Source organism: Sus scrofa, chromosome 10 (genome assembly GCF_054392235.1).
Source record: "Sus scrofa isolate SSC_HxYL_T2T_F1_AM1 chromosome 10, Sscrofa_HxYL_maternal_Yorkshire_Landrace_v2.0, whole genome shotgun sequence".
In the NCBI taxonomy this organism is placed as follows: Eukaryota; Metazoa; Chordata; class Mammalia; order Artiodactyla; family Suidae; genus Sus; species Sus scrofa.
In genome coordinates, this window is record NC_139392.1 from 48,482,453 (window position 1) to 48,606,334 (window position 123,882).

The window sequence follows — 123,882 nt, forward strand, 5'->3', positions numbered from 1 at the left end:
GTCACCCCACCTGTGGCACTTTGTTCCAGCAGCCCAAACTAACTAATATAGGCACCAAGGAACCAAAAGGGACAGAGACCTCCAGGCAGAGAGTTCACCACAGGCAGGCAGGAGGCAGGGGCATGCTGATGGCCAGCTGGATAGGGACTCTGGTCCTGGCAGCCAGGCAGTGCCCTTTTACCCTGGAGAAGTGGCAGGTATTACCAAGGCTCAGTTCTCCCCTGCTGTGGTGGTGGTTCTGGCGCTTCCTCTGCCTGGCATCAGGAAGAGTCTCACTCTAGCTCCTGCTTTGGGATATGGACTAGCCCTTCAGACAGTAGGCAAACCATGAAGTGGGTATCTCCTTCTGGTAAAATATTAAAGTTCCCTTTGACTTGAAATTATTGCAAGGCTGTGGATGTGATGGCCCAGAGTCTGTGGATGGGAAGCCCTCCTAGCTGGCTCCTGTGATGGTCACCATCATTTCCGATGCCAGCAGCTTTTGAGGCTTGAGTAAACATGATGGAGGCACCTGGCTTAGGCACAGCCTTGGCTCCAGGGTTACCTCTTGGCATCACCCAGAGGACATCAGTCCCTCTGTACACCTGACAAGGTGACTTTTAGAAGGATTTCTTTAGTCCCTTTTTCTTGTCCTAGTTCCTAGCAGATAGCCAGGTTCAGTTCTCCAGATTTTTTAAGATATTAAGGAAGAATAAGTGGCTATGTTTTGTTTGCACTAGATGCTAACCTTTGACAAAGACTGTTTCCCAGTGAAACTGTAGTACTTTAGAGAAGCCATTTCCTGGATGCCCTGCACAGCACTTACTTAAACAGGCTTGATTGTGTTCTCTGGGGCTTGCTTTTTCCTGTTACCTTTATGAGCTGATACCTCCTAATGGCTGGATAACAAAACCCTAGGAAAGAAAAAGTCTTAAGTTTAAGATTTCCTTGCAATTCTCTTTCCAATTTTCTTAAGTATAGATTTTCTTGCAATTTGCATTGGTTAAGTAAACATTCTAGTAAGGACTGAAAGCAGAAAGTATAAAAATGGATTGAATACTTTTCCTGATCAAGGCAAGACTTTCCAATTGAGGCTGGTGTGAGCTATTCCATTAACCCAAGCCTCGAGATTCTTTTCATTTATGGTACTGTCATGAAGGTTGGAGGTCCAGGGACAACTTGGGAGGTCAGAGCAGTGTCCTGTTCCATTCAGGCGGACTGGCCAGCCAGCAGTCTGGGTGAGAGCTCACACTGGTGGTTCCAGATATGTTCCCTGTAAGCATCTTTGCTGTACTTTCTCTGCCTAACCAATTGGCTGTAAGGAATTTTGCCACAAAAGATAAAATATGAAAGATAAAAGTGGGACATTAACAAAGACATAATGAAATGTGAGAAATGAATAATAAAACTTAACAGAGTGTCTCAAAGTGCAAATTGTTTGCATACAATTAAGTTGTGTATAGATTCTCAGCAGTGCTGTGCAAATGCTGGTTCTGCTGTGTGGGTTGTACCTGAGCCCTCATCTTCCAGATCATTGCTTTTCCTGCAGGCTTTTTGCTTGTTGATTTATCTCCTCATTCATCATCCCACTTTTCCTTTTTCTCTAAAATTTCTTCCTTTACTAAAAGAGGTCTCAGTTTCCAAACTCTAAGATGTGTGTTCTCACCTGAGTAAAGCAAGTCCAAGAGGAGGCTTGGAAACAGAGACCTGGAATCGGGATGTTGGGAAAGCTGTATGGTTGATGGCTTCAGGCCCAACCAAAGCATCTGGTCTAGGGGCTGGGAGGACTCTGTTATCCTCTTCCCTCTGAGTCACTGGGTTCTGGCATGGGCTGTCATGCTCAGGTGGAAGCTTCATCCAGGTGGAAGCTGTGCTCCAAGAACTCCAGGCAAGAGTTAAGAGTTAAGGCAGCACCTGCCTTAACTCTTATCACCTGATGGACTGAGGCAGTGACCCCCTCCCACTGGAGAAAAGGTCAGAGTAGACCTGAGCACCATCTGGACACTGTCCTGTTCACGTTAGTGAGCCCACTGTCAGAGCACACAGGTGGTCAGCCAGTGAGAGTGGGCACTGCTCAAGGATATAGGATCAGACAGGACACTGGGCACCAGCATTGTGTGTCCCATGCCCACACCCAGTCCATTTGACTTTCACACATTGTCTCTGCTGCTCTACCTGGTTGTCAAGGCGATTCACCTGGCTGAAGTTATTTCCATCTTCCAATGATTCACATCCCTGTGCTTCCTCCTATGTCACCTCTGATCATGAACTGTTTTCCTGTCCCTTGTACAGACTTCCCCCTCCCCAGAGGGAAAGAATCTGTTTTTGGAAGGACCCTCATGGGTCATGGTTGGAAACCCTTAGCCTGAGGTGGAATCATGTGTTCTGGGGAGTGGAGAGCTGGGGGTGCTTTTCTGGGTCATTTTGCTGATTCAGGGTAGGGGAGGGGTGAAGGGTCCAAGCACAGGTGGTGGTGGGGGTGCTCTCCTCCTGTTCTGAAGACACTTTGAGGAACTCCCCACCTGTGTATCATTGGTCCTGTTGCAGCTTCAGAGGTGGTGGGACATCCATCAAATTCTTGTTTGTTCTCCCAGGGCAAAGTAGTTGAAGACTGTGCTCAGTGGCCAGGGCTGCCCATCAATTAGCAGGGGCAGACCCACCCCACCCCACCCCCATCCTTGGAGCAAACCTCAGTCTAGCTGAGAAGCAGAGCTGTGATGCTCTCCTGTCATCAACCCCTGCTTGAGAAAAACAACCCTAAAATTTAGGGACTTAAAACAATAACTGTTTTATTTGAAGCGACATACTAAGTGAAGTTAGACAGAAAAAGACAAGTATGATACCACTTATATGTGGAATGTAGAAAAGAATGATAGAGATGAACTTATTTACAGAAAAGAACAGACTCGCACACATAAGAAACAAACTTATAGTTACCAAAGGGGAAGGAGGGCATAACTTAAAGAGTTTGGGATTAGCAGATGCAAATTACCATGTTTAAAATAGATAAACAAGGTCCTACTGTATAGCACAGGGAACTATATTCATTGTCTTTTGATAACCTATAATGGGAAAAAATCTGAAAAAGAATAGCTGCCATACACCAGAAACTAACAAAACATTGTAAATCAACTATAGTTCAATAAATATAAATAAATAAAGTACCTTTTAAGGAGGAAAAAAAGTAAAAAAAAAAAAAAGTTTTATTGTCTTGGGACTCTGTGGGCTGAACTGGTGGTATTCAGCCCCCTCTAGAAGTCCTGGCTGTCCCTCCTGATTCTGTGCATGGCCCTCTAGGGCCTGGAGTGAAAGACCCCTTATGTGGGACCTGGCTTCCAAGAAGTGGGCTGTTCTGAGAGGGGGATGGGAACCACAGCTCTCCAAAGGCTCAGCCTCAGAAGTTGCCTGGCTTCATTTCTGCCACATCCTATTGGACAAAACTAGCTGCTCACCCAGCCAAGATTCAAGTAGATGGAAATAAGGCTCCATGTCTTGATGGAGTGACTTTGCAGAGTTTGTGGCCACTGTGAGTCCACTATACTATATCAAGCCTAATGTCTGTTTAATACAACCTGGTAAGTGAGAGGCTGCTGTAGGGTTGCCATGTAACTTCATCATCTCTGAAGTCAGCCAGTGTGGGTTTGATTCCTGTCCTCAGTGGCCAACAGCTGTGTGACCTTGGAAGCAATTTGGTCTTGCTATGCCTTTCCTTCCATTGGAGTCTACAAGATGGCACAGTAGTACCTGCCCCACCAGTTCTTGTCTGCATCAAAGAGGACCCATGTGACTGGTGTTGACAGTTACTGGCACCCACTACTCAAATGGGGAGAAATGCATCTACTGGGAATACAGAACAAAGGACCTGGACCTTAGTTGTCAGTGTATTTACCTGTGGAGTTGAAAGATTGAGTTGTCAGACCTTTGTTGGTGACTTTGTGGAAGTGGGCAGGATGGCAGGAGGTGGTGCAGGCAGTCCTAGACCAGACTCTTGTGATGGGCAAGGTGAGAGGGAGTTGGACCTGTGAGAGATGGAGGAGGTCAAGCAGTCTGCAAGTCTCAAGGTGGGCTAGGGTACAGGGATTTGAGATGTCAAGAGGGGTTCCTTAATTCTTTTTATTTATTTATTTATTTATTTATTTATTTATTTATTTATTGACATATGGAAGTTCCCAGGTTAGGGGTTGAAAGGGAGTTACAGTGGCAGGCCTAGGCCACAGCCATAGCAACAAGGGATCCAAGCCACATCTGCAACTTACAGCACAGCTCATAGCAATTCCTGATCCTTAAGTGACCATCCCAGTCCACTAAGATCAGAGCTCCTTAAGGGGCAAGAATTCTTTTCTTCTGGAGGAACCCAGTTCAATCCATAACCGTATTATTATCTATGTTCTACCTTATTTATAAAATGTCTCTACAAGTTACGTAGTTGCCATAGTTTCTGTCACATTAACAGGACTGCTGGGTTGGGACGTTTGCCCAGGATAACAAGGCTGGAGTCATGCATTTGGGTTATAAACCCAAGCCTTTCTGACCTCCAAGCTTCTGCTCCTTCTAGAAGTTTCTCAGTAGGGGCCTCTTGGCATTTTTTGGAGCAGGATATTTCTTTGTGCATGGCTGGCATATACACCACAGAGACTCAGCATCCACAGCCCTGTCCACTATGTGACATTGAATACTGGTTTCTGGCTTATCCACAAATGCCACACAGATCCCCTGGGAGGTGATTCCCAGACTGTGCTCTTCTCAGGACTCACCTGCTGGCAGGATTCTTTCTGTTGTCATGGTGGGGGATAGGGGGAGCCTCCGGCCCTCTTTGGATGCTGATATGTAAGGGACCTTGACTTTGGGTGTCCATGTCATTGGAACCAGAGGTCGGCAGTGATTCCCTGAGCATGAATTGGTGAGCTACTCACTGTCCCACTTGGTCACACATATGGAGCTTGTTTGCAGTGTTGGAGTTTCCAGATGGTCTTCTCACTCAGTCAAGGGTGGGTGGGGGTGTGGCTGGCAGTCACTGAAGCGCACGGACAGCCCCCAATCCCACCCCATGTCCTGAGAGGTGTTCTCAGTCTTCCTCGAGAATTCAGCCTTTGCCATTGGAGAGGAACAGACTCAGATTCAGGCACTTGGGGTCAGCTTTCCCAGCAGTGGGATCCAGGATGCCTGCTGAACTAAGCTCATTGCTTGGAATAGCTGGATCATCTTACCCAGCAAGGAGGAGCTCACCCACCCAAGGTGGAGGCTCAGCAAGAGAGTAGAGCCTTTGGCATCCTTGGGCAAGAAGAATCCCCCTGCAGAGAATTGATTTCGGCCTCAGAGCCAGAGAGATCTCAAAGTTTCTGAATGCTTCTACCGTGACCCAGCTCTTGTTGATGGCTCTGCAGTTGAATAGAGTTTTAATTTGATAAGAATTAGAAGTTATTGTCAAAAGTGGATTTCACTTCTTGTTTGTCTGCCTGGGTGACTGGTGGGTCTCACAGAAGGGACATGGGAATGTGACTAAATAGTGTCACTCTGGTTCTTAGCAGTGCTGCTATGTCTTTGAAAAGTGTTTGTGCTTTGTTTGCAGATGCCATCTATGCTGTGTAACTTTTTCAGAAATTAACTTTCATGGCAACTGATAGGATTTAAGAATCAGAGCATTTTTCATAATTGCTTTTCTTTATGGTTGGGGAGGGCTGGTGTCAGTGTTTTTACAGCTGTTAGGTACCCAGTCAGGCATAGGGGGCACAGACCCTTGTGCCCTGGGCATTCCTATTGATGAGGTTGTGAGAGGGCATGTCTGTCTGCATCTGAGGTGTCCGATGAGAGCAATCCATGTGAAAGCCAAGCCACAATGTGATTTGCTTGAGTACCTAGTACCTGTCACCAGAGAAATTTCTATGGGGAATTATTTTATGTGTGATTTAATGAGAAAACACTGTGCTAACTACAGGAGATGAGGTTTATCCTCCTTCTTCTAAGTCCAAGTGACTTTGCCAAGCCATCTCAGTGTCCCGTGTTTCTGAACCTCCCCTGTGTCTGTGGGCTTACACATTGTAATCCTCAAATATATTTTATAAACTGAGGAGTTGCCCCACAGACTTAAGAATTATTCTCTCTTCTATGAGAATTGACCTTTGAGCTCTCAACTCTAAATGTGGAAAGAAATTATTATTTCTACCTATTACAAGCAGAGAGTTTCCAGAAATCTATATAAGTCATTGGCGACACACGCTCCATGGTACCCACCAGAACACAAAACTATTCAGATATCTTTCCTCACTTACTCTAGTGCCTGCATGATGTCTGCAGTGTCTGAACCTAATTAGGTGATGAGTAAAAGCTTAGTGGACTGCCATTCTCCATGGGTAAGAATAAGACTGCTTCTCCAGACCATAAACCTGGGGGGAAATTCAAATGCCCTAGTTCTTCTGTTCTGTTTATCATTTCTCTCCACATTATGAGAAGCATAAATGAACACTGAGAGGAAACTCTCCACCCTTTAATACTTTCTGACATTCTTTATGAAAATATTTAATTGCCACATGGAAAACCTAAGTACTTGCTCATTTACTCTAGATAATTAGTGTTTTGTTAATTGATATTTTTATTCTTCAAAACTATGTTCCACATACGATTCAAAATAGTCCTAGTCAGTAAATATATAGATTCTGTAGATTGCTTTTTTGTTTGTTTTGTTGTTGTTGTTTGCTTTTTAGGGCCGGACCTGTGGCACATGGAAGTTCCCAGGGTAGGGGTCAAATTGGAGCTGTAGCTGCTGGCCTATGCTACAGCCACAGCAATGCAGGACCAGAGCCTCATCTGTGACCCACACTACAGCTCATGGCCATGCTAGATCCCCTACCCACTGAGAGAGGTCAGGGATCAAATACGCATCCTCATGGGTACTAGTTGGATGCTTTCCACTGTGCCACAGCAGGAACTCCTGTGGACTTGTTAAAAAAATAAATAAATAAACTTTTAAAAAACTCTTTTTGTAGTTCCAGCTGTGTCAAACTAGGTTAAGATCTTACTGCAGCAGCTAAGATTGCTCTGGAGGTGTGGGTTCATCCCTGGCTTAGGGAAGTGAGTTAAAAATCAAACTTTGTTGCAGTTGTGGTGTGCATCATAGCTGTTTCTCAGATTCAGTCCCTGGCCTAGGAACTTGCACATGCTGCGGGCACAGCCATACAAATTAAAGAAAAGAAAAAAGAAAGAACTTCTTACATAGGCGTTCACTACTGAAAGATCAAGCAAAATAAATCTTCATTTTCAGAGTTTACTTATGTATGTATATATGTATGTATGTATGTATTTATTTTTTGCTTTTTAGCACTGTACCCATGGCATGTGGAGGTTCCAAGGCTAGGGGTCTAATCAGAGCTACAGCTGCTGCCCCATGCCACAGCCATGCCAGATCCAAGCCACATCTGCGACCTACACCAGAGCTGATGGCAACCAACTGAGGAAGGCCAGGGATTGAACCTGCAACCTCATGGTTCCTACTTGGATTCATTTATGCTGCACCACAATGGGAACTCCTATTTTCAAAGTTTTAGAAATATAAATTAATTTGGAGGATAGATTTAGTCTTCTATGTAAGATAGAGAGATAAGTTACTATACATATATACACAGACTAACACAAACATGTATAAAATGTATTACCTACTCTAAATATCTATTAAAATTCACTCATTCTACAAATAATTATTGGAAGCTTACTATGTGTATGTTCATACAAAGTCCTGAAGAGTCTGCCTATTAAATGCCCTGAATGTCTGAAATTTCATTACTAAACATCAGCAAGACATCCACCCATATGAATGATAGTCCGACTCTTTTATAGTTCTGCTACATGCATCTCATGCCTTCTTCTCTCATCTTCCCATAACATCCATCCTCCATCATTTCTGCTTACAGGCTAATGTATTATTAATAGAATGAGAAATTTGTGGATGTTAATTTTCTAAAAAGGAGAAAAGGAGACATAAATAAAATAAAATGCATTCTACAAAAATATGTATTTACCATCAAAGATATATGGGTAAAGAGCTTTATTTTTTATTTATTATTATTTTTTATTTTAATTTTTTTCTTTGTCTTTTTAGGGCCCCACCTGCAGCAAATGGAGGTTCCCAGGATAGGGGTCTACTCAGAGCTGTTGCTTCTGGCCTATGCCAGAGCCATAGCAACACCAGATCCAAGCCATTCCTGTGACCTACACCACAGCTCACAGCAACACCAGATCCCTAACCCACTGAGCGAGGCCAGGGATCAAACCTGCAACCACATGGTTCCTATTTAGATTCATTTCTGCTGTGCCATGATGGCCAAGAGCTTTGTTTTTTAATTATCCAAAATGAAAATTCTACATGTATGGGAATGAAGTGCTGTGGCTCTGTTGCATTCCCTTATTCTGAGGTGGGCTTGCCTAACAGATGAGAAAAGAGTATTGTGTACATAAAGTAAGTAATTTTACTACCACTTAACTTTAAGTAAGTGTTAGACATAATTAAGAAAAGTGTTTTAGAAGTAACCACTAAGAAATATAAGTTACCTTTTTGTTTTTCTTTGTATCTATAATATAACATCTAGGAATAAACCCTAAAGAAATAATTATTAAAAGAGAAAAATTACTACTCACATATATGTCAACACAATCATTAAGAGCTGGTGAAAATTTAGAAACATTGACTCTTCAAGAATAGAGAAATGGATAATTAAAACAGTGTTTCTCTTTGATTAATGTACAGTTTTTAACAGATGTTTTAAAAATTGTGCAATGTAAGAACATTCTTATGTAGTATTCTTAAATGAGGAAAATTTTGGATGCAAATTTTATAGCATTATTCTGACTAATTTAATTATACATAATTTTATTATAGTCTATTTTAAATTTATGTCAATAAGGAAAAATATCCCAAAATTATTTTTGCCTCTAAGTTGATAGTATGGTACGTGCGTCTATAGCTTGTGATACTTTGTGTACTGAAGAAGGGATTTAACTGTGAGATGGGTGAGGATGAAGGGTGATTTCCTGATGTGTAAGATTTATTTAAAGATGAGAGTCTATAATTATACAAGTTCTGGAAAAAAAATCTCACCTACAAACTTGTCTGACATAACTCCTTGGCCAGGACCCCAGGCAGCTGCTAGTTCCCCAAGAAAGAGGTTGTAAGATTACAAATTCCAACTACAACTCAGCTTCCATGTTTCTTTGTTGATTTATAAGTGGTATCACTGGATAAGTCTTAAAAGTGCTACCACACACACACACAAAAGTTAAGGATCCAGCATTGCCATGAGCTGTGGTGTAGGTTGCAGAGGTGGCTCGAATCTGGCATTGCTGTGGCTCTGGTGTAGGCTGGCAGCAACTGCCCAGATTAGACCCCTGGCGTAGGAACCTCCATATGCTGTGGATGCAGCCCTAAAAAGACAAAAGACAAAAAAATTTTCTACCACATACCCTGCTTGCAGGGAAAATGCTATAGTTTCTTAACTGAGGCTAATTGGACCTCAGGGGTATTTTGTCAGCATTAGCAGACCTTGCCAACAACACAATCATTCCATATAAGAGAAATGAACAGTACATGAGAACTTTTATAACATTCAAATGTAATTTTGAATGTCTCCTTGAGTTTTCATAAATACAAAAACAATATGACAAGGAAAAAAAACCAGTTAACCACTTATGAATTTAGGTTTTTGATACACATGAGCTTATTATGGAGTCTGAATATCTAGTGTTGTCGAAATTAAACATTTAGGAGGGAAATGCCCTGATTTTTAAATGTTATTATAATAATTAATTTTTATTTGGTCAAACATGCATGCATCAAATATTTTAAATATTGTTTTCAAATATAAATTAAGTGATAATTATAAACCCTATTGAAATATTGGCACTTCACATCAGGTAAAGTTTATAGTACTTCTCTATTTTTTAATATGTTTGTATATATTTATTTATAGCTGGTTTATGGTGTTCTGTCAATTTTCTACTGTACAGTGTGTTGACCTGGTTGCACATACATGTATAGATTCATCAGAAGTGATTAGACATAGACATGGGTTAAGCTGTCAATTTGAGATCTTCTTTTCTGAGGAAGGCCTGTATCGCTATGAATTTCCCTCTAAGCACTGCTTTTGTGGCACCCAACAGATTTTGAATGGTTGCATCATCATTATCATTTGTCTTGAAGTATTTTTTAATTTCCTTCTTGACTTCATCATTGACCCATTTTTTTTTTAGTAGCATGTTTTTTAGTCTCCATGACCTGTGTTTGTTTTTTTTTTTTCCATTTCTTTTCCTGTGGTTGCTTTCTAGTTTCATGCCATTGTGGTCATAGAAGATACTTGAAATAATTTCTATACACTTAAATTTGTTGAGGTTAGCTTTGTGCCCCAGTATGTGATCTATCCTCGAGAATGTTCCCTGTGCACTTGAAAAGAATGTATATTCTGATTTTTTTGGATGTAGTGTCCTGAAAATTTTGATTAGGTCTAACTTTTCTATTGCATTATTTAGGATCTCTGTTGCCTTATTAAGATTTTCTGTCCAGAAGATCTCTCCATTGATGTGAGTGGGGTGTTGAAGTCTCCTACTATGATTGTATTCTCATCTATTTCTCATTTTATGTCTGTTAGTATTTGTTGTAGGTATCTGGGTGCTTCTACATAAGGGGCATATCTATTGATGATTGTAATATCCTCTTCTTGAATGGATCCCTTGACCATTAAAGAGTGTCCTTCTTTGTCTTTCTTTATGACCTTCATTTTAAAGTCCATTTTGTCTGATATGAGTATTATAATTCTTGCTTTCCTGTCATGTCCATTGGCATGAACTATCTTTTCCCATCCACTCACTTTCAATCTATATGTGTCCTTTGCCCTAAGATGAGTCTCTTGAAGGCAGCAGATTGAAGGTTTTTGCTTTTTTATCCAATTTGCCACTCTGTTTCTTTTGATTGGAGTATTCAATCCATTGACATTTAAGGTGATTATTGATAGATATGTATTTATTGCCATTTTAGACCATGTTTTCCAGTTGACTCTGTGTTTCTCTTTCCTTCCTTTCTTTTTTTGGTTGGATGGTTTCCATTTATTTTATGATTGAGTACTTCTCTTTTCAGTTTTTTTGAATATGATGTTCAGTTTTGATTTGTGGTTGCCCTGTTTCTTAGGTATGTTTACCCCTTCCTGTATATGTTTGCTTTTGCCTGATAGCTATATGGTCTCAAACACATAATTTTTTTTAATTAAAAAAAAAAAGAGGAGTTCCCATAATGTCTCAGTGGAAATGAATCCAAATAGGAACAATGAGGTTGCAGGTTTGATCCCTGGACTCACTCAGTGGGTTAAGGATCTGGCTGTGGTGTAGGTTGCAGACATGGCTTGCATCTGGCATTGCTGTGGCTCTGGTCTAGGCTGGTGGGTACAGCTCCGATTAGACCCCTAGCCTGGGAACCTCCATATGACATGGGAGTGGCCCTAGAAAAGGCAAAAAGACAAAAAAAATTTTTTTTAATAAAAATAAAAAAGAATTTTATTTTCTTATTTTCCCTCCCCCATTGTAAAATTTTCATGTCTTTTTTATTTATTTACCTATTTATTGACCATCTTCATATTTAGATCTGTATCCTGGCTTATTTAAGTGATTGCATTCCACTTGTGGTTTCCTCCATTCTATTTCTTACTTTTTTTGTTTTTATTTAGAGAAGCCCTATCAGAATTTCTTTTAGAAAGGTTTAGTATTGCTGTACTCTTTTAGCTTTTGTTTGTTGGAGAAATTCTTTATTTCCCCTTCTATTTTAAATGATATTCTTGTTGGGTAGAGTGTTCTAGGTTGCAAATTTTTCCCTTTCAGCACTTTAAATATATCTTGCCACTCCCTTCTGGGTTGTAGTGATTCTCTAGAGAAATCAGCTGATAGCCTTATGGGGGTTCCCTTATAATTAATGCTTTGCTTTTCTCTTGCTGCCTTTAGAATCCTCTCTTTAACTGTTGACATTTTTATTATAGTATGTCTTGGTGTGGGCCTGTTTGGGTTCAACTTGTTTGGGGCCCTCTGTGCTTGCTGTATCTTGATATCATTTTCCTTTAGATTTGGAAAGTTTTCAGACATAATTTCTTCAAATATATTTTCAATCCCCTTTTCTTTTTCTTCTCCTTCTGGAATTCCTATTATACATAGATTGTCCTGCTTTATATTATCTGACAGATCTCTTATATGGCTCTCATATTTAATCATTTGGTTTTCTGTGTGCTGTCCTGATTGGGTGGTTTCCATTGTTCTATCTTCCAAGTTGCCAATTCATTCCTCTGCATTATTCAGTCTTCTTTTTATTGCCTTTAGCTCAGTTTCCATCTCTGCAAATGAATTTTCTAGCTATTCTTGGATCCTTATATTTTTTAGTTCCTCTCTAAGGGCAGTGGTTACTGAGCTTCTTCATCTTCCTTGTGTTTTTCTTTTTCTGTGAGTTTGGGGATGCCAAACTGTAGTCTCATAAGGCTACTTTTCTGCAAGTGCACCCCTTTGTATTTGGGGGGGGGTTACTATTTATTTTTGGTGTAGGAGTTTGATTATTTGCTGTCTCTCTCTTCAGTGTGAGCAGGCTGCTCTCCCCAGGATGCTCAGTGTGTTTTCAGGGAGAAGGAGGCAATGGGTAGGGCCAGTAGTCTGTGCCTGGTTGCTGGTCTCTCATCAGCAGCAAGGACCTGCAGGAAGGTGGCACTGGCTACTCCTAGTTGCAGGGCCCTGGGAAGTGATAATGAGCTCTAGGCTGATCTACAAGGTGACCAGAGCATTTGGCAGTAGCAGCAGCAGGTGCATGAGTTCCCAGGGGAGTGAGAGCCACAACAGCTAGTGTTGAATTGCAGTGCCCTCCTCTGAGGTGATTGGAACCACAGGTGGTGCTTATTCAGGGACTCCTAGTTGGAGTGGGCCATGACGATCTCTAGAATCAGTGATAACTGTGGTGGTTTGCCCCCACCACCTGTAGACCATGCAAGAAGCAACCCAACTCAGCCCACATAGGAGGTGCTGCACAGACTGGTTCCTAGTTGCAGGATCCTGGGAAGTGACAGAGATCAGGCATATGGGTACTTCTTGGAGCATTCAACAGTGGCAGCAGCAGGGCCAGTGTGTTCCCAGGGGTGTGAGAGCACCAACAGATGGTGTTTGGTCACAGTGCCCTCCTCTGGGTGCCTTTGATGTGATTGGGGCTGCAAGTGGTGCCTGTTCTCAGACCCCTAGTGGTGCCAGGCCGCTCCCACCTCTGGAGCCAGAGATAACTGTGGTGGTTTGCCCCTACCTCTTATAGACCATGCAAGGAGCACCTCATCCTGTTTAGCCCCCACAGGAGGTGCTGCACAATCTGCTATTAGTTGCATATTGCTGGGAAGGTAGAGTGATCAAGCATCTGGGCACTGCCAAGAGCCTTTGGCAGTGGCAGCACCAAGGCTGGTTTGCTTCCAGGGGAGCGAGAGCAATAACAAGTGGTGTTCCATCGTAATGTCCTTCTCTGTGGTGCCCTCTGAGGTGGTTGGGGCTGCAAGTGATTTTTATTCAGGTATCCTCAATGGCAGTGGGCCACACCCACCTCTAGAGTCAGGGATAACTGTGGTGGTTTGCCCCCACCTCCTGCAGGCCATGCAAGGAGCCCCCTGTTCCACTTAGACCACACAGGAGGTGCTGCACCCACTGCTCCTAGTTGTATGGTCTAGGGAAGGGACAGTGACCAAGTGTCTGGGTTCCACTCAGAGTGATTGACAGTGGCAGCTGCAGGGCAGATGTATTCCCAGGGGAGTGAGAGGAACAGTGTAGGGTGCTTGGTGGGCACTGTGTCACACTTTGCCCCCTGATGCCCTTAGCCCACACTAGAGGTGCCTGGCCACCAGTAGCTTGAACAAATGCCCAATCCCTCATATAGGAGCAAGAGGCTTCTTGCCATGCACAGTCTGAGCCAGAGCTGTCTGGTCTCCTGAAGACTAGTGAAGGGCTTCACGCTGAAGGCTGCCTGTGCCAGAGGTGCCCAGTAGGCCACAGACTAGCAAGTGGCCCCAACATGCAGGCTTCCTACACCAGAGCCATCTGGTGTGCCACAAGTAGCAAGTGGCTTTGTGCCATGGGTGGCTTGAGCCAGAGCTGTCTGGTCTGCTGCAGACTAGCAAGCAGCTCCTCGACCCCTGTAGCCTGTGCCAGAACTGCCCCACCCTCTGTGAGCCCACAGGCACACACACAGGCTCTGGCTCAAGGAATTTCCTATGGGGGTCTGGTCCTCTTCCTCTCTGCCTCCCCAACAATGGTGCCTTGCCTCTCCTACATGTCCTGACCTTCTCCCCAGTTCCCTCTGCTGTGGCTTTCCACTCCCAAGCCTGTGGTGAACTGCTCTCCTGCCCTTGGTGCACTGCTCCTTAGCCCCTCAGGCTGTCCCCACACCACCAACCCCAGTCCTCTCCTGGGGACTGACCTCTGGAGTCTAAGGCTTAACATCCAGCCCCCACCATGAGCATATCAGACTGTAGTGTCTGGGCTGGTGGTTCAGATGATCTGTGTGGCTTTTGCTCTGTGTTGCTATTCTCAGTCCTGCTGCTGAACTTTTCTTGGTGACTTTGAGGTCCCTCTGGCTTGGCCGATCTTTCCATCAGTGAGGTAGCTTCCCAGGGTGTGGTTTCCTTTTCTCCTTCAAGGCTGCCTCTCTGGAATGCTAATGCCATCCTGATTCCTTCTTTCTTTTTTTTTCTTTTCTTCTCCCAGTTATGTCAAGAGTTTCTTGCTCTTTTTGGAGGTTTAAGCTCTTCTGCCAGCATTCAGCTGAAGTCCGTGCAAGCAGTTTACATATAGATGTGTGGTTTTTGGTTTTTTTTTTTTTTGATGTGTTTGTGGGAGAGGGTGAGTGCACCTTTCACTCCTCCACCATCTTGCTCTGCCCCTCTATAGTACTTGTCTAAAGTAGTTCTTCATTGTGCCAATTGTGTTCTTAACATGATAATGATGAAAATAGTTCTATTCTTCAATTATGCTTAGAGATTATAAAATGCATTAATTTCAGTCATTTAATTTTAATCATACAATATCCAAATAGAAGAGAAAAATGGGTAATTACATTCATAATTTATAACAAAGGAATATAAGACAGGGAATGCAAATTTGCCAAAGGGAAAAAAGAAGCCAGGTCACTAAATTCTGGGCCAGGATACTAGTTGGGTTCATTACTACTGAGCCATCATGGGAATGCCTATAATTAATTTTTACAATCCCTGAGAACTTGTTCCTACAAAATAAGAATTCTCATAACATTTGGATAAGTATATCAGTTATGTGCCAATAGCATGCTGGCAAGTATATTCTTTCTATATCATATTCCACATTATCCTAGAACTAGTAGGTGATAAAGCTTTCTGAGAACAAAGTGATTTTATACTCAGGCATAGTATACAGCTAGGTAAAAAGAAAAGTTTCACTGAAGGAGACAGCTTTTGAATAATAGAACCAATCAACTAGCTTCTTTTGGATCATGGAAGAGGAATCACAGGCATCTATCACAGACAAAAGGCCAAGAGGAAATACACCACAAAGTCCAAAGTCTGGGTGCAGATGACAGTAACCCCAGTAAGCAGGTTGCCCATAACAGTGACAATATAACTAATTAGAGTTTTCTGCAACTGAGAGCCCTGAGTCCTATTAGAATGAATTCAGTCACATTCATCCTGTCTTCTTTCATTTCAATGCCTATGATGACTTCAGAAGTGGGGAATTAACCTGTAAAGACAGTGTTTTCAAAAGCAAGGTGATGTGTAGTACATATTTAAGTTTTATGGTTAAATCTAAAGCATGTTAATCATAGAAGCTATTTTCATCCACTGTGTACAAGAAGAGAAGAAGTAGGCAACCTTTTTTTTCTATTTCATAAAAAGAGTGAATTTTGAAGCTGTCTGATTTTGCAACTTACAAGAAATGCTCAAATCCTTCTTCAGCACCTTCTGGTGCCTTTGGGGAGGGAAACCAGGCATGGGAACTCATCATGTAATAAACCTGGGTGCTACTTAGACAATAAGAAATATTGAAAACTCTTCCACAAATATTTAAAAAAAAATCATACAACTTTTGGCTCTGTTTCAGCGCACTGTTGATACACAGAAGCATTCACCCCCCTCCTCCATCTAAAACCCACTTTAATACATCTAAGAGACATAGGTCTGTATCTTCTTCACTACTTTATAGCCAGCATTTGTTTCAGTGTCTGATGCATGTGAGTGTTCAATGAAATTTAGCGAACAAATCAATTGGAAGACTCTCATTTCCCCTGCATTTTCTGTTTTTCTTGCTATCTTCAAAAAGTACATTTACTCTCTTACTTCAGAAAATTGAATACATCATTGGAATGTTAATTAGACATACTCCTCTCACCCACTGAGATCTCTCACTTTTTGCGCAAGACACTGAGCAGCTGTCTTTGTTGATCTTCTTCAACAAGGTCTCTTACTTTCTGGCCAAATATACTAGCTGAATGTCAGAGGGAAGGTGAGGAGGAAAGAAAAAGGATCGCCATGGTGTTTATTGTCCTGGTTCTCTGTTGTGGTTTGTCTGTGAGTGCCTTTAACTGAGGCTACATTTTTCTGGATGGGCCTCCTGGATTACCGAGATCTCTCTCTCCCCTATCTTCCAACACTTGGGGGAGTTCCCATTGTGACAGAGCAGAAAGGAATCTGACTAGTAACATGAAGATGCAGTTTCAATCCCTGGCCTTGATCAGTGGGTCAAGGATATGGTGTTCCCATGAGCTGTGGTGTAGGTCCCAGATGAAGCTTGGATCCTGTGTTGCTGTGGTTGTGGTGTAGGCTGGCATCTATATCTCCAATTGGAACCTAAGCCTGGGAATTTCCATATGCCACTAGTGCAGCCCTAAAAAAAAAAAAAAAAAAACCCACACACACACAAACACAAACACTTGGGAATTTGAAAGATGTGAACTTTTCCTTCTGAGAATTCCCTATCCCTTCTCTCAGGAGAATTTGGAATAAGATGGTTATTTTCTTTACTTTGTTAGTTCAGTTAATTACTTATTACTCACCCTGTCCATTTCTAATCTGCCCTAAATTTGCTAGTACAAAGAAATATCATGCACTGATCTCTTATTATTTGCAATCCTTTTCAAATTTCATCTCAACATAATTTTATGACATGAATACATTATTTCCAATACATAGAGATGAAAGCTGAGGCTTAGAATAATTTATTTCACTTGTCCAGGATGCTGTAACCAGTAAGTTGTGGAAGTAAAGGCTGTTTCAGTTCCAAGCTCTTAGCCTCCTAATTTAAAAGTTCTTCAAAATCAGAAATCTCTGCAAAGTGCTGGCCACAATTCACCACAAGAAGGATATCAATCCTTTATTTTATAACATATTATAAATGAACTTTCTGAGAATTCACCTACATGGAGCTCAGTATATGATCTACAAATAGCAATAAAATTTTTGGCATTGGGAATTGAGTGGGTTATGAGAGGATTTCATTCCCTTTATTTTGCGTCAAAAGAAACTGAGACACAGGAAAGGAAAGGAACATTTCCATAACTGCACATTCTGATGCTGACAGAATAAAGTTAACTATTTCCTAAATCCCAACCTCTTTTATTTTCCCCTACCTGGAATTGCTGGTGTACTCACTTGTTACAGAGTAATTCCAGCAAAAGCCATTGTTTTCTTCACCCAATTCATCTATAGAATTACTTTTGTGAGTCTCATTTTCCAAGTGAGACCTGCCCCATAGGGAAAAGATGTTAAAAGATGGTAATCAAACACATCCTTTGACTCTGTGTTCCAGCTTTTTCTCTTATAAAGAAAAATCACACAAAGAAAAGATGAATGATACAGGATTTTAAGCTTCCAGTTTCCACATGGATTTAGCCTGTCTCTCCATTTTATTCCTAAATCATAAGAGTAAATTGTGCGGGGATATGACAGGACTTACTCTTTGGTAGCACAAGTATATGGTGCTGCTTTTTCCTATTTTGGAAAAGGAGGTTTGTTCCAAATGTTTCTACTCAGTCCTTTACAACAATAAATTTACTCAAGCATCTGGGACCCAAGATGGAAATTGATGCCCTCTGAAGAAAACACATAGTCTACTAGATGTGAAGAACTGGTCCACTATGAGAGTGCTGTATCAATGTTCTCTCCCTTTATTAAAAAATTAATTAACATAAACTCAGTTAAGTGGAATTGGGAGACCAGAAGGAAGAACTTTTATGCCCTGTAACATACCAGAGCCCAGTAGGAATAAGAAACACTTCTTTCCTTGCAAGTTGTTCAGCCAGTGAAGAGCCATGGGCTCTTTTATTTATTTACTAAACTCTCCAAACTCTCTTTTATCCTTTGTAAACCATTCTCCTTTTCTTGCCTTGATGGAGATTGCATATAGTTGGTCATGGTTTCAGGCCTCAAATTGAAATTCTTGCTGATGCCAAATACACGCATCTTTGTGCAAAAAAAAAAAAAAAATATCCAGCATTCTTTTTGTTTCAGGTCAACAACCAGTGAGGATTCTGCCACCTATGAGTGAGTGTTAACTTAGAACATACTTCATGGAATCTCCTGAATGATTTGAGTATTTGCATTTGCACAGAGCACAGTTCCTTTGGTAAATGCTCTGAGATTTCTCAGAGGAAGGGTAGGTTGAAATACTACATCACTTATTTTGGATGATATTCCAGATTTCTTATTCAAAAATATCTGTTATTTATTTCAAAATCTATGGATATGGAAATGATCCACCTTTGATGACTGGATGAAGAGCCATGATTGTTCTGAATCACATCTGGTGAGTCATTCATCCTTCTGTTGTCACCAACTCAGATTACATTTCATCATCACCATCATCATTGTCATCATCATTGTCAGATTATTAACTAGGGTTTCCACAACAAAATACTACTGACTGGGAAACTTAAGCAACAGACATTTATTTTCTCACATTTCTGGAGGCTGGACCTCCAAGATCAAGGTGGCGATAACAGGGTTGGCCTCTAGTGGGTCCTGTCTTCCCTGCTTGTAGATGGCTGCCTTCTCACTTTGCCCTCACATGGCCTTTCCTCTAAGCAAACATGGAAATGGTAGCTCTATTCTATTAGTGCCCCCACCCTTATATTAAGAAGCAACAGCTTTTTCAGTCTCCACTATTCAAAGCTTTCCAGCCTATACATCTGGTGTATGAATAAATAATTTTTTAGATTACTTCAGCCTCACCCAATTTATTTATTTATTTATTTGGGCCACACCTGCAGCCTACAGAAGTTCCCACACTAGGGGTCAATTGGAGCTGCAGCTGATGATCCATGCTACAGCCACAGCAACTTGGGATTTGAGCCACATCTGAGACCTACACCACAGCTTACAGAAACACCTGAGCAAGGCCAGGGATCTAACCCACATCCTTATGAATTGGACTCATTTCCACTGTTCCATGATGAGAACTCAGACCTTAACAAATTTCTAACTTCAGCCTCATCAGACATGCTGAGCCTGAAGTACCCAAATGAACTGATCAAATTCCAAACCCACTGGAACCATCTGAAATAGTAATAAATGTTGATGTTTTAAACCACTAAGTTTGGGGGTGATTTCTTTTATAAGGCAATGGTGTCTGAAATACTGCAGTAATTTAGACACTCTATTATTAGATAAACTAATTGAACTGGATGGACAGTGGAAAAAAATAGAGAAATAGATACTTTGTATATGCAATCAGTTGTATTGCTGGGTCATGTGGCACAGATCATTGGTATGGAATAATATTCAGCTGCTTGCCTCTTAAAAAAATCAATTCTTGCAAAAGTTGTAGAAAGGAGAGCTGCTTTGGATCAGAATGTGATATCGGTCATTTTTTTTCATCCACTTTTATGGTCACTGTGCACTATGTCAGAGAAAATGCTCTGTATAGACTCAATGAGCAGCAGGATCTACCTGTTACCAACTGTTGTCTGGCTCTGTCACTGCTGAGTGTCCAAAATTCCATCAGTAAATTCTATCACTAACTCCCTCATAGGGCACAATTCTCTAGAGAAAACAACCGGAAATTTGTGGCATCTTAGGTCACTAAAACTCCTCAACCTGGGAGTACTCTTGTGGAAAATTGGGCGAAGGATCCTGTGTTTTCACTGCTGCGGCTCAGGTCACAGATATGGTGTGGGTTTGATTGCTGGCTCAGGAACTTCCACCTTAAAGATTTCCATATGCAAATCTTTAAGAGGTGGTCTGCTCACAGCTTTCCCAGAAATAAGAGCAATAAATGATTCTTTTCTAAAGGGGAGATTCATAATACATTACCATAGTCACCATAGTCCACCTCTTATGCCCCTTGAATCCATTTCCTTTATGCACTGTGAGCATGGCACCCCTAGAGTCCTGTTTCTGAGGGTAACTTATCAGAGATCATTAGGGGAATGAACTGCAGTTGATCTTAGAGCAGCACCTTCTACTTCTCATCTTCTTCCTTCACTGTCAATTCTATTCTGGCTTCACTTTTCACCCACAGCTCAACTGATCTCCACCATACTTTAGCTGGAGGTCTAGTCACTTCTTCAAAAATACTCTTCCTGACACCACTGTGTTAGAGCATCTCCTTTTCCACCTAATATTCAGGGCAGTTAGCTCTGCTAGTGTCGTACGAAGAGCCTCTTCTCTGAATTACTACAGATTGCACTCCTTCTAGTGCTCAGGGTGTAAGATTTAAGCTAAATTCAACACTGACAAATGGGACAAGAAGAAGAAAGTAAAGGATTTTATTATAGTATAATTGATCATTTTTGTCAACTCATTCTGAGGCTTTCCAGGATTTTGGAGTTTGCAGTTAGGTAAGCCAACCAACAAATATCCTTACATTTAAAAACAATTTCATTTGATTTTTTTTCATTTACAACTAAAATTATCCTAATTGAAACATATTTTTTTTGTGGCATATGGAGTGTCCAGGCCTGGGATTATATCTGAGATGTAGTTGTAACCTACTCCACAGCTGCAACAATACTTTTAATCTACTGTGCCAGGCCAGGTATCAAACCTGTGTCTTTGGTTCTTCCAATCCTATTGTTCAACAGTAGAGATTCCATATTTTGTATTGAAATAGCCTTATATAATATATATGTGAAATTGGGCTAATTTACATCTTGTTAAGCCTTTGCATTCTATATCTATTTCTGAGCCACTATATGATTTTAATTGTAACATTATAATTTGCGTTGTCTTCTGGAATGACTCATTACTCTTTTAAAAGTTAAATGCAATTTGCATACATTTATGCTTTTAGGTGAACTTTTAGAAACAAAGAACTATCAGGCATAGTTCATTTTGTATGGAAAGGAATACAGTATAGTTGTACCATTTTCCCCCAAAGATATAGATTTAATGTACTGCCATGTTTTTAGACTAGAAATGTATATATGACCATACCTAAAGTAAGTTATTTTATTATATTGACAACTTCATAATAGTTTCTGTCTCAAAGGGAGAAGCTTGAGAGACTATGCAAGCTATGGGAAATAGAATTAGCCAAGTAGAACTGTTCAGTTTAGCCAAACAAAAGGGCTTAGAGCAGTCAGGCAAGTTTCTGGGAATACCATGGTCCAAGATCATTAGAGACATGTTACAAACCCTACCAAATTCACCACTACCATTCTTGCCTCATAGTAACAAGAAAGAAATGAAAGGAGCTCTAGGAGATTTATAGTGGGAAATTATTCACGCTTTGCCATTGGAGCTCCTTAATACAAAAGCTTACATGTTTTTCAAAGTGTCTGCTCTATGAATACTTGCAGCTGGATGACTGAGGCAGAAGATGAATTCTGCCACCCTGTGGTGAACACCGGGATTTGGGATTCAATGCTTTAGTGCTGCAAGTGGCAAGATGCATCTCATTTGAAAGACAAATCTTAGAAATCACTGGATTTTTGAGGAAAATTTAACTTCATCACAAATGCCTGTTGTGTCATGGATAATGTCAAAGGGTCATTTGCAAAATGATGGAGTAGCATTACAAATCTTAATGAAGTTGAAATAGCATATCCTGTTTTGGCCATGGTGGTCACTGCCCCAGGAAGGGCATTGGCTGCACTTGTCATGGGTCAGGAGGGTTGTCCTGGGCCCTGTGGCTGCATGTTCAATGGGCCCAGGAAGGACTTGTGTCTGGGGCCTTGGTGGGGCTGCAGGGCTAGGCCTGCAGTGTTGCCCTGAGGGCGACCTTGGCCCGTGCTGAGGGGCAAAGGTCCCAACACTTGGGCTCAAACCCGATGTCAACCTGCCACTTCACTGGACACTCATAGTTCTTGGGGATGTTGGGAAGGGAGGTCCATCTCCAGGGCCACATTCGGTCCTGAGGTATGCAGAGGGATGGGAATAGGCAGGACAGACTCAGAGACTCTTGGGCCCTCAGGGGGCATCCTGATGCCACGGCCCCCTCTTGATGGTGCTCTTCAGCCTGTAAGCAGGCCTGGCTGGGTGAGGGTCTTTGCTGCTGGTGCTGGGCAGGTGGGCCATGGAGAGCTGGCCCGTCCTCTCCAGGGAGTTCCTTGGTGCTTGTAGTGATAGGGCAAGGCCTGGGTTCCAGGGATGGTCGCTCCAGACCCAGGGGCCTCGTGGGGAACTCCTCAGGTTCTGCTGGAAGTGAGCACACCAGGTCAGTGTCTCCCCCAGGCTCTGTGATCTGTGCAGGGTGGGGCTGCTGGTGGCCCAAATGGCCACCCTGGCCCCACCCTGAGAACATCCTTTGTGCCTGGGAAGGTTATGGTCAGTATCTGTGGAGGCTGCCCTGGGGCCCAACCCATGCAGGCTGAGCCTCAGAGCAGATGAGCAGGTGGACGGGGGGAGCAGGAAGGCCCTGGATGATCCATGGGTCACTGCCCTGGAAGGGGTATCAGGAGGGGACCCCTGCTGAGCCCACCTGGAGGGAGTAGGCCATATTTCTTCTTTTGCAGCTCAGTCATTGTGGCTTGTAACCTTTTGATCACTGTGTCATCATCCAGGGTCCATGGCTTGGAGATCGAGTACTGGAAAAACTCATGCAATCCCTCCAGGGGCAGCTTCAGGAGGCGTTCTGAGGATAAGGATGCCATCAGGCCAACAGGGGCCCCACTGGGAAGGTTCAGCCCCCACCCTGGGGCCTTTCCCTGGGGGCAGCAGACACGCTCTGCTGGCCCCAGGAGAACCAAGGCAGTGTCACATCCAGCAGCTGGCCCCATTCTTGCCACCTCTCCCAGGGCCTCTACCCAGCCTGTGTGTCAGCTGGCCCACCTCTGTGGCCTGAGCATCCCAGGCTCAGGCTTACTCACTTTGGTGAATCTTGACGATTGTATAGGCCATGGCTGTGAGCATTCGCTCACCCTCCAGGATGTATGCGTCCAGTAGTCTCAGTGTGAGTGAGAATGGTGTCTGTGGGGACAGCAGGCCCAGGAGGGGCAGATTGAGCAGGGCACAAGGTGTGTGTTGAGGGAGTGTCCTAGAACAGGGTAGGAGCCCCCCACTGCCTCTGCGTCCTGTGGTCCCACAGGCTGCCTCCAAACAGGCCCTACAGCTCTTAGCTGAGTGGACTGAAGAGGTCCCCACCAGGCCACCTGGGGTCCTAAGGGCCTGGCCTGCACATCTGCTGACCTAGAGATAAAAGACTGCCCCAGGCTCCACAGGAGAACCTCCAAGAAGCCTGGGGCTGACTGCAGGGTGGGCACGGGCTTGCCCTCCTCCTGGGCTGACCCAGCCTTCCCTCCAGGAGCCCAGGGAAAGACGGTTTGCCCAAGGACCCCAGTTCCCCCCTCCCCAGGGTTCTGGGCTTCCCCTGGGATGCCCCTCGGGGAACTGGTCTCCCTGGGCACACTTACATGGTCAATAAAGCAGCGCTGAAACCATGGCGTAGTATAAATTGCTGTGGACATGTATTCCTTGTCCTGACAGAGGCACAAGTGATCGGGGCTGGCCTGCTTGGCCTCAAACCTCCCCCCCAGAGGCCCCATGCAGCCACCCCCCTGGCCAGTGGACCCCAGCTCAGGCCTGGCCTCACCAAGGCCAAGAACATGAAAGTGCAGGCAGGCTAGGCCCTGTGAGGGCTGCTTCTACTCACCAGGTGCTGCTTCAGCTTGGGGAGCGTCCTTTCCAGAATCTTATCATGATGGGCCTGCAGTCTCTGCAGTTTCGGGAACCCCGGAGTGAAGAAGCCTGAGAATCCGCAAGAATCACCCCAAAAAAGTCAAAGGTGTACCTGGCAGGGGCTTATGTGCCCTGGGAACCCAGGGCCTCCTCCCTGCACAGTGTCCCTGGTGTGCAGGACCCACTCCAGCCTGGCTGGATGGCTCTTCCCAGATAGGACTGGTTGCTTTTGAGGCTTGGGGTGGCCCAGGGTTGAGAACCTGCTCACTGAGGCCCAGCTTGGCAGGTGCCCAGTGCTGAGCATCAGGCAGGCATCTGTCTCTGGCACAGGCTCTCTCAACTGTGGCTACAGCAGGGGACAAGGGTCCCAGTACTGAGTGGCTGGGAGTGGCCCAAGGGATGGGGGTGGGGTGTGCATGAACATTTCCTGGGCCTGGGAGTCAGGTGGGGGGCACAGCAGGGAGATGCTGCCACCTGGGCCTCCTCTGATCAGGGGCTTGGGGTGGGGTTGGAGGTGGCCTGGTAGCAGCAGAAGAGAGGCAGAGGGACCAGCAGGGATGGAGTGGTCTGGATGAGGCCAGCGCTGAGGGCTGTGGTTACAGGACGCAGACTGCTAGGGGGGAGCTGGTGACCTTTGCTGATGGGGAGATGGACCAGGTCAGTCCCTGGCAGCCCCACAACTGGGAGAACTCTGCAGGGAGACTCCCGACTCTGAGTAACATCCAGTGCTCTGTGGCAGTCACCTACCATGCATGGCATGTCTTTTGTTTTCCATCAGTTGGGCCAGTGCCCAGAAAGCATCCTCCTCATTAAGAAACATGAGCAGGATGGCGACAATCTGGTTCATGCCATGGCAGTAGCCCACCTCCTGCAAGAGTCAGACATGGCTGCTGGGACCACTTCAGAGGCCTCCACCATCCCCTCCCTGGCACTTTCACCTCAGCTTCTGGACGGTCTCCCACTCATGCCTGGGCACCATCCCAGACCCCCTTTCCTAGATGAGGCATGCTGGGTGCTGGGAACCAGCAAGGTCTGGATGTCCTGCTATGAGGGGAGGTGGAGGGTTGCTGACTGTGGCCTGTGTGGGCCTGGCTTTTGTGTGGCGGTGGTGTGTGGGTGGCCCAGGCCCTATTGTGGGCAGCCCATGGGGTCCTCTCAGGTTGTGTTCTTTGAGGGATTGTTTCAGAAAGAGCAGATGGGGCCGGGAGCTGCCTCCCATGGGCCACACAGGAGTTGGTTTGCTGGGACCTCTCATCCTTGCTAGGATTCTGATTCATAAAATGGCATTTCAAGATTCAAACTTAAGCGTTGTGACCACAGCAATGCTTTTTAGGGCCATGTGAACTTGCTATCAGCTCGTGGGCTGATGCAGCCCAGGAATCATGTGCCATTTCTGTCCTTAAAACTGGGGTTTGCACCCCAGCCATCCATGTCAGTTTCAGAGCAGAGGTCCCCCTGCATCATCTCTGTGGCCATGGGAGCTGACATCCTGACTGGTGTCAATAGGCCACTAAAGAAGCAGGGCCACTGTGGGATGGCTGACCAGGGGCTTGTACTCACCGTGTTGTAGACAGAGTAAGCTGCAAGCACGTTGAAGAGGGCTTGCTGCCTGGAAAGGGGACAATGAGGCTCACTATAAACACCTTCCACTGGTCAAGTGTGTGGTGCGTGTGGGACACTGGATGGAGCAAGGATTGCTAATGTAGGACAGAGCGATAAAATTGCGGGTTCCATCCCACTTTTCTTTTATAAATGATATGAATTGTTTAAAAAAGTAGACAAACATCAAAATGAGGTGTCATTTTGACTCATCTGACTCTCACTCCATCCTTCTGTGTCCTGGTCCAGCCTGCTCTCTGCTGCCCAGTGCCCCTCCCATCCCTGCAGGGGCCTGTTGACTTCTGAGGGCACAGCCATCCTCCCTCAGGGCCACCCCAGCCCTGTGTGCTCCCACTCCTGCAGGTGCTCTGCACGGGCCCCACTCTCACCACCTCAGGTCCAGCCCTCGCCATCATGCCTCCTCTCCCACAGGATCCCCGGGCCACCACACCCCTGCTCCCCTGCTCTCCTGCCCCAGGACCAGTGGCCCAACATCCTCACTTGATTCCGTAACGCTCTCTGAACATAATATTGTTTTGGAAGGTGTAGCTCACATCCATGTCGATAAATTTGATGTCCAGAGAGTAGAGACTGGCCTGCTCTTTCATTCTCTGTGGGTAGAGCCGGGGGTGGGGGGGTGGCAAAGTCAGAGGCCTGGAACCCTAACCAGCAGAGCAGGCACTGCCAGCTCAACATGAGTGTTTCTAGAGAAACCTTTCTTTTGCTTGTTTCGGAAGCCAGGCAGGATCACAAGGGTGCCCAGGTCATAGCCTGTGCCCAGAAGCCCTGTGGATAATCAGCCTGTGGCTTCTCCAGTCCCAGACCCCCACCCAATGGTGACACACTGGCCAGGCCACCAGATCCCCTCCTCCCCCACCCCACACAAGGCAGTCCAGGATGACAGTGCCTCTGCCCTGGTGATGGGCTTGTCCCCTGGGAGGCTGCTCCCAGGTGTGTTTGTCCCAGGGTAGTGGGATGCTGAGAGGGCAACTGGGCCTCTGTCCCTTGACCCCTCTGAGTCCCACCACAGACAGGCTGGGTGAGGCAGAGGGCCAGAAGGGGAGCCCATGCCTTGTTTTCAGGGCCTTTTGAGAGCCTGAGGACTAAGTGTGATGCTGGCTCTTTTCCCACAGTGTCAGTCTTTGTTCACCATGCTCGGGGGCCTCTCAGATCACCCATCATTGAGTAACTTGGACACCTGTGGCCACTATCACACCCGCTCCCTTGCACTTCTCCTGATGATGCCGCTCAGCCGGGTGCATAGAGCACCCACCCTGGGCTGTGGGACTTAGGGTGCCCACAGTGCAGATGGGGGCTGAGTGGCAGGAACTGGCCATGGGTAGGGACCTCTCTTGGTTAATGGATTGAGACCTGTTTCTTGACCCAGGTCAGTCAGGGCTGTGTTCATCTGGCCGGGTGGTCTCTATCCATGGTTTCTGTGGGGTCACCTTGCTCTTTCCTCTTGGCTTCTGTCCCTTGCCCTGTGACTCTGTCCCCCTCAGGGGTATGGGAGGCCTTAGTGTGATGCTAGGTGGCACCTGTGCAACCCTGGACTCAGTGTCTGCATGGTTGGCATGGCTTTCCTGGCAGGTGGGCCCTGGGCCTATAAGCCTGGGAGGTGCCAGGAAATCTGGGGACAGGCGAGGGTCCCTGAGGCACAGGTGGAGGGGCCATACCTGGTATTTCCCTTGGTTCTCTGCCTTCACCTTCTCCAGGTCCAACAGCAGAGACCATGCCTGTCCTCTCACCTGTGGGGGGATCCCCTTGTAGACCCGCCGGCGCATCTGCAGGTAAGAAGGGGCCCTAAGACTGGTGCAAGTGACACCCAGTGACATGAAGCAAGACTCATGCAGAAGTTGCTCAGGAGAGGCTGGCTCTGCCCGGGCCTGGCCCAGTCTCCCCCAGCTAAGGATAGGCTGTGGTGTGGGCATGGCTGGTCCACACTGTGGGGTCCTGGGCTAGGGTGGCCAGGAAAGCCCCAGGAGACCCAGACCAGCCTCCTTCAGGGTCAGAATGCTCAGGTTTCTACCTTTTGACTGTCCCCGTATTTGCCCCAGTTCCTCAGCATCTTCACCCACTTAGGGGCTCGCCTGATGTCCTTGGCTCTTTGCTGGAAAAGGGGACATGGTGGTGTTAGCCAAGCTTCCTGCTTCCCTAAAGTAGCCCTGACTCAGGGCTCTGATCTTAGAGGAGGCATGAAGGCACAGACCCCTCACAGCCCAAGGACCCCCAACAACTCTGGGGTCAGGCAGCAAGGAACCACAGCCACTGCGTGGCCACCTCCCACCTCCCACCAGCATAGCATGGACTGGCTCTCACCCTTGCCTCGTGGGTGCTGAGGCTGTGGATGCTGAGGCCCTGGGTGCTGAGGCTAGGCTGCTCCTGACTACAAGGCAAGAGAAGTAGAGCTGTGAGGACCAGGTGTCTGGAGGCCCCCAGCCCCTGCCACCCCCCATCTTAACCAGGGATACCCTGACGGAGGAGGACCCAAGGTGGGTGCCAGCTCTGGAGCAGACTGCAGCACCCCAGGCAGTGCCCCTACTTCCACTGAGGCTGGCCACCCCCTCTGCACTGTGCACCCCCACTCCTGACCTGACAGGTGTGTGGCCCCTCCCAGAGCAGACCCAGAAACTTCATCCCAGTCTCCCCTCCCCCATCATGGCCAGGCCAGCCATCCTACCCTGAATCTCCTCCTGGCACCACACAAGGAGTCAAACTCCCCCTGCCTCTGTCACCTTCCTGTGAGCTTTTAGGTCCTACATTACCATCTCCTAACCATCTGTCCAATATCTGAAGCAACATCTCACTGCCCTTCACAGTGTCCCCACATGGCCCCCTGGCTGGGCCCACTGCCCTTGGAGACCTGTGGGCCAGGTGCCCCTCCCCCTGTGGCCAGGCTCTGTAGAGCCACTGCAGATCAGGCTGAGCCCTGACCCTGACCCTGCTGGATGGCTGCCCTGGGCTCTCCCCAGTGTGGGTGTAGAGGCCACAGGGCTAAGGCCCAGGATGGCTCAGCCTCCAGTTTTTCCTGTATATTCTTTAAGCTCTCTCACCCCAAGCCTAGTGTGGACCCTGGTCCCCAGTGGCCACCAGGATTTGAGGCCCTGAGCTAGACAGAAGGGTTCTGCCTCCAGAGGTGTTTCTGCAAATGGTAACCCTCCCTGGGGAGGGGGGAGGGGGTATCAAGATGACTCACGGCAAAAAGCCTAGCCTGTCTGTGGCCTTGTAGAGCAACAGGTCAGCATCATCCCATGGGTCCACTGGAGGCCCTGACCGGCGCCCCTGAAACCCAGATGGGGCACCAAGGTGAGGGGTTACAAGCAGAGTGTCCTCAGGAGCCCAGGAACCTCTGATGGTGGCCCAGCATGAGAACCTGCCCCAAGGAGAGCCACCTGCACCTCATCTTCTCCTACCTTCTCTGATCCTGCATGGGACACACCTGCTCCTGCTGCCTCTGAGCTTCACATGGTCAGCCTTTGCTCTGATCCCCCAGGGACACACTTGCCCCCTTGGGCTGTGATTCCCCACCTTGGGCCTCACCTTCCCCCTCAGGGAGTGGTCCACACCTGGAATATTTTGATTCCCATTGGGGGATGTACCTGCTCCTGCTGATGACAATGACCTTTGGGCCTCACTTGTTCTACTTGGGTCTTGTCCCCACCAGGCCTCCCTGCCTGCCCTTGGCTCTGACCCCTTCCAGGGCTGCAGCTGCTCCTAATGGCTAAGCTCCCTCTGGTGCCTCACCTGTTCATAGCTGGCAATGATATCTGCTCGTTCCAGGGCCAGCAGGGTCTCCAGCTTTACCATGTCTGATGCTGAAAGAAAAAATCCAAATATTCCAGTGCATGAAAGAGCTTCAGAGAACCAACAGGTTGAAGTGGGCCCCCTGTTGGCAGCTCCCCTTCTATCTGATCAGACAGGAGAAAACCATGCTGCCTGGGTGGGTGACATCCCAAACATCCTAACACTTCCACTTACAGACCCTTGCCAGCAGCCTGGAGATCCTGTCACAATGAGATGAGGAGGAAAAAGAAGGTGGCCAGGAGGCCAAGGCCAGCAGCTGTCCTGCAGCACCGGGGTGTGAGCTCCCTGGGCCAGGGGAGCTGAGGGAAGAGAAGCTGCCAGCTGTGGAGGGCCTCACAGGCTCATAGGACTCATATTTTGCTTAGGCATCAAAAGCCCAGGGAACAAAAGATAAACATTGATAAAGTGGACTTGATTAAATTTAAAACAGCTGTGCCTCAAGTGACAAGTGACACTGTCAAGAAAATGACAACCCACACAATGAATAAAAATGTGAGACTGACCTGACAGATAAGAGCCCAGTATACAGAATATGGCCAAACTCCTTATTCCACTATAGAAATGGCCCAAGTAGACATTGGGCAGAGGGCCTGAATAGACTTTCCTGCAAAATCAAGGCCAAAGGGCACAGGAGACCAATCTCAACATTAGCATCAGGGGGATGCAAATCAAAGCCAGCAGAGGACCAAACTTTTCACCCACTGGAGTGGCTGTTACTGATCAAATGAGGATGTGGAAAAGCTGGCACCTTCCTGTTTGGCTGGCAGGATTGTAAAATGGGGCAATTTCTTTGGAAAACCAGGCCTTTCTCCAAAAGTTAAATGAAGAGTTGCCACATGATACAACAGGTCCTTTCCCAGGTATACACCCAAGAGAGAGGAAGACAGGGACACAGGTAGATGTACATGCACATTCATAGCAGAGCTACTCCCAAGAGCAAAAAGAGGGCCCCATCTAAGTAGCCCTGGACAGGTGGCTGGAAGACCAGGATGTGGTGGTACATCATTCAACCAGAAAAAGAGGGAAACACTGCCACGTGCTGCAACATGGATGGATATGATGCTCAGGAAAGAAAGCAGACACGGAGACCACATGCTGTGAAGTTCCATGGAGGTGCTGTGTCCAGCAGAGCCAAGCCCAGACAGAAAGAGGTCAGTGGCCCCCAGTGCTGGGGGCAGGGTCCAGTGGGGGTATGAACTGATAGATTTTTTTCATGAGGTAGAGGAAGGTGGAAATAGTGGTGATGGTGGCATGGCTCTGCTAATACACTAAATGCCACTGAGTGGTATAATTTAGCACCTACATTTGATGTGTAAATTTTAAGAAAAAAGCTCTGAGCCAGATTCCCTGCCTTCTGGGCCCCAGGAGGCACTGAAGTTGGAAGTGGAAGGTGCACAGGTGAATATAAGGCCCAGTATTCTCCCATCCAAGGAGAGTCCTTTGCTCTAGCCCACTAAGCTCTTCCCTGACCATGTGCCCACTCTGGATGTGTCCACTAGGGAGGCAGGGTGGGATGTGGGCACCAGAGATCTCTAGGACAAGAGGCTCCCATCGGTTCCATTCCTTTTTTTTTTTTTTGTCATTTTGTCTTTGGGGCCACACCTGTGGCATATGGAGGTTCCCAGGCCAGGGGTCCAATTGGAGCTGTAGCTACGGCCAATGCCACAGCCACAGCAATGCCAGATCTGAGACAAGTCTGTGACCTACAACACAGCTCCCTGCCATGCTGGATCCTTAACCCACTGAGCAAGGTCAGAGATCGAACCCTCAACCTCATGGTTTCTAGTTGGATTCCTTAACCTGTGAGCCATGACAGAAACTCCTGCTCCATTCCTCTTAACTCTCAGCTGATTCTTCCTGGTGAATCAGGGAAGAGCACCAGCCCATTGGGGGGGGGTGGAATTGGTAAAAGGATAATATATTTGATCATAGGCAGCCTCTGTGCTATGAGATCGTCCCTAGGTTCACAGTTCTGAACAAGTCACAGGGGGAAGGGCCTCATTTTCCCTGTTCACATTGTGGGACACATCTGTTCTGGGACAACGCAAAGAGGGTCCAGCCAATGAGGAACACAGCTGGAGTCTGTGGTTCAGGTGACACAATGGGGGACAGGATGCTGAACTGGGTGAGGCTCTTATGTCCCCAGCCCACAGGCCACACATGCTCAACCAGCTGGTGTCCCTGATCTCAGTGGGTTGGATGGGAAACCTCCAGGATCCAGACCAAAGAAGAGGCTTGGAGGGACCATTGGGGCCTGGAGAGTTGCCTGAACTCAGACCTCCTCCTCTGCAAATGCCCCATGTTGCTCCTCGTCCTTCCATTCCTGCCTCTCGACCTCTTCCTCTTCCCCTTCCATTCCTGCCCCTCGACCTCTTCCCCTAATGTCCGCCTCCCACCACCACTTTTCCACATTCCTCCAACATCCACACTCATCCACAGTGGTCTCAATGCTACATTCTGCCCATTCCCCAGGGCCCGTGTCTCCTTCATCCACCTCCGCAACAGTCCTCCACGTTCCTCCTCCCCATCCATGGCTCCTCCACCAGCTATTCATCCTTCTACCTCCTACATCCATCTCTCCACCTGATCCAGCTTCTTTGTAAGTCCACCTCTTCCTCCTCCTCCTGCATCCTCTCTCCTCACTACTCCTCCCCACCTTCCTTTTCTGGGCCAGGGGTCTGAGCTCAGACCTCAGGTTCCTCACAGGTATTCAGGTACCTCTGGAAGCATCCCACACACCACAGATCCCTGAGCGGGCTGCATCCTCAGTGGTTGGTGCTGTAGATCCTTGTCACATTGGCTACAGACCAGAGTGGTCCAGGCTCCCACCAGAGGCCCCTGTCCCCTAGTGTCAGTATGTGGTGAGGGAGCAAGTCACACTTACCTGTGTGTCCTCTCGCTGCTGGTTCTGTGCCTCTTTGGTGGAAATGCACCCAGGGACGGGGTGGGAGAGGTGGAGAAATGGACGAGCGTCAGAGCAGGTCAGAGACCACAGGGCCTCCAACTGCCTGGGGACAAGATAAAAGTGAGTGCCAGGCAGAAGACAGAACTGTTGGTCACTGTTATTCCAACAACAATAGGGCTGAGGGCAGAGGTCACAGTTCATGCTGAGCCCATAACTAAAGACTCATCATCTCCAGGGGCAGGGCTGTAACCCAGCAGGACAAGATGGCAGGGGAAGATGACAGGGGAAGCTCTAACCTGTCAGGTGATGGACCCAGGCACATGGAAACTCAGGAAGGCTTGGTCCCCCAACCCTCACCTTCCTCACTCTTTCTCTCTCCATCCCTCTTAGGAATTCAGGGAAGATAATGATGTGGACTCTAAGCTCCTGGCTTTGACATGACTCAGGCCAGCGATGGACCACCCAGGTAAAAGCAGCTCCCAGATTTCTCTGGGTCTGAGCATCAAACCAGTGGCTCACATGGGTACACTTTTAAGTGACACCACGTGGATCCCAGTAGATGAGGCTGTTGGCTGGCCTGGACCTGAAAGTGTACTTCAGCCCCTTCTCCATCTCACCTTCATTCTCTTCCATCCACCTCCCACTCCTCCATCTCCTCGTGCATGGTCCTCCCACTCTCCCTCCTCCATCTACATTTCCTCCATCATCCCCCTCCCCATGCATCAAAATTTTATTTTCTTCCCCACAGTCCTGTCTTTAATGCTCCTCATCACTCACCTGCTTTCTCCATCCTCCTGCATCCACCTTTTCTCCTACATCCATCTCTCCTCTGACTTGACCTTCCTTCCTCCCCATCCTCCTTCTCCTCCTGTGCCTGCATCCTCTCCCCTCCACCTCCTACAACCTTTCCCCTCCCTCCTATTCCCCCTCTTCCACTTCTGGTCCAGGATTCTGAGCTCTGACCTCAGGCTCCTGACAGGGACTGAGGCACCTCTGTCAGCAGCCCACATTTCACAGAGACCTAAGTGGGCTACACACATGGTGATTGGTGCTGGATGTCCTTGTCACCTCAACCTCAGACCAGAGTGGTCCAGGCACCCACCATGGGCTTCTTTACTTGAAGTGTCAGTAGGGGCTGAGGGTACAGCTCTTGCTCACCTTTCTGACTCTCGCTGTTAGATGTGGGCCTCTCCTCTCAAGATGGTAACGAGGTAACCAGGCGGGTGTGGGGATCAGGTGGGTCAGAGCAGGGCAGGCAGGTGAGTGAGCGTCAGAGCAGGTCAGTGACCACGAGGGCCTCCAACTGCCTGGGGACACGAAGCAGAATGGGTTCAGAGCAGCAGATACAACTCTGGGGTCTCTGCCATTCCAACCAATATGGTGCCCATCCCACTGGCCAGGAGCATCACTGATTCCTTGACCTGAAAAGTGACTTTCTTTTCTGGGAGGGTCCTCTGTCCACACAGGGGAGCATCAGCAGGGGGAGATGGAGACTGGCTGTGCTGGAAACTTGCAACCAGCTGGTCCACCAACCCTTCTTGCACTCCACTCCCCTGCCTGATTGCAGTGCCAGGAGAATTCTGATGTGGACCCTAAGCCCTTGCCATTGGACTTGAATCAGGCCAGCTATTTCATACCACCTTGTCCTCACCCAGCTTCCTGAGGTCCCTGGGACTTAGCATCAACCCAGGGTCTCAGTAGGGTACAAGCATTGCAGGGACCCCATCTAGATCCCAATAGAGCTGGTTCTGGACTGGCATGGACCCCCTGCTCCCCGCTCCATTCATCCATCTAGGACAAAGGTCAGATGTCCGGGTCAGTATTAAGCACATAACCAAGGAGGTTATCCTCTCCAGGGACAGGGCTATAACATGGCAGGAGAAGTTGACAGGAGCAGGTGTCACCTGGCAGGTGAGGGACCTGGGCAAATAGGTCTTCACTAACATTTGGACCCCAACTCTGACCTTCATTCATTCCTCCTCTCCCCTCCCACTTAGGGTTTCCAAGAAAGTACTCATGTGGACTCTAAGCCCTTGAAGTTTGACTTGACTCAGGCCAGCAATGTGCCACCCAGGCCTCACCACACTGCCGGATTTCACCAGGTCCAAGCATCAAACCAGGAGCTCACTCAGGTACACCCTTTAAGAGACCCCACACAGCTCGCCATACTACCTACTCTGGGATGGCCTGGACCCCCTTCTTCCCCTCCCCCCTCTTCCATCTGTCCTTCAACCTCTTCCATCCATCCATCTCCTCCTGCTCAGTCCTTTCCTCCCCCTCCTCTATCTATTCCTCTTCATCCTCCTGCTCTTCATGCTCTTCCTGATCCATCTTCCTTGCATCCTCCTCCTCACCTCCGTTCATGTTTTCTCCTCTTTTCACTCTTGTCCCTATTTCTTATCCTCATTCACCTCCTCCCTCCATCCTGCTGCATCCACCTTTTCTCCTGAATCCATCTTTCTTCTTGCTAGACCTTCCTTCCTTTCTTCCCATCCTCCTCCTCCTCCTGCATCCTCTCCCCTCCTGCACATCCTTCAGCCTCACATGTCCATCCTTCTCCCTCTCTTCCTTTTCTGGACAAGAGTCTGACCTCTAACCTTGGGCTCCTCCAGGTCGTCGGGCACCTCTGGCAGCAGCCCGTAGTTCATGGAACCCAGAAGGGGCTTCATGCTCAGGGATTGGTGCTAGAGGTCCTTGTCACCTTGACCTCAGACCCATGTGCTCCAGGCACCCACCACAGTCCTCTTCCCTTGAGATATTGGTAGAGGGTGAGGGTGCAGCTCAAGCCCACCTTTCTGACACTCCCTGTTGGATGTGGGCCTCTCCTCTCAAGATGGTAAGAAGGTAAGCAGGTGGGTGTGGAGATCAGGTGGGTTCGATCAGGGCCAGAAGATGAGCAAGCTTCAGAGCAGGTCAGTGACCGCAAGAACCTCCACCTGCCTGGGGACATGATGCAGAGTGGGTTCCAGGCAGCTGCAAGTTCATTCTAATTCCACACAATATTGGGCTAAGGTCAGAAGTAAGGGTCAGTACTGAGCCCAAAATGAAGGAGGTCATCCTTTTCAGGGACAGGGCTGTAACCCAGCAGGGGAGGATGACCACAGACAGGTGTAGCCTGACAGGTGATAGACTTGGGCACATGAAAACTCAGGAACACCCGGTCCCTAACCCTGCTCTTCCTTCACTCCTCCTCTCCCCTCCATCCTAGGGGTTCCATGGTGAACCCTAAGTCATTGCCATTGGACTAGAATTAGACCAGCAATTTCCCACCCAGGCCTCCCCCAGCTCCCTGTGGTTAGCGAGTTTGTAGCATTAAATTAGGGTGTAAATCAAGTATAATCTCTAGCAACTCAACTTGGAACCCAAGATCAACTCTCAGGGCTGGCCTGGACCCCCTGCTTCTCCTCCACATCCTCTTCCATCTCTGCTTCATCCTCTTCCATCCACTTCTTGCACCATCCATCTCCTCCTGCTCACTCCTCCCCTTCCTCTAACTCCTCCTCCTCCATCAATTGCCTAACACTTCATCCATCTTTTTTCTTCTTTCTCTCACTCCTGTCTTCATTTCTTGTCCTCACGCACCACCTCCTCTCTCACCAACATCCAACTCTGGTGTAGCTGGACCTTCCTTCCTCCCATCCTTCTCCTCTCCTGCATCTGCTTCCCTCCCTCCTACTCTGAACCTTGCTTTTCTGGGCCAGGTGTCTTTTGCTCTGACCTCAGGCTCCTGACAGGGACTCAGGCACCTCTGGTAGCAGCCTGCACTGCAGGGATCCCTGAGGGGGCTGCATGCTCAGTGGTTGGTACTGGAGGTCATTGTCACCTCCCCCCTCAGCCCTGAGTGGTCTGGGTACCCACCAGTGACCTCTGTACTTGAGGGGTTGGTATGGGATGAGGGTGCAGCTCCTGCTCACCTTTCTCACTCTCACAGTTGGATATGGGCCTCTCCTCACAAAATGGTAACAAGATAACCAGTCAGGTGGGGGAATCAAGTGGGTCAAAAAAGGTTGGGCAGACAGATGAGCAGGCGTCAGAGCAGGTCAGTGACCACAAGGGCCTCCAACTGCCTGGGGACACAAAGCAGAGTGGCTGTCAGACAGCAGGCAGAATTGTGAGTTTACTGTCATTCCCCCCACATAGAGTTGATGGCAGAGATCAGGGTCAACATTGAGCGCATAACCAGGGAAGTCCTCCTCTCCAGGGACAAGGCTCTCAGGAGAAGGTGACTGGGGCAGCTGTAGCCTGGCAGGCAATGGACTTGGGCATATCAACCCTCAGGAACACTTGGTCTCCTATCTCTGACCTTCCTTCACTCCTCCATCTTAGAGGTTTCTGGGAGGATAGTGATGTGGACCCTCAGTTTTTGCCTTTGGATTTGAATCAGGACAGAGATTTCCCACCCAGGCCTCACCCAGCTGCCTGAGGTTCCCTGGGTCACAGCATCAAACAAGGTGCTCCCTCAGGTACAACTTTTAAGAAACACCATTTGGAACTCAATACAGCAGACCCTGGGCTGGTCTGGACACCCTGCTTCTCTTTCACTCCCCTCTCCATCTCACCTGCATTCTCTTCCATCCACCTCCATCTCCCCACCTCTCCTCCGCTTCCTTCCTCCTGCTATTCCCCTCCCCCCAACCATCTGTCTTTTACTACCTCACCCTCCTGTATTTTATACTCCTCTTCAATCACCTCGTCCTTCCTCCTTTCTCCATCCAATTCTGGTCCAGCTAGACCTTCCTTCCTCCCCATCCTTCCCCTCTTCCTCCTCCAGCACCTGGATTCTCTCCCCTCCTTCCTCCTCCCCCTCTTCCCTTCTGGGCCAGGAGTCTGAGCTGTCACCTCAGGCTCCTCAAAGGGACTTGGGCATTCTGGCCCTGAGGGGTGCTGCATGCTCAGTGGTTGGTGCCGGCAGTCCTTGTCACCTCAGCCCCAGACCCGAGTGGTGCAGGCACCCACCAGTGGCCTCTGTCCTTGAGGTGTTGGTAGTGGGTGAGGAAGAAGTTCAAGCTCACCTTTCTGACTCTCACTGTTGGGCTTGGGCCTCTCCTCTCAAAATGGTGAAAAGGTAACCAGGCGGGTGTGAGGATCAGGTGGGTCAGAGCAGGGTGGGCAGGCGAGTGAGTGTCAGAACAGATCAGCAACTCTGAGGGAGTCCAGTAGCCTGGTGACATGAAGCAGAGTGGGTATAAGGCAGGGTGCAGAACTCTGGGATCCCTGCCTTTCCACCCACAGTGGAAATGGGCCATCCCCTTGGCCAGGAGCAGCATTGAACTCTTGACCTATGAAATGACTTTCCTTTGGTATGAGATCCTCTCTCCACACAGGGGAGTGGGACCAGGAGCAGGTGGAGCCTGGCTGAACTGGTCATAGGCACCTGGACTCTCATGACCAGCTGGTCCTCCAACCCTGACCTTCTTTAACTCCTCCTCTCCCGCTGCTTGTCAGAAGTGCCAAGTGGATATGGATGTGGACACTAAGCCCTTGCAGTTGGACTGGCATCAGGTCAATGATTTCCCACCTCATCCTCACCCAGCTCCCTGAGGTTCCTGAGGTCCAACCATCAAACCAGGGGCTCATTCAGGCATGGCTTTTGCAGGGACCCTTCCTGGAACCCATAAAGCTGGCTCTGGGCTGGCCTGGACCCCCTGCTCCGCCTCCATCTATCCATCTTCTCCTGCTCCTTTGTCCTCCTCCTGCTACACTTTTCCTCCTGCTCCTTTGTTCTTTCCTGCCTTTCCCCTCCCTCTTTCCTCCACTTCGTCTCCTCCTGAAACCTCTCTGTCTAATCTTCTTCCCACCGTGCCCCCCACCTGATGTCAGTTTTCTGAACTCTGACCTTGGGCCCCTCACATGGAATCAGGCACTGTGGGCAGCAGCCTTCACCCCTTGGAGACACAAGGGACTGCACGCAGCTGGCTCATGGTCAGGGCTGGGTTTGGCATCATCTTGGCCGAGACCAGGGAGGACTGAGTCACCGACCCGCTTGCCCCTGTCCCCAAGAGTCAGTATGCAGTGCAGGTTTTTCTTACCTTTCTGGCCTCTTGCTGTTAGAGCTGGTCTCTGCTGTATAAATGGACCCAAGTTCAGGTTGGTGGGTCAGAACAGGGAGGGCAGGCAAGTGTCAGAGCAGGTCAGAGACCACAAGGGCCTCCAACTGCCTGGGGACACAAAGCAGAGAGGGTGCTATGCAGAGGGTTGAACGTGGAGGTTGCTGCCAATCCACCCAAAATAGGACCAAGGTCAGAGGTCAGTGTTAGCACTGAATCCACAACCAAGGAGGTCATCTCCTCCAGGGACAGGACAGTCAGCTGGCAGTGGAAGGTGACTGGGCCAGCTGTAGTGGCAGGCAATGAACCCAGGCACAGGGCCCCTCAGAAACACTTGGTCCCCGACCATGACCTTTCTTCACTCCTCCTCTCCCCCTCCCTATTAGGGGTTCCAGGACAGTAGTGATGTGGACACTAATCCCTTGCCAATGGACTTAAATCAGGCCAGAGACTTTCCACCCAGGCCTCACACAGCTCCCTGAGGTACCCAGGGTCCAAGCATCAAACCTGGGGCTCACTACACCACTGAAGCAACCCCATCTGGATTGCAGTACCACCTGCTCTGGGCTGGCCTGGGTCCCCTATTTCTCCTCTTCCCCCTCCTCCACCTCTCCTTCTTCCTCTTCTATCCATCACTTCCATCCACCCATCTTCTCCTGCTTAGTTCTCCCCCTCCTTCATCTACTCCTCTTCCATCTACCTGCTCTAATTCCTTCATCCTTACTCTTCTTGCTCTCACTCCTGTCTTTTTAACTCCTCCTAATTCACCTCCTGTATCCACCCTTCCTCCTACTTTCATCTCTCCTTGGCTAGACCTCTCTTCCTCCACATCCTCCTCTTCCTCTTCCTGCATCATCTCTCCTCCTTCCTTCTCCCTCTCTTCCTTTACTGGGCCTGGGTTCTGAGCTCTCACCTCAGGCTCCTCACAGGGACTCAGGCTCTCTGGCAGCAGCCCACACCCCACAGAGCCCTGAGTGGGCTACATGCTCAGGGGCTTGGTGCTGGAGGTCCCTGTCACCTCAGGCCCAGACCTGAGTGGTCCACACACCAACCAGTCGCCTCTCCTTCCTTGAAGTGTTGGTAGGGTCAAGGGTGCAGCTTATGCTCACCTTTCTGACTCTTGCGGTTGGATATGGGCCTCTCCTCTCAAAATGATAACAAGTCAAACAGGAAGGTGTGGGAATCAGGTGGGTCAGAGCAGGGCGGGCAGGCGAGCGAGCGTCAGAGCAGGTCAGCAACCACAAGGGCCTCCAACTGCCTGGGCACAGGAAGCAGAGTGGGTGCCAGGCAACAGACAGAGCTCTGGGGTCACTGCCATTCCACCCACAGTGGAGCCCACCCATTGGCCAGGAGCAGCCCTGAACCGTTGGCCTGAAATTTGACTTTCCTTAGGGGGAGGGTCATCTCTCCATGCAGGCAAGGGTGACTGGGATGGGATGGACCTGGGCACCTGGACTCTCACAACCAGCTGTCCCTGAACTCTAATCTTCCTTCACTCCTCCTCTCCCACTGCTTGTTAGCAGTGTCAGGAGGATACTGATGTGAAGAGTAAGCTCTTGTGGTTAGTCTTGAATCAGGCCAGTGATTTTCCCCTCAGGCCTCAATCAGTACCTTGAGGTTCCCCACATCTGAGCATCAAACCAAGGGATCACTCAAGTAAAATATCTACAGGGACCCCAACATGACTCTCAAGGAACTGGCTTGGGCTGGTCTTGGCCTCCTGTCCTCCTGCTCCCCCTTTCTGTGCTGGTCCTCCTCCTGCTCATCCTTCTTGCCCTGTTCCTTCACTGTTCATCTTTCTTCCTTCACCCCTGCATCACCTCCTCCTGCCCCCACCCCCCCACTTCCATTTCTCTTCATCCTCATTTTCCTTTCACCTACCCCCCTTCCCCACTCCAGAAATCTTAGCTCAGACCTTGGCCACCTTCATGAGCCTGGGCACTGTGGCTGCAGCTGGCACCCCTTGGCTCCCTGAGGGGCTGCATCCCCCTGGCTCACCTTCTGTGCTCCAGTGTTGGTGTCAGCTCAGCCACAGCTCATGGGGAAGGGGGTCACCTGCCAAGTGGCCTCTGTGCCCAAGGTGCCCATTAGGGATGAGGGTGCCTCTCTTGCTCACCTTTCTGAGCTCTCGCTGTTGGAGGTGCGCCTCTCCTCTAGAAACAGTGACAAGGTGGATGAGAGGGATGGTGGGTCAGAACAGGACAGACAAGCAAGCTCCAGAGCAGGTCAGAGACCACAAGAGCTCCCAACTGCCTTCGGACACGAAGCAGAGTGGGTGCCAGGCAGCATTGGAACTATGATGTCACTGCCATTCCATCCATGAGGGCCCATCTCATTGGTCGACATCAGCCCTGAGCCCCTTACCTGGAAGCTCTTGCCTTCGGGGGAGGGTCCTGTGACCAAACTGATCTCCCCCAGGAGGCCTGGCCTTGTCCCACTGTCCCTTGGCCCACCTCCCCAGGTGTCCAGCACCCCTTGGAAGGGTGTGTATCACAGTCGTGCTCTGTTCCTGCCCCCAGGACACTGCAGAGCTTTTGCACTTATACCAACACTAGGGACCATCATTAACTTGGGGCCAGTGTCAGTGGCTGTGTAACATGTGTATTAAGTCACAATCATCACAGTATACCATTCATCATTTTTAGTGAAAGTTCTGCAAGTATTGACAAATACATATAGTAGTGTACTCACCATATTAATCAATATGCAAAATATTTTATCACCGCAAGTATCTCCCCATGCCTCTTTGTGTCACCTCCTGCCTGTACCTTGGAAAACACTTGTCTTGGAAAACAGTGACTCATTTCCATTCTAACAGTTTTGTCTTTTTGTCTTCCAGCTTTATTGAAGTATAATTGAGAAATTAAAACTGCATATATTTGGAGTTCCTTCTGTGTTGTGATTGGTTACAAATCAACTGCAGTGACTTGGGTTGCTGTAGAGGCACAGGTTCCATTCCAGGCCTGGCACAGTGGGTTAAAGAAACTGGCCTTGCCATAGCTGTGGCATAGTTCTCAGCTAGGGCTTGGATTCAATACCTGCCTAGGGAATCTCCGTATGCCATGGTTGTGGCCATTAAAATAATTGTATGTATTTAAGGTGTATGATGTCATGACTTTACATATATATATATATACACACACACATATATATATACACATATATACACACATATATATATACACACATATATATACACACATATATATACACACATATATATACACATATATATACATATATATACATATATATATACACACATATATACTGTGAAATGATTACCACAGTCAAATTAACTTAAATATCCCTCAACTCATGTGAATACCTAATCATTTTATTTTTTTTGCTTCCATTGTAAATGGGACTATTTACAAAATTAAAATGAAATTGCTTTTCAAATGATTCATATAGAAGTATATAAATGAAATTATTTTTTGTTGATTTTTGTATCTTGTAGCTTTGTTGAATTTGGTTATTAGTTCTAACAATTTTTGGTAAGGTTTTTTTTCTTTTTTCCTTTTTCTTTTTTCTTTTTTTTTTTTTTTTTTTTTTTTTTTTGCATTTTCTGTATGTAAGGTCATGCCCAGTATTTTGTCTTTTAAATCTGGCTTCTTGTTCCTAGTATCCTGCATTTGAAGTTTATACATATTATTATATTTACCAGTAGTTAATTTCATTGTTGAGTAGTAGTCTAAACTGTATCCCCTGTATCACTGTTTATACTTTTCTCTATTAAGAGATAGTTTCTAGCTATTTGAGATTGTGAATAAAACCGGTATAAATATTCATGTATAGGTTTTTATAAAACCAAGGAAACAAATAATATGACATCATTATTTTCAAAACACTGGATGCCAGAAGCAATTTCCAGTGAACATTGAGCAATGGGAAACAAACAGGTAGGGCTCTAGGATTTTTCCACTTTATTACCTTTAAAATGTTTGTAAGTTTTGATACAGTGAGAGATACCTCAGAAGATCCTGGTAGACTTTCTGAGTTGAGATGGTGCTGAGTGTCTGAGGAAACCAATGAACCAAGGCAGATAGAATTCTGATGATAGAATATTACATAGGCTATACTTGGAGGGTTGAAAGAGAGATTAAGAGAGATTGAGGGAGGGGATGTTGGAGATCTGGAGAGGATCCCCATCAATTCATGGATTTGAGGAAACTGCTAGAGGCTGATGAAAGTTTTACTGAGTTGGATTAGAGAGAAGGGTCCCTGATGCTCACATTGGACCAGGAATGGTGCCTATTCTCACCAGCTAGAAAAATGTGTGGTTCACAGGACCATTGCAATGGGCTGAATATTAGAAAGATTTTGCATCAGTAGTGGTACATAATTAGCCCCTGACCAAGCACTGCTCCAGACCTGCCTCATAAACCATTACAAGAAAAAAAAAATCCCAAAATAAAACATCCAAAAAACTCGTAAGTATTGTGTTTAGAATTTTGTGTTTATATTGATGTGGGATATCAATTTGATTATTTTTGTTTTGATCCCTTGTTTCATTCTAGTATAAAGGTTATGCTGGGTGCATAAGATGAGTTGGGGTATATAATAATTTCCTCCCATTTCTAAAATTATTTAGGTAGGATTGGTACTATTTCTTGTTTAATTTTTGTATAGAATTCATTAGTAAAGCTCTATGGGGATAGAATTCTGTTTAGGGAAAGGAAGGACTCCAAATAATTGATTGTATTGGGTAGTAGATTATTTTAGCTTTACATCATTTTATTAGTGTGTTTATTTAGAAGGTTGTGTGTTTCAAAGCAGTGACAGTTTACTTAGTTGAGAAGTATTTTATCATAAATTCATTTATCATATGCTTTAGTATCTTTTTAAGTTCTGTATGATCTGCAGTGATGACATTTTCTTGATTCTTGATTGATAATTTATTTTTTCTGTATTCTAAATCCACTTTGCTAGAAGCTTATCAATTTTATCAAAGTTTCATTGAACCAATTCCTGGATTCATATGTTTTATAGATATAAACATATTATATATATGTGTGTGCGTGTGTGTGTTTATATAGGGATATAAACATATTCATATGTTTTACATATATCTTCATATGTTTTATATATATATATATAGAGAGAGAGTCTTTTTAAGGCCATGCCTGTGGCATATGGAAGTTCCTGGCCTAGGGGACAAATCGAAGTTGTAGTTGCCACAGCTATAGCAATGCCAGATCTGAGCCACGTCTGTGACCTACACTACAGCCCACAGCAATGCTGAATCCTTAACCCACTGAGTGAGGCCAGGGATTGAACCCATGTCCTCATGGATACTAGTTGGGTTCATTGCTGCTGAGGCACCACAGGAACTCCTCAATCAATATTTATTTCAATGATTTATTTCTCCTATATCCTATTTCTATGCTATAATGTTTTCTGTACTTATTTTATTTTCCTTTTCTAGCTTTTTGACATAGAAGCTTAGGTCATTTCTTGTAATATTTCTTGTTTTCTAATACTTGATTTTAAAGCTGTAAATGTCTCTCTAGCCACTCCTTTAGCTGCACCTAGTTAATATTACATACATAATATGTAGCACAAATTGTATGTAGTTTATACATATAATTCATCAATATCTTTAATATATCTTGTATATATGTATACCATTATTTTTCTCTTGAAATTTTATTTTTCAAAATGTTCATGGTTAAATTAGACTTGTGTTGCTTAATTTGCATATATTTGGAAAATATTATATTTTTGTTAGCAATTTCTAGTTGAATTACATTTTCTTTATTACATATCTATACATCTATCTCTATAGATAGATAGTCTGTATGATTTAAGTCCTTTGAAATGTATTGCAACATTTTGTGGCATATATGTGTGTGTGTGTGTGTGTATATATATATATATATATATATATATAGGTTTTTTTGGTGAATCCTTCATAAGAAGCACATTGAGATAAATACAATTAGTCCCACAAATGTTTCTCTATCTCCACTCTTACATGAACACAAATTTTATCAACCTGCCGCTTGAAAATCTGGGGCAAATTTTGTGACAGACTTTATCTGCATTAGAAACAAGTTTTAAATGATTTGTTCTGAAGTTTGCATTCATAATCTTCTGGAAATGAGGTCAGATGTCATCTGCAAAGACAATTTTTAAACAGTTTTGCCTATTTTGGGGATAATGATTTAAATAAGAAAATTTGTACATATTTCATTTCTACCCAGGCTGGGCTTTTTCCCTTTTGGTGATCTGACCTCTATTTATTCTTTTATAATTTTTTGTAAGTCCTATTATATAAGGTGATTATCTGGAGATAAAGAGTCTACCTTCAAAATTATGACTAAGGTCCCTAAGAATTTAATTAGATAATGATCACCCTTGTAGATGCCCCAAATGAATGACTCAATAATATGTGCTGCAGTTAAACGTAGATAAAGTGTTTCCAGACCTTTGCCCTTACCTCAGAGAGTATTTGCCTGTACCAGTAATGACTTGACTGGCTTTTTCACAAATTAAAATGATTTAATCAAAACAATAGAGTATGTATACCAAATTATTCTTCATCCTCCAAGAAACCCAAAGTTCAACAATATGGAATGAAAACCAGATATTATAACTAGTTGAGAATCAAAACGTGGCAAAGGCTGTTTCACTATTTCAATTTGATTGGTAAAACTCAAATAGCATTTTTTTAATCTAAACAATTCATCCAAAATTTACAACTTTCCCTTCAATCAAAATGTTGATTAAACATTTGTTTGTTCATAGGAGAAATTCTGCCTGCCATGAGTATTCTTAATCTCTGTTCACAATCAAGATTCAAATTTCTTCAGATAAAAGGACATCCATACTCAACTGGAAAATTCTCAAAAAATTGAAAAGTCATATTTTTCTGAAAGAATGACATAAATAAAATTTTCTGCGAGTATGGAAACAGTTCATGGTCCAATGAGGGCGCATGTATCTGGCCCTTTTGTGACTTTGAGATGACATCCGTGCATGAAGGACAAGGGAGAAGCCATCACCACCCAGAATATGGCTTGGATAACTGTCTCCTTGTGTAGGTAACCCAGGAACTGTATTTATACATAAGATTCTGAACTAGGATTTTCATTTTGCAGGAGTTAATTGGTGGTGTGAGAATTTAGTTTTCTAAATGTTCCTCCATCTGACTCTCATGATCAGCCAAGTTAGTTTGTGATGGCCAAGATATGTGGAGATCAACTCTATGATGTAATACTCTTTTTGAATACTTTCATATTTAAAGATCTGGAGTAAACTTACCTTCTCTAACATCAGGTATACTTAGAAACTAATTTCAAGTGTAACAATTTGGGGATATTTTTTAAATTATTTTTGGCAGATATTTCTAAATTTGGGGGGGATATTTTTGGCAGATATTTCTAAATCTCATGATAGGTTCAATTGAGATGTTCTCTAAGCAGTGCTGGTTAATCTGATAAACTCCAGAAGGTGATGTGGCATCTATAGCACTTAACTGAGTGACTTTTTAATTCTGTAGTAAGGAGGCTGTTACTTCCATTCTTTTTTGCTGTTGTTGTTCACACCTGAATTTCAGCATCCTATTATGTTTCTTGGCCGTTTAGATGTTTTCTCCTTTAATTGTTTTCTTTACATGTTTTATAGATAAATAGATGATATATAGATAGATGGATAGATAGATGATAGAGATATATATAGTTTAAATGTTTTTTAATTTTTATTACTCAGTGAATTTATTACATTTATAGTTGTACAATGATCATCACAATCCAATTTTATAGGATTTCCATCCCACAACCTCAGTGCATCCCCCCACGCCCCGAAGTGTCTCCTTTGGAAACCATAAGTTTTTCAAAGTCTGTGAGTTCAGAATCTGTTCTGCAAAGAAGTTCATTGTTTCCTTTTTTCAGATTCCATAGTCAGTGAAAGCATTTGAGGTTGGTGTTTCATTGTATGACTGACTTCACTTAGCATGATAATTTCTAGGTCCATCCATGTTGCTAAAATGCCAGTATTTCATTCCTTTTAATGGGTGAGTAATATTCCCTTGTGTATATGTATCATGTCTTCTTTATCCACTCCTCCGTTGATGGACATTTAGGTTGTTTCCATGTCTTGGCTGTTGCAAATAGTGCTGCAGTGAACATCAGAGTACGTGTGTCTTTGTGAATCATGGTTTTCTCTGGATAGATGCCCAGGAGTGGGATTGCTGGATCAAATGGTAGTTCTATGTTTAGTTTTCTGAGGAATCTCCATACTGCTTTCCACAGTGGTTGCGCCAATTTACAATCCCACCAACAGTGTACTAGTGTTCCTTTTTCTCCACACCCTCTCCAGCACTTATTGTCTGTAGACTTTTTGATGATGGCCATTCTGGCTGGTGTAAGATGGTACCTCACAGTTGTTTTGATTTGCATTGCTCTAATAATGAGTGATGTTGAACATCTTTTCATGTGTTTTTTGGCCATCTGTATGTCTTCTTTGGAGAATTGTCTGTTTAGAACTTCTGCCCATTTTTTGATGGGGTGGTTTGGTTTTTTTGGTATGGAGCTGCAGAAGGTGTTTATAAATTTTGGAGATTAATGCCTTGTCAGTTGATTCACTTGCAAAGATTTTCTCCCATTCTGTGGGTTGTCTTTTCGTTTTGTTTAGGGTTTTCTTTGCTGTGCAGAAACGTTGAAGTTTGATTAGGTCCCATTTGATTATTTTTGTTTTTACTGTCATTACTCAGAGGTGGATCTGAGAAGATGTTGCTGTCGTTTATGTCAGAGAGGGTTTGGCCTATGTTTTCCTCTAAGAGTTTTGTAGTGTCTGGTCTTATATCTAGGTCTCTAATCCATTTTGAGTTTATTTTTGTGTATGGTGTTAGGGAGTGTTCTAATTTCATTCTTTTCCATGTGGCTGTCTAGTTTTCCCAGCACCATTCATTGAACAGGCTGTCTGTTCTCCATTGTATATTCTTGCCTCCTTTGTCATAGATTAGTTGGCTGAAGGTGTGTGGGTTGAGTTCTTGGCTTTCTATCCTGTTCCACTGATCTATATTTCTGTCTTTGTTCCAGTACCATATATGGTTTTAATGATTGTTGCTTTGTAGTATAGTCTGAGGTCTGGGAGCCGGATTCCTCCAGCTCCATTTTTCTTTTTCAGGATGTCTTTGGCTATTCTGGGTCTTTTGTGCTTCCAAACTTTAAAATATTTTGTTTGAGTTCTGTGAAAAATGTCCTTGGTAATTTGATAGGGATTGCATTGAATCTGTAGGTTGCCTTAGGTAGTATAGTCATTTTGATAATATTAACTCTTCCAATCCAAGAACATGGTATGTCTTTCCATCTATTTGTGTCATCTTTGATGTCCGTCATCAGTGTCTTATAGTTTTCAGAGTACAGGTGTTTTGTCTCTTTAGGTATGTATGCCCGTAGGTATTTTATTCTTTTGGATGCAGTGGTAAATGGGATTGCTTCCCTAATTTGTCTTTCTGCTCTTTCATTGTTAGTGTATAGAAATGCCATAAATTTCTGTGGATTAATTTTGTATCCCGTGACTTTGCCAAATTCATGGATGAGTTCTAACAGTTTTCTGGTAGAGTCTTTAGGACTCTCTAGGTATAGTATCATGTCATCTGCAAATAGGGATAGTTTTATTTCTTCCTTTCCAATTTGGATTCCTTTTATCTCTTTTCCTTCTCTGATTGCTGTAGCTAGGACTTCCAAAGCTATGTTGAATAGCAGTGGTGAGAGTGGACATCCTTGTCTTGTCCTTGATCTCAGCAGGAATTCTTTCAGCTTTTCACCATTGAGAATAATGTTTGCTGTGGGTTTGTCATATATGGCCTGTATTATTTTGAGGTAGGTTCCCGTTATGCCCACTTTCTGAAGGGTTTTTCTCAGAATTGGGTGTTGGATTTTGTCAAAGGCTTTTCCCACGTCTGTTGAGAGGATCATATGGTTTTTATTCTTCAGTTTGTTAATATGGTGTATCACACTGATTGATTTGCGGATATTGAAGAACCCTTGCATCCCTGGGGTAAATCCCACTTGATCATGATGTACAATCCTTTTAATGTATTGTTGGACGTGGTTTGCTAGTATTTTGTTGAGGATTTTGCATCAATGTTCATCAGTGAAATTGGCCTGTAGTTTTCTTTTTTTTGTGGTATCTCTGTCTGGTTTGGGTATGAAGGTGATGGTGGCCTCATAGAATGAGTTTGGGAGTATCCCTTCCTCTGCAACTTTTTGAAATAGTTTCAGAAGGATAGGTACAGCTCTTCTCTAAATGTTTGATAGAATTCACCTATGAAGCCATCTGGTCCTGAACTTTTGTTTGCTGGAAGTTTTTTAATCACAGTTTCAATTTCAGTTCTTATGATGGGGCCATTCATCTTTTCTATTTCATCTTGGTTTAGTCTTGGAAGATTGTACTTTTCCAAGAATTTGTCCATTTCTTCTAGGTTTTCCATTTTCCTGGCATATAGTTGCATATAGTAGTCTCTTATGATCCTTTGTATTTCTGTGATGTCCGTTGTTACTTCTCCTTTTTCATTTCTAATTTTATTGATTTGAGTCCTCTCTCTTTTTTGCTTGATATGTCTGCCTAGGGGTTTATCAATTTTGGTGATCTTTTCAAAGAACCAGCTTTTCATTTCATTGATCTTTTCTATGGTTTTCTTTGTTTCTATTTCATTGATTTGTGCTCTGATCTTTATGATTTCTTTCCTTCTACTACCTTTAGGTCTTGTCTCTTCTTCTCTCTGGAGCATCTTCAGATGTAAAGTTAGCTTGTTTACTTGAGCTTTTTCTTGTTTCCTGAGGTGGGCTTGTATTGCTATAAACTTTCCTCTCAGAACAGCTTTTGATGCATCCCATAGATTCTGGATTGTTATATCTATGTTGTCATTTGCTTCTAGGTATTTTCTAATTTCCTCTTTGATTTCTTCAGTGACCCATTGGTTGTTGAGTAGCATGTTGTTGAGTCTCCACATATTTGTGTTTTTTGCAGGTTTTTTCTTCTTGTTGTTGATTTCCAGTCATATAGCATTGTGGTCAGAAAAGATGCTTGATATGATTTCAATTTTCATGAAGTTACTGAGGTTGGGTTTGTAGCCCAGGATGTAATCAATCTTAGCGAACGTTCCATGTGCGCTTGAGAAGAATGTGTATTCTGTTGCTTTTGGATGGAATGTCCTATAAATATCTATTAAGTCCATCTGGTCTAATGTTTCATTCAGAGCCTGTGTTTCCTTATTGATTTTCTGTCTGGATGATCTGTCCATTGCTGTAAGTGGGGTGATAAAGTTCCCCACTATGATTGTGTTATTGTCGATTTGTCCCTTTAAGGTTGTGAGCCGTTGCCTTATATATTGTGGTGAACTTATGTTGGGTGCATAGATATTTAAAATTGTTGTATCTTCTTCTTGGATTGATCCTTTGATCACTATGTAGTGACCTTCTTTGTCCCTTAAAATATTCTTCACTTTAAAGTGTATTTTGTCTGTTATGAATATTGCTACTCCAGCTTTCTTTTGATCCCTGTTTGCATGAAATATTTTCTTCCATCCTCTCACTTTCAATTTGTATGGGTCCCTAGAAGTGAAGTGGATCTCTTGGAGACAGCATATATATGGACCTTGTTTTTGTATCCATTCAGCCAGTCTATGTCTTTTGGTTGGGGCATTTAGTCTGTTTACATTTAAGGTAATTATTGATATGTATGTTCTTATTGCCATTTTATTAATTGCTTTGGATTTGTGTTTGTTGCTCTTTTTTCTTCCCTCCTTCTCTTGCTCTCTCCTCTTCTGGTTTGATGACTATCTTTAGTTTCATATTTGAGTTGATTTTTCTTATTTGTTTGTGTATCAATTGTAGATTTTTGGTTTGCATTTATTCTGAAGTTTTATATGAGTCTATATATATCTGAGATTGTTTGAAGTTGTTATTCTCTTAATTGCAAGTTCATCTCCAGTGTCCTGCATTTGTACCCACCTCTTCTCAGGATTTCTGATTTTGGCGGCATAATTGTGCATGGATGATTTCTTATCTTTACTGTATATATACAGTATATTTCTTATCTTTACTGTATATATACCTTTACTGGTGAGACTTGTCATTTGTGGTATTTTTGTTTCCTGTTGCTGTCTTTTCTTTTCTGCCTAGAGAAGTTCCTTTAGTATTTGTTGTAAAGCTGGTTTAGTGGTGCTGAATTCTCTTAGCTTTTGCTTATCTGTGAAGGTTTTGATTTCTCCTTCAAATCTGAGTGAGAGCCTTGCTGGGTGGAGTAATCTTGGTTGGAGGTTTTTCGTTGAGTATATCATGCCACTCCCTTGTGGCCTGCAGAGTTTCTGCGGAAAAATCTGCTGATAACCTTATCAGGGTTCCCTTGTATGTTATTTGTGTCTTTTCCCTAGCTGCTTTCAAGATTTTTTTTTGACTTTAATTTTGGTCAGCCTGATTAATATGTGTCTTGGCATAGTCCTCCTTGGGTTTATTTTATATGGTACTCATTGTGCTTCCTGAATTTGAGTGAGTGGTTCCTCTTCCATGTCAGGGAAGTTTTTGGCTATTATCTCTTGGAATTTTTTTTCTGTCCCCTTCTCTCTCTGACACCCCTATAATGTGGATATTGGTGCATTTAACATTGTCCCAGAGTTCTCTGAGACTCTCTTCATTTGTTTTCAATCTCTTTTCTCTTTTCTGTTCTGCATCTGTAATTTCTACTAATCTGTCCTCCACCTCGCTTATTCATTCTTCTGCCTCCGGTATTCTGCTGTTAGCTGCTTCTAATGAATTTTTTATTTTAGTTACTGTATTTTGCATCTCCTTGTTTAAGTTTTATATCTTGTATCTCTTTGGTGAGTGTTTCCTGTAAGTTATCCATCTTTGCCTCTAGTTTATTTCCAGCGTCATGCATCATCTTCATCATCAACAGTCTAAAGTCTTTTTCCTGGAGGCTGAGACACTCCTCATCACTTAGCTGATTTTCTGGGAGTTTTTCTTTCTCACTCATCTGAGGTATAGTTCTCTGTCTTTTCAGTTTTATAGATTTTTGGTGTGGTGACCTTTTTACAGATTAGAGTTGTAGCCTCTCTTACTTCTGGTGTCTGCCCCTCTTGTGGCTGAAGTTGGTATGGAGGCTTGCTGTTGGCTTCCTGATGAGAGGGGCTGATGCCTGCCCACTGGTAGGTGGAGCTGATTCTTATCCCTCTCATGGGTGGGGCTTTGTCTCTGGATGGGATTAGGGGTGGCTGTGTGCCTGGGGGTCTTTACATAGCCTGTTTACTGAGGGGTGGGGCTGTGATCCCACCTGGATTGTTGTTTGCCCTGGGGCTTCTCAGCACTGACTGAAGAATGGGGCCAGATTTTCCCAAAATGGCCACCTCCAGAGAAAGGCACATTTATGAATATTCCCGAGAGCTTTTTTTCCAATGTCTTTCCCCCACAAACAAGGCAAGGGGTTGAGAACAGAGAGGTGGGGATGGTTTGCATCTGGGGCTGGGCCAGAGGCCCCATGCCAACCTCTGTGGCCCTAGGTACAGTGTTTTCTCAGTCTCCCCCCACTCAGCAGGGCTGGTGGAGTAGGGGTTGGGTTGGGGAGTTAGGCATTGGGGAGGGAGCAGCCAAAATCATAGTAATTAATAGAACAACTAGACAAAATGTTAGAAATCATTTAAGTTTTAGTAACACTATTAACAATCCTGTCTTAAAATAGCATGTATAGAACTCTTCTCATTCAGAGTACACATCACTAAAAGCACAGCTAGGCCGATGCTAAACATAACAGTTCTAGTGCATAAACTAAATCTTAAATAATTTTAAAAGTTTAAATCATATTAGTATGACATCTGACCACAAAATCATTAAACTAGAAATAAACACAAACATATACATACCCAAATATTTAAATATTAAAATCCATACTTTAAAACTACACATCAAAAACAAATCACAAGGGATATTAGACTATATTTTGAAATGAAAGATTATAAAGTCACAATGCATTAAAATTGACAAGATGTACTAAAATAGTGCTTGAAGAGACATTTATATCTTTAAAGCTCATGTTTAAAAGGAAGAAAAGTTTCAAGTGAATAACTTAAATTTGTGTTTTAAAAGAAGCTAGAAGAGAGGATTTCCAGTTGTGGCTCAGTGGGTTGTGAATCTGACTAGTAGCATGAGGATGCAGGTTTGATCCCTGGCCTCACTCAGTGGGTTAAGAGTCCAGTGTTGCCATGAGCTGTGATGTATGTAGCAGATGTGGCTCAGACCTGGTTTTGCTGTGTATGTGGTTTAGGCTGGCAGCTGCAGCTCCTATTGGGCCTCTAGCCTGCAAACTTCTAAATGCTGCAGATGTAGCCCTAAAAAACAAACAAACAATACCCCCACAAACCTAGAAGAGAAAAACAAAGCAAATGCCAGCAGAAATAAGGAAATAATGAAGATTAGAGTGAAAATAAGTAAATGAGAAAACAGAGAAACAGTGCAAAAGTCAATCAATCCAAAAGGTGGCTGTTTGAAGAGATAAATTAAATGGCTAAATCTGGAGTTCCCGTCGTGGTGCAGTGGTTAATGAATCTGACTACAAACCATGAGGTTGCGGGTTTGATCCCTGCCCTTGCTCAGTGGGTTAACGATCTGGCATTGCCATGAGCTGTGGTTTAGGTCATAGATGCCACTCGGATCCCGCGTTGCTGTGGCTCTGGCATAGGCTGGCATCTACGGCTCCGATTAAACCCCTAGCCTGGGAACCTCCATATAACGCAGGAATGGCCCAAGAAATGGCAAAAAGACAAAAATAAATAAATAAATTAATAAATTGCCAAATCTTTAGCTAAACTGACTATGAAAAGAAAGAGAAAAGATAAAACCTATTAGCATCAGATATAAAAGAGGTAACACCACTACCAACAATACATAAATTAAAAGTATTAAAAAGAATACTATGAGTAACCTTAGGCCAATATATTAGATATCTTATATCAAGTGGACAAATTCTGAGAAAGACCCAAAATATCAGAAATGACACAAGAAAATATTAAAAATCTGAGTAATCCCATGACAGGTAAATAAATTTTATTAGTAATTTAAAATTTTCTCATAATGAAAAGCTCAGGTCCAGATGACTTTCTTATTGAATCCTATCAAATATTTAAAGAACAAATAACACCCATTCTTCATAAACTCTTTCAGAATATAGAGGAAGAGCAAATCTACCAATTCACTCAATGAGATCAATATCATCTAGATATAAAAGTCAGACAAAAAAATCACAAGAAAGGAATATCCTTCATGAACCTACAGATAAAATCCTCAACAAGGTATTAGCAAACAATCCATCAACATATATCATGGGAAGAATTTAGCCCAAAAATGCAAGGTTGACTTAGCATACCAAAATCAATCAATGACATTTCAGCACAAAATTTGGAAACTGTGATTCCCATACTCAAACCAAAAAAAAAAAAAAAGAGCTGAACAAACTTAAAAAAACTTCTCTTCTTAAGTCCATCACAAGACAAAGCATTGCTCCCAAAATTGAGATATAGAGAGGAGAATAGAGAAACACAACTAACCATAGATGCCCAGGAAACAGAAACCTCTGTGGACACCAGTATCAGGGTATAAAAAATTAAAATGTAATTGTCAAATTTGCTGGAGGCTCACTGTGGACAAGTTTGAGAGTTAAAAACAGCAGGGCAGATCAGTCTCAAGGGAGACCCCAAAACTTTTTTATCTCTGGGAGTCCTACCAGGCTCTCAGAGTGAATATCTGAGAAAATTCCCCTCATGCTTCCAGAAAGAGAGGGAAAGGAGCCATTCTGAAAAGCACATACAGCATTCTGTTCTCAATAAGGTCTTCCATCCAGAGAAAATATTTTGCCAAACCATAACCAATGGGGACTAATTGAACAGGGGACAGAAAATAGCCAACTCCACCTTCACTGAGTCTTCCACCTGGAAGAAGGAAAATACCCAACTCCAGGCCCTCTAGTCTACCTGTCCCACCTAAAGGTGGAAAAAGCTAAGATCAACTTGTGAAGGTCCACTGCCCAGGGTCACAGGATCACTAAAAAACTTAAGCAAAAGCCTAGAGACCACTTCCCTTCCCTCTTACAACTTACTACCCCATCAGTAAGGCTCCTGTTTACTAAAAAGAGAGTACAACTTGAAGTTCCCATTGTGGTGCAGTGGAAATGAATCCAACTAGAAACCATGAGGTTACAGATTCGATCCCTGGCCTTGCTCAGTGGGTTAAGGATCTGGCCACGCCATGAGCTGTGGTGTATGTCCAAGACACAGCTTGGATCTGGTATTGCTGTGGCTGTGGCATAGGCAGGCAGTTACAGCTCTGATTGGAACCCTAGCCTGGGAACCTCCATATGCCATGGGTGTGGCCCTAAAAAAAAAAAAAAAAGCAAAAAATATAAAATAAAAATAAACCTGTGTTTTCCCACCTCATCTTTATTTAAATTAGTCTTTATTCTTCCAAAATCCAGATTGTTTATATCTACCTACCATTTATAGCATATATGTAACTAGCCTATCTCTGTCAGGTCAACTTATTTAATTTTTTTGCTGTGCCAGCAGCAAGGTATTTAATTTTGATTACTGTAAGATGAATACCAACAAGACTGATGAGGACTGTCAGCAGCTTCTGTAAGGATGATGAGGGTCTTATCAATTTCTTTTCTCAGAGAAGGACATTTGATTGGCTTCAGTAGTGTAATGACTCAAAAACACTTGTGAGATGGCTGAGAGAAAATTACGATTTCAAAGGTGAAAGCAAACAGTTTCTATTTCAGTCTTTTAAACAAAGAACTCAACATGTCCATTTTATTCTCCATTTTCCCCAATACCTAAAAAAAAAAAGTATCGAATCACATTTTAGTAAGATTCAGATTCCACATTGTTTCCCTACATTCTTGCCCTGATCCCTCCTGTAATATAAGTTCTGTTCAAAACTTCATTATCAAAGAGGATGGCAGAAAAATGGCAGACTCAAAAGCTCTAAGCTTTCATTTTTTTTCACAGAAACTTCTTTTTAAAATCAGAAACTGAAACAACTTTGTGAGAATTCTGGAAAACGGTAAGATTTTACAGCAAAAAACAAAAGGCCCAACAAGAAAAATCATCTTCAAAATAGAAGGAAAATTATATGGCATTTGTACACACCCTCATGACAATAGCTTTCCAGCGTAGTGTCAGTCCCTGTCTCTAAATGGTTCCCAATTCTTCCCTGTGAACTGAAGGAAGCAGATTTTACTTGCAAATTATTGTGTGTATCTATTCTAACCTATCTAGGGGATACCCAATTGCTGATGCAAGATGTTTATCTCTGTCTTGGTTAACTGATGACTCAAGTACAAAAATGATGGGCACTACTTATAAAAGCTACACAATGACTACAAACAGACCCAAAGATGCCTATGGCAAGAGATTCAAGGTGAAGACATACGAAATACCATGTAAGGAGTGGAGGAGAAACTAGGGTGGGACTATTTGGGAAATTAGGACATTCAAAATTTGTGGTGTGTCCTGGAGAATTTAGAAAGTATGCACAAGCTCAGGCAAGATACGTACTCAGAAAAGACCCAAGAAGGATTTAAGCTTTCACCTTGGGCTGATTTTTAGGTTCAGAGCTAGGCTAGATAAGTGATGAAGGAGTGCTCAGCAGAGCCAACCTGTAAATATTAGGAAGGCCCTTAGTATTCAAATAAATCTGTTCCAATATTACCTGAACACAAGCTAAAGGAAGAGAGAATTCAGTAATAAACAAAGGTAATGTCTTTTGAAAAAATAGTTTTGAAAATTCTCAAAACAGACAAATACAGCCTTCAACAATAAAAAAAAAGCAAACTTTGGGGAATGGGGTGAATCTGATTTCCTTAGCTATGACATTATAATAGTCAAATGCCCAATTTTAAGCAAAAGAATCGGAAGCATGCAAATTAACAGAAAAACATGGCTCTTAGGAGGAAGTGAATAATTGACAGTAACCAACTTTGACGAAGCCCAAACATCAGATTTACAAGTCAGATATTCTAGTTTATTTATTTATTGCTTTTTTTAGCACCACACCTGTGGCATATGGAGGTTCCCAATCTAGGTGTCAAATCAGAGCTACAACTGCCAGCCTACACCACAGCCCCAGCAATGCAGGATCCAAGTCACATCTGCAACCACAGCTCATGGCAATGCCAGATCTTTAACCCACTGAGTGAGGCCAGGGATCAAACCCACAACCTCATGGTTCCTAGTTGGATTTGTTTCCACTGTGCCGTGAATGGGAACTCCAAGGCAACTATTTTAAAACCATTGTTTTACATATATTTAAAAGACTAAAGGACAACAAGAAAAAAGAACTAAAAGGAAATCAAGAAAACAATATAAATGAGAATATCAACAAAAAAGATAGAAATTGTTTTTTAAAAGAACGAAATTCTGAAAAGTACAGTAACTGAACTGACAAAAAAAATCAAGATAAATATCTTTTTTAAAAGCCTAGCAGATTTCAGCAGGCAGAAGTTTAAAGAATTGGCCAACTTGAAGATAGGACAATTGGAATTATTTATTCTGAGGGATAGAAAGAAAATAAAATGAAGAAAAGGTAGATAAAGATGATAAAGTAGGAGGACATAGAACTTAACCTCCCATCATGAACACATCAAAATATATCTACATATGGGACAATTCTCACTAAAAACTAATTGGAAACTATCAGAAAGACTGCTGTACCATCAATGCATTAAAAAAAAAATCCACTTGGAATTGGATAAGAATAGAAGGGAAGTGATAAGGGTGAGACTTGTGCCCCTGAGAGGAGGAAGCGAAGAGAGATTACACAGGCAGAGATCCTTCCTGGGGAGTGAGTGGTTTGAGCTACATATTGGGTGATCCAGGGGATCAAACACCGGGAAGATAAGTCTGCCTGGTTGGAGAGCTGGTTGGATTAACAGAAGGACTGTGGGAAGTTTGGACTCAGTTGTGAGGAATGCACGCATGCTTGCTTACCCCTGAAACAAGGCAAAAAATGTGGATTGAAACTGTACCAGTCACTGTCCAGTTGTCCATGACCACTCCAGCACACATGCACCTGAACCAGCAACCACTCTGTCCCCCTTGCTTCACAATTTATCACCACTCCAGGGGAAGGGCTACCTCAGCTGAAGAGAGAGCTCAGCTGTCAGGGAAACATGTGGCTCAGAACTGCAGCACCATCTGAATAGGGCAGGGGCAGCCATTATTAGTGCTTACACAGGTACCACATCAGAAATAATATTGGTGTCTGAGTGCAGCTGGACCACCATAGCCAGAGCCTTGACCCATGCCAAGCACCTGAACCAGCCCCTCCTGCTCCAACACTGCACATCTCTGGAGTGAGAGTACCAGTGTTAGGTGGGAAGAGAGAATACACTTAGAAGGGAGCCAGCTTGAACTTGACATTAGGACCCAAACTCTACCCCATAAAAGGTTGTGACAGCCACCAAGCAGAGGGAACACCCTGGCTCACATTTGGGCTCTGGACCTAGATCCTACATTTTTAGCTACACTACCTATCAAGTTGATGGCTGGCTACATTCACTAGGGAAAGACATGAATTAAGTGCAAGACAGACAAATCCATCTATCCCACCAAAAATACTAGGCATAGGAGTTCCTGTCATGGCTCAGTGGTTAACAAATCCAACTAGGAACCATGAGGTTGTGGGTTCAATCCCTGGCCTTGCTTAGTGGGTTAAGGATCAGCATTGCCCTGAGCCATGGTGTAGGTCACAGACGTGGCTCAGATCTAGCATTGCTGTGGCTATGGCATAGGCCAGTGGCTACAGCTCTGACTAGACTCCTAGCCTGGGAACCTCCATATGCTGCAGGTGTGACCCTAAAAAGACAAAAAAAAAAAAAAAAAAAAAAAACTAGGCACATACAGATTGTATAGGGACACTCCCACAAAAGAACACCACTTCAAGCTCACAATAGGTAAATTGCACCTACTTTCATAGAGACAGAAAATTAAGGAAATTGATAAGGCAGAGGAATGTCTTTCAATGAAAAGAGCAAGGGTAAACCCCTGAAAATCAATTAATTAAATATATTTCATTAAATATCTATTTAAATAATTAGAGATAAATAATTAAATAGATTAAACAATTATCAAAATGAAGAGTGTTAGGTTTGCTGAGGGAGGAATGTGTTAGGCCAAGTTGATAAAGCAAGAAAGACTTATTAAGACATCCAAAGCAGATGGGCTGAGCTCAATATGATACCATCAGTAACTATGGGAAGATGCTAGGCTTATAAATGATCTGTGGCAGGAGTTTATGGTGGGAACAGAGAAGAAGGAGGAGTGGAGGGTCAGGGAGAGGGAGGGGGTCGAGTCCCAAGGCATTTAATCCCTGTAAGTGTTAATCTACAGTTGTTTTTCACAGGCCATTGTTTCTTGCTGCCCAACTTGGGCATCCACTTTCTGGGGAAAAGGTGCACCAGGCCATACCCATGTCCACAGCAGGTCTCCAAGGTGAACAGCCACATTTGGCAGAGGGGGGGAATCTGTCACCATCCTTCTGGGAGCCTATCAAAGAGTTTAAAGCTTTAGTAGTAAGAATGCTAACTGAATTAGAGAAAAAATTAAATGAGCATGGGGAGAATTTTAGTAAAACTAGAAAATATAAAAAAGAACCAGTCAGAATTGAAGAATACAATAACCAAAATAAAAAATGTTAGAAAAAACTAACAGCAGACTAGATGATAGAGAAGAATTAATAAATGATCTGGAGGATAGAATAATAGAAAACACCCAATCAAAAGAGAAAAAAAATTTTAAATGAAATGAGAACATTTTAATGGATCTCAAAGACAACATCAAGCCTATCAACATTCCCTTTATAGGGGTCCCAGAAAGGGAAGACAGACAACAAGGTCAAAAATGTATTTAATCAAATTATGGCTGAAAACTTCCCAAATGTAAAGAAGGAAACATATCCAGGTACAGGAAGCACAGAGGATCCCAACAATATGAACCCAAACAAATCCATACCAAGACATACCATAATTAAAGTGGGCAGTTCCCATCATGGCTCAGTGGTTAATGAATCCGACTAGGAACATGAGGTTGCAGGTTCAATCCCTGGCCTTGCCCAGTGGGTTAAGGATCCAGTGTTGCTGTGAGTATGGTGTAGATCGCAGATGTGGCTCAGATCCTGTGTTGCTGTGGCTCTGGCTTAGGCCAGCAGCAACTACAGCTCTGATTAGACCCCTAGTCTGGGAACCTCCATATGCTGCCAGTGCAGCCCTAGAAAAAGACCCAAAAAAAGACAAAAAAAATATAATAAAAAAATAAAATGGCACAAGTAAAGATAAAGAGAGAATTGTAAAAGCAATAAGAAAACAACCCCATACAAGGGAACCCCCATAAGGATGTCAGCTGATTTTTCTACAGAAATTTGGCAGGTCAGGAGTGGCATGATATGTTCAAAGAGCTGAAAGGGAAAAACCTGCAATGTAAGGTACCCTATACAGCAAGATGATACTTAGAGTAAAAAGAGAGATAAAAAAATGTCTCAGACAAGCAAAAACTAATCCAGTTCATCAATACTAAGCCAACATTTAAGGAAATGCTAAATTCTCTTCATGAAAAATAAAAGTGTACAACAAGAAGCAACTATCTATAAGGAAGGAAAAAGATCCACTAGTAGCCAAGTATATAGTAAAGGCTGAAGGATCAGCCAGTTAAATAAGATGCTACAAATATTAAAAGTCAAAAAAATTGTAAAATCAATAACAATTAAAATAACTTCATGATGAACATGAAGTTGTCAAATATGACATCAAAAAACACAAAGTATGGGGGAAGAGTGGAAAATGTTGATCTTTTAGAATGTGCTTGGATTTAAAGGACCACCTGTATCAAATAAACAGATACAGTCATGGGTCAACATATATGAATACCATAGCAACCACAAGAGAGGAAGGAACACAAATATACCACTAAAGAAAATTGTCAGAACAAAGAAATTAAAAGTATGAGAAAAGAATAGAGAAGAACTACAAAAACAACCAGGTAACAAGTAATAAAATGGCAGTAAGTACACACCTATCAATAATTACTTTAAATGTTAATGGACTAAATGCTCCAATAAAAAGACATAGGGTGGATGGTTGAATAAAAATGTGACCCATCTATATGCTGCTTTCAAGAGACTCACTTCAGAGCAAAAGACAGACTGAAAGGATATGAAAAAAATACTTCATGCCAATGGAAATGAAAATAAAGCTGAGTAACAAAACTCATTTCAGACAAATTAGACTTTTAAATCAACTCCATAACAAAAGACAAAGAATGGGCATTATTTAATAATGAAAGCATTAATACAAGAGGGGAATATATAACATTCGTTAACATATATGCACCTAATATAGGAGCACCTAAATATTCAAAGCAAATATTAACAGACAGAAAGGGAAAATCTGACAATACAATAATAGCAGAGGATTTCAACATTCCACTTAACATCAATGTGTTCATTTATCAAGACAAAACCAATAAGGAAACACTTGTCTTAAATGATGCCTTAGACCAGTTGATCTTAACAAATATCTACAGGATATTCCCTAAAAACAAGAAAGCACATTCTTTTCAAGTGCACACAGACCATTCTCCAGGATGGATCACATCCTAAGACACAAAACAAATTTCAACAAATTTAAGAGGATAGATACTATATCAAGTTTTTTTTTTTTCTGACCCCAATAACATGAAAATAGAGGTCAATCACAGGAAGAAAAATGGGCAAAACACATGAGAAGTAAACAACATGCTGCTAAAAAAACCAATGTGCCAATGAAAAAATCACAGAGAGGGGTCTGAAAATACCTCAGGAAAAGTAAAAATTAAAACACAACATTCCAAAATCTTTGGGACACAGCAAAAGCAGTTCTAAGAGGGAAGTTTATAGCAATACAGGCCTAACCCAAGAAACAAGAAAAATCTGAATCATACCTACCATATAAAGGAATTAGAAAAAAAAAAACAAAAAAAAAAACTCAAACAAGCCCAAAGTCAGATAAGAAAGAAACAAATAATAATAAAGAGGAAATTAATGAAATACAGACCCCCCCAAAATGGGAAAAAAAAAAAAACTATTTTCTTTAAAAAAATGAATAAGCTTTTAGCCAGCTCATTAGGAAAAAGTCCAAATTCTTTAAAAATTTGTGATTAATTTCTTAATAATTGTGACTAGTGAAGCTCAATTCACTAATTACCAAAGAAATGCAAATCTAAAACACAATATAAGATACCGCTTCACATCTGTCAAAATGGCTATCCCCAAAAAGACCACAAATAAAAAAATGTTGGTGAAAATGAAAAAGGAACATTTTGTACACTGTTGGTAGGAGTGTAAATTTGTAAAGCCACTATGGAAAGCAGTATGAAGATTCCTCAAAAAAATTAAAAAAGGAGATAATTTATAATCCAGCAACTTCATTGCTGGGTATATATCCAAAGAAAATGAAAACACATATTAGGAAGGATAAATGCACCCCAATGTTCATAGGAACATTACGTACTATAGCCAAGATATGGAAGCAACCTAAATGTCCAACAGATGAATGGATAAAGATATGATATGTATATACAAGAGAATACTAGTCATCCACAAAAAAGAATGACGTTTGCAAAAATACTGGTGGACTTGGAACATACTATGCCTGGTGAAATAAGTTATGCAGAGAAAGACAAACGCTGTATATCATTGATACATGGAGTTGAAAAAACAGTCATGAATATAACAGTCATGAATATAACAGTCATGAATATAAAACAGTCATGAATATAACAAAACAGAAACATATTCACAGTTATAAAGAACATCCTAATGGTTACCACTGGGGAGAGGGAAGAGAGGAGGAGCTAGATGGGGTAGAATATCAAAAGGTACAAACTGCAACATATAAAATAAATAAGCTATAAGTATATATTGTATAGCACAGGGAATATAGCTAGTATTTTATAACTTTAAATGGAATATAATCTATAAAAGTAATTGAATCACTATGTTGTACACCTGAAACTCATATACTATTATAAATCAAATATATCTCAAATGTTAAAATGTTGCAAAAGTTTTTCATTTTTTATTTATTTATTTCATCTTTTTGTCTTTTCTAGGGCCACACCCGCAGCATATGGAGGTTCCCATGCTAGGGGTCTAATCAGAGCTGTAGTCACTGGCCTACACCACAGCCACAGCAACACCAGATCTGAGCTGCGTCTGCGACCTACACCACAGTTCACGGCAACGCCGGATCCTGAACCCATGGAGCAAGGCCAGGGATCAAACCTGTGACCTCATGGTTCCTAGTCAGATTTGTTAACCACTGAGCCACGATGGGAATGCCACAAAAATTTTTTAAATTAAATTAATAAAATAATGTTTCATGTTAGTTATATTTACAACAAAATAAATAAATAGATAAATGGATACATAAATAAGATTTGAAAGAGGCAATCAGTCAGCCAGATTTGACCTGAAAGCCAGAGCTGCTGAGCCCTGGTGATTTGTGTGATCACAAGCAAGTTGTCTAGTGTCTCTCTTCCTCAGAAGGTTGTGTGAAGGTTAAAAGAGTTAATACTTAGCATTTAAGATAACACTTGGAATACATTAAATATTCAATAAATGCTAGGTGTTAATATTATCAGTATTGTTCTCAGTAAATTTTAGAACATTTGAGGATTTGAGGAAAGAGATGAATCTTGTCTTTTCACATGAACACATATGAAAGTTCCCTTAGATCACAAGCACAGAGGCAGTGGCTTAACTAGAGTTGCTAGACTCCTCTGCCCCCAGCTGCCTCCTGATGACATCTTCAGTAGAGTTCAATGGTTAAGAATAGGAAGTTAGCTCAAGGGTTCTGAGCCTGGGAATATACAGCTATCAAGAGAAGGCTGGAAGAACTGGAAATAAAAGGGTGATGTTCTCATGAGAAAACAGGAGGGTCCCAGAGCCACTCTGCCCAGTAACAATTTATCTAGAATCTCCAGTGCCAGGGTTCTCTGAGAGTTCAGTCACCAACAATGCCAAGGCCACAGCCAAAATAGGCATGCAGGATAGACATCTGATCACTTGGGCACAGCTGGCATGACAATGCAGGCAACAGAGAATACAGAAATGTTATTCAGGAGGATCCACTACCTGTTATTTGTGCTGTATTGGCTATAATTTATTTTCCTTTTTCTTTTTTCGCTTTCTTAAGGCCACACTTGTGGCATATGGAAATTCCTAGGCTAGGGGTGTAATCAAAGCTGTAGCCTCTGGCCCGTGCCACAGCCACAGCAATGCAGGATCTGAGCCACATCTGTGACCTACACCACAACTCATGGCAATGCTGGATCCTTAACCCACTGAGCGAGGCCAGGGATCGAACCTGCAACCTCATGGTTCCTACTCGGAACTGTTTCTGCTGTGCCACCATATGAACTCCTGTATTGGCTATATAATTTCTCTCTCTCTCTTTTTTGATTCTATGGCATTTAAGGCCTTGATCTGGAGAGATACCCCACAAGGGGCTAACTAATTCCTAGAGATAGAAAACAATACCCTTCAAGTGTACCTTTGATATAAAAACTAACAAATCCATAGACAACATTCCCAACTGTCTCCTTTAAAAAATAGACGCAAAGCCAATATTCCCTCTTTCCTAAATCACCCCAAGGAAGGATATTAGACAACTAGGGATCATCCTTATAGCCTAAATCACACCAAATTATTCGAACTAGCCAATCTAGGTTACTTGGTGTACCTACCTTTCCTCACCCATTCTGATGGTCATCTAGACCTTTAGAAAAGAGAAATTCAGCAAGGGATCCTAAGAGTGCTGGACATAGGTAGTTGGCCACAAACCTAACAACTGGACTGATTTTTAGAAACTTTTTCAAATGATTGAGACCAAGGAAGAAATACAATTTGACTCATGAGCAAAAGCGTGAGTTGTCAAAGTGATTCGTATACAGTCCTGGTCCAGTATCTTGAGTTAGCTGTCTACTTAGCTGTCATTTTTTTTTTTCTCTTCTTGGCCTGGTGATGTTGGTTTTAGAATAAGAAAAAAGAATTGCAGTTCATTCAGGAGGAGGCCTCAAAACCGAGTCTCTATCAAAAACTAAGGTGTAAGAAATTATGACCTATCTTTTATATTAGCATTCCATAGATTAGCAAACTTATAAATACTATTTATAGTTTCTAGAAAATGTGCTTTTTTTAAAAAATGAAAAATATCTTAATGGGTGCCAAGCATACATATTAATAATCCTAAATATTTTTAGCTACTCTGTAAAAGGAAAGTCTATGTTCAGTAATTAATATTCCAGTATCTTATTTGGAAATGACTTGGATTTTTAATGATTTTTCATCATTTAACATAATTTAGCAAAACTCAAGTTACCAACATCTGGAAAGACTATTTCCAAAATATAATTATAGAGTTTAACCTAAAAGCTTTTAATTCATTTACCTCTACTTTATTTGCTTAAAAGTTTCATCATACCAAGTTATTTTTCTTGCTAACAAACTTGTAACAAATAACAAGATCTTATTTGCTTTCTAATAAACCTAGGTACTATAAAAGTATTATATTTAATGTTGATAACTCTAAAAACATGCCTATAATAACTAAACCAAAGAGATAACATCTTTAATACCTGATATTAATTCAACACTGCATATTTGCCAGATTATGTGACCCCAAAATTCATTCCAGCCAGTTTCTTTTATATTTCTGAGTATTAATATAAATGCTTAATTTCCTATAATCCAATTCAATAAATAAAGCTTTTACAAATTAACTTTGGGAATAACAAACATCTACAACACAGAGGTATACAAACACAAACAGATACAGACACCCTCTAATTTCTCTTTTTTTTTAAGCATGCTCGTATTATGGTTTTAATAGGTGTACATGAACTAGTCGATATAAATTATAGATTTATGATTCTATACAGTCAGTGCGACATACACAGAGAGGCTGTATGTCTGAGAGCGGGTATGCAGTGTAGGCGGGCGTGGGGCCCTGGCAGCGCCCCCAAGCTCTCCAGGCTGGACTTTCGCACAGCGGCCGGTGAGGAAGGGTCTGGGACAGGAGGCCACCTCCTAGCCAGGAAGCCAAGTGGAGGACCTGAGCCGGCGGCGAAGCTCGGGGGCTGGAGGCTCAGAGACGAATCTTTCCCACCCTCCATCCTTGTCCACACCTCCAGCTGCAGCTCTGTGGCCCTAAAATAGGCCAGACACGCGGGGCCGTTAGTGCTGGTCTACTGCGAGTCCCGGACCCTGGGATGGGTACCTTGATCCCCGGCCCAACGCCAGGTCCAACCTGCATCTGGATGGAGCTAAGGTATGCTCGGCCGCGCCCAGCTCAGAGGGGGCCTTTAGGTTCGCACCCTGCCAGGGGCCAGGCTTGCCCCGGCTCCGTGGCGCTCCAGTTCTCAGGCGAGGCCGCTCAGTCCGGGTCCAGCTCGGCGGGAACGCGGGTTATGGGAGCGCTCCCTCAGAGCTACCGGTCCCGGCCCGCTCCTCCCGCGCCGCATCCCCTCCGCGGAGCAGCCCGTCCTGCTGGGAGGGAGCGAACACGAACCACCGGCACCATCCAGAGGAAACTTGCAGCTCATCCGTTTTTGTTTTTCTCCAGCACTTTTCTCTGATGTCTTTTTGCTTCGTTTTATCTTGTTTTGGAGGGCTGAGTGGGGTCCAGGAAAGCAAACACAAAACCAAGCTAGAGGTGGGGAGGTGGGGAGCAAGGGGCCGTGGAGGCGCCAGGTCCTCAGCGCCCGCCCCAGGGGTGCCGGGCCCACCACTGGTCCTCTTGGCCCTCCTGGGAGGTCAGCTGTTGTAGTGGCATGCTTTGAGGCCTGAGGCCGGTCCCTGCAGGCTGCCTGTAGCCTCAAGAGGAGTGCTGCTTGGACTTGAGCTGTAGGCTGTCTAGGCTTGAGTTGCATGTGTCCGGGGTAGACGCTGTACAGCAAGGCGGGTGTGCCATAAGGGCAGGCGCCCTGTGACATGGTGGTGTTAAGTGAGGACCGGAGAGGTTGTTGATATTGAGGCCCGAGTTGGGCATGCTGGGCATGGCACCGGGGCCCATGCTCGAGGGCATGGTCATGGAGGAGATGGAGCTGGGGGCGGAGAACATGGACTGTGACGACAGCGGGCTCATGGAGTTGAAGAATGTGGAGCTCTTGATGGAGAGTAGTGCTGGCGCCAGACTCTTGGTGGTCCAGTTGTTGTAGGAGTAGCCAGCGGCATACACATCCTCAGAGGCTGCTGAACCGGGGCACGTAGACGTCCTTGCACAGGTCCAGCACCTGGTTACCCTCGCACTTGTGCCACTTGGCTCACCAGTTCTTGAACCAGACCTGCACGTGTGGCTCGGTGAGGTTGGTCCACACAGCAATCTCCTCCTGCATGCACATACTCATGTCTGGGTAGTGGTTCCTCTGGAACGTGGCCTCCAGGTCCTGCAGTTGCTGACTTGAGACACCCTATCATTTCCATCCCCAAATTTCAGCCATGAATGAGGTACAATAATATAAAACCCATCAATAACAAAAAGGGTTGGATTCAAATTGGGTTTCTGGTAGATGGGACAAATCCAGATCACCTGCCCAGATCACTAAATCCTTTTTATTAATATTTATGGAGAAGACATTTAAGATCTCTATTTGTACCTAAGTCAAGCTCCAAATTACCTATTGCTCTGTTTTACCTTCCTGAAATTTATATTTTAAAGAGATGGTCACTTTCACATAGTCATTTGATGCTTTCCAAAAAGCTCTCAAATTTCCTAGGTTTCCCTCTCTATCTATGGGACTTATTGGGATTCCTATAACTACCTGTGTAATTATCCTACTCCATCCCTATAACTGCCTCACTTTTAACTATGGCCCTTGGTTCACATTTGATCTGAAGAGGCTAGCCTGTAACTTCAGATGGTCCCATTGTAACAAGTACTAGTGTTTTCAGATGGGGAAGGCAATTCAGACAAAAGATTATTTTAGAATGACTATTTAAATAAGGTTTAGAGGGGAGCAATAGTTAAAGTTATAGGTACATTTTTATCATTAATCTTTAATTAGCCTTCTGCAATAAATCTTTTAATGAGGTTATTTTGGAGTTTTAAAACATTTGGGGGCTTCTGCATACCAACAAAAATCGGTACAATAGTTTAAGATGAGAGCTCTCTCAATTTTAACAATTTAGAAGTTTTTCCAATTCAAAGGATCCAAGGAGGTAGCCCTAAACATATTTTTCCCTGCTAATTAATTTAGAAAGAGAAAAATTTTTACCACTGTTGTTTCTGGCAGACCCTACTGCTAGAGACCCAGAAGACCATTGGCTTGAAAACAGTCCATAAAAAAAAATCAGTTTGGGAGTGCCCCAAACAAGAAGCCAATCTTGGCCAGTTCAGGGTGGGGTTTCCTTTAATTCCCGTTTAAGTACTTGCGAGCATACATAAACCCATAGGTGGTTGCCTGCATGGGCGCTCTTTTGCCTTTAGGCTTTCCATTATTAATCTGGTAGTCTAATTCAGATATGAAATAATCTGAACAAGTTTCTGAGGACAGTATGGTGGATCAAATGTGTCCTTGCTTCTGAGTTTAGCTAACCAAAGCGTTACCCTTGAAACAGTTCAACTCTTTTTTTTTTCCCTTAGTTTCTCCTTTCAACAGTTTACAGTTACCATGGGTGCTTGGAGTACTAGATTATCAGCCTCTGGTCATGCAGTATTTACTTGCTAGTTGTAGTGGGTCTCCCTTATTCTTCAGAGCTGAATAATTCAGGCATTTGAATTAATTCTAATTCACCAGCAAAATTTTTCTCGGTTCAGAGTGTTGGGGAAAGGTGACCTTGGCTGGGATCGTCAGTGTTGGAAAGTGAGACACACGAACACAGGGAGATCTTGACAAGGCTCTTTATTTCTGCAGAAGGGCATGAGTGCTCAAAAAGTGCATGAAGAAGGAAGACCCCCCCCTCCCCTATTTATCTCTAACACAGGCAGTGTATCTCTTCCCTTCCCATTGGTTGGGTTGGGGCACACATTCTTCTCAGTTGGCTAATTTGAAACAAATTGTTACTGGGAGAAGAGGGAAAGAGGGGGGTAGAGGAAGGTGTCTCAGACAAAGCAGGAACAAATTGGAGCAACCAAGTCTTACTTTGTTAGAAAAGGTATGTGTTAATTCTCTCAAGACCACATGTCAATTTGTTTTTTTTGTTTGTTTGTTTTTTCAATTTAATCCAAACTTAACAAAACCCAGCCACCTATGTTTTCTTAGGCCTCCTGCCCAGATCCTCATTGGATTCTGCCTAGGTAGTGTACCAGTGCCCCTTAAGACAAGTTTTAGAAAATTGACAGAACACTGTAAACCAAGTATAATTGAAAAAATAGAAATATATATATATATATATATTTTTTAAGATGGGGGAGTTCCCATCATGGCTCCGTGGTTAACAAACCTGACTAGTATCCATGAGGATGAGAATTCAATCTCTGGCCTTGCTCAGTGGGTTAAGGATCCAGCATTGCCATGCGCTGTGGTGTAGGTTGCAGGCTCAGATCCTGCATTACTGTGTCTGTGCGTAGTCTGGCAGCTACAGCTCTGACTCGATCCCTAGCCTGGGAATCTCCATATGCTGAGGAGATTGTCCTAAATAGACAAAAAAAAAAAAAAAAAAAAAAGACTCCAAGTTTTAAGTAAGAATAGTTTGAATAAAATTTTAAGGATCATCACTCACACAATTATAGCCAGAACTCTTCCTCTGCTCACTGGTACCAAAAAGAAACATGGAGACAGAGTTTTGGGTGAAGGAGAAATAATAGCTTTATTGCTTTGCCAGGCAAAGGAGGGTCACAGCAGGCCTATGCCTCAAAGACTGTTCCCCACTTAGGAGAGTTTGGGAAGTGGTTTTACAGTCTGGGGAGTGAAAAATAGGGCCACGGATAAGGATCAGGGTAGAGGCAAGCTTGCGTTGTTTTCAAAGCTGGTGTTCAGTGGTCTGGTGGTCTTCTTTCCAGAATAAAGAATGCTTCATTACTGTATTCCATTCATTGAGGGGTTTAGTTCTGTAGAAGAACCCAAAAATATTGTTATCTATATACTTTTAGGAGGAACCAGGACCCTGCCCCAAGGCTGCACTATTGTTTCTTGACTGCTCCTCCCTGGGGTCTCTGAATCCACTCCCTTCCCTGATGAGCAACTGTTTGAGCCTGCCCTTTGGAACTCAGGGAAGGTCATGGAGGCTGAAGTTTATTCCCTAAAAGCAAGAAATGGGGGCCACAGAAAGAAAGCCTTGTGTGCCCAGGAGTGCACAGGGCCCTGCTTGGTTTCACAATGAGATCTGGATGTCAGGGGAACTCACCAGAACTTCTAAGGAACCAGTGGGGCTCAATGGGCCTATGCTTCATACCAAGAACCAGTTCAGGATAAACTCCCAGTGGGTTATCTCTGATTTCCTGTTGGCTACACCATACATATTTGAAAAAAAAATTAATCAGTTGATGTAAGAAATGGAAAATTTTATTTGAGCCATACTGATGATTATAACCAGAAAACAGCCTCTCAGAAAGTTCCAAGAACTGTTCTGCCAGTTAGAATTCAAAGCACAGTTATGTAAATTTTTGAGACAGAGGACTGTATATTAAATTATATATTATTGATGGTTTACACAATCCATATCTACGCATACAAAACAAATATAGAGGGTCATGGTGAAACTGATAGCACTTATGGTTTGAACCTAGCCAGAACCCAGATTGGGACTTGAACCCATATGCCAGGACTCAAACCCAGCCTAAACCCAGAGTGGGGTTTGAACCCATGGATTTTAAATGAAAATCACTCACCCAGAGTCTGGACTTACTGAGGTTCAGCTTCTTTCTGTCTCAGAATAGAAGGAATTCAGTGAGAGACAAAGTGGCAAGCAAGAAATAGATTTATTTAGATACGACACTTGTAAGAGATGCAAGCAGGCAGACAAGGATGCTCTGCCCCAAGGATTAGGTGGGCTACATTTTTATAATCCAAGGGGAGTGGGGGTGGGAAAGGACTGCCTCTTCCTCTTTCTTCAAGTAGAGTAGTAGCTCTTCCTTGGTATCCAGTAAGAGAGTATTTGACCCTATAAGGTCAAACTAGGACTGTCATGGTGCTTATTCATATCAGTAGAATGGTGGTCCTTAAACTCCTGTCCTTGGTATGAACTTGAATGCAGCCCTCACCCCATCCCCCACCCAGTGACCTGAGGCATATCTCATGCCTCCACTAGTCAAGCAAGTCTGCTTTGTTCCTTCTGATGGCCCTCTTGAGCAATTATTAACTTATAGTGATCTCCCAAATTTCCCCAGATGTCCCTTTCTATCTGTGGTCCCTTATTGGGACTCCTACAACTACTTGGTAATTATCCTACTCTATCCCTATCAATGGGTGCCACGGCCCCTTACAAGATGAAGAAGGAAGGTTATCTCCTTCTTTTTTTTTTTTTTTTTTTTTTTTTTGACTTTTTGCCTTATCTAGGCCTGCTCCAATTGGACTCCCAGGCTAGGAGTCCAATTGGAGCTATAGCTGCCGGCCTACACCACAGCCACAGCAATGCAGAATCTCAGCTGCATCTGTGACCCACACCACAGCTCACAGCAACACCAGATCCTTAACCCACTAAGCAAGGCCAGGGATAGAACCTGCAACCTCATGGTTCCTAGTCAGATTTGTTAACCACTGAGCCATGACCGGAACCCCAGTCTCCTTCTATTACCTATGAGCTGTGACCCTGGATGAGATTAAGAAGCCATGTCTTCTCCTAAGGAGGTCTGGTTAATGCAGACACACAACATACACTAAAGGGGAGGAAAGAGACCCAAATGATCAAAGAAAAATTTTATATTTAAATTCTTCTCCTCTTCCCATAAAATATGAATTTTATTTCATCAGGAGTTAAAGACAGAAATTGTCATTTAATAATCTGTCACCTGCTAGTATTTAGTTTCACTGCATTTTCTGAAGTATAAATGATAGACATCTGTGGTTTCAATGTCCTCCTTGGATACATTTTTCATTGAGATTTTCTTTCTTTAAATTGTTGCTTTTGTATAGGTGGTACTCTACAAGTGGTTTCAGAATTAACTCCTCTCTTTCCTTATGAAAACCACTTTCCTCTGTAAAATTTTGTTCAGCCAGTTTAAAGTAAGTGGACTCATTGAAGTACATTCATAGATTCAATATTAAATATTACCACTTCAACCAGATAAAATTTGAACATCAATATTAGACAAGGTCGTCACATGTAATGTAAGCTGTATATTTATAATTCACTGAACCAAGTAATGAGTATGCAATTAGTAGCATAGCAGAAAGATTTGTTGAAAACCAGAGCTATTTTTGTTATCAGATGAGTGAGTATTCTCTAAGTGTTTTTCCTAAGGACAAAATGTGCTCCTCTAAAATGGGATAAGAGCCACTCTAAAATGAGAAGTCATCTCACTTGGATGCATTTTATTGGAAAACACTCACCAGGGGTCAATTCCTGCTTCAGCTGGTAGAGAACTAAGCAGACCGTGATATGTCATCACCAGATTCTATTCAAGGATTAATGGCTCCAAAGAACAAGATGCCTCTTTAAGTCTTCCTGTAATGTTACACCCAATAGTGACTCATTCCACCATTCCAGTCCCTTTTGCACATTGAGGGCAGAGGATGGCTTTTCACAAGTCTCAGAGGAACAGGGGACATGGATAATCCAGTACAGGTTCTAAGTCATCTCTTTTGGTTCAGGCCAAGTCATGGCACCCATGAGATCTGCCAAAACAGAAGCTCTCCTCCCCTGGGGTGGGTGGGGTAGCGATAGATGGAATTTGCTTAGAGTCATCTCTCACCACAAGGGAAATCTACAATGTCCCTGGAAAGATATGGTCTAATTCTGCTACTAATTTGGTTTAAATGACCTTGAAAGGTTGAGGGATTTCTGTAACTCCTTCACTCCATATATAAAAGGCTGTGATAATGAATTTCAGGGCAGCACCTGTTGGCCTTCACAAATCAGAACTGAGGATCCAGGAGTGGGACTGAGACTTGTCTTCCTTTGCACCTCAGCAGGATACCACCTCACCTGGAAATTCATCTTTAAGGTACAGTGTATTCATCTTGGTGTTGTCAGGTGCGGGATCAGCTTATACCTGGTGCTGGGAGTTGACACTCATTTCTTATACATGTGTCTTTGGTGGCCATTTGGACTCATTTTTCCCTCCCTTTGAACACCCCACTTTGCACTAGTCTGGGAACAGGGTTAGACCAATAGAGTTTTTCCATCTCTGATTTCTGCATGTTGGTTATGCATGCATTTCAAGTTAGTATGAAAAAACATAAATCAGTTTTTGATCTCACTGAGAAAGTCTCTCTTGAGATTAAATAAAATACAGAACATACCTCATATTGATTAATGGACAACTTAGTGCCAAGGAAACATTTATTATGGGTGCCAGAATCAAGGAGGCATCTTAGAAAGCTGAAGGTCTTGAGAATTAATCTATAATTTGGGGTTTTTACTTGACTAAATAACATAGGACTTGGGAAAGTAAATTGTAGAATTATCTTTTGTTTTGGTTTATACACCTAATCATTATCTAGCCCCTCATTAAATGACATAAGTGATTGAGCCTTACACAAAATCAAGGTTTATATAAATGTTATTTGATTAACTTGATATTTATTTAAAGGGCATTCTAGTATGCTTTCAGAGTAAGTTAATTAGTAAATGAAATTTATGAATTCCCAAAGGAGTAATATCTTTTCCAGATTGGCAATTTTTGCTGCAAATAAAACTAATTATTTGAATAGATATAAACTTGAGCAAAAAAAAAAATCTTTGCTGTGAGGATGCAGAGAAATAGAACTGATTGAAGAACAGACCCCTTCTGCTAAAGTCTAATTATTTATATTTGCCCTTTAGTTATGTCCAAGGCAACCAGACATCCTCATTTGGAAGATATGCACTGAAATACAAAACCCCTATAATGCCAAAGGTGCAGATTATTCCCTTGAACCTGATACTAATGGATTTCCCCAACTCTTAGAACCAGAAAGAACCCTGATGAACCTCTAAACCGAACACTTCATTTCACAGATGAGGATACTGAAGTATCTTTGCCAAAATCTAAAAAGAAAGTTTGTAAACAAAGTGAAAGAAAGTCATAAAATAAAAAGCATTTAAACATGTACCTAAGAAATAAATACATTAATAATAATATGGTTGAAATCACAATAGGCCAAATATCATCCAAAGAAAATAGAGGAAATAGAAATTAATAATTGGCCATTTAGAATATCTACTGTGAGAAACTTGAACATTTCTTTTTACTTATCTCAAACTATGTATCTTCCTTATTAGCACAAAAATGCAAATAAATTTTGTTAAAATTTGTTTTTTATTTGTTTAAGCAATGAGTTTTTTTAATGTTTAATACTATTGAACACATAGGACTCTATATCAGCACTGTCACAATTTATTCATTAATTCAACAAATAATTTTTGAGTGTCAACTACTTTCCAGTGTCTGTCTTGAGATGGCACATTCAGGTATGATCTCCTGAGTACAGAACCAGAAGCTGTGCTTTTGTCTTTTCACTAAGTGCTGAACACATCAATAGTTTGGTATTTTCTGCCCTAGTGGAGACTAAAAGCACCTCTACAGAAGAGGATTTTCTAAGTCTATAAATGTTCCGACACTCCCATAACAGCAGAGGGCCATATGGAATTATACAGTCAATATTTAAGAATACATAGCTTGTAATTGACCTGCAATTATAATTCTAGGAGTTTCTGCTCCAGATATGCTTGTGAACAAAATATATGATTCACACTAATTTTTTGCAATAGATCCAAATAAATTTAATGTCCATCAACACAAGAATGCTTACATAAATTAGGCATATCCACTAAAAATGGCAACCATAAAAAAAATACAGTCTGACAAGGAAATATTTTCTGAAGTGAAAAAATAATGCAGAGCAGTGTATATACTATGGTTCTGCTTGCAAAAAAAAATTCTCATATGTGGTTTCATTAAAATGGAAATATAAATAAGACATTATTAACGGTGTCTTTGAGAAGAGTATCAGGCAAGAGCAAGAAAAAAAGAAGACTTTTAGTTTTATATCCTTCGGTACTTTTTTTTTTTTTTTTTTTTTTTTTGCTTTTTTTTAGGGCCACACCACCCATGACATATGGAAGTTCCCAGGCTAGGGGTCAAATCAGAGCTGCAAGCTGCCAGCCTATCTCACAGCCACAGCAATGCAGGATCCAAGCCATGTCTGCAATCTACATCTTAGCTCACAGCAACATTGGAATCCCAATGTGATTCCAATGTGAGGCCAGGGATCAAACCTGCATCTTCATGGATACCAGTCACATTTGTCTCTGCTGCACCACAATGGGACCTCCACTTTCAGTACTTTTTGAAATGTTTTGCTGTATACATGCACTATATTTACATGTTTTATTTTTTTATTCTTTTTTTTTTTTTTTTTTGTCTTTCTGCTATTTCTTGGACCGCTCCCCCAGCATATGGAGGTTCCCAGGCTATGGATCGAATCGGAGCCGTAGCCACCGGCCTACGCCAGAGCCACAGCAACGTGGGATCCAAGGCCCATCTGCAACCTACACCACAGCTCACGGCAACACAGGATCCTTAACCCACTGAGCAAGGCCAGGGATCCAACCCGCAACTTCATGGTTCCTAATCAGATTCGCTAACCACTGAGCCATGACGGGAACTCCATATATTTACATGTTTTAAAATGCAGTCTTGGGAGTTCCCGTTCGTGGCGCAGTGGTTAACGAATCCGACTAGGAACCAAGAAGTTGCGGGTTCGGTCCCTGCCCTTGCTCAGCGGGTTAATGATCCGGCGTTGCCGTGAGCTGTGGTGTAGGTTGCAGACGCGGCTCGGATCCCGCCTTGCTGTGGCTCTGGCGTAGGCCGGTGGCTATAGCTCTGATTCGACCCCTAGCCTGGGAACCTCCATATGCCGTGGGAGCGGCCCAAGAAATAGCAGCAACAAAAGACAAAAAAAAAAAAAAAAAAAAAAAAAAAAATGCACTCTTAAAGGAAAGATTTTGCTAACAGTGTAAAACTTCAAAACTTGACCAAATCATTTGTAGTATTTTCTGAGAAGAAAGATTGAATAAATTATGGCATGCAATAATTTTCATATGTATCTCCAAATATATGGACCATCACAACAAGAAGAAACAAATTTTAACTGTCCTATAGGAGTTCCCTTCCTGGCTCAGCAGTTAACAAACCCTAATAGGATGTATGAGGATGGAGGTTCGATCCCTGGCCTTGCTCAGTGGGTTAAGGATCTGGCATTACTGTGAGCTGTGATGTAGGTTGCAGACATGGTTCAGATCCTGTGTTGCTGTGGCTGTGGCACAGACTAGCAGGTGTAGCTCTGATTCAGTCCCTAGCCTGGGAACCTCCATAAGCTGCAGGTGCAGCTCTAAAAAGCAAAACACAAAAACAAAAACAAAACTGTCTTATAATACTCATCAAGAAAAAGGAAGTGAGAATGTATACATGTATGTGTAACTGGGTCACCATGCTGTACAATAGGAAAAAAAGTAATGTATCGGGGAAATAAAAAAAAATTAGAAAAGGAAAAAGAAAGTGAATCCTGCTCCAAGTCTGTATTTTGGTCTTGAGTGTCTTTTCTCTTTCAATACCACTACCAGTGCCAACTATGTTTGCTCTCCTTGTCCCGCATGCTCATTATTTCCTCCTCCCTCTCTAGTCTTCCTGAATTTGTGCATTTAGACATAGCTGCCTCTCTCGTACCTCTTGATTTTCTAAAGAATCATGATTCATTGATTACAATGATCCAGCTTATTTAGAAACTGCACTCTGTGAGGCAGAAATGTGGGATAACAACCCCATGATTTTATTCTTACTCAGCAGAGCAGTAGAGATGATTAAAGTGCCTTTGTTCCAAGTATTCATTTTCTAAAAGAAAAAAATGTTTCTGGAAATATAACTGTTTGGGGAAATCAGACTCCTTTAGAGCCCATTCTTTTCTAAAGATACACAGTTCATTTTCTGTTCAGAAAAAAAGTAGCATTGATTAGTGGCAGTCAAATAGCAATTAGGCTGGGATCAAGTGGGGAAGGATAATATTTTAGCCAATTTTTATGTTTTAGCCACCTTAAACCTTTCAAGATTTTTAATGGTAGTAGAATATAAAAGTTGCTAGAGAAGTTATCACTTTTAGCTCAAAATTTTTTTGGAGAATTTTGACTCAGCAGACAAGTGATGCCAGCATGAGAGAATCATAGGCATTTTGTCCATTGGACAAGAAAGTTTAAGATGCATTGGGTGAAGTATGCCATATTAAGCAAGGTCCTTGGCCAACAGTAGTTTAGTCTAGTTAATGGGACAATGTTATGCCTCAGCTTTAGTGGGATTGGGCAAATGCAGACCCAGGCTTCTCTGTGATTGGCAGGAGAGACTCTAATACTTCCCAATTCCCTTCCAACCCAAATTAGGTGACTAGACATCAAATGGAACAGCTGAGATGTTGTCAATATAACCTACAAAGGTTGGCAGTGACGAGGGGAATGGAGGAGGCTAAACAGTTTTCTCTTGCTTTGTAGTGTTTTACTGTTCCATTTTACAGATGAGAAAACAGACTTCATTCAAGCACCTTCCCCATATGGAAAGTAGAGGTCTACTAACTCCTAAAGGAAGAGGGCTCTTTCTATGACTTAAATAGGGCTGTGCTCCTGGAAGGGTTAATTCTTAGGGTATTGAAAATTTCCATCTGTGAGAATGATGCATAATTCATAATGGTGTCAGGAAGATGCATATATTGATATAAAGCCTTTTAATTTTTTTTCCTTTTAGGGCCACACTAGAGGCATATGGAGGTTCTCAGGCTAGGGATCGAATTGAAGCTACAGCTGCCAGCCTACACTGCAGTCACAGCAACACAGGATCTGAGTCGTGTCTGTGACCTACACCACAGCTCACAGCAATGCCAGATCCTTAACCCACTGAGCAAGGCCAGGGGTCGAACCCGCAACTTCATGGTTCCTGGTCAGATTCATTTCCACTGTGCCACAACGGGAACTGCTGCTTTTAATTTTTTTTATTTTGACATCATTTTAGATTTAGATGGAGTTGCAAATCTGTCACCTCAGTTTTCTTTAATATTAATACCTTGGAGTTCCCATTGTGACTCAGTGGAAACATATCTGACTAGCACCCATGAGGACACAGGTTTGATCCCCAGCCTCGCTCAGTGGATTAAGGATCTGGTGTTGCCATGAGCTGTGGTATGGGTCACATACACAGCTCAGATCTGGCATTGCTGTGGCTGTAGTGTAGGGCAGCAGCTGCAGCTCCTATTCAGCCCGTTGCCTGGGAACCTCCATATGTCACAGGTGCAGCCCCCCCCAAAAAAAAGACAAAAAAGTAAATAAATTAAAATAAAAATATATTAATATCTTACATAACCAGTATATTTATCAAAACTATGAAATTAAAAATTGGTACAGTATAGAGTTCCCATTGTGGCTCAGCGGAAATGAATCTGACTAGTATCCATGAGGATTCAGGTAAGATTCCAGTCCTTGTTCAGTGGGTCAGGAATCTAGCATTGCTGTGAGATATGGTGTAGGTCACAGATGTGGCTCATATCCTGAGTTGCTATGGCTGTGGTGTAGCCCAGCAGCTATAGCTCTGATTCGACCCCTAGCCTGGAAACATCCATATGCTGCATATTCAGCCCTGAAGAGCGCACGCACGTGCACACACACACACACACACACACAAATTGGTACAGTTAATTTAACTGCAGATTTTATTCTGAGTCCTCCAGTTTTTCAATTAATGTCCTTTTTCAGGATCCAGAGTAAAATACTACATTGTATTATGCGAAATGCATAGATATTTAATCTCCTCCAACCTGTGACAGGTTTTCAGTCTTTCCTTGTCTTTTGTGACCTTGACACTTTTAATGAGTTGTGATCAGGTGTTTTGTAGACAGAGTTTTGGGCAAAGCAGAAGGAACAGTTTTATTGCTTTGCCAGGCAAAGGAGGCCACAGCAGTCTAATCCCTCAAAACTGTGTCCTCCTCTGAGAGGAGATAACAAGGGGTTTCATAGGTTTAGCTTGGAAGACAGGGTTCTTGATGAAGGTGTCTGTATTATTTTCCCTCCATAGATCATTTCACAGTCATCAAGTCTGTTCTCAGTTGCTCAGGTGATTGTTTCCGATTGTCTTTGAGGTTATCATTTCTTGAACTTTTCTTTAGAAAGAAGGTTGTTTACAGGAAAGGGATGATAGGGAGTGTTTCAATTACAAAAGAAAATACTAGGTCCAATATAACTCTAACTAGAATGTAACCATTAGGAAAAGAAAGCAATCAAGCAAGGAAGAAATCATTTGTACAAACTGGTAAGGATACATTCACGGGCCAAGGCATGGCATAACATCATGGAGACTGTTTTAATTTTTTCATTTTTTTAAAATGTTTTTTTATATAATGATTTTTATTTTTTTCCATTATAGCTGGTTTACTATGGAGACCATTTTAACTAGTTTTTATCTGTAACCTATGTTTCCTAATTATTAACACTTGAGTCAGCCTTTTGAGACTGAGGGGAGGCCTGGGAGGCCAAATAAAAAGCATTGCTCTTTAAAACACAAGGCTTTAGAGTTCTCACTGTGGCTCAGTGGAAACAAATCTGACTGGCATCCATGAGGACACAGGTTTGATCCCTGGCCATGTTCGGTGGGTTAAGGATCCAGCATTGCCATGAGCTGTGGTGTAGGTGACAGACGTGGCTCAGATCCTGAGTCGCTGTGGCTGTGATGTAGGCCAGCAGTTGTAGCTCCAATTGGACCCCTAGCCTGGGAACCTCCACAGGCCACAAGTGAGGCCCTAAAAAGCAAATAAATAAATAAATAAATAAATTAATTAATTAATTAAATTAAACACAAGGATTTAGGGGCTTGTATATGGTTTCATATTTGGCACTATCTCTGGTGGGAGGAGGGGGTGGTGATCAAGAATTTGTGGTCATATGTTAAAATAGCCAAAATAATAAATTTTGGAGAGGCTGTTTGAAGCTATGCAAACACCCTGTTTCTCCTTAAAAATTTCATCTACTAATTTGATCATTCCTCAAAGAATCCTACCTGCAGGAACCACTGTGGTGTTCTCATGGTGACTTTTCTATTCCTTTCATTCCTTCCACATGTATTCATTGGAATTATTCTGAAAGAAATAATTGCTTGTTCTCCCCCATTTATTTATTTTAATAATTTGTATTGGATTCATTCTTTGGGTTGTGACTAATATCATGTTATTTATTTTGTTGCTCAAATTGTTCCCAGTTCTAGCTTATTGGGAGCACATTCAAGTTGGCACTCCAACTTTTATCAATACCACTCACCTTTTTTAAGCCCTTTCATACTTTTTGGCATTATGAAATGCTCATTACAAAGAATTTCAAAAGGGAATGTGTGCCCAGGGTTTCTTTACCTGAAGTCAGTGGTCTGCATAAGAAATTTGGGGGGAAGGCATGGTAAATGTAAGAGAAGCAAGGTAAATAGCACATTTTTTCTTGAAAGAAGAGGAAAGTAATTTTTATTTCTTTAACTTTTTATTTGGAAAATAATCAATTGAAATGTTACAAGAATAATTCTTCTTAATTAAATTTTATTTTTTTAATTATTTCCCCAATACAATTTCTTTTCTACGGTACAGCATGGTGACCCAGTTACACATACATGTACACATTCTATTTTCTCACATTGTCATACTCCATCACAAGTGACTAGACATAGTTCCCAGTGCTACACAGCAGGATCTCATTGCTAACCCATTCCAAAGGCAATAGTTTGCATCCATTAACCCAAGCTCCCAATCTACCCCACTCCCTCCCCCTTCCCCTTGGCAACCACAAGTCTATTCTCCAAGTCCATGACTTTCTTTTCTGTGGAAAGATTCATTTGTACCTTATATTAGATTCCAGATATAAGTGATATCATGTGGTATTTGTCTTTCTCTTTCTGACTTACTTCACTCAGTATGAGAGTCTCTGTTCCAACCATGTTGCTGCAGATGGCATTATTTTGTTCTTTTTATGGCTGAGTAGTATTCCATTGTGTATATATAATATAACACTTCTTCCTAATCCAATCATCTGTCGATGGACATTTGTGTTGTTTCCATGTCTTGGCTGTTGTGAATAGTGCTGCAGTGAACATGTGGGTGCACGTGTCTCTTTTAAGGGAAATTTTGTCTGGATGTATGCCCAAGAGTGGGGTTGTTGGGTCATAGGTAGTTCTATGTATAGTTTTCTAAGGTACCTCCATACTGTTCTCCACGGTGGTTGTACCAGCTTACATTCCCACCAACGGTGCAGAAGGGTTCCCTTTTCTCCATGCGTCCTCCAGCACTTGCTATTTGTGGACTTATTAATGATGGCCCTTCTGACTGGTGTGAGTGGTATCTCACGGTAGTTTTGATTTGTATTTCTCTAATAATCAGTGATGTTGAGCATTTTTTTTCATGTGCTTGTTGGCCATCTGTACATCTTCCTTGGAAAAAGGTCTATTCAGGTATTTTTCCCATTGTTCAATTGGGTTGTTGGCTTTTTTGCCGTTGAGTTGTATAAGTTGCTTATATATTCTAAAGATTAAGCCCTTGTCAGTTGCATCATTTGAAACTATTTTTTCCCATTCTGTAAGTTGTCTTTTTGTTTGCTTTTTGGTTTCCTTTGCTGTGCAAAAGCTTGTCAGTTTGATTTATGGTTTATTTTTGCTTTTATTTCTGTTGCTTCGGGAGACTCTGACCTGAGAAAATATTCATGAGGTTGATGTCAGAGAATGTTTTGCCTATGCTCTCTTCCAGGAGTTTGATGGTGTCTTGTCTTATATTTAAGTCTTTAAGCCATTTTGAGTTTGTTTTCATGCATGGTGTGAGGGTATGTTATAGTTTCATTGATTTGCATGCAGCTGTCCAGGTTTCCCAGCAATACTTGCTAAAAAGACTGCATTTTTTGGAGTTTCCATCATGGCGCAGTGGTTAATGAATCCGACTGGGAACCATGAGGTTGCGGGTTCTGTCCCTGCCCTTGCTCAGTGGGTTAACCATCTGGCGTTGCCGTGAGCTGTGGTGTAGGTTGCAGACGCGGCTCAGGTCCCGAGTTGCTGTGGCTCTGGTGTAGGCCAGCAGCTACAGCTCCAATTCGACCCCTAGCCTTAGAACCTCCATATGCTGCAGGAATGGCCCAAGAAATAGCAAAAAGACCAAAAAAAAAAGGCTGCCTTTTTTTCTCATTTTATGTTCTTGCCTCCTTTGTCAAAGATAAATTGACCATAGGTGGCTGGGTTTATTTTTGCGTTCTCTGTTCTCTTCCATTGGTCTGTATGTCTATTTTGGTACCAGTACCACACTGTCTTGATGACTGTGGCTTTGTAATATTGCCTGAAGTCTGGGAGAGAGATGCCTCATGCTTGGTTTTTGTTCCTCAGAATTGCTTTGACAATTCTGGTTTCTTGTGATTCCATATAAGTTTTTGGATTGTTTGTTCTAGTTCTGTGAAAAATGTCATGGGTAATTGGATAGGGATTGCATTGAATCTGTAGATTGCTTTGGGTAATGTGGCCATTTTTACAATATGATTTTTCCAATTGGAATTTCTTTACATCTTCTTTAATTTCCTTGATTAATGTTTTATAGTTCTCAGCATATAAATCCTTTACCTCTTTGGTCAGGTGTGTCCCCAGGTATTTGATTTTTGGGGGTGCAATTTTGAAATGTATTGTGTTATTATATTCCTTTTCTAATGTTTCATTGCTAGTATACAGAAATGCAACTGATTTCTGAATGTTAATCTTATATCCTGCTACTTGTTGAATTTCTTGATCAGTTCAAGTAGTTTTTGGGTTGAGTCCTTAGGATTTTCTATATATAGTATCATGTCATCTGCATACAGTGACTTTTTACCACTTCTCTTCCTATTTGGATGCCTTTTATTTCTTTTGTTTGTCTGATTGCTGTGGCTAGGACTTCTAATACTATGTTGAATAACAATGGTGAGAGTGGGCATCCCTGTCTTGTTCCAGATTTTAGGGGGAAGGCTTTCAGCTTTTCTCCATTGAGTATTATATTTCCTGTGGGTTTGTCATAAATGGCTTTGATTATGTTCAGGAATGTTCCCTCTATACCCACTTTGGCGAGCGCTTTGATCATGAATGGATGTTAGACTTTGTCAAATGTTTTTTCTGCATCTATTGAGATGATCATGTGATTTTTGACTTTTCTTTTGTTAATGTGGTGCATGACGTTGATTGATTTGCGTATGTTGAACCATCCTTGTGTACCTGGGATGAATCCTACCTGGTTGTGGTGTACGATCTTTCCAATGTGTTGTTGGATTTGATTGGCTAAAATTTTGTTGAGAATTTTTGCGTCTATATTCATCAAAGATATTGGTCAATAGTTTTCTTTTTTGGTGGTATCTTTGTCTAATTTTGGAATTAAGGTGATGGTGGCATCATAGAACGTCTTTGGGAGTGTTCCTTCTTCAACCTTTTGGAAAAGTTTAAGGAGGATGGGTATAAGTTCCTCTATATGTTTGGTAGAATTCACCTGTGAAGCCATCTAGTCCTGCATTTTTATTTGTAGGGAGTGTTTTTATGACATATTCAATTTCATTTCTAGTGATTGGTCTGTTCAATTGGTCTGTTTCTTCTTGATTCAGTTTTGGCAGGTTCTAAGACTCTAGAAAGTTGTCCATTTCTTCCAGATTGTCAAATTTGTTGGCATATAATTGTTCATAGTATCCTTGCATGGTTTTTTGTATTTCAACAGTATCTGTTGTGATTTCTCCTTTTTAATTTCTTATTTCGTTTATTTGGGTTTTTTTCTCTCATATTCTTGGTGAGTCTAGCCAGAGGTTTGTCAATTTCGTTTACCTTTTCAAAGAACCATCTCTCGATTTGATTGATTTTGTCTATTGTTTTTTGAATCTTTATTTTATTGATTTCCTCTTTGATCTTTATAATTCCCTTCCTTCAGCTGACTTTAGCTTTTTTTGTTGTTGTTGTTCTTCTTCTTTCTCTAATTCATTTAGGTAGTGGGTTAAGTTGTCACTTTGAGATTTTTCTTCTTTTTTGAGGAAGGCCTGTATTGCTGTGAACTTCCCCCTGAGTACTGCTTTTGTGGCATCCCATAGATTTTGAGTGGTTGTGTCTTCATTATCATTTGTCTTGAAGTATTTTTTTTCCTTCTTGATTTCCTTATTGACCCATTGGTTTTTTAGTAACATGTTGTTTAGTCTCCATGTAATACGTTTTGTCCTCATTTCTTTCCCTGTGGTTGATTTCTAGTTTCATGCCATTGTGGTCAGAGAAGATACTTGAAATAATTTCTATACTCTTAAATTGGTTGAGGTTAGCTTTGTGCCCTAATATGTGATCAATTCTTGAGAATGTTCCATGTGCACTTGAGAAGAATGTATATTCTGATCTTTTTGGATTCAATGTCCTGAAAATGTCAATTAAGTCTAACTTTTCTATTGTTTTCTTTAGGATCTCTGTTGCTTTATTGATTTTCTGTCTATAGGATCTGTCCATTGATGTGAGTGGGGTGTTAAAATCTCCTACTATGATTGTATTCCCATCAATTTCTCCCTTCATGTCTGTTAATATTTCCTGTAGATATCTGGGTGCTCCTATATTAGGGGCATATATATTGATGATTGTAATATCCTCTTCTTGAATGGATCCTTTAACCATTAAATAGTGTCCTTCGTTGTCTTTCTCTATGGCCTTCATTTTAAAGTCTATTTTGTCTGACATGAGTATTGCTACTCCTGCTTTCCTTTCTTGTCCGTTGGCATGAAATATCTTTTCGCATCCCCTCACTTTCAATCTATATGTATCTTTTGCCCTAAGGTGAATATCTTATAGGCAGCAGATTGAAGGTTTTTGCTTTTTTATCCAATCAACCACTCTGTGTCTTTTGATTGGAATATTCATTCCATTGACATTTAAGGTGATTATTGATAGATATGTATTTATTGCCATTTTAAGCCTTGTTTTCCAGTTGACTCTATGTTTCTTTTTTCTTCATTTTCTTGGTTGGATGGTTTCCATTTATTTTATACTTGAGTATTTTCCTTTTCAGTTTTTGTGAATGTAATGTTTGGCTTTGATTTGTGGTTGCCCTTTTTTTAAGTATGTTAACATTTTCTTATATCTGCTTACTTTAGCCTGATAGTCATATAGGTTCAAACACATCATTAAGATAAAGAAAAAGAACCTATTTTTCTTACTTCCCTTCCCACATTGTATGATTTTTATGTCTTTTTTTTTTTAATTAACATCTTCATGTTTGGATCTGTATGCTGGCTTATTTAAGTGATTGTTTTCCAATTGTGGTTTCCACCATCCTAGTTCTTCCTCTTTTTTTTTTTTTTTTAATTTAGAGAAGCCCTTTAAGTATTTCTTTTAGAATGGGTTTTGTATTGCTGTACTCTTTTAGCTTTTGTTTGTTGGAGGAATTCTTTATTTCCCCTTCTATTTTAAATGATATTCTTGCTGGATGGAGTATTCTAGGCTGCAGATTTTTTCTTTTCAGCACTTTAAATATATCTTTCCACTCCCTCCTGGCCTGTAGTGTTTCTGTAGAGAAATCAGCTGATAGCCTTATGGGGGTTCCTTTATAATTAACACTTTATCTTTCTCTTGCTTCCTTTAGAATCCTCTCTTTATCTTTAACTTTTACCATTTTTATTATAATATGTCTTGGTGTGTGCCTGTTTGGGTTCCACTTATTTGGGGCCCTCTGTGCTTCCTGTATCTTGATATCAGTATCCTTTAGATTTGGAAAGTTTTCAGCCATAATTTCATCAAATATATTTTCAATCCCCTTTCCTTTTTCTTCTCCTTCTGGAATTCTTATTATGCATAGATCAGCCCGCTTTATATTATCCCATAGGTCTCTTATATTGCTTTCATGTTTTTTCATTTGGTTTTCTCTCTGCTGTCCTGTTTGGGTGATTTCCATTATTCCGTCTTCTGTATCACTCATTCCTTCCTCAGCATTGTTCATTCTAGTCTTTATTGCCTTTAGCTTAGTTTGTATCACTGCAAATGAATTTTCTAGTTTATCTTGGCTTCTCCTTATATTTTCTAGCTCTTTTCTGAGGGAATCTGCATTACTGTTCATATCCTCTCTTAATTCCTTCAGTATTTTCACTATTTCCCTTTTGAACTCAAAGTCTGTCAGACTGCAGAGGTTTGTTTCATTTTTGATTGCTTTAGGTCAATTCTCCTGTTGCTTTAACTGGGAATGGTTTCTGAGCTTCTTCATTGTGCTTGTGTTTTTCTTTTTCTGTGAATTTGGGGAAGTCAAACTGTAATTTTGTACAGTCCAGGGTATGGGCAGGGCTGGCTCTGTGAAGGTGGGACTGGATCTGTGCAGGCTGGGCATGGGTGCCAGGAGCACACAAGGGTGTCAGCAGGGCCAGATCCATGCAGGCGGGGTGCAGGTGCCAGGAAGGAGTGCTCAGCTCTCTGCGATCTGGTGGGCAAGCGTGCATACTGGGGCCCAAGGAGTTTTCTATGGTGGCCTGCCCCTCCTCCTCTCCCCTTCCCAACAGTGGCGCCTTGCCTCTCCTGCAGGTCTGGACCTTCTCCCAGGTTCCCTCTGCCTTGGCTTTCCACTCCCCATCCCTTAGAATACCACTCCCCCTGCCAGCAGCACACTGCTCCCTAGTCTCTTAGGTTGTCTCCACACGACCAACCCCAGCCCACTCCCCGGGACTGACCTCTGGAGCCTAAGTGTCTCAGTCTGTGGTGTCTGTGTCAGTGGTTCAGATGGTCTGTGAGTCTCTCACTCTGCTTTTTGGATCTCAGAGCTGCTGCTGTGCTTTTTTCAGCTTCTTGGAGTTCTATCCAACTCAGCTGATCTTTCTGTTGGTTAGGTGGCTTCCCAGGGTGTAGGTTCCCTTTCTGTCACAATCCCTCACGGGACAGTTAGACCCATCCTGATTCCTTTTCTTTCTCTCTCTCTCTTTTTTCTTTTGTCCTATGCAGTTCTGTCAAGAGTTTCTTGCCCTTTTTGGAAGTTTAAGTTCTTCTGCCAGCATTCAGTTGATATTCTGTGTGAATCATTTTACATGTAGATGTGTTTTTTTTTTTTTAATGTGTTTGTGGGAGAGGGTGAGCACGTCCTCTTACTCTCCCACCATCTTGCAAGACCCTTGAAATGTTACAAGATTATTTCTAATCTAGTTGCCAAGGCTCCCAGTTCAACCCTACAGAGGCACAGGGCCTCTTAGTGTTGCAGGATTCTCATACAAAGAATGGGACACTGAGGCTTTTTGCCAGGAAGCATCATTTATTCATGCCAGCACTGGCTCAGTGGATTCATTCCCAAAGGCTGAGCCTGAACACAGCAGGGCACTGTCTTATATACCCTCTGTTATTTTTCTTTTACACTTTGGTCCCTTTGTCCCCCTTATGAGATAACATACATTCTGTAAATTCTGGTTGGATGGTCTATGCTGCAAAGTTTCACATGGATACTGATTATGTCATATTGCCACAAAGTTTTGAATGCGTACACAGATGCTGGTTGTGCACGTTGCCTTCCCTTTGTTCTGGGAGGGCCCTTATTAGGATAATGCATCAGTTGGACCTGGAGGAGTTCAACCAATGACCTTGCAGAGAATAATTATATTCTCTGATTACAGATAGTAATGGGTCTTTATTTTTTCTAGGACAGGGGAACATTCCCCTTTAGTGGGGAAAGTGGTTCAAACTGAGGGAGGTGATGTGAGGACCTTTGGAAACAGCCTAAGTTCAGAGTTCAGCACCTGCATTTACTCGTTCTGTGATTTAACCTGAAATTTAAAACTTCTAAGCCTGGCTTTCTGTATGGCAATGTAAAATATTAACACCTAGTTCCCAGAGCTATTGATATGCTGAAATAGATAATTTTCAAGATCTCATTAGCAAATGCAAAGCATGATTCTTTCTTGCTGTTACTTCTGGGTGATACTGACACCCAGTGAGTGAACAGCCCAGAGACCATGACATCTACAGGCCTGGGCCAAATTCCTGGCTTTCTCCCTTGTTAACTCTGGGACTGGTTGTAAGTCACTTAACCTCTCAAACTCACTTTCTCATCCACAAATATGGAAATAATAAAAACCTACCACAGTGTTCTGAGAATTAAATGAGATAACATTGGTACTGTACTTGATGCAGGTCACTAATTTTAATATAGATGAGAATAATGAGTGTTTTCCCATGGACCAGATATTATGTTATGTGTTTTGGATACTAATCTCATTTAGTTCTCAGACCATCTTTTGTGTGTGTGTGTGTGTGAAACATAAGCTTTAAAAATGTTGGTTATACATTTCCCAAGGTCACAGGGACTTGATCTTGGAGAAATGACAGTGAGTGATAGCTTGGAGCGAGATCTTAATTTTCTGCTCAGGAATTGAACCTGGGCAGCCTGGTTGAAAACCAAGAACCCTAACTACTAGCCACTAGATTAAACTGGGGCTAACTGCAGAAATGCCCTGATTTTTGCCCCCTGTTGAAAGAAAGACTCTTTAAAGGAGGCAAAGACTGTGAAAACAGGTATAAAGTTTATACCTGTCAGAGTCACAGTACGACATGTGGGAGAGCACACAGAATAGTAGTTTATTTATTTAAGTCAGAAGCAAAGATGAGTGTGGGTACAGGTGTCCCCCTGAGTGAGGAGTGCACCGGAGAGGTGATTTAAATCACTTCTATACCACAGTTCTTCTGGGACTTTGTTTACCTTTGTCCAATTATCTTGTTTCATTTCTCACATCTGACTGGACACAGGACCCTCCCTGATATGTGTATACATCTTTGGGCAAAAATAGATTCCATAGTAAAGGGTGACAGGATGGTATTAGGACTTGTTATGGCCTGGTGCCCCCTCCCACTTTAACCCCTAGGAATCTTATAGTGCATGTGTAATTGGGGAGCTCTCCTTGACCCCAGGAGTGATTGAAGGGGTCATCTAATCTTTCTACTCCAGCAGAGCTCAGATCTTGCAATTAACTTTCTCCTTTGAGGTGTCAGAGAGAAGCTAGGCCTGTTTTACTCAGCCTAGGTCCCACCTGTTCTCACCCAGGGGCCCATCTACCACCTGCCTCAGACTCAAGGCCACTTCTTTACTTAATTGCTAGTTACTTGCCAATAACTGTTGGTGTCTTTCCTTCACACCTTGGTGTTGTTCCAATTAATTCAGATAAACCCCAGAGGAAAGAGCAGGGCTGAGTTATAACGGACACATTCAATATAAAAATTTTTTCCTTATTAGTCTTCTTTTTTTTTTTTTTTTGTCGTTTTGTCCTTTTTCAGGGCTGCACCTGTGACATATGGAAGTTTCCAGACTAGGGGTCTAATCAGAGCTGTAGCCGCCAGCCTTCACCACAGCCACAGCAATGCCAGATCTGAGCCACATCTGTGATCTACACCACAGCTTATGGCAATGCCAGATCCTTAACCCCCTGAGTGAGGCCAGGGATCAAACCCACAACCTCATGGTTCCTAGTCAGATTGTTTCCACTGTGCCATGGCAGGAACTCCTTATTAGTCTTGTTTTACTTAAAAATGTCAGCTATTTCAAAATTGACCTATACTGCCCCAAGCAGTCTTTTCTTTCACCTGCGCCTTTTATTAAGACTTTTACCAAGAGATTTATTAAGACACATACCATGCAGTGGGGAAAAAGCTGAAGTGGCTTTGAAGGACATTAATTGGAGGGAAAATTAGGGAGAGGAGCTCAATAATTAAATTCAAATTGCCTGTCTGAATTTTGGAGGAAATGTTAAAGAGAAAATGTTTTCCAACAAAGTGCTAAACTGAGGACAAGTGCTTTCACATAATGCTCCAACTTCATCTGCAAAGGAGGCGAAGGGAAGAAAACTTACATTACTCTCTGTCTGGGATGGGAGGAGAAACCCATCAAAATATTTCTGAGCCAAGGTTAGTTGTAGTCATCTTAGCATCTGCTGCTGGAACATCATTTTCACTATGAGTGAGAAGGGCCACCTTAGAGGAGAATAAGTGATAGCTGTGTCCCCTGACACTTGTAATGGCAGAATTTCCAGATTATGGGATCAACAATTACGTGGGGTGGGGGAGAGTGCCTTTAGTTTGTGTGGTTGTGTGTTTTAGTTCCTATCTTGGTGCACAGAAAACTGATAAGAGTGGGTACCTCTCACAGAGATATTTGAGAAGAAGGGAAGTTTGTCTTCATGGAATAAGCATAAAATAACCTTGGACAAAATTAATCCAGTTCTGCCTTGATAAAGACTTGATGGTTTGCATATCACTCAGAACCGATTGAACCAGGGCCTATGTTTCTTGCATTTCCCATGAGCTTCCATCTGTTTGATGGGCTGACCAGGTAGTGTGAGAGGGATGAGCACAGGCTTTGGAGCTGGGTAGAGTTTGAATTCCAGCTGCATCACCATAGATGAGGTGATCTGGGGCCATGGCTTTTCTCTTTGCACCTCCTCTGTCTAATGTACATAAGAATAGTGTTGTGAGAAATGAATTCAAGATACAAAGCATTTTGGAGAATGAAAGTATTCCGTAAATACTCAATAGAGAGCATAAAAATAATCCAGAGATCACAGACTAGCAGCCCATCAGCTAGTAGGTGAAGGCATGGCAGCAGGTTTTCTCTGGCCCCTTAGTGGGGACAAGAGCTCACTTCATACTTGAACTTCATTTCTACTCCTTTTTGTCATCTCAGAGTTTAACACCAGTTGCCAATACCAATGCACTTTACCCTATTATTTATCTTAAAGAGGAGAATTATCTCTCTGTATCCATATTTTTTTCAACATTGGGCAAACAAAAAAATAAATGTAGTAAACATGATATATATTTCTCTCTCGCTCACTCTGGCTCACTCTCTCTCAATCTTTTTTTTTTTTTTTTTTTTTTTTTGCCACCCCATAGCATATGGATCTCCCAGGCCAGGAATCAGATCTAAGGTTCAGTTGCAACTTTTGCTGCAGTTGTGGCAACACCAGATCATTTAACCCACTGTTCTAGGCCGATGATCAAACCTGTGTTCTGGCACTACAGAAATCCCATACATCCTGTTGCACCACAGTGGGAACTCCAGTACATGTTTTTAAAGGTTGGGAATTACAAGAGATTCCTAAGTGTTAATTATGGGAAAATTATTTGTGTGAAGTTATGGCCATGATAGTTACTTAAATTTGCTGTTCCTGTATTCCCCAAATTGAGGCAGGACTGTGCCCCATCTCAGCAGGAAGTAGCCAGAGCAGACATCACCCCATTCCCTGAAAGACTTGGAGAAAGATAAAACAGAAATGGGGATTTGTTGCCGTAATTCAACCTCTGCTCACTGGTGCCAAATAGAAATGTGGAAACAGAGTTTTGGGTGAAGGAGAAATAATAGCTTTATTGCTTTGCCAGGCAAAGGAGGGTCACAGCAGGCTAATGCCTCAAAGACTGTGCCACCCTAAGGAGAGATGGGGAGGTGGTTTTATAGTTTGAGGAGTGAAAAACAGGGCCACAGATAAGGATCAGGATAGAGGCAAGCTTGCATTGTTTTCAAAGCTGGTGTTCAGTGGTCTGGTGGTCTTCTTCCCAGAATAAGGAATGCTTCATTAACATCTTCCATGTGTTGGGGGGTTTAGTTCTGCAGAAGAGCTTCAAAGATATTCTTTGAGGAGGGACCAGGACCCTGCCCCCAAGGCTGCACTATTGTTTCTTGACTGCTCCTCCCTGGGGTCTCTGTATCCCCTCCCTTCCCTGATGAGCAACTGTTTGAACCTGCCCTTTGGAACCCAGGGAAGGTCATGGAGGCTGAAGTGTATTCTCTAAAACAAGAAATGGGGGATGCAGAAAGGCTTGTGTGCCCAGGAGCCTGCAGGGCCCTGCTTGGTTTCAGGTTTAAAACCAAGTTCCCCTAAAACTGAGTACCTCTGCTGAGTTTATGATTAACCTCTCTATCCAAAATGAACATTCTCTTGTCTAACATCTGTTCTCCTCAAGATTGAGAAGTACCAATGTGGGGGGGGGGGTGGATATGAAACCAAGCAGGACCCTGTGGGGCTCCTGGGCACACAAGTTTTCTGTGACCCCCATTTCTTGTTTTAGGGGAATGGGTTTCAGCCTCCATGACTTTCTCTGAGATCCAAAAAGCAGGTTCAAACAGTTACTGATCAGGGAAGGGAGGGGATGCAGAGACCAGGAAGGAACAGTCAAGAGACAATAAATAGTGCAGCCTTGGGGCAGGGTCTTGATTCCTCCTCAAGGAATATATATAACAATATATTTAAGCCCTTCCACAGAACTGAAACCCTCAACAGAAGGAAGCAGTTGATGAAGTATTCTTCATTTCAAAAGAAGGATCATCAGAACCAATGCTGGGACCACTTAACAGCAGCTTTGAAAAATAATGCAAGCTTTTATCTATGCTGATCCTTATTAATGGCCCTACGTTTCACTCCAAAATTATAAAACCACCTCCCAATTTCTCCCGAGGAGGGCACAGTCTTTAAGGCATTAACCTGCTGTGGCCTCCTTTGCCTGGACAAGCAATAAATCTATCTTTTTCTCCTTCACCCCCAAATAAATAAATAAATAAAACTGTTGTTCCTGAATTTTGACCCATTGAGGGTGGAAGAAAACACACCTATCTAAGAGTGAACAAAAAGAAATTAGCCTATATTCTTAAAGACTCTTGTGACTGGAGTTTTCTTGTGTCAGCAGGTTGAGGATCCAGCATTGTCACTGCAGCTTCTCAGGTTGCTGCCATGTCTTGGGGTGGATCCCTGGCCCAGAAACTTCTGTGTGCTATGGGTATGGCCAAAAAAAAAAAAAAAAAAAAAAAAAAAAAAAAAAAAACTCAGGATTACAGAGAACCAAAAAGACATTGAAAGAAAATGCTGGAGTTCCCATCGTGGCACAGTGGTTAATGAATCCAACTAGGAACCATGAGGTGGGAGGTTCGATCCCTGCCTTTGTTCAGTGGGTTAAGTATCCCACGTTGCCGTGAGCTGTGGTGCAGTTTGCAGACTCGGCTCGGATCCCACTTTGCTGTGGCTCTGGCGTGGGCCAGCGGCTACAGCTCCGATTCGACCCCTAGCTTGGGAACCTCCATGTGCTGTGAGAGCGGCCCAAGAAATGCCAAAAAGACACCAAAAAAAAAAAAAAGAAAGAAAGAAAAAGAAAATGGGTAGATTTATCTGAGAAGTCTATTCCCTTCTAATCTGCATATACCATGGGATAAAAATAGCAAATTGAAATTTAGAAGCATGGAGTGTAAAGACCTAAACTTGGATTTCTTAAAAAAAATCAATTTCACAAGAACATAATGGAGACACCTGAGTTTGAAAATGTCCTCAGTGAAAAATAGGATCTTAATCTCAAAGACCTTTAAGAATGACTAAGGAGGTTTCAGGTACCTGATGGGTTTATGTATCTGGACATTCCTTAGCAATTCTTATTCCTATGACTATAAAAGCATCACTGATTCATCCCACAGGAAATCACAGTGGCTTTCCCTTCTTCCTGACCCCACTCAGAGAACAATTAGGAAAGTAATGCCTTTTCATCCTTATCCAGCATCACATACATAGTTAATGAGTTTCTCTGCCTGGACCATGTGAAGATGCAGCAAAAGTAACTGCCAGTGCTTAGGTTTTATGTCAGTACCCCTAAGGAAAATGACAACTTTTATTTTCTGTTCTTTGATTCATCTTGATGTTTGTTAAAATGACTGTCAATTCTGTTTCTTGAAGCTACAAAGGGGACAATACCAGCTACCAACACACTGCTCACAGTGAGCACAGTATATGAGGCTACAGACATAAAACAAGTGAAAAAGGAGGTGGAGTAGCATAGCTCATCTAAATCAAAATGCATTTCCTCTTAGAGAAGTTCTTATAAGTGGTCATGATCCTAAATGCTGAAATTCAAGTTTTCCAGAAGTTTCCAGGAAAACAAGCAATTAGATTATGAAATAACATGAGATTGAGTCGAATCTTTAGCAGAGTGTCAACTGTCACCTTTGGTAAAACAATCATTTTTTAAACAAATTGGGCATCATTCAATGTATGTGATTATAAGATCTGACCACAAGGGAGTTCCCATCATGACTCAGCAGAAATGAATCTGACTAGTAACCATGAGGACACAGGTTTGATCCCTGGCCTTGTTCAGTGGGTTAAGGATCTGGCATTGCCATGAGCTGTGGTGTAGGTCACAGACATGGCTTGAATCTGGCTTTGCTGTGGTTATGATGTAGGCTAATGGCTACATCTCTGATTCAACCCCTAGCCTGGGAACCTCCATATGCCACAGGTGCAGCTCTAAAAAAAAAAAAAAAAAAAAAAAAGTACCTGACCACAAGGATCCCCAAATGTAACATCTTAAGTGATATAAGAGTGAAACATCACCAAGACCTTTTGCTAAAGTGTTCTCTGTACAGAGTCCAACTGATAAAATCTAAGGTATTCTATTTCTGATAGCTCAGCAACACAGACAAATAAACCTTAATATGTTCTGAATATACAGCATTTAATACTGTGTATAAAGACAATGAGAGCTTCTTTAGGAGATGGTTCAAATTCAGTTAACATTGTTGACCTCTTATCAGGGATAAGACTCTGAGCTCCCTGAGGGCAAGCATGTATTGTGTTAGTGATGAAAATTTGGGGAAAAAGTGTACAGAGAACACTTTAACAAAAGCTCTTGGTGATGTTTCACCTTTACATCATCTAGGATGCTATATTTGTAACCCTCATGGTCAGATCTTATAATCACATACACTGAGTAATGCCAATACATTGGCAGTACTAGGTGATTTCCTCTCTCTTGCCACATTTAAGCTCCACTTCATGGATAAGCAAACTGGGGCTCAGAGCACTCAAAAGCTTATTGCCCAAAGTCACAATAGTGACAACTGTCCTCTGTCCTCCCTCTTAGCGCCCTGGCCATCGTGGATGTCAGAGCAGAGCTTATAGGCCTGATGAGTGAGGCGGGAACCAAAGTAGTATTTGGCAGGCGGTTGTGTCTGCAGTCCTCTGGTGGATGAGGTGAGGCTTGGTGTAAAGTTTCAATCCCAGTTGCTGCTAGGATGAGAGCAAGAGCCAGTCTGGCCAGTGAAGATGGTATTTTCACCCTCAGGTTTGGAGGCAGGAAAGTGGCTGCTCAAGGAGACTGGTAGGAAGAGGGAGGCAGGGAGAAAGTGAAATAGTTCAGGATGCCCTGCAGGGAAAGCCTGGGGAGGAGGTTTTTTGAGAAAAGCTATGTGTAATGGTGTCTGCATGTGGATGGAAAAAGAATTTTCTGGATTCAAAGCAAGGTATAGAAAAGACAAGTTTATTGAGGCAAGAGACACTGTTAACACAGTGGGCTGACTTCTTGATAATCAGGGAGATGCATGGTCATGTCTGTTTTATAGCCTGGAGACAAAGGAGAGAGAGGAGAGGTCTCACCATGCACCTATTGACCTGCTGATTGGTTGGGGAAGGATGGGGTCTTTGGATACACTTGCTGGTTGGTTGGGGGTGTATATTACCCCTATAGGGGTTGGGTAAGGCATGGGCCACATACCTTTCCTATCGGGGGCAGGAAGGAGTAGGCTAAGTTGCTGGGGTAGGGAGATCCTTTGGATCATTGTACCCATTACACTGAGACAGGAGGGATGCTAAGGGCCTGGTAATTCTTATCTCAGCTGGAGGCTTTTTGAGTTTTATCTCCTTGAAGAAGCCTTAAATCCTACACTAAGGAAGAAAGACACAGGCTAAAGCTGTAGATAGAGAAAGCACCACTTAAGAGGAACTAGGGAGCCATTGGACTGCATATAACCAAAAACCCTCTTTTTTTTTTTTTTTTTTTTTTTTTTTTTTTGGTAATCACAGTGTTCCTGTCCTTCAATGTAATGTCTTGAAGCAAAATGTGTGCTCATTGCTCCCTGCCCCCTGCTTCCTGTTGCTCAGGTCCAGTAGCTTCACTCCTTCATGAGTGAACAGCACTTTGCTTGCCCCTGAGAGCATCCAAGTTCAACCTCTCCTGAAGCCCCCAAAATGCTTCCTTACTCAAAGAGAACAGGAAACAGAGCCACCATGCTTCAGATTCTTCAAAGCCTTCTGCCTGATTTCCTTTGGACTTACTCTGATTTAATTCATTCCTTGGGTGTGTAGACACCACTCTGCTTTCAGCTGTTTCTCTTAACCTAATTCACAATTACACAACTATGCCGTCTTAGAATAAATCCTCCTTTCATATCTAAACCACATTTTTTTTCCAAATAAAATGAAGGTGAAATGATGGGATGATGTGAGCAGTCTGCATTCCTGAATAGGCCTCTTTTTTTTTTTTTAATGAAAATCTTTTTAGAATAAAGTATTAATTCTAAATTTCAAGAAAAAAATTTAGTGAGTTCCTATTTGACCAAACTATACTTTCTCTGAATACTGGATACCTAATATGAGCTTTGAATTTTTTTTTTATTTATTTTTTTTGTCTTTTTGTCTTTTCTATGGCTGCACCCACGGCATATGGAGATTCTCAGGCTAAGGGTCTAATTGGAGCTGTAGCCGCCGGCCTACACCAGAGCCACAGCAACGCCAGATCCAAGCTGATTCTGCAACCTACAATACAGCTCATGGCAATGCCGGATCCTTAACCCACTGGGCTAGGCCAGGGATCAAACCCGCAACCTCATGGTTCCTAGTCGGATTGGTTAACCATTGAGCCACGATGGGAACTCCTGAATTTTTAAGAACATTTTCCATTAAAAGAATGTGAAAATCAGTCTTGCATTACCTTTTGTCCACCTAAATTGCAAATCTGCATTAACATCTTCCTCCCCATTCAAAGCTAGTGCTATTTTCTTTTCTAGCATTTACACAGGTGGAGGTCACATCAGGAAACTGAGAGGCCTCAGTTTTCCACAACTTGAATTCATGTGTGAGTGTGTCTTTTTAGAGCCACAGATGGAAGTTCTCAGGCTAGGGGTCAAATCAGAGCTGTAGCCACTGGGCTACACCACATCCATAGCAACATGGGATCTGAGCCACATCTGTGACCTACACCACAGCTCAAGGCAATGCCAGATCCTTAATCCACTGAGTGAGGCCAAGGACTGAACCTGTTTCCTCATGGATAATAGATTCATTTCTGCTGAGCCATGATGGGAACTCCTCCTGCAACTTGAATTAAATCCACAGGAAACCTAATTGCACTCATCCCATACTCTAGTTTTATGAATGAAAATTTTGAATCTGATATATTCTTTAAAAAACTGATCTATGCTTTTATTGACAACTCTTTCAATATCAAGTGAGTAGGAATTTATTAGCAATCTGTGTACTGAATCCATTATCCAAGGATGGAAAATAAATGGGATGTATGCCCTCAGAAGATAAAGCATGTGCTCCCATTAGGCTGCAGGATGGACTCTGCTCCACTCTTCAGAATGTAGGTGGGGATCAGAGAGAGCCTGGAGAAACTCCAGGGCACAGTGCCCTTGACATTATCCTGGCACAGTTTTGCCCAAGTCAGTTATGGCTACAGAAATTATCAGATAACTAGAATATTGGCCTAGGAGGAAAAAGAGAAGGAGTGGGAAAAAAATAATAAAATAAAAGAATGAGTTCCTAGGGAAAAAAAAAAATCTTTACAGAATACTCAAATCTGCTAATCAGAAACAAGACAAGGATGTCCACTTTCACCACCGTTATTCAACGTAGTTTTGGAAGTCCTAGCCGTGGTAATCAGAGAAGAAAAAGAAATAAAAAGAATCCAAATTGGAAAAGAAAAAGTAAAACTATCACTATTTGCAGACGACAGGATGCTATACCTAGAAACCCCTAAAGATAACACCAGAGGCAGAGCTTCCATGCCTGCCCACTTGCATCTCTCACAAGCATCCTATCTCAATAAATCTATTTCTTGCCCATCAAAAAAAAAAAAAAAAAAAAAAAAAGACAGCACCAGAAAACTATTAGAACTCATCAATGAATTTGGCAAAGTTGCAGGCTACATATTTAATACACAGAAATCAATTGCATTTCTATATACTAATAATGAAAGAACAGAAAGAGAAATCAGAGAAACCATCCCATTTATAATTTCATCAAAAAGAATACCTAGGAAGAAACTTACCTAAAGAGACAAAAGACCTATTCTCTGAAAACTATAAAATGTTGATGAAAGAAATCAAAGATGACACAAACAGGTGGAAAGCTATAATATGCTTTGGATTGAAAGAATCAATATTGTCAAAATGATTATACTACCCAAGGCAATCTACAGATTCAGTGGAATCCCTATCAAATTACCAAAGAGATTATTCACAGAACTAGAACAGAATACTTCAAAATTTGTATGGAAACACAAGAGTGAACAGCCAAAGCAATATTGAAAAAGAAAAGCAAAATGGAGGAATCAAGCTTCCTGACTTCAGACAATGCTACAAAGCTACAGTCATCAAAACAATATGGTACTGGCACAAAAACAGAAATATAGAGACCAATGGAACTGGATGGAAAGCCCAGAAATAAACCTAGGTACCTATGGTCAATTAATCTATGACAAAGGAGGACAGAACATACAATGGAGGAAAGATAATCTCTCCAATAAAATGTGCTGGGAAAACTGGAAAGCTACATTTAAAAGAATGAAAGTAGAACACTAACACCATTACAAAAATAAACTCAAAATGGATTAAATATAAGGCCAGATACTATAAAACTCCTAGATGAAAACATAGGCAGAATGCTCTTTGACATAAATCACAGCAACTTCTTATTTGATCCACCTCCTAGAATAATTATGATAAAGACACAAACCATTGAGACCTAATCAAACTCAAAAGCTTTTACACAGCAAAGGAAACCATTAAAAAAACAAAAATACAACAAAAAAAAAAATGGGAGAAAAAACTCTGCCAACAATCCAACAGCAAAGGGCTTAATCTCCAAAATGTACAAACAACTCATGCAACTCAAAAACAAAAGGACAAACAACCCAAGTAAAAAATAAGCAGAAGATCTAAATAGACATTTTTCCAAAGACATATGGATGGCCAACAAGCATAAGAAAAAATGCTCAGTATCACTAATTATTAGAGAAATGCAAGTCAAAACTACAATGAGGTGTCACCTCACACCACTCAGAATGGCCATCATTAACAAGTCAAGAAATAACAAATTCTGGAGAAAAATATGGAGGAAAAGGTACCCTCCTTCACTGTTGGTGGGAGTGTAAATTGGTACAACCACTATGGAAAACAGATGGAGGTATCTCAGGAAACCAAATATAGAACTACCATATGATCCAGCAATTCCACTGCTGGGCATATATCCAGACAAAATTTTCATTGAAAAAGATGCGTGCACCCCTATGTTCATAGCAGCACTATTCAAAATAGCCAGCACATGGAAACAACCTAAATATCCATCAACAGATGAATGGATTAAGAAGATGTGGTACATATATACAATGAAATGTTACTCAGCCATAAAAAAGACAAACTAATGTCATTTCCAGCAACAGGGATGTAATTAGAGGCTCTCATACTAAGTAAAGTAAGCCAGAAAGAAAAAGACAAATACCATATGATGTCACTTATTTGTGGAATCTAAAATATGGAGCTGATGATCCTATCCAAAAAACAAAAACAAAACCAGAAACAGATCATGGCCAAGGAGAGCAGACTTGGGGTTCCCACTGGGGAAAGGGGAGGGAGTGGGATGGATGGGCATTTTGAGGTTTTGGGGTTTTGGTTTTTTTTTTTTTGTCTTTTTTAGGGCCACACCTGCAGCATATGGATGTTCCCAGGCAAGGGGTCTAATTGGAGCTGTAGCCACTGGCCCATGCCACAGCCACAGCAATGGGCATCAAAGCTGCGTCTGCGACCTACACCACAGCTTACAGCAATGCCAGGTCTTAACCCACTGAGCAAGGCCAGGGTAGAACCCACAACCTCATGGTTCCTAGTCAGATTCGTTAACCACTGAGCCATGATGGGAACTCCAATTTTGAGGGTTTTTTTGGATGCAAACTGTTATATTTGGAATGGATGTGTAATGGGACCCTACTGTATAGCACATGGAAATGTGTGTGATTGGATCATATTGCTGTACAATAGAACTTGATTGAACATTGTAAATCAACTATACATTAATGATAATAATAATAAAAAGAAAACTAAGGTTCTTCCTACTTAGGGACATTTATACATCCCTCCAAGTGGGAATTTCTTGCCACTTCTTTAGTACAAGAATCAGAGTCTATTATAATATTATAATAATATAAATAAAATATTCTATACTATTCTGGATTATAAACAATTCTATATTATAAATTATATGTTCTATATAGTTCTATAATATACAATTACTCTTCTGTATTACAAATATAAAATCACAGATGTGTTATTTATTCCCTGAAAGCTTTTCTGAGCTTCTCTCACCCCTACTCCCCTGGGCTGCTCTGGGCAATCCCACTTGCATGGGATCACTGGGACTCTGTAGCAAGGGAGGCAAGATCCAGGTCCTTTCCACTCTCCAGCCAGAGCCAAAGCTCTTGCCTGAGCAGGTGGTCAACTGTAGGCAGAGAAGGCTCTGTTTTGCAGTCCTTTGCATCTATTAAGTTCTGGAAAATGGGCAGTGCTTAGGTAAAAAGTAAATGCTTTTTAGTATTAAACATGTGTATTTTCATGGGACATATACACACATGCCACACAATCTTGCTCTGGATATGGCCAATTGCAGATACAGTGATGAGGACTGGTAGAGTAGAGGGCATCCACTTTGAGGATGGACAGGCCTACATCCAAATTCCTGCTCTTTCATGTTCAGCTATGAGGCTATAAGCAAATTCTGTCTCTTAATTTCCTCATCTGAACAATGAATTCAGAATCACCCATCACACAGAATTGTAGTGAGGATCAAATTGGACAGTGTGTAAGAAATGCCTATTACATATTATATGCTCAATAAATGATAGATGTCGTTAATTTTTGAGGAAGGCTGGAAAGAGCATAACATTTATTGGGAGCCTGTTGTTTCCCATGCCAAGTTTGTATTTAGAGCTTTAAATACATCACCTTGGAGTTCCCATTGTGGCACAGTGGTTAATGAATCCGACAAGGAACCATGAGGTTGAGGGTTCAATCCCTGGCCTTGGTCAGTGGGTTAAAGATCCCGCATTGCTGTGAGCTGTGGTTGTAGGTTGCAGACTCGACTCAGATCCCGCATTGCTCTGGCTCTGGTGTAGACAGGCGGCTACAGCTCTGATTAGATCCCTAGCCTGGGAACCTCCATATGCCACGGGAGCAGCCCAAGAAATGGTAAAAAGACCCAAAAAATAAATAAATAAATAAATATACCACCTTGTTCTACACGCAAACACACACACACACACAGAGAAAGAGCTGTGATGTAACTGTTAAAGGATTTTTTGTTTTGTTTTGTTTTTTTGTCTTTTTAGGGTTGTACCCATGGCACATGGAGGTTCCCAGACTAGGGGTCTAATTGGAGCTATAGCTGCCGGCCTACACCACAGCCACAACAACACAGGATCCAAGCCACAGCTGAGACCTACATCAGAGCTCATGGCAACACTGGATCCTTAACCCACTGAGTGAGGCCAGGGATCAAACCCACAACCTCATGGTTACTGATCAAGTTCGTTAACCACTGAGCCACAATGGGGACTCCTGTTAAAGGGTTTTTTTTTTTTTGATAATTTTTAAGTTAAAATTATGACTCTCATACTGATATAAAATAAATTTGTGTCAAATAGTTAACTTATTATATTTAATGAAAAAACTAGTAAGATATTACAACTGATTCAAGGAGAATTCAGAAAAACACATAGTCAAGAATACTGAAATGAGGATTTCCTGCCTGGCGCGGTGGGCTTAAGGATCCAGTGTAAGTTGCAGCTGCAGCTCAGATTTAATCTCTGGCCCTGGAAATTTCATATGCTGTGGGGGTGGTCATCAAAAAAATTCTGAAATGAATTTTTAAGAAGGTGAATATTGGTTGATATTCACAGGGATATCAATTGCATTCCACTGAACAAAATATATTTGAGTCTCTGTTCAAAAATAATTCATATTGCTATATTTTTTCTATAACTTAACAGAGTTGAAAAAAATAGCTCGAAGACAATGAAAAAGGCAGGCACTTGTAGAATCAGATAAACTGGAAGCATTATTAGATATCTTTTGTATTTTGTTCATTTCTAAAATTTTCACGATATTTTCTGGCATTAACCTTTATTATCCCCATTTTCAACTGAGAAACAAAATCATAGTGACTGTGTAAATTGTCTACAGGCACAAAAAGTGTAATTGGCAGTGTATGGATTCAAACTCATCTTTCATAACTTCAAAATTAGAGTGGCTTTGTTTGAAGTACTTGGAATTTGATTTTTCTTTTATTTTTAGAGGATGAACAATCAATATATCCGTCGAGAAGTCTTCTGCTGTGAAACTTGCCATGAGCTCAAAAGCTTCTGGGAGAAAGAAATTAGAAAACAGACTTGTTACCGGGAACTGGAAGAAGATTGACAGGGAAGGAGTGCCCTGGGAAAGTATGTGGATTGTTTCTCTGCTCTTTTTAGAGGTAGATTTCCCCAGAAATATACCAGATGTAGAGATGGGGGAAACTAACTTATTTTCATTACCCACTGTCCTAAGAATACAAATTTTGGAGATGGTATGGTCAAATCAGTGTAGCCACAAGACAAAAGGAGAATGAGGCTTAGAAGGAAGACATTTATTATACTCACAACCTTCAGAAAGCGCATCCCTGCATGCCATGCAGGGCCACAGGGGAAGCACCAGGTTTTTGACAGATGGCAGTAGACAGAAACAAAGGAAACGGCTATGCCAGAGCCTTTATTGGGATTTCTGAGGAAAAGTCAAGGCAGGGCAGAGTAAACAGCTTAAGGTTGGCTAGCTTGAATAATTCCCAATAGTTTGAGGATTTAAGGATGATCTGGTACGTGGCCTGGCCCTGGAATGATATAGGACAGGGGAAATATGACTTTATGTCTAAGAGTTAGATAAGGAGGTGGTTGGGGCCACAGACTTAGGATTGGTTAACACACAGAAGAAAGGGAAGGGCAGTCTTTCTGTGGCCAGAAAGCTTATTTATTTTTATTTTATTTTATTTTTTCATGGCTGCACCCATGGCATATGGAAATTCCTGGGCCAGTATTGAATCCAAGCCAGAGCTGCAACCTATACCACAGCTTCAGCAATGCCAGATCTTTTTGCCAACTGTGCTGGGCCGGGGATCAAATCCTCATCTCTGCAGCTACCTGAGCCAAGCCACTGCGTTTGGATTCTTAACCCACTTCAGCACAGTGAGAACTCCAAGAAAGCTTTTTAAGGTGTCAGTATATCATAAAATATAGAAAACTAAAGACATAATTCATCTACTCATTTATTTTTGCCACCATCTACCATAGTATACCAGGGTTTATCAACCTCAGCACTATTGATATTTATGACTTTACAAATCTTTGTTAGTGGGGTGGTTGTCTTATGCTTTGTAAGATATTTTAGTAGCACTTCCCTTAAAATGTTGGGATGCTGGTAGGACTCCCCCACTGTGACAACCAAAAACATCTCCTGATATTTCCAAACATGGATGGCAAATTTGCCCCTGATTGAGAATCAATGATTTATGGATCTGAATGAGGTTTTTAGTGTATAAACAAAAATAAGTTTTTGTTATTTATGTCTTAGTGATCTGAAAAAAATCTCTTTCTTACCCTGCCTCTGCTACAATCCCCAGCACATGAGGTTATACCAAATTTCAGGGTTAAGTCAACAGATACTTATAAGTGTAAAATACTCCACATCTGAGATGATGCATATTAAGATCCTCGGGGGAAGGATAATGTGGGTTCTTCTCATTGGCAGTTGAACTTGTTCTGGCCAAAGGAGTCTGCCAAGAAGGGAACATTTACTTATGTGAGAAGACGTGTGTCACATCACTCTGACTAAAAGGGCCAGCACCTGTCCTTACACTTGTAGTTGCCTTGGAGCAGATGGACCAGCTCAACTTTTCAGGGACTGTCTGGATTCTCTGTCCCTACAATGGGAACAGCCCAGCCAGGCTGTCTGTTTGCTAAGACACCCACTCACAAGAGGAGTGACATCTGTATGTTCTACTGGACAGCAAAGGCATGTGCCTCCATGTTACTGAGTGTGCTGAGCTAAAAACTTGTAATTCGCATGTGTTGAATTGAAATTAACTTCTAAAAATCTTTCCTCAGCCCCTAAGGGAAAATAGGCTCTTGGTATACCCAAAGAAGAGCTCTGCCATCATTCCAGTTACATTCTTTTTTTTTTTGTCTTTTTGCCATTTCTAGGGCCACTCCCGAAGCATATGGAGGTTCCCAGGCTAGGGGTCTAATCAGAGCTGTAGCCACCGGCCTACACCACAGCCACAGCAACTCGGGATCCAAGCCGTGTCTGCAACCTACACCACAGCTCACGGCAATGCCAGATCCTTAACCCACTGAGCAAGGGCATGGATTGAACCCGCAACCTCATGGTTCCTAGTCGGATTCGTTAACCACTGAGCCACAAGAGGAACTCCTCCAGTTACATTCTTGGTTGTCCAGCAAGCAAAACCAGATTTTTCTAGATGCCAGAAGGGTCACATGTTAGAACACCCAGTGCTGGAGAGGCCAGGGGAGCGAGAAGAGTAAGTAGTGTGGTCCCTATCATCTTCCTTCCCCAGTCCTTGGCCTACAAGCCTACTGGGAGCCAGATCCCTGCATGACCCCTGTATTGGGTCGTCCTTTCCAGAAGCCCTGGGGTGTAAGATTAAGAGCAAAATTTGCAAATATGATGTGATTTTTTAAAAAATACATATCTACACTTTATCTATAAGTACAAGGAAAATATTAGAAGAAAATATGCTAAGATAGTAAGAGGATTATTTTTGACTAGTGAAATGGCAAACTTTGTATGTATGTGCTCTCCTATTTTTTCCAGTTTCTGCAATGATACTGTGCCATTTTATAATTAGGAAAAGAGGAGTTCCCATCTTGGTGCAGTGGAAATGAATCTGACTAGGAACTATGAGGTTGTGGTTTGGATCCCTTGCCTCTCTCAGTGGGTTAAGGATCCAGCATTGCCATGAGCTGTGGTGTAGGTCACAGATGCAGCTCAGATCAGGGGTTGCTGTGGCTCTAGCATAGGCCAGCAGCAACAGCTCCAATTAGACCCCTAGCCTGGCAACCTCCATATGCCGAGCATGCGGCCCTAAAAAGACAAAAAACAAAAATAAAAAATAAATAAATACTTAGGAGTTCCTATCGTGGCTCAGCAGTTAACAAATCTGACTAGGAACCATGAGGTTGCAGGTTCTCTCCCTGGCCTCACTCAATGGGTTAAGGATCCAGCATTTCCATGAGCTGTGATGTAAGTCGCCGATGCTACTCAGATCCAGAATTGCTGTGGCTCTGATGTAGGCCAGCGGCTATATCTCTGATTAGACCCCTAGTCTGGGAACCTCCATATGCCATGGAAGTGGCCCTAGAAAAGACAAATATATATATATATGAAGTTAGTAAAAGAAAAGCAACCAGGAGTTCCCGTCGTGGCACAGTGGTTAACGAATCCAACTAGGAACCAAGAGGTTGCGGGTTCGGTCCCTGCCCTTGCTCAGTGGGTTAACGATCCGGCGTTGCTGTGAGCTGTGGTGTAGGTTGCAGACGCGGCTCGGATCCCACGTTGCTGTGGCTCTGGCTTAGGCCGGTGGCTACAGTTCCGATTGGACCCCTAGCCTGGGAACCTCCATATGCCGTGGAAGCGGCCCAAGAAATAGCAAAAAGACAAAAAAAAAAAAAAAAAGAAAAGCAACCAATTGCAATTGGCCCATAGAACAAATGCAATAATTCTCCAGGCTCTCATGTGCCTCTGAAAAGACTCCCTTCAGAGTTTGGAGGAATTTTTCTCTTCCTTCCAAAGCCAAGAGAATCTTCAAAATGTGCTCATCTTCATCTCCCCCAAATGATGGTTAAAGACCTGAATAGAACCATTGCATTGCTCAGAGAAGAGGAAGATCAGCAGGGGAGTAAAGGCAACTTCCCAGGGTCTCCTCTGTTCTCAAGCCTCACTTACCAGAGCTGTTGCCCTTATCAACTAGGAATATAAAACTCAAAAAGCCTTCCTAATTTGGTAAACAATGAGTAACAAAATAGTGGTTTTTAATTACTCTTACTAAACAAGGCAAAACAAAAACACACCCACAAGAACCAAGTTGCCCAAAAAAGATATGAATGTTTTCAAACCCAAACCAGAATGTCAGAATATTTCCTTAAATACTACTCTCTCTCTCTCTTTTTTTTTTTTTTTTTTTTTTTTTGGTCTTTTGTCCTTTTTAGGGCTGCACCCGTGGCATATGGAGGTTCCCAGGCTAGGGGTCAAATCAGAGCTGTTGCTGCTGGCCTACACCACAGACACAACAATGCCAGATCCAAGCCAGGTCTGTGACCTACACCACAGCTTCACAGCAACACCAGATCATTAACCCACTGAGCGAGGCCAGGGATCAAACCTGCAACCTCATGGTTCCTAGTCAGATGCATTTCTGCTGCACCATGACGGGAACTCCAAATACTGCTTTTCTAAGCATAGAGTTTGAAATGCTGTCTAACTAGAATAATTATCTTCCAGCATACACTTGTAGACCAATGAATGGCACAAATGCTTGGGTTCCTATTTCAGTTTTCTGGGCGATGGCTTTCTAAACTGCACATATATAAATGCATCCCATGAAATACACATATAACCCTGACACCCCTTTTTGTGTGTGTGTGTGTGTTTTGTCTTTTTAGGTCCGCACCTGTGGCATATGGAGGTTCCCAGGCTAGGGGTCTAATCAGAGCTACAGCCACCGGCCTATACCACAGCCACAGCAATGCCAGATCCAAGACACATCTACGACCTACACCACAGCCCCTGGCCACGCTGGATCCTTAACCCACTGAGCGAGGCCAGGGATCGAACCTGCAACCTCATGGTTCCTAGTCAGATTCGTTTCTGCTGCGCCATGAGGGGAACTTCCTGACACCCTTTTTTAGTTTACCTTCCATTGATAAAAGGCAAATTCCACCCACTTGACAAGCAAAACATGTTCTAAATGAATAAGAGAAGACCAAAACTTCAAAAATTTTCACCAACGCATTTGCCAATAGTAGAACAGAGCCAATAATATCTTATGTTCCTCAGCAAGGCTAAGCAGTATGGGCTTATGCCAAAGCTGGATGGAGTGGAAACAGGTGTTTTACTATGGACATGCTCATCAGCACATGCCTGCTGTTTCACTGACTGAGGAGTGTAGCCAGAGCTGTGGAGAATCCATTTATTTAATGGATTTAATGTGTGTAGAAGAGGCCCTGGAGGCAAGATCACAAGTCAAAGTGGGTGGCCTCAGAACTGGAAACATTTTAGTAACTCTCACTATAACAAAAACAGCACAGCAGGCATGTTCCTCTGGAAAAGTTGAAAACTCTTTGCAAATAACTGATTGAGCCAATTTGAGAGAAATCAAGTGTACTATAGATACAATGAGCAAAGCTCTTAGTTTGTTGGGACAGTCTAGGTAAATATATATCATTTTGTTATCATTATGGATTGTGCTCCCTTTTATTTTCAAAAGTATCTCAATTTAGATGATAAATTATATGAACACCTAAATCTAGATAACCAGGCTGTACAATGCTTATATGAAAAAAAAAGTTTTAATGCAAGAAATATATCTTCAACATACTGCTTCAGAACTTAGCACAGCTCACAGTGTCAAGTATGCATTAACTTTGGTGGACTTGAGTGGGGAGAGGGGTTTATTAGGCTTCACCCCAAGATCATTTACCTTCCTCTGCTTTGATTCCTGCTTATCAATTATGTCCATCAGGATGCTTTCAGCAGTGGTAACAAAATATCCAACTCATGGAGTTCCCAAAATGGCACAGAGGAAATGAATCCAATTAGGAACCATAAGGTTGCAGGTTCGATCCCTGGCCTCACTCAGTGGGTCAAGGATCCAGCATTGCCATGAGCTATGGTGTAGGTCACAGATGCGGCTTGGATCTGGCATTGCTGTGGCTCTGGCATAGGCCATAATCTGTAGCTCTGATTAGACCCCTAGCCTGGGAACCTCCATATGCCACAGGTGAGGCCCTAAAAAGACAAAGACAAAAAACAAATCCAACTCATTATCTCCTAAACAGATGAAATCATCATTTCAAACTTTTTATAAGATTGAGCCTACAAAAAAAAAAAAATGTAGGAGTTTCCATTGTGGCTCAGCTCTAATGAACCTGACTAGTATCCATGAGGATGCAGGTTCAGTCCCTGGCCTCACTCAGTGGGTTAAAGATCCATCCAGCATTGCCATGAGCTTCGGTGTAGGTCGCAGAGGCAGCTCAGATATGACATTGCTGTGACTATGGTATAGGCCGGCAGCTGCAACTCTGATTTGACCCCTAGCCTGGGAGCTGCCTTATGCTACAGGTACAACCCTAAAAAGACAGAAAAAAAATAATTGAGTCTACCAAAAATATCCAGTGTGAAAAGTTTTAGGTTTGTTTTTTGTTTTTGTTTTTTTCCATTCAGACTTATTGGGTGAGGTGTGTGGCTTGTGAACTGAGTTGTTCAGATCAGTGACCGGAAGCTGGCCTGTGACCAGACCAGCTAGTGATCTGCAGGTCAAAGGGAACTAGGATCAGGCCCACGTCTCCCCACCAAAGACAACCAACTGTAACGTCATGTTCATTACTACACAGGATTAGGGTCAGCAAAAGCATCATCTGACTTTTCATATTCAAAGTGCAGAGGTTATGGAGTTTCCGTTGTGGCATAGCAGAAACAATATGACTACTGTCAGTGAGGATGAAGGTTTGATCCCTAGCCCCGCTTAGTGCGTTAAGGACCTAGGTTTTGGTGAGCTGTGGTGTAGGTTGCAGACAGGGCTCTGATCCCAAGTTGCTGTGGCTGTGGTGTAGGCCAGCAGTTGTAGCTCAGATTAGACCCCTAGCCTGGGAACTTGCATGTGCCATGGGTGAAGCCCTAAAAGGCAAAAAAAAAAAAAAAAAAAAGCAATGGTTATTATTATAGTGCTGAAATCCGAAGTGGGAGATCCAGGACTCATTAAAATATTCATGCCTTGATGACAAGGATTCTTATTTTACCACTCTTTGTTTTTTGTTTTTTAGGGTCATGCACATGGTATATGGAAGTTCCCAGAGTCTAGGGGTCTAATCAGAGCTACAGCTGCTGGCCACAGCCACAGCCACAGCAATGTGGGAACCTAGCTGCATCTGTGACCTATACTACAGCTCAAGGCAATGCCAGATCCTTAACCCTCTGACTGAGGTCAGGGATCAAACCTGCATCCTCATGGATGCTAATTGATTCGTAACCACTGAACCACAATGGGAACTCCTTACTCCTCTTCTTTACATACTGAGGTAGACTCAGAGTGCCTTCAAGATAACTTGCTATTGAGAGTAGAGTTGACCAAGAGCTCTACCTGCTGCCTTTCTGGATTTGCCATGAGGCCACATTTACCCCCAGCTTCTTCTAGTCAATGCTGAGTATGGCAGGGGCTCACTAGTCCTGGGAAACTCTTGCCTGACAGGGCTCCTCTGGTGGGCAACTTTTATCAGGCACCTCATTAGCCCAACCCAGGCTTTCTTTGAACTGTGCTGTAGTTTGGAGTTTTTCCTGCCCAATCATTCCTTCCTTCTCTCTCCCCTTTCACAAGGATTAGACCAGCATGCTAGTCTGAAGGCTATCCCTAACTACTTCTGTTCCCTCCTCACCTCTGTCACTTTATTTTTCATGGGTGATTCCTCCAAATCTGCTTCTTGGAGGACCCAAGCTGATACAGATATTTAGTGTCTGTCAAGCACATGATAGAAAAAACCAACTATGTGCCCAGTAGATCTTCCCTGGTTCCCAGTAAGGACATTGTGATTCTGGTTTATGGTGCTTTAAAAAAAATGCCACTTTTTAGTCAAATCTCATACTTTTCAAGCAGAATCTGTGTTCCTAGATATTAATTACAAGTCCTCGACAAATCAAGTGAATCTAGAACAACAAATTATTTGAAAAGTGAGGTCAATATTTCCAGGCTTTGTGGGAGGAAAAAAATGTTCTCTTCAAGCTTCAATGCCAGGGAGGGTTTTGCCTTTTTTTTTTTAGGGCCACCCTGGAAGCATAAGAAGACAGGCTAGGGGTTGAGTAGGAGCTGTAGCCACCAGCCTATGCCACAGCCACAGCAACTCAAGATCTGTGCCAAGTCTGTGACCTACACCACAGCTCACAGCAACACCAGATCCTTAACCCACTGAGCAAGGCGAGGGATAGAACCCATGTCCTCATGGATGCTAGTTGGGGTCGTTAACCACTAAGCCACAACAGGAACTCCCAATGCCAGTTTTATTGCTCTTCTACCAGTTTTTTTTTTTCTTCCTTTTTAGGGCCACACATGCAGCATATGGAAGTTCCCAGGCTAGGGGTCTAATCAGAGCTGCAGCTGCAGGCTTACACCACAGCTCATAGCAACACCAAATCCTTAACACACTGAGTGGGGCCATGGATTGAACCTGCATCCTCAAAGATACTAATCAGATTTCTTTCCACTGAGCCATAATAGAAACTCCCTGTCCAATTTTTAAGAACCATCTTTCTTGTGTTGGTCTTGCTTACTACAAAATAAAATGTCCATATATATGCATATTCACCAGCTTACTGAGAACACAAAGATAAAAGGAAACAACGTAATGGTGAAAGATATTGACCACACCCATTTCAGGTCAGGAAACAGTCTAAATACTTATAAAACAAGATTTAGTCGAAACTTGGGTAGATAGAACCTTGAATCCTTCACCATCTAGCAATAAATAGTGAAATAGCTACTATAAAAAGTGAATCACTGTGTCTGTCATAAACTCCAAATTCCTCAACTCTCTTCCTAGAATAAATTCATCATTCAAAATGTGTTAATTTGGCTCCTCCAAGAAGCAGATCAAAGCAGACAAGTTTGACACAGAGGGAAGCACCTGTGAGAGAAAAATGAGAAGCTCGTTACGATATGCTAGTAACCATTATTAACAATAGGCTCTCTGTGGAAAAAATATATACACATATATGCATACCTAAGTTTATTATAAATCTTACTGGCATAAAGATGTGTAACACACTTCCCAAATAAGGAAACATACAATGCTCTTTATTAAAAATTTCATCCTTCTACTGGTTTTTGCCAACTTTTTTTCTCTGTAGCCAACTTATGGTCACAATTCAGCCATGATTTGACCAATTTAGCCATGATTTGACAAAATCAGACAATGAATAACTACTTAAATACTATCTAATTCAGCAAAGTCAAATTGTTAAGAATGATAGTTTTCTAGAGCTGGTAGAGAATTCCTTTCTTTTTCTGTGTGTGTGTGTGTGTGTGTGATTCTCAATATAATAGTTTCAGAAGACAGGGCACACTTCTAAGCTTAATCTGCATTATTAAGATTTTCTCAGAGTTCCCGTCATGGTGCAGCAGAAACGAATCGGACTAGGAACCATGAGGGTTCAATCCCTGGCCTCGCTCAGTGGGTTAAGGATCTGGCATTGCCTTGAGCTGTGGTGTAGGTCGCAGACAAGCCTTGGATCTGGCATTGCTGTGGCTGTGGTATAGGCCAGCGGCTATAGCTGCGATTTGACCCCTAGCCTGGGAACCTCCATATGCCACGGGTGCAGCCCTAGAAAAGACAAAAGCAAAAACAAACAAAAAAGTAGTAACTATTTGTGAATCCCGTGCATTGCCACTACTCAGTTTTGCCATTGTGTGAAAGCAGTCACAGACAATAGGTCAACAAATGGGCAGGGTTGTATTCTGATAAAACTGTTTACAAAAACAGGTAGCTGGACAGCAGGATCTCTGGGCAACACATTTTCATGCTCACTTGTTGCTGGAACTCAGCCTCTGCTCACTGGTGCCAAATAGAAATGTGAAGGAGAAAAAATAGCTTTATGGCTTTGCCAGGCAAAGGAGGGTCACAGCAGGCTAATGTCTCAAAGATTGCGCCCCTCTAAGGAGAGACTAGGGGGTGGTTTTATAGTTTGGCATGTGAAAAATAGGTCACAGATAAGGATGAGGGTAGAGGCAAGCTTGCATTGTTTTCAAAGCTGGTGTTCAGTGGTCTGATGGTCTACTTTCCAGAATGAAGAATGCTTCATTAACATCTTCCACTTGTTGGGGACTTTAGGTCTGTCTTCAAAGATAGTGTATTCTGTATTCCTAGAGGAGGAACCAGGACACTGCCCCAAGGCTGCACTATTGTTTCTTGACTCCTCTTCCCTGGGGGTCTCTGCATCCCCTCCTTTCTCTGATTAGCAACTGTTTGAACCTACCCTTTGGAACTCAGGAAGGTCATGGAGGCTGAAGTTTATTCCCTAAAAGCAAGAAATGGGGGCCACAGAAAGAAAGCCTTGTGTGCCCAGGAGCCCACAGGACCCTGCTTAGTTTCAACACCAAGGAAAAGTTATTACCCCTTTAATTAATGATAAATCCACATTATATTAACACTGATAAACTTCAATGAAACACACAGACAGCAACCCTTATTAGTGCGCTTTAAAAGATCCCAGAAGATAAAAGTCATGTGGAGGCAGGTTTGGTTACAGAGCCTTTAAGAGATAAACAAGGGACGCTTGTGAGCTTGGATATTCCCCAGGTTGCTGGGGTTGATTACATATAAAATGACAAGATGATTACTTAATAATCATAATGAAGGAATGTAATTATTAAAATTACCACTAGATGGATCTCAATGGAAGGTCATATATGCTCAATAGATCATCACTTTTTTTTTTGGTCTTTTTTGTCTTTAGGGCCACACCTGTGGCATAAGGAGGTTCCCAGGCTAGGGGTCTAATCAGAGCTGTTGCTGCCAGCCTACACCACAGTCACAGCAACACGGGATCCTTAACCCGCTGATTGAGGCCAGGGATCAAACCACAACCTCGTGGTTCCTAGTCAGGTTCGTTTCACTGAGCCACGATGGGCACTCCCATTACTTATTAAACAAAGTGTGCATGGATCTGTGAACTGAAGTTTGGCACTGGCCATCAGCCTCCACATGGAGTAAAACATGAGCCACTGCAGCTACAAACCCGCAGCATCCTCTGAGTGGGCCTCAGAGTGGAGACCCAGAGAGAGAAAACTGGAAGAACATGCCTTCCGATAGTCAGGCGTTTTTAGAAGATTTTATGTGCCCAATTCTTGCGTCTCCTCATATCTAGAAAAACACTAAAATCCTTCATGGTGATGTCCACTCCTTGTGACTGGTAGTGACCTTCAGGAGATCAGCAACAAACTTGTAAAATGTGTGTGCTGCAAGCACCTCCCTCTCACCTTTATCATATCCTGATTACCCCCCCCCCCCCCCCCCGCTTTTCCTCCTGGGATGGTATTTCAGCCTGCCCTGTAGTTAACAATAAAAGAATGCCACAGTCACCTGTGAATGCATTCACCTCCAAGAGTGAGAGCCAGTGAGTCCTGCAAGCTGTGAAAACTCGGGATACTGCCCCTGATAGCAGAGGTGCGTATCAAAGGAATGATTTCCCAGGAGCTCACACCTCTTTTTCCTGCTCCCCATCCTTTGTTGCAAAAACTCCTATATATCCTCGCTCCTCCCTCATCACCTTGGAGCAGTTTCTCAGGGCTACCTGAGATGCTGTCTCCTGGGCTTAAGTCCTAATTTTGCTCCAAATAAAACTTAACCTTCAACTTTGAGGCTGTGTATTTTTTTTAGTCGACAGAGCTATGTGTGTGGGAGCTGCCCACTAAGGGGTACACAGCAGCTACTCTATCAGAAACTGCTAAACTGTTTTCCCAACTGACAGCATCATTTTTCATTTTAACAGCAATGTGAGATAGTGCCAATTACCTAGCATCCTGGCCAACACTTGGTTTGGGATTTGTTGTGAAAATTTTTTGGTTTGGCAGGTGGGGGTTGGATTTTTAGTTTTGGCCATGGGGAGGTGGGAGATATGCAGGGAGACGGTTTTGCTTTTGTCTCTTTGTTTTAGTGATTCTGTGAGTGGTACCTCAAGTGGTTTGGGGGGTTTTTGGTTTTATTTTTTGTCTTTTTGTCTTTTGAGGGCCGCACCTGAAGCATATGGAGATTCCCAGACTAGGGGTCTACGCCAGAGCCACAGCAATGCCAGATCAGAGCCACATTTGTGACCTACACCACACCTCATGGCAACACTGGATCCTTAACCCACTGATTGAGGCCAGAGATCAAACCCGAGACCTCACGGTTCCCAGTCAGATTCGTTTCTGTTGAGCCACGACAAGAACTCCTCAAGTGGTTTTAATTGGAAATTTCTTAATTATGGTGAGTGTCTTCATGTGTTTATTTGCCACTCATGTAACTTCTTAAGTAAAATGTCTGTTCAGATATTTTGCCCATTATATTGTTCATTTTCACACCATTGAATTTGAAAATTTTTGTATCCTGGAAACATGTACCTTATCAGATACGTAACTTGCAAGTATTTTCTCCCTATTTGTGGCTTGTCTTTTATTCTTTTTACAGTGTCTTTCACAGAACAAATGTTTTACTTTTGATAAAGTTCCATATTTTTCTTCTTTCATGAATTATGTTTTTTGTATTGTATATAAGAATTTTTTCCTTATTGCTAAGTCATGAAGACATTATTTCGTGGCTTTTTTCTTGAAGTCTTGGTCTTACATTTTACATTTAGTCTATGGTCTATTTTTAGTTAATTTTGTAAAAGATGTGGAGCATGGCTCAAAGTCCATTTTTAAAATATGGATATATAATATTCCAAAACAGTTTACTACCAAAAAAAAAAACTTCCTCCATTGAGTTGTCTTTGCCTCTTGTCAAAAATCAATTGGCTAGGAGTTCCCATCATGGCACAGTGGAAGTGAATCTGACTAGGAATCATGAGGTTGAGGGTTCAGCCTCACTCACTGGGTAAAGGATCTGGCGTTGCCGTGAGCCGTGGTATAGGTCGCAGACATGGCTCGGATCCTGTGTTGCTGCAGCTGTGGCATGGTGTGGCAGCTGTAGCTATGATTTGACCCCTAGCCTGGGGACCTCCATACGCCACAGGTGCAGCCCTACAAAGCAAAAAAAAAAAAAAAAAAAAAAAAAAAAAAAAATCATTTGGCTATATTTGTATATACTTATTCCTAGACTCTTTTTTTTATTAAAGTATAGTTGATTTACAGTGTTAATGCCTATTTCTGCTGTGCAGCATTGTGACCCAGTCATATATATATAGAAAGACAAAAGAAATAGATTAGCCAAAACAACTATATATATATATATATATGACTGGGTCACACATTCTTTTTCTCAAATTATCTTCCATCATGGTCTCTCCCAGGATAGTGGATATAGTTCCCTGTGCTATTCCATAGGACCTCATTGCTTATCCATTCTAAATATAACAGTTTGCATCTACTAACCCCAAATTCCCAGTCCATCCCACTCCCTCCCTCTCCCCCTTGGCAACGACATGTCTGTTCTCTCTGTCTTTGCAGCAGCATGGATGCAACGAGAGATTCTCAAACTAAGTGAATTTAAGTCAGAAAGAGAAATACTATATGATATTGCTTATATGTGAAATCTAAAACATGGCACAAATGAACCTACCTACAAAATGGAAACAGACTCAGATATGTTTCTAGACTCTTTATTCTCTTCCATTACTATCTTGATAATTAAGTCTTAAAATCATGTAGTGTGAGTCATCCAACTCTCTTCTACTTTAAAATTGTTTTGGCTAATCTATTTCTTTTGTCTTTCTATATAAAATTTAGAATCAGCTTGTCGATATCTTTGGAAATAGTTGTGCTGGAATATTGATTGGTATTACATTGACTCCACATATAAACTTAGGAAGGAATAAACTTTGGAGAAAAGTACATGTTTGTAGACTGCTCTTTTTTCTACTGACTTTTTCTTCATTAATATGTAAAATCCATGTATTTCTCTTAAAAATAGTCCTCAAGAGTTCCCATCATGGCGCAGCTGTTAACGAATCTGACTAGGAACTATGAGGTTGCGGGTTCGATCCCTGGCCTTGCTCAGTGGGTTAAGGATCCGGCATCACCATGCGCTGTGGTGTAGGTGGCAGGCGCAGCTCCCATCCCGCTTTGCTGTGGCTCTGGTGTAGGCCGTTGGCTACAGCTCTGATTAGACCCCTAGCCTGGGAACCTCCATATGCCATGGAAGTGGCCCTAGAAAAGGCAAAAAGACAAAAAAAAAAAAATAGTCTTCAGAAGGAAAAAAAAAACCTTCACTGGGCCAGCAGAGGTAGGAAACAAATGCACTAACGCTTTATATTGTTTCCCCTCCTCAGGCTCCGAGAAGAGTGGAAGCAGAGACTGGAGAAAAGGCTGAGGATGTTGGACAATCCTGATGGGAAGGAAAAGCAGACCAACACTGTAGGCTGAAAATTACCTGCCTCCTCTACTTCAAAGATAACAAGCCACTGAGGGCACTTTTCTAGGAGAAAAAACTAGCACCCAAGTTATGTTGACTTACTAAGCAGGACACTCTCTATTTGCTCTCCCATTTGTGAGGGGATTTACATGTGAAACCTCCCCCAGTGCTAATGGGAGTCCTTATCCAACTCAATCCTCTCTGCCACAGAGAATAGGATGACCGCCAATGAAATAGGAAGCTCAGGTTATCTAATATAAAAATCTCTTGGAATTAGCACTTCCCAGTGTTCAAAGATCTATGTAATAGAATTGATTTCCACATTTTCTTCTCATTTTGAAATCTGAATGTTTAATCCAAGCTTGCCAGGGGCAATGACCTTGTGGAGAAACTGGCTTCCCTATGTCTTCTGGAAAAACAGAGTCATACAATCTTCCCCCCCCCACCCCCCGATTTGGTGAATGTAGAAATACTACTGCTGTTGTTATGAAAAGAATAGTTTCTTAACAACATGGTTTGAAAATGAACCGAACTAAATTATTTTCTGTTCCTATAAATTGGGTTTATTTTTCATAAACAAGCAGAAGCATGCAGTGAAAGTAAGATGATGCTTAATAAACTTGGTTTGTCGTGTCCTCACTGCTCTATGTGTCCTGCATTAACTCCCTCACACCTGCCTTGGTTAATTCTCTGATGCTTAGACCAAGTGTCAGCTGCCCTGAGACATATTCTGGAATTTGAAGTCTCTTTCAGGAGTTCCTATGGTGGTTCAGTGGGTTAAGAACCTGACTAGTATCCATGAGGATGCGGGTTTGATCCCTGGCCCTGCTCAGTGATTTAAGGATCTGGTGTTGCTGTGGCTATGACATAGACCAGCAGCTGTAGCTCCGATTCAACCCCTGACCTGGGAACTTGCATATGCCGTGAGTGTGGCCTTAAAAAGCAAATAAATAAATAAATAAATAAATAAGTCCCTTTCACTGTAATCTGCTCTCAGGCTCAGAGCATGATCATGGTCACAGAGGAGGAGGGATTCTATCAGTCATAGGAACTAGGGCTTCTCTGCTCCTCTGCCCCTCTGCCCAGGTATCCCTCACTGGAGACAGGAGCAGAGCAGGAAGACCTAGGCAGCCAAGGAGCCCAGAGAATGACACAGGCAATACTGGGGAGGGCATCACAGCACTCACAGATGCTCTGCAGTGGCATAAACCACTACCCCTGGAAAGCTGAAAAGGGATCCTTGTGACCGAGGGGGTCACAAGGTGGCAAGAGGGTTAGAAGATCCAGTTCAGATCTTTGCTATAGGCTCTCACCTAGTTCAAAAACAACAAATCAGCAGTAAATTATAGCTGGGAAAATCAGCACAACGTTTGGAAAAAGATTAATAATGAAATAGAGTGTTTGTAAAGACAGGGAAGCATGGGAATAAATATCAGGATACCTAGACATGTCTCAGGGGCAGGGAAAGCCCCCTGAGAAACTGATGTTTCAGCTGAGACCTATAAAAATGAGTAAGTCATGCAGGAAAAAATGAACAGCATGTGTGAAGAACGGAAGAGGAGCAGAGAGGCTTCAAGGTAGAGGGAGCTGGGTGTCGGGGGAAGTGAACAACTGGGAAACGTGTCTCTGACACAAAGTGAAGAGAGAGTCGGTTTTATAGGAGGTTGGAGGGGCAACAGGGGGTCTCTGGAGCCCAGGCTAAAGATTCTTCATTGATCCACAGAGGTTCAGGAAGCCACTGTTGCCAGGACTCAGCCTCTGCTCACCAGTGCCAAATAGAAACATAGAGACAGAGTTTTGGGTGAAGGAGAAAAAAACAGCTTTATTGCTTGGCCAGGCAAAGGAGGGTTAACAGCAGATTAATGCCTTAAAGACTGTGCCTCCCTTAGGAGAGATTGGAAGGTGGTCTTATAGTTTGGGAAGTGAAAAATGGGGCCACAGGGGTTCCCGTTGTGCGCAGCAGAAACGCATCCAACTAGGAACCATGAGGTTCTGGGTTCGATGCCTGGCCTTGCTCAGTGGGTTAAGGATCCGGCATTGCTGTGAGCTGTGTTATAGGTCGCAGACATGGCTCAGATCCCACGTTGCTGTGGCTGTGGCATAGGCTGGCAGCAACAGCTCCAATTAGAGCCCTAGCCTGGGAACCTCCATATGCTGCTCGTGGAGCCCTAAAGAGACAAAATAAATAAGTAAATAAATAAATAAAGATAGGGCTACAGATACGGATCAGGGTAGAGGCAAGCTTGCATTGTTTTCAAAGCTGGTGTTCAGTGGTTTGGTGGTCCTCTCTCCGGAATAAAGAATGCTTCACTAACATCTTGCATGTGTTGGGGACTTGAGTTCTGTAGAGGAGCTCAAAGACATTGTTATCTATATTCCTTGAGGAGGGATCAGGACCCTGCCCCCAAAGCTACACTATTGTTTATCTTGTTTCTTGACTGCTCCTCCCCAAGGGTCTCTGCATCCCTTCCCTTCTCTGATTAGCAACTGTTTGAACCTGCCCATTGGAACTCAGGGAAGGTCAAGAAGGCTGAAGTATATTCCCTAAAACAAGAAATGGGGGACACAGAAAGCCTGGTGTCCCCAGCAGCCCACAGGGCCCTGCTTGGTTTCACCACTGACAGATGTTAGGTAGAGAAATGAACTGATTAGATTTGCATGTTTAATTCTGTAAAATTTTGCATATACATACTTATGTGCATATAATTTTATATGTGCATAAATATGATCATAACAGTAGGGATGGAATAAGACTTCTACATCAAGTAGCTGTGGAAGTCCCCATAAGGGACCACAGATAGGGAAACCTAGGGAATTTTGAGGGATGACTGTAAATTGGTAATTGCTCAACAAAGCCATCAGAATGAAGCTAGCTTGCTTGACTAATGGAGGCATAAGATATGCCTTGGGTCATTGAGTGGGGCTTAGGGTGAAGGCTGCATTTGGGTTCAGACCAAGGACAGGAATTCAAGGACAACCCTTCTGCTAAATGGAATAAGCACCATTGATAGGGATGGAATAGTCACAGGTAGTTGTAGAAGTCCCGATAAAGGACCATATTTAAAGAGGGAAATTTAGGGGACAGTGGGAGATCACTGTAAGTTAATAAATTGCTCAAGAAAACCATCAGCACAAGGCAGGCTTGCTTCATTAGTGGAGCCTTGAGAATTGCCTCAGGTCCTTGGGTGGGGGATGGGATAAGGCCTGCATTCATATTCAGACCAAGGGCAAGAGTTTGAGGACCCCACTTCTGAGGATTTGAATATACATCTTACCTGATACAAGGAGGAGCTAGTACTCCCAGAAAGGAAGAGGTGGTTTTTTCCAACCCCCTCTCTCCTTGGATGATAAAAACTGTAGCCCACCACATCCTCGTGGCAGAGCTTCCGTGCCTGCCAGCTTGCATCTCCTATCTTAATAAATCTATTCCTTGCCTATCACTTTGTCTCCCCCTGAGTTCTTTCTGCACTGAGGCACAAAGAACCTGAACCTCAGTAAGTCCAGATACCTTGTGAGTGAAAGACCATGGGTTCAAGACCCTAACTGGGTTCTGACTCGGTTTAAGCCATAAGAGCTGTCAGTTTCAATATCATACATGCTGATACAGATTATTTAAGTTTTTTATTAACTTTTTATCCCTGTCTTGGCTGTCTTGGCTTACTCCCTGCCTCTTTTCTGCACTCTCAACCATCAACAACAGTTGTACCCCCAACCTAGTGTGAGTCCTGTAGTTTTCTCTGTGTTCACATAGTCATGTGCAGACACACACACACACACACACACACACACACACCACTTACACAGACTGATCATATCCTTTTTTTTTTTTTTTTTTTGGCACTCTGCTTTCCTCACTCAACTGTTCCTGATAAAAATGCTTCAAGCTCAGTTTGGCTCCAACACATATTTTTAATGGGATCATATTAAACCATGATGTGGATATTCCAAAAGAAAGTCAACAATTGTTTTTAAAGATGTGATTTCCAGGTTTTTGATCTAGAAATTAAATTGTTTCCGAGGAAATGGGAAATTAGAACAAACAGTATTGCAATTCCTATTCTTTTTTTTATTGTCTTTTTAGGGCTGTACCTGTGGCATATGGAGGTTCCCAGGTTAGGGGTCAAATTGGAGCTATAGCTGCTGGGTTACACCACAGCCACAGCAATGCCAGATTAGAGCTGTGTCTGCAAACTGCACCACAGCTCACAGCAGCACTGGATCTTTAACTCACTGAATGAAACCAGGGATCGAACCTGTGTCCTGGTGAATGCTAGTCTGATTCATTTCCACTGAGCCACTATGAGAACTCCAAAATCAAATCTAGGATTTTTGTTTGTTTGTTTATTTGTTTGTTTTGCTTTTTAGGGCTGCACTCACAGCATATGGAGGTTCCCAGTCAAGGGATCAGATCAGAGCTACAGCTGCTAGTCTACTGCAATTCCTACTTTAAAAATGCTACTAGAACACTTCCCAAAAGGCTGGCAAAACTCCCATGTGAACCAGTAATTTACAAGAGTAATATATGTGTTTTGGCTGGTTTTAACGTTTTCTTTTGTCTTTCTTTTTGTCTTTTAGCTATTTCTTGGGCCGCTCCCGCAGCATATGGAGGTTCCCAGGCTAGGGGTCCAATCGGAGCTGTAGCCACCGGCCTACGCCAGAGCCACAGCAACGCGGGATCCGAGCCACATCTGTAACCTACACCACAGCTCATGGCAACGCCGGATCGTTAACCCACTGAGCAAGGGCAGGGACCCAACCCGAAACCTCATGGTTCCCAGTCGGATTCGTTAACCACTGCGTCAGGACGGGAACTCCTCTCTCTCTCTCTCTTTTTTTTTTTTAGGGCCACTCCCTTGGCATATGGATAATCCCAGGCTAGGAATCTAATCAGAGCTACAGCTGCCTGCCAGCCTCCTCCACAGTCACAGAAACACCAGATCTGAGCCATGTCTGTGACCTACACCACAGCTCACAGCAATGCCGGATTGCTAACCCACTGAGCAAGGCCAGGGATCGAACCCACAACCTCTTGCTCCTAGTCGGATTCCTTTCTGCTGCCCCACGACGGGCACTCCCATGTTTTTAATTTTTTCTAATCTGAGGGGTGCTGATTGACTTCACTTTGCCTCTTTGACCATTAGTGATTTGGGGGTTTCTTTCCATTTGTTAATCAGTTTAATTTTCTCATCTGCTTACTCAGACCTATTGCCTATTTTTCTGAGGTTTGCCCTCATATGTCACTATGTACAAACTCTTTATTCATTGTAAAACTTAACCCCTAGATTGCATTTGTATTACAAATCTAAAGGGTAGGGAAGGCTCACTTAAATACCGATTTTGGGTGTTCCTGTCGTGGCTCAGTGGAAATGAATCTGACAAACATCCAGGAGGATGTGGGTTTGATTTTTGGCCTCACTGTGTGGGTTAAGGAACCAGCATTGCTGTGGCCGTGGTGCAGGCTGGCAGCTACAGCTCCAATTCGACCCCTAGGCTGGGAACCTCCATAGGCCAAGGGTGCAGCCCTAAAAAGACAAAATAAAAATAAATAAATACCCATTATCAAGTCTGAAAACCTCAAAGCTACAACGGTAAAAACAGGCCTATTTATCTATGTAAAAATGAAGTGCTTATAATATGTGGTGATAGTTATCACAAGCAGTGGCTTTGGTATAGATTTGCAAGTTTAAATGTTTACTTAGCTACAGTTGGGAAAAACAGATTAGAGGCGAAATGGCAGGAGATGGTAGAGGAATTAGAAGGCTGTTTCCAATGTCTACATGGCAGAGAAAGGAGATGAGCAAAGAGAGTTGATAAGTCTTGCAGATTAATTGAATGTGGGGGAACAAGGCACAGAGATTCTAAAAATATAGATATTAATTTATTTCTGCAAATATTTAATTGATGTGGGTTAAGTAAAAAGAATATGAGCCTAAAAAGACACCAGAGCTGGTTTTGTTACCAGTGGGGACCTTGGGCAAGGGCCTAACCCCTTTAGCAGTCATTTTCTCAATCATAGTAATAGGACTGGGCTTGCTATAATCTGTTTCTCAAGGTGGCTGAGATTAAATGCATATATGTAAAAACTTCTAAAGAAGGTTTTCTATGTGCTTCAACTCTTCTGATTCGTTCCATTCCTTGTTCTCATTGGGCTGGGTCCATGGAAAATGCACAGCTTCTCCTGGGGCAATGGTTACCAATCCTGCTTGCTGGTCAGAATCACCTAGAAAACTTTTTATTTTATTTTATTTTATTTTATTTTGGGGCTGTGCCTGTGGCATATGGGAGTTCCCAGGCTAGGGGTTGAATCAAAACTGTAGCTGCCAGCCTACACCACAGCCGAAGCAATGCCAGATCTAAGCTGTATCTTCCACCGACACCACAGCTCACGGCAATGCTGGATCCTTAACCCACTGAGCAAGACCAGGGATTGAATTTGCATCCTCATGGATACCAGTCAGGTTCATAACCAGCCACGATGGGAACTCCCTCATTTTATCTTATTTATTTTTTTAATTTTTTTCTTTTCCTTTTTTTTCTTTTTTTAGCTGTGCCTCTGGCATGCAAAAGTTCCAGGACCAGGGATAAAACCCTCTCCACAGCAGTGATGATACCAGATCCTCAATCAGCTGAGCTATCAGGGATCTCCCTAGAAGACTTTTTAAAATTTATGGGTCTCTGAACTTCACTCCCAGAGATTCTAATTCTGTTGATCTGGTTTGGGGCTCAGGGATTTTTGTATTTTTATCAAGCTCCCCAGGAGATTCTGATGCTTAGCCAGACTTGGGAATGGTTTGTCCAGAGGGCACAGGGTTGAGTGGAGAAAGATTGAATCAGTCACCAGGGTGTCTACTAGATCCCCAAAACGTAGTCCTACTGTACAACTGAAATTTTGTACCATCTTCCCATTTCCCACTGGCAATTGCTTTAGTTAATAATACTTTTTTTTTTATTTTTTCAGGGCCATTCCTGAGGCATATGGAAGCTCCCAAACTAGGAGTCAAATCAGAGCTGCTCTGAAGCCTATGCCACAGCCACAGCAATGTGGGATCCAAGCTGCATCAGAGACCTACACTGCAGCTTGCAGCAATGCCAGATCCTTAACCTACTGAGTGAGGCCAGGGATGGAATTCCCATCCTCAGAGTTCCTTTCACGGCTCAGCAGTTAACAAACCTGGCTTGGATCCCTGGCCTCACTCAGTGGGTTAAGGATCCAGGGTTGCCATGAGCACCACAGTGTAGGTCACAAATTTGGCTTGGATCCTACATTGCTGTGGCTGTGGCATAGGCTGGCAGCTGTAGCCCTGATTTGACCCCTAGCCTGGGAACTTCCATATGCCCTGGGTGCGGCCCATATAAGAAAAAAAAAATAAAAGAATTTGCATCCTCATGGATACTAGTCAAGTTCTTAATCTGCTGAGCCACAATGGGAACTCCAACAATACTATATTTGAAACTTGAAGTTTGCCAAGAAAGTAGACTTAAAGCACACATACAACTTCCAAAAAAAAAAAAAGGTAATTACATGAGATGATGGGAATGTTAGCTTGACTGTGTAATCATTTCACAAAGTATATGTATATCAAAACATCACGTTGTGTACTTTAAATATATACAATTTGCCAATTAAACTTTGATAAAAATGAGTGAAACTGAGTCAGTATGGTAAGGCCATAAAAAGGGCATATGAGATGGAAATTGGGGGGGGGGGGGATTTTAGCCTGGAAGAGGCATGGAGGTCTCACAGAGAGGGTGAGATCAGGCCTTGAAGGCTGGGTAACAGCATCCCTGAGGAATCATCAGAGTTTTTAGCTGGAGAGATGGGTAGAGGCTAAATGGGGAGGCCTTG

The 123,882-nt window shown here is 42.7% G+C and overlaps 1 protein-coding gene, 1 long non-coding RNA gene and 2 pseudogenes across 7 annotated transcripts; 2 read left to right on the plus strand and 2 right to left on the minus strand.

The window, feature by feature from the left end:
* The first annotated feature begins 18,655 nt into the window (after positions 1-18,655).
* On the plus strand, positions 18,656-29,811 carry LOC110258920 (uncharacterized). Its single transcript, XR_014817601.1, has 3 exons — positions 18,656-18,786; positions 27,410-27,484; positions 29,675-29,811. It is a non-coding gene; the product is annotated as an uncharacterized LOC110258920 (long non-coding RNA).
* On the minus strand, positions 20,732-40,727 carry LOC146399365 (USP6 N-terminal-like protein). 5 transcript variants are annotated; one of them, XM_084979589.1, is made up of 21 exons: positions 40,567-40,727; positions 39,560-39,704; positions 38,433-38,561; positions 37,416-37,564; positions 36,318-36,470; positions 35,195-35,343; positions 33,562-33,710; positions 32,383-32,506; positions 29,439-29,509; positions 28,891-28,976; positions 28,014-28,080; positions 27,724-27,804; positions 27,371-27,478; positions 26,196-26,305; positions 25,656-25,704; positions 24,843-24,963; positions 24,070-24,164; positions 23,831-23,896; positions 23,288-23,387; positions 22,900-23,052; positions 20,732-22,616 (listed from the first exon to the last, which is right to left on the minus strand). In XM_084979589.1, exons 9-21 carry the CDS (start codon positions 29,499-29,501, stop codon positions 22,171-22,173), a joined length of 1,545 nt encoding a protein of 514 aa, XP_084835715.1. In that variant the 5' UTR covers positions 29,502-29,509; positions 32,383-32,506; positions 33,562-33,710; positions 35,195-35,343; positions 36,318-36,470; positions 37,416-37,564; positions 38,433-38,561; positions 39,560-39,704; positions 40,567-40,727; the 3' UTR covers positions 20,732-22,170. The 5 variants fall into 5 exon arrangements, with proteins under 5 accessions (XP_084835715.1, XP_084835716.1, XP_084835714.1 ...); XM_084979590.1 differs by having other exon boundaries at positions 20,732-22,613; positions 39,560-39,708; XM_084979588.1 differs by having other exon boundaries at positions 39,560-39,708; positions 40,449-40,727.
* On the plus strand, positions 30,343-116,451 carry LOC146399366 (uncharacterized; annotated as a pseudogene). Its single transcript, XR_014817600.1, has 5 exons — positions 30,343-30,649; positions 34,401-34,535; positions 72,468-72,581; positions 101,971-102,116; positions 115,954-116,451. The product of XR_014817600.1 is annotated as an uncharacterized LOC146399366 (transcript).
* Positions 66,293-67,944, minus strand: LOC110258922 (pituitary homeobox 1 pseudogene; annotated as a pseudogene).
* Positions 116,452-123,882: the final 7,431 nt, after the last annotated feature.

What these genes read in the sequence shown, in the direction of transcription:
- LOC146399365 (XM_084979589.1), bottom strand. Translation starts at nt 29,501, where the DNA reads ATGGTAAAGCTGGAGACCCTGCTGGCCCTGGAACGAGCAGATATCATT. An exon ending in TCAGCACCCACGAGGCAAGG is followed by an intron (nt 27,805 to 28,013) that starts GTGAGAGCCAGT and finishes CCCCTTTTCCAG; the next exon opens with CAAAGAGCCAAGGACATCAG. An exon ending in CAAAAGACATGCCATGCATG is followed by an intron (nt 24,165 to 24,842) that starts GTAGGTGACTGC and finishes GCGGATTCTCAG; the next exon opens with GCTTCTTCACTCCGGGGTTC.